This window comes from Lepus europaeus, chromosome 10 (genome assembly GCF_033115175.1).
Source record: "Lepus europaeus isolate LE1 chromosome 10, mLepTim1.pri, whole genome shotgun sequence".
NCBI classification, from domain to species: domain Eukaryota; kingdom Metazoa; phylum Chordata; class Mammalia; order Lagomorpha; family Leporidae; genus Lepus; species Lepus europaeus.
The window spans coordinates 99,899,236-100,029,389 of NC_084836.1; the positions used below are offsets into that span (position 1 = coordinate 99,899,236).

General features: G+C 50.5%; 4 protein-coding genes across 11 annotated transcripts; 2 read left to right on the plus strand and 2 right to left on the minus strand.

The window, feature by feature from the left end:
• The first annotated feature begins 5,390 nt into the window (after window positions 1-5,390).
• On the plus strand, window positions 5,391-62,578 carry TPX2 (TPX2 microtubule nucleation factor). Of its 3 annotated transcripts, XM_062203998.1 has the most exons (18): window positions 5,423-5,497; window positions 7,895-7,951; window positions 18,366-18,536; window positions 19,962-20,084; window positions 25,334-25,460; window positions 27,445-27,573; window positions 29,076-29,201; window positions 31,575-31,696; window positions 32,706-32,857; window positions 34,636-34,807; window positions 37,573-37,714; window positions 38,689-38,905; window positions 47,853-47,948; window positions 48,959-49,135; window positions 49,524-49,670; window positions 52,650-52,761; window positions 54,537-54,724; window positions 57,886-62,554. In XM_062203998.1, exons 3-18 carry the CDS (start codon window positions 18,431-18,433, stop codon window positions 57,994-57,996), a joined length of 2,247 nt encoding a protein of 748 aa, XP_062059982.1. In that variant the 5' UTR covers window positions 5,423-5,497; window positions 7,895-7,951; window positions 18,366-18,430; the 3' UTR covers window positions 57,997-62,554. The 3 variants fall into 3 exon arrangements, with proteins under 3 accessions (XP_062059981.1, XP_062059983.1, XP_062059982.1); XM_062203997.1 differs by lacking the exon at window positions 7,895-7,951 and having other exon boundaries at window positions 5,391-5,497; window positions 57,886-62,578; XM_062203999.1 differs by lacking the exon at window positions 7,895-7,951 and having other exon boundaries at window positions 5,391-5,497; window positions 54,558-54,724; window positions 57,886-62,555.
• A 3,394-nt stretch (window positions 62,579-65,972) lies between these two features.
• Window positions 65,973-89,535, plus strand: MYLK2 (myosin light chain kinase 2). Of its 3 annotated transcripts, none has more exons than XM_062204001.1 (14): window positions 65,973-67,497; window positions 67,606-67,783; window positions 74,881-74,979; window positions 75,479-75,929; window positions 76,747-77,051; window positions 78,413-78,518; window positions 79,113-79,206; window positions 82,094-82,203; window positions 82,283-82,424; window positions 86,991-87,061; window positions 87,185-87,313; window positions 87,753-87,905; window positions 88,037-88,169; window positions 89,439-89,535. In XM_062204001.1, the coding sequence occupies exons 3-14, from the start codon at window positions 74,928-74,930 to the stop codon at window positions 89,517-89,519; spliced, it is 1,827 nt and encodes a 608-aa protein (XP_062059985.1). In that variant the 5' UTR covers window positions 65,973-67,497; window positions 67,606-67,783; window positions 74,881-74,927; the 3' UTR covers window positions 89,520-89,535. The 3 variants fall into 3 exon arrangements, with proteins under 3 accessions (XP_062059985.1, XP_062059986.1, XP_062059987.1); XM_062204002.1 differs by having other exon boundaries at window positions 67,606-67,697; XM_062204003.1 differs by lacking the exons at window positions 65,973-67,497; window positions 67,606-67,783 and adding an exon at window positions 71,990-72,037.
• An 8,745-nt stretch (window positions 89,536-98,280) lies between these two features.
• FOXS1 (forkhead box S1) lies at window positions 98,281-99,528 on the minus strand. Its single transcript, XM_062202326.1, has one exon. The coding sequence runs from the start codon at window positions 99,508-99,510 to the stop codon at window positions 98,518-98,520; it is 993 nt and encodes a 330-aa protein (XP_062058310.1). The 5' UTR covers window positions 99,511-99,528; the 3' UTR covers window positions 98,281-98,517.
• Window positions 99,529-113,370: 13,842 nt separating this feature from the next.
• DUSP15 (dual specificity phosphatase 15) lies at window positions 113,371-121,174 on the minus strand. Of its 4 annotated transcripts, none has more exons than XM_062202329.1 (7): window positions 121,163-121,174; window positions 120,321-120,354; window positions 118,682-118,764; window positions 116,710-116,759; window positions 115,749-115,823; window positions 114,496-114,667; window positions 113,371-113,649 (listed from the first exon to the last, which is right to left on the minus strand). In XM_062202329.1, the coding sequence occupies exons 1-7, from the start codon at window positions 121,172-121,174 to the stop codon at window positions 113,371-113,373; spliced, it is 705 nt and encodes a 234-aa protein (XP_062058313.1). The 4 variants fall into 4 exon arrangements, with proteins under 4 accessions (XP_062058313.1, XP_062058312.1, XP_062058314.1 ...); XM_062202328.1 differs by lacking the exon at window positions 121,163-121,174 and adding an exon at window positions 120,883-120,960; XM_062202330.1 differs by lacking the exons at window positions 115,749-115,823; window positions 121,163-121,174 and adding an exon at window positions 120,883-120,926 and having other exon boundaries at window positions 114,496-114,659.
• Window positions 121,175-130,154: the final 8,980 nt, after the last annotated feature.

A 130,154-nucleotide genomic window follows, 5' to 3' on the forward strand; every position in this document is an offset into this window, starting at 1 on the left:
AAGATGTCTCTCTCCCCACATCTGCCCCTCTCTCTGTAACTCCAACTTTCAATAAATAAATCTTCACAAAAAATAGGTACGGGGTGCGTGTGTTTAGCCTAGCGGTTAGACACTGACATCCCATATCAGAGTGCTTGGGCTCTATCCTAGCTCTGGTTCCTGACTCCAGCTTCCTGCTATGTGGATATTGGGAACCTTGGGGCAGACCCGGATTGGATTCCCAGCTCCTGGCCCCTCCCTAGCCCAGTCCTGGCTGTTACAGGCATTTGGGGAGTGAACCAGCTGGTAGAAGCTCTCTTATTCATGTCTCCATGCCTCTCAAATAAAAATTTAAAGATAAAAATTAGATATACAAGAACACTGCATATTAAAAAGATATAGAATGAAAACGTAAGTCTTCTTGCCTGCTCCCCAGTATCCAGTTGTCCTCACAGAGGTCATCACTCTTAACTCCCTCCCCATGTGGCCTTTCAAACGTGGCCAGTGTATTCAAAAGCATATCTATATCTATAGGTGCAAATGTTTACACTATGGGTGGCACGCTCTAATGCTTTTATTCAATGAGCTGTGCATTTTGAAGCTGCCTCCGTTTTTTAAATTAACACACAACTTGACAAGGATCTTCCATAGCTCAGCTCCCTGCCTCTATTTGTGATCCTCTAGCGAGTTTCTGATACTTTGCTGTTACACACAATGCTGTAACTTGTCCACGTAGTATTCTGTATTCATGGGAGTTTTTCTGTGAAGTAAAAACTCCTGGAAGTGAGATTCCTGGTAAAGGAGTTGAAGAATTTGTTTCCATTTGACTATTTTTTTTAAAGATTTATTTTATTTGAAAGAGTTACACAGAGAGAGGAGAGGCAGTGAAAGAGAGAGAGGTCTTCCATCCGCTGGTTCACTCCCCAGTTGGCCACAATGGCCAGAGCTGTGCTAATTAGGAGCCAGGAGCTTCTTCTGTGGCTCCCATGTGGGCGCAGGGGCCCAAGCAGTTGGGCCATCTTCTACTGCTTTCCCAGGCCATAGCAGAGAGCTGGATTGGAAGTGAGAGCAGCTGGGACTCGAACCGGCGCCCATATGGGTTGCCGGCACTGCAGGTGGTGGCTTTACTGCTATGCCACAGCGCAGGCCACCCTCTTTGACTTTGATGAATGCTAGCAAGGTGCTCCCCCCCACGCCGTGGTTCCGGACCATCTTCCCATCAGTTAAGTAGGAGAGTGCTGTTTCCTATGCGCTGTGTGAGCAAACATTTCGGTCCTGGCTAATCAGATGGTAAAAACCAAGTGGCACTTCTTTTTTTTTTTTTTTAATATTTATTTATTATTTATTTATTTAAAAGTCCAAGTTACAGAGAAGGAGAGGCAGAAGCAGAGAGAGAGAGAGAGAGAGAGAGAGGCTTTCCATCTGCTGGTTCACTCCCCACATGGCCACCATGGCCAGCGCTGGGCCAGGCCAAAGCCAGGAGCCAGCAGCTTATTCCAGGACTCTCATGTTGGTGCAGCAGCCCAAGAACTTGGGCCATCCTCTGCTGCTTTCCCAAGCCAATTATCAGGGAGCTGAATCAGAAGTGGAGCAGTTGGGACTCAAACCAGTGCCCATGTAGGCTGTCGGCACCTCAGGCAGTGGCTTTACCTGCTACACCACAGCGCCAGCCAGCTGGGCCACACCTGATTTACATGGGTGGTGTCACAATTATTGTAACACGGCAGTGCCATCAGGCAGTCTGATGGTGTCGGGGCAGTCCACAGAAGGCACATAGGCTTCCAGAGATCTGAGCTCCTGCCGCTGCGAAATACTTACTCGGTCTTCATCCCCACTTCCGGACACAACGCTTAAGATCCTGGCACTCTCCCAAGTGCTGTGTCTTTCTGTATTCTGATGAGTTGGCAGGTGGCCGGCAGCCCCTAAGGAGAGCTGGTCACTGGAAAGACCAACACATTGATAGAGGGTTGGGCCTTTCAGCCCTTCCCTAACCTCTGGTGTGGTGAGGGAGGCTGGCGATCACTCATGCTCTATAAGCCTCTATAAGAACCCCAAAGGAGGGCCGGCGCCGTGGCTCAACAGGCTAATCCTCCACCTTGTGGCGCCGGCACACCGGGTTCTAGTCCTGCTCGGGGAGCTGGATTCTGTCCCGGTTGCCCCTCTTCTCTTCCAGGCCAGCTCTCTGCTGTGGCCAGGAAGTGCAGAGGAGGATGGCCCAAGTGCTTGGGCCCTGCACCCCATGGGAGACCAGGATAGGCACCTGGCTCCTGTCATCGGATCTAAAGACTCCACAACTCTCCTTTTAAGGGCCGGTACGACAGAGCCCTGAGAATTCATCAGCCTCGAAACACGTGTTCAAGTCATCCACAAGCGCTCTGGACCCACTCCTTTGGGGGTTCTTTTTTCTTTATTTTTTCTTCCTTTGCCGTTGGTTCACCCTCCAATGGCCGCTGCAGCCAGCGCACCACGCTGATCCGATGACAGGAGCCAGGTGCCTATCCTGGTCTCCCACGGGGTACAGGGCCCAAGCACTTGGGCCATCCTCCTCTGCACTCCCTGGCCACAGCAGAGAGCTGGCCTGGAAGAGGGGCAGCCGGGACAGAATCCGGTGCCCCGACCGGGACTAGAACCCAGTGTGCCGGCACCGCAAGGCGGAGGATTAGCCTAGTGAGCCGCGGCGCTGGCTGAAAGTATTACTTTTAAAACTTTATTATTTAGAATGTCAGAGAAAGAGAGATCCCCCTTGTACTGGTTTCTCCGCAAGTATCTGCTACAGCCAGGGCTGGGCCAAGTCACCCACAGCATGGCAGGGACCCAATGACTTGAGCCATCACCAGGCCTCCCATCATGCGCAGTACAGGAAGCTGGACTCAGGTGCTGGAGTCAAGGAGCAAACCCAGGCACTCTGATATGGATGCAGGGGTCCTGACTGGTGTCTTAGCCACGGTACCAAATGCTGGCCCTAGAAAGCTTTACTTCGATATGAGAACTTCAAAAATATGTAGGCGTGGGTGTTTGCTTTGTGGTTAGGGTGCTAGTAAAGACGTCTGTTGTGTTCTACTCCAGACTGCCTGCGTTTGCTCCCCACCTCTGGCTCCTTCAACGTAGCGTAATGTTTCAGATTCATATATGTTGTAGCATGTATGGATATACCACATTTTATTTTATTTTTTTTTAGATTTATTTGAAAGGCAGAGTTAGAGAGAGGCAGAAATGATGTTTTATTTATCCATTTATCATTTGGTGCACATTTGGGTTGCTAAAGATTCATTTTGGGGCCATCACCCAAGGGCCTGGGTCCCTCCACTGCTGTGGGAGGCCCAGAAGAAGCTCCTGGCTCCTGGCTTTGGCCTGGCCCAGCCCCAACCATTGTGGCTATTTGGGGAGTGAACCAGTGGATGTAAGACCACTCTCTCTTCCTCTATCTCTATAACTCTGCCTTTCAAATAAATAAATTAAAAATAAATAATTGGCAGTTAAAAAACATTTTAATTGTGGAAAATTTCAAACACATGAAAAAGTACATTTATGTGTTTATGTATCATGAGCTCATCACTCAGTTTCAATACTTGTTAACTTGTGGCTAATCTCGTTTCATCTGAACTCCTGCCTGTTTCCTTCTGCTGCATACTCCCAATTATTAATTAATTAATTAGATTTAAAATGCAGAGAGAGAGAGAGAGGGAGTTTCCGTCTGCTGGTTCACTCTCTGAAATGCCCACAACAGCTAAGGGCTAAGCTAAGGGCTGAAGCCAGGAGCCTGGAACTCAGCCTGGATCTCCCATGTGAGTGGCAGGGACTCAATACGTGAGCCGTCATCTGCTGCCTCCCGGGGTGCACTTGGGGCTGGGAACCAGGCACTCAGGTGTGAGATGTGATCGCCCCAAGTGGCACCTTAACCTCCTGTGCCCCAACACCAGCCTCACTGTCAATGACTAGAGTCGTTTCATCCCTTCTATTTCCACACACAGCTTTAAAAAACAAGGACTTTTAAAAAACAAAACAAAATCCTAGTTATTTATTTTTTTTGAAGACACTAGGTCTTTTATCCTGTAGTTTTTGGGTAAATTTTATTGACCGCACTTCCGTGGTTTTAGAATTACTATAATGTATCAGTATGTATGAAATCTAGGGTGTGAATCCCCTCTAAATGTCTCAGAATCCCTAACAAAATGGAAAACAACTTAGACAACTTACATTTAACAACTTAATGGAGCAATGAACAGCTTGGCCAGCCTACGGAAGCAGAATTTTGGGCTATAAGTTAGGCAGCATTTATGGACTGAAGACGGGAGTGGGGTACAGGGAAGCTTAATGTATTACAGCTTGCAGTTCTTGATTGAAGCTCAGCTGCCGTAACTGAGACTCCGTTTGCGGGAAGAGCACCGTCTTTGTTTATCTACTAAACTAGGTTGCGGTCTTTATGTAAGGACCTAAGCCCTGAGGCATCCTAAAGTCAAATTTAGTTTAGCACCACCTATTATTTTTCAAAATTCAGATGACACCTCCTGTGTTTTTCCTCTTCCCTATGAATTTTAGCATCAACTTGGCAGCTTTCATGACAAAACTTATTGGGATTTTCATTGGCATTGCCTGGAACTTTTAATTTGGAGAATGCACATCTTTATATTGTATCTTCATCCGTTAACAAGGAATATAATCTCATTTAATTTTGTTATTCAACGAAGTTTTACTGCTTTTATTTTTCCCACTGAAGTCTTAGCCTTAAGTTTGGAAGCTTTGTAGTTTTGTTGCTATTATGAACGTATCTTGCTATTATTTTTTTAAAAATTTATTTCACAGGTAGAGTTACAGACAGTGAGAGAGAGACAGAGAGAAAGGTCTTCCGTCCGTTGGTTCACCCCCCAATGGCTGCCACAGCCGGCGCTGCGCCCATCCGAAGCCAGGAGCTTCCTCCTGGTCTCCCACCCGGGTGCAGGGCCCAAGGACTTGGCCACCTTCCACTGCACTCCCGGGCCACAGCAGAGAGCTGGACTGGAAGAGGAGCAACTGGGACTAGAACTGGCGCCCATATGGGATGCCGGCGCTGCAGGCGGAGGATTAACCAAGTCACTGCGCCGGCCCCAGATTAATTTTTAAAACTAGAGTTTCCTTCCCCTAAAGCTTTGGAGAGGTCCTCGAAGCGAGCTGTTCTGTCATCTAAGCGGAATCCCCACCTCTTCCGTCGGTACCACCTTCCCCAAACAGTCCGGAGCAGAGCATTCTGGGCTCTGTAGTACCGTCCTTTCAAGAGTTGTTCTGGAGGCGACAAAGGCGCACAAGACTACATTTCCCAGGAGACTTGTGGGCGGTTGGCTTTCTGTTCCGCCTACCAACTTCCGGCGTCGCTGCGCATTCTAAGGCCAATCGGGATGCTAGGATTGCCGGTCCCCGCGGCTCTGATTGGTGCATTCGACTAGGGTGCCCGGGTTCAAATTTTCAACGGTACGAGTCCCGCGGCGGGCTTGCGGGAGCTTGGTCGTCAGAGCTAAGGCGAGGAGAGACCGGGCGAGCTGAGGTGAGGTGAACCGTGGGAAGACAAAGGGGAGCAGCTGGGCGCGAGGCTCCATTCTTGATTTTGGAGCGGCTGGAGGTCGGCTCCCATCTCGTGGTGCGGTCCGTGCCTCTAGGCCTGGTCTCTGGGGCCGTTGCGGTGCCGAGGGCCGCCCAGGCCCGGCGGGGTGGGGGCGGGGGCTTTGGGACACCGTTTTCTTCGAGACAAGATTTTTCCACGGTCTGTCCGGGAAATAGGGGGAATAAAGAGTTGCGGGAGGCTATCGGCCAATAATAGCGGCAACTAGAATTAGTGCCGTGCTCTGCGTACGCTTTCCAATTTGATTTTCGCCCGAGCCAACGAAGTAGATGCTGTTTACAAAGGAGGGAAGCGAGGCCCAGAATATAAATAAATTTCTAGAGATGAGTGTGGTATTTGATGGAGGAAAGCAGATGGGGCCCCAGCTACGTTTCAAAACTGTTGTGTAAGGTAAATTAAATAGTGAAAGAACATAATTGAGGGAGAGTTTACTTCCTGTTGGCGGTGTCTTCTAGTTTGGGTTTAACATGAATTCCATTAGGTATATTTGTCCAATCCTTCCCCTTTTTATCAAATCCCTTAATACCCTTTCTGATTTCCTGTCTTAGGACGTTAATAGGTTGGAGGGGGAAGGAAAGCTATGAACGGGCTTATAGTATTGTAGGATTGGTTTACGCCCTATTTTCTTTTTCTCACAGTTGAATAATATTTCAATAACAAGGACTTCCCCAAATCATTCCTGCTTAGAAAAGTATTTTTGACTTGCTGATTTTGCTTTAAATTAATTGTTGTGCTTTCTGGTTCAGCTTTACCTTGTCCTGAAATCCTGCGTCGTTCCTTTGAGTTTCTTTGCTCATCAGATGCCGTCAAAAACAGGACTGTTGGCTGCTGTAGTAAAGATATTCTTGTATTGTGAACTGGGTGTATTAAGCTACCTGTCAAGCCACCCCCAGATCATACTTGAATACCCTTGTTAAGGTAGCCAGTTAGTTGACCTCTGAGGGTCTACTGTGTGATAGAATCTGTGGGTATACAGATATGTGAAGGGCTTTCTGGTATGTTTGGGAACAAAAAGATGGATTCAAATTGATAAGTATCAATCAAAACAAATCAAGGCAAAATTTGAGTGCTTTTTCAGGGCAGTTCAGAGGTGATGGAGATCAGTGAGGCTTAAAACAGGCAGAGGTTGCTTTGTGTGGAGCAAGTGGAATGCACACTGGTTCTTGAAAAGCAGAGTTTGTTAGAGACTAGAACAGTCACGGTGCACAGGAATCACTAAATATCTGTTGGATAGGCAGGATAGCACTATCTAAACTGACTACAAAATTGTGGGTATGGAAAGCTGGATCGGATTGAACTAGTTTGGTGAATTTTTTTAAGCTCTTGAGATTATTTAAATAAAATAGGGTTATTTTGGCCAGACTTATGCTGAAATCTATATTCCACCATTGACAAAGTTAATTATTCCACAGTAGGGATTAAGTTTGTCCAGGAGAAGGGATTATGTGGGAAAGTTCTCAATTTCTTGTTTAAATACTAGGGAAGGTTGTTCAGAATCCTATATCCTCTCTATATTTTTTCCTTTGGTCTTTCCTGGATCTCTTACTTGATTTTCTTTATGAATTGCTGGGGAAGAAAGCAGGAGGGATTTAAATGCTCTTTGACCAACTTAATTTTCTTTGCCATGGATAAGCTTAGGAAGCAGGAATTAACTACTGAGAGATTGAACAACAAAATGGTTCTGTGAATACAAGTGTATTTGAAACACAAACCTAGAGATCAGCAGCCCAAGATACTTTATGAGAAAAGGATAGACAAATGCAGTGGGATTCTTTCTTTCTTTCTCTGCCTAAGGAAACTTGCTAAAAGGGAAAGACATTAAAGATAATGAGAAAAGTATAAAATTAAAAGTAGGAGATTACTTTGGAAATTTGAGGGAAATGCTATTTATGCTTTTTTTCTTAAAGTAAAAGAGGGTAGTACAACTTCGTTCATATTGTTTGTGAGCCTGCTATCTGTCTTGATGCTTGAATAGAAGTATACACTACCACCCCTTGGTGTCAGTAGTCCTAAATTGCAGGCTTTGGAAAGTGGGGGTAATGTCAGATACCAGAAAATAGTAAATGGACACTAAACAGCTTCAGAGTAGCTTTACACAGGTGCAGCAGCAGTCTGTTAAGAAGTTCGGCACGCTGGGAGATTTGTGCTGCTAGTTCTCAGAAACATCTTTTGGTTTTTCGCAGGTTAGTTAGCCTTGGTCTTTATGGTCCCTTCCTATTCTTTGTTAATCCTTTTCATTATGGAGAATCCAAATCTGTTTCATTGTCTCTCTGCTGCTTCTACTTCTTGATAAGAAATATCTGTTTGATTTCATGATTTTAGAAAAGAGGTGAAAGATTATATTGCAACGTGAGTCAAGTCTGACAATTTAAGTCACAGGTAAGCTGTGTCAACACCTGAGTAATATAAAAAATGAATAGGGGGACATTAATGTATCAACTTTATAAGTGTTTAGATAACTTTAATGTATCTTTATGAAGTAGCACAAACTTTAGGAAGAAATTTACTGAATACAGAAAGCACCCTTTTAGATATTTTGATAAATTTCTTTACAGTTTTTATATGTCTATTTTTTTTTTTTTGACAGGCAGAGTGGACAGTGAGAGAGAGAGACAGAGAGAAAGGTCTTCCTTTGCCGTTGGTTCACCCTCCAGTGGCTGCCGCTGCCAGCGCGCTGCGGCCGGTGCACCACACTGATCCGAAGCTAGGAGCCAGGTGCTTCTCCTGGTCTCCCATGGGGTGCAGGGCCCAAGCACCTGGGCCATCCTCCACTACACTCCCGGGCCACAGCAGAGAGCTGGCCTGGAAGAGGGGCAACCGGGACAGAATCCGGCACCCTGACCATGACTAGAACCCGGTGTGCCGGTGCCAAAGGTGGAGGATTAGCCTAGTGAGCTGCGGCGCCGGCCTATATTTTGTTTTTTAAAAAAATATATTTATGGAGGGTGGATCCCCGGCCCCTGAAAGCCCCTGGGCCTGGGAGCACAGACCTCTCCCAATCCCCCTACCCAAGGATGACATTAAAAGGAGCCCACATTAAGATGGGAAAAAAGTCATACACTGAAAATCTGTTACCTTTTTTTATTTAATAAGGTTAATGTTTTTCCATATCATGAAATTTTTCTACAATGTAACTTTAATGGCCATATGGTATTCCATATGATTCTGCCATTGTATTTTACCCAGTGAAATCACTGGTCTCATAAAAAAATGCATATTTTTAAGACTTTTGATACATAATATCAAATTGCCTCATGGGAAGATTATGCTGGTTTACACACCCACTAAATAGTATGTATTCACATAGGCAAAAAAATACATTTTTTTTTTAAAGATTGACTTATTTATTTGAAAGGCAGAGAGAGAGAGAGAGAGAGAAATATCTCCCATCTGCTGGTTCACTCCCCAAATGCCCTCAGTGGCCGCAGCTTGGTTCCAGTCCAAAGCCAGGAGCCAGGAGCCTCTGGGTCTGCTACGTGGGTACAGGGGTCCAAGCACTTGGTCCATCTTCTGCCTCTTTCCCAGGCCATAGAGAGCTGGATGGGAAGTGGAGCAGCCAGGTCTTGAACTGGTGCCCATATGGGATGCCTACACTGCTTTCAGAGGCTTAACCTTCTATGTCACAGTGTTCTTATTCATATGGTACAAAAATCAAAATAATTGTAGTTAAAATATTTTCCTCTAACCTTGTCACTGTCTGCCTCACTTCCCACTACCACTTTTATTAGATTTTTGGGTTTCTGTTTGTGTATATTTCCGAAAGCAGATACCTTTTATTTATTTATTTTGTGTGGTTTATTTATTTATTTATTTATTGGAAAGGCAGAGTCACAGAGAGGCAGAGGCAGAGAGAGGTCTTCCATCACTAGTTCACTAATCAAATGACTGCAGCAGCCGAGCTGGGCCAATTCGAAGCCAGGAGCCAGGTGCTTCTTCCTGATCTCACACACTGGTGCGGGGGCCCAAGGACTTGGGCTATCCTGCTTTCCCAGGCCATAGCAGAGAGCTGAATCAAAAGTAGAGCTGCCGGAACTTGAACCCGCCGCCAGCACTGCAGGCAGCAGCTTTTCCTACTATGCCACAGTGCTGGCCCTGGCAGATACCTTAAAGTATACCAGTCTCTACAAAATGAAGTGATTGTCACTTAACTAGGATTGTAACCTCCTATAGCCCTGCCATCTACCCTTACAAACTCTAGGCTTTTTCTTATTGGAGTATCAGACACTTCAGGGTACTAAAACATTTAGTTTTTTGGTATTCTATGGAGATCTGTGTCATAATTGACCTGGAGATAATTAAACAGCATTCATTGATTTCTGTTCACATTCTGTTAATTGTTTAGGAGTGGGTTATGGTTTGTTGATTTCTATGGATAACTTAATATGGAGCTGAGTTTGTATCCTTTAAAAAGAGCAATGTGAAACTGTTTTTGAGAGAAATGATGGAAAAATATATTTGCTTGAGGGTTCTGCATAGTGATGAATTAGAACCAGTGTTCATGTGTTCTGTGTTGACTTCTGAATGTTTGGACAGTTGAGGGATTGTCATTGTATTTTAAATTGACCCAATTTTGGAAGCTTCACAGATCTGTTTCTGTAAACAGATCTGATTTCACGTAGAAGTTAGCAGACATAAATGTGGAAACGCAAAGTCCATTAAACTTCCTTCAGACTTAGTTTGTGACTTTGATTAACAGTTAAAATTGCACACTGGATTATGTTGCCATTTACTGCCTCCTGCTAATCCCTTATGTACAAGAAAAAAAATGTAGGTGTTTTCTCCATGGGTAAGATGAAAATAACTCAACTCTATGTTACTTGTGGTAATGTAACAGGATCTGTTCTCCCTTCTGAAAGTAGGAGAGGATGTCCCTGGGGAAATGGCATCGCCTGGGATGGGATCATCATAACTAACCATACTTCTAATGAAGTCTTGACTTATTCTGTGTGTTCCATTGCCAATTGTTTAGCTCATGATTCTCTATCTAGTAGGAATAGACGAGGCTCATCTCATAACCTGGGTAATGAGGTGCTTGAGAACATCTTATCACACCAAAGTCTTTGTTTTGCTAAGAGCTGTGGGTCCAGTATTTCAGTCCTGCTTAGAATGCACCCTCTGCAGCAATCTCCTACCCCCTCTGAATATGCACCTTGTGATTTATAGAGCTTGTCAATGCTAGTTATTTTTGGTTTGAAAGTGAAGGGAGACATAAGGCAATGGGAGGTTAATTTCAGATGAATGTGGAAATAGGTTGCATTGCTGCTTCTGCAATCTTCCTCATGTGTTTTTCCCCATTTATTCTCCCTTTTCATTTATTTATTCCCTCATAAAGTCCCCAACCTTCATTTTTAGCCTGTAGAACTCTGCAGGCCTATCTCATCCTTTAGATATCACGTCCATCAGTAAGACTGAGCCTTCTTCACCATACTCTCCTCTGTGTTTGCAGAGTGTCCTCTGTTTATGCCCTGTTGTAGCAAGAATCACCCTGATTCTTAGTTGTATTCCCCATTCAGCTGTAAATTACCTTAAGGAAAGGGGGAGGAAAAAAAATCTGTATCTCTTCGGTGTTTGCTTTTTGGAAACAAAATGGGCTGTATGTTTTGATGAATGGCTTTTAAAAGGAATGGCTTAAAAAGAATCTTACTGGTTCCTGGCATATGGGATGGGTCTTCTCCTTGGGGCTGTTGTAGGATTGTTAGTCATTAATACCTATTTTTCCATTCAGCATGTTTTTAATTTTTCCAGAAGTCTGAGCTGTGGCAGATTCAGATAATTTTGAAAGGAGAAGCTGATTCTCTGCTTGGCAGCTTGGTTTGTTTGAGGGAATGTGGTTGACGCATGTGCTTTTTTTTTTTTTTCCTCAGTGAGACCTGTTGACAGAAATTCAATCTTGATTAAGGGGTACAGGAAGGCATCCAGTTCCCACTATGCCTGGGGTGCTCTGATTTGAAAGTTGCCTTTGGCTTTGGACTGTTTCATTTCCCAGGAAGCCCTGTGGACTTTAATTTTTGATTTTTACACCCTAATATTTATTTTTTGTGGGAGAGGCAGTGTGAGGAAACTGGCTTGATCTAGTAGTTCTTCTGTATGTTCTGCTCTCAGCCTTCATTGAAGAGAGACTTCTCAAAGGATAGTATTTGTTTACCTATTTCCTTTTTTCAGGAAGCGAGAGAGTTGGCCATATTAGACCAAAAAATCTCAAAAGAAGCTTCTTTTTTTAATTAAAGGTTATATTAGCTTATTTGAAAGTAAGAGTAAAAGAGAGATGGAGAGACGGATCTTCCATCTGCAGGTTCATTCCCTGCAGTTGCCCGGTTTGGTCCAGACTGAAGCCAGGAGCCTGGAACTCTATCTGGGTCTTTCACATGTGCACCAAGGACCCTAGCAACTGGGCCATCATCTGCTGCTTTCCCATGAGCCTTAGCAGGAAGCTGGATCAGAAGTGGAGCAGCTGGGACTTTAACTGACACTCTGGGATACCAGCATTGCAAGTGGTGGCTTAACCTGCTGTGCCACAGTATCAGTCCCTCTCAAGAGAAGCTTTTTTAAAAAGGGATCATGTTTGAAAAAATATTTTGGTTCTATATAAAGATTAGGTGTACTTTGATTTTCATATCTTGTGTTTTATCCCCCACCGGTCCTAAACCTCAGCACATGATGATTGAAAACCCCGTTCATAATCTTTTGCTCTAGAATATCCACTGAGAAGTCCTCACTGGCCTCTAACATATAGAGCAAGCAATTTACATGCAAAAGTACACTCTCAGAAAAAATAATTAAGGGAATAATGTTTTACTTTATGGTAGGATTCAACCCAGGGTTTTCCTAATATAAATAAGACTTGTAATTTTCCTCAATTTTTTTTATGAGCAACTTCTTGTGGATGCTTAATTTTTGTGCAGAGCAGAAAGTATTTGCATTTGTCTATCAGGCTATTGTCATTTGATTATCTCTTCTTTTTGAAGGAATTTATAGGAAAATCCTATACAGAGACCCCAGGTTTTAGACTCTTACAGACTTGGTTTTTAAATTTTTGTTTATTTATTTTTTAAAGATTTCTTTATTTGAAAGCAGCACAGAGAGGGAGAGACAAAGAGAGATCCTCCATCTGCTAGTTCATTCCCCAGATGGCTGCAGTGGACAGGCCTGGGCCAAATTGAAGCAAGGAGCCAAGAACTTCTTCCAGGTCTCCTGCACGAGCAGCAGTGGGAATAGCTGCTTTCTCTGGCTGTTAGTAGGGAGCTGGATCAAAAGTGGAGCAGCTGGGACTCAAACTGGCACCTGTATGGGATGCTGACATCACAGGCAGTGGCTTTACCCGCTACACCACACACTGGCCCCTGTAAGATAAATTTCTACATTTGATATTATCGGTCAAAAAGAAAAGTGTAAATTGACCTCCAAAGAGGCTGGCAGTGTAGCTTCATAATCAGAAAAAAGAAGATAGGGTATGAGGAGTTGTTGAATTTGAACACTTTCCAGGTGGTTTTCAGCAGCATGCTTTGATGGAATTAGGGGTTTCAGGAGGCTAAGTGGCCTTGCTGCATGTTACATTCCTGCCTGTTCCCTCCCCCAGCTTTAGTTGTCTTCATTACATCCTTGCCTGGGAAGTATTCCCAGTGACCTGGGTTAGGCATTAAGATCATGGGGATCCAGGAGTTTCCCATGTCTTCCAGCATGCTTGCTCACAAGAACAGGAAAACTTGAGCAAGGGGATTTTTTTTAAACCACTGTCAGTCACTGAGAAATCTTTCATTAAGGGTCTTTAGAATAGAAATGTGGTCAAAGAGTAGAAAGGTATCAGAAGTCAAATGGCAGCGATTATACCTCATGGTAGTATGTTTCACAACACTTGAAATGCCTTTTCATTTGTTTATGGGAGGTAAGTAGGCAGAGATGTCATATACATGTAGTAAATGTCAGAGGACTAGAATTCTGGACTTCTTTGTTTCACAAAGTGATAAAGTTTATTTGAAAGGTAAGGAAGCAAGCACACACACATGGGCATGGAGTATGCCAGAGAGAGGGAGGGTGGGAGAAGGGAAATAGAGGGGGACCCCTCAGAACCTTCTCTTGTTCTTGTCTCTGATGGAAGAACGATTTCTGGATTTCTATGTTTGGTTGTTTGTGATGTAACAGAAAATGTGACAGATGACATATAAAAGTATTTTTCTTATTTCTTTCATTTTTTAAAAAGATTTTTTGATTTTTTGAAAGGCAGAGAAAGAGACTGAAATCTTCCATCCCTTGGCCCACTCCCCAAATGGCTGCAACAGCCAGAGCTGGGCCAATCTGAAGCCAGGAGTTTCCTCCAGGTCCCTAAAGCGAGTGTAGGGGCCCAAGTACTTTGTTCATCCTCCACTGCTTTCCCAGGTGCACCACCTGGGATCTGTACCGGTGTATAAATGGGATGCTGGCCCCTCAGGTGTTGGCTTTACTTGTTATGCCACAGTGCCAGTCCCCCCCCCCCCTTTTTTTTTTTAACATTCTTTATTTTATTTGAAAGGTAGAGTTACAGAGAGTGTAGAGACAGAGATCTTCCTTCTGCTGGTTCACTCCTTAAATGGTCACAATGACCAGGGCTAGGCCAAGCTGAAACCAGGAGCCAGGAGCTTCATCTGGGTTTCTCACGTGTGAAGGGGGCCCAAGCACCTGGGATGCTATCCACACTTCTCTAAGGCTCATTAGCAGGGAGCTGGATTGCAAGTGGAGCGTCTGGGACTCAAACCAGTGCCCATATGGGATGCCAGTGCCACAGGCAGTGGCCCCAAATATATTTATTACATAAGAGGGCTAGAGATATGTGGTTGCTACAGTTGCTCATCAGTGATCCAGTAGCTTAGTGATGGGGCTGGTGCTGTGACGTAGCTGATAAACCTGCCGCCTACAGTGCATTCATCCCATATGGGCATTGGTTCAAGTCCTTGCTACTCCACTTACAATCCAGCTTTGTGCTAATGTGCCTGGGAAAGTAGTGGAAGATGGCCCAACTCCTTGGGTCCCTGCACCCAAGTGAGAGACCCAGAAGAAGCTCTGGGCTCCTGTCTTCGGATCAGCCCAGCTCCAGCCATTGCGGAGTAAATTACTCCAGCCATTTGGGGAGTAAACCAGTGGGTGGAGGATAACTCTCTGTCTTTTGCTACTCTAACTCTGCCTCTCAAATAAATAAATAAAAACTTTTTAAAAAATAGTGGTATCAAGACCTATGTTTCTTTAGACAGTCCACACATGTACACAAGATGGCTACTATAGTTCTAGCTGTTATCTGTCTTCAAAGAGAATGAAAGAAAAAGCAGGAACAAGAGCTGTGGCTGTTCAGGAAAGTAAAACTTTTCATATGAATCCCTTAGCAGATTGTACTCAGTTCTCATGGGTAGAACAGTTGAATGGCTACTCCAAGATTGGAAGGTAGTTATCAAGGAGATGACTTCCTTTTTAGTGTACTTACTATTATTTTGATGATGTTCAATGAAAAATATTTAATCATACTTCATCAATGTTAATCTCTAATTCTCTTTATACTTATGGTTCATACTATATAATTTAAATGTTGTATATTATTGTCTGTTATTTATAGAGTATGATTTGACCTTGGCTCCTGTGTAGATTTTGTGTTTTTTTTGTTGTTGTTGTTGTTTTATTTTATTTATTTATTTGAAAGTCAGAGAGAGAGAAATGTCTTCCATTTGCTGGTTCACTATCCAGCTGGCTGCAGTGGCCGGAACTGCGCCTATCTGAAGCCAGGAGCTTCTTTGGGGTCTCCCATGCGGATGCAGGGGCCCAAGGACTTGGACCATCTTCTACTGCCTTCCCAAGCCTTAGCAGAGAGCTGGATCAGAAGTGGAGCAGCCAGGTCTCGAACTGGCACCCACAGGGGATGCTGGCACAGCAAGTGGGAGCTTTACCTGCTACACCACAGCACCCCCCCCCCCCTTTAATTTTATTTATAGATTTTTTTTTTTTCTGTGTTAGATTTTTAAGTTCTTTTGTGTTTAGAACTTGGTCTAGTTTTTGTGAGAGGATACGGTCTTTGAATTTTGGTAAGAAGGGAACTGGATATCATCAAGCCCACATCTTGTGACTCCTAGCAAATCCTCGATGTAAGAGAAACATGATGAATAATGAAAGAAATGAGGGATACTGAAAAATTTAGGATGGAAATAATACAGAACATTAGGGCAAAAGACTAAAGAGAATGGATCTATTTGGAAATAAATACAGTTCTATTTCCTATGCAGATAGAGACTTAACTACATTAACATGCTTCTCTTATTCACAAGGACAGAGAGCAGAAGGATATAGAAAATAACATTGTACTAAAGTCAGGAGTCTCAGTTCTGCATCTAGCTGTTCTTACATAACTGTGATATTGGGTAGGTCATTTAATCTCTCTGATCTTCAGCTTCTTTTTCTAGAATGGAGATATTAATTGCTGCTATACAGGATTGTGTGAGCATTGAAATAGTACATTCTTAGTACTTCAAGACAGCTGGCATATAATGAGCACCTCTAGTAGTTATTTCTTACCATTATTGCTAGTATTATTATTGTGTGATTGTGGAGCATTCCTTTTTGCTTTAATTAATCTTTACATATAAACTGCAAAAGCTAGCTGTTAACCTATTTTTTTTTTTTAAGATTATTTATTTCAAAGTCAAGAGTTATAGAGAGAGGTCTTCCTTTTGCTGGTTCACTCCTCAAGTGGCTGCAACAGCCACAGCGGAGCCAGGATGAAGCCAGGTGCTTCCTCTGGATCTCTCATGTGGGTGGCAAGAACCCAAGTATTGGGTCATCTGCTGCTGCTTTTCTCAGGCCATTAGCAGGGAGTCGGATTGTAAGTGGAGCAGCTGGGACACGAATTGGTGACTAAATGGGATGCTGACATCACAGGTGGCAGCTTTCCCTGCTATGCCACAATGCCAACTCCATACATATGCTTTTGAAGAGTATTTTAGCAATATGTAACAACCTGCCTTTGACCCAGCAACTCTACTTCTTAGGATTTTTTTTTTTAAAGATTATTTATTTATTTGAAAGTCAGAATTAGAAAGAGGCAGAGGCAGAGAGAGAGAGAGGAAGAGTGAGAGAGAGATCTTCCATCTGCTGGTTCACTGCCCAAATGGCTGCAACGGCCAGAGCTGCACTGATCCAAAGCCAAGAGCTTCTTCCAGGTCTTTCATGCAGGTGCAGGGGCCCAAGGACTTGGACCATCTTCTGCTTTCCCAGGCCATAGCAGAGAGCTGGATCAGAAGTGGAGCAGCCGGGACTCAAACTGGTGCCCATATGGCATTTTGGCACTGCAGGAGGTGGCTTTACCTGCTACGACACAGTATTGGCCCCAGGATTTTTCTTAAAGGAAGAATTCTAGGTGTATAAACATTTAGCTATGAGGATGCTCCTTTGGAAGTATCTTTAAAGTGAAAATATTTTAAAAAGCTAAAAATAGAGGATAAATATGGTGCAGCCATTGATGATGTGTCCGTATTTACTGAGTTGGAGAAATGTTCACAAAATGCAGAGAGTGAAATGTCAATGACCCACTTAAAAGTAGTTTTTGAGGGAGAAGGAGTCTGGAATACTGTGGCATTATAGTTTTTTTTTTTAAATAGATGTTTTTAGTTATCTGTTCTTTATAAGTATGCATTTTTATAATAAAATGAGCGCATAAAGATACTAAATTAATAAATGTTTATGCAAGTGATTTCTGGTTTGTACTTCCCTTCTAAGACAGAATACTTTTACGTGCATGTTGTTCCCTAGATAAAGTCAGATGGCTCATTAGGTTTCATAGGTGATTATTTGCCAATGAGCATGGCCTTTTGGTTATTTTTCATACTACTTCTAGCTGTTTTGTTAAATAGAGAGAGCTGGAGTGGGTGCTCATTTTTAAACTTACAGATTCCACAGGATGCATTGTAAAACTTTTTTTTATTAGTAGGGGTAGGTCTATCTTTGACTTGTTCCTTTTGTTATGTATGTTGTGCCTTTTATGTGTATTGCAAAATCATTTTCTTGATGTCCACAAAGAGTAATTTTTTTAAAAAGTTTATTTTATTTATTTGAAAGGCAGAATTACAGAGAGAGAGGTCTTCCATTCGCTGGTTCATTCCCCAAATGACCGCAAGAGCTGGAGCTGGGTCTATTTGAAGCCACGAGTCAGGAACTTCATCCAGGTCTCCCACATGGGTGCAGGGGCCCAAGCACTTGGACCATCTTCCACTGCTTTCCCAGACTCATTAGCAGGGAGCTGACCAGAAGTGGAACAGGCGAGACTCCACTCAGCACCCATATGGGATGCTACAGACAGCGGCCTAATCCACTATGCCACAGTGCCAGCCCTAAAAAAATAATTTTTGAAAATATTTCTAAGGAAACAAACCTGTACTTGACAAAATTGTATCTAGCTCTTGCTATGCAACATCTAGTTGGAAGAATGAGGTGAACAAGTGAGTAAACTGAGTAAAGCCTGTTCTTCAGGAATTTGCATGGTTAATTAATATAAAGTGGGTGGTAAGTGTTATAGCAGAGATATAAACAAAGCACTGTGGCATTGGAGAGGCTATTACATAAGGAGACAGAAATTGCCTCTTTCCAGTTCCAAATGTATTTACTTCAAGAAATGTCTTCAAGTTACTCCCCCACTCCCCCAAAAAACTTTTAGATTGATGTGCCAAAGTAAAATATATTGTCGATTCTCAAAATTGAAAATGTTATAGTAAAACCAAAGTAATTGTTAGGGAATCAGTACCTTAATTAATGTTCAACCAAATTTCTGAACCATTTCTTTGCACAGAAGGTAACCTATTGGGAAAAGTGATACAAATACTGGGAAAAATCTGCTGGTCTACACTAAGGAAAATGTCACAAGTTCAAAGTTCTTATACCTTTGATGCCCCCACGGACTTCATCAATTTTACATCTTTAAATGATGAAGAAGATGGCGAAAATGTAGATTTGTGGTTTGGTAAGTGTCAACTTTCTGTGGCCATTTTCAGGGTTAGTGGCTTACTTTGTGCTGAGGATCTTTCAAATATAGAAGCAATTGCAAGAAAATAGCTAAAATCAAAACTCCCTTCTGCACTAAGACATGTTGTCTTCCATGCTATCCTAGAAATACAGTTGGCCCTTGAACAACACTAATTTTTGCAGATTCACTTACTATGCAAACTTGGCTTTTTTTTTTTTTTTTTGAGATTTGTGACACTTTGGAAAAATTCCCAGACAAAACATGTAGCCTTGAAATATCAAAAGAATTAAGAAAAAGATAAGTCATGATTGCATAAATAATAGCTTATATTATCATTTCCCTGAGAAAATGTGTGGACTATCTGAGGATTTCTTTTTCTAAGTTTTTCTTTTTTTTAAAGATTTTTTTATTTATTTGTTTGAGGCAGAATTATAGACAGAGGGGGAGAGACACAGAGAGATCTTCAGTCCACTGGTTCACTCCCCAAATGGTCGCAACAGCCGGAGCTGGGGTGATCTGAAGCTAAGAGCCAGGAGCTTCTTCTGGGTGTCCCATGTGGGTGCAGGGCCCTAAACACTAAGGCCATCTTCTAGTACTTTTCCAGGCTGTTAGCAGAGAGCTGGATCAGAAGAGGAGCAGCCAGGCACAAATTGCTGCCCTTAGGGGATGCTGGTGCTGTAGGTGGAGGCTTAACCTTCTATGCCACAGTGCCAGCCCCATTCAAGTTTTCCTTACATCAACAACAAAGGTATAAGCATAACAATACTATAAAATATAGTTTAAATGAAAAAAGTGAATCCCACAGCCTTAGTTCTAATATTTACTTCCCAGTTTTCTTCCAGATAATCACATCTTTTTATACAGTTGCAGTCAGAGAATACATACAGAGAGTAGCTATTGCTAGGATTTGCTGCATTCCTGAAGCTGTCAGTAGAACAAACTCTTCACTGTTTTGCACTGATTAGTTCCTTGGGAGAACCTAGCTCTGCTCTAGCCTTACACATCCCACATTCCCTTCTTATCTCCCTAGTTGAGGAAGTCTAGAAGACTAGAAGATGTCCTTTGTGAGCCCTACAGATTCTCGTGGCATAGTTTTCTGTAAGAGGAACATGATGTATTTTAGTGATAGATAAAGCCAGTTTATGCTTGTATGGCCCTGTGTATCAAGCCAAGATAAGGAGATATTCACAGTGCAAAGTCTGCACTTTGCTTTTTCTATAATGCATTGTTTAATGTTGCCAGTTTTTTAGTGATAGTTTTAAAGTCTATCTGTGACTTGCACTTGTTTCCTTTTGTTTGCTCGAACTTTGCTTGGGTTGGAAGTATATCAGTAGGGGGCTTTAGTCCCCATTTTAAGTATGTGGCACTGATTATTGCTTTCTTACTGATTTTTCGGATGATGATGATCTTACCTTTTCACAGAGGAGAAGGCCAATTTGGAGAATAAATTTCCTGGGAAGAATGGGACAGGAGAGCTTTTGCATGGCAAAACTACTCTGAGGAAAGCTAATCTTCAGCAAGCTGGTGTCACACCTCTGAGACCAGGTAAAAAGACTGTTTTAGAAAAAAAAGTTCCTTGGCAGAAAGAAGAGACAGTACAATAGAAACCTGAGGGGGGAGATTATCTGAATGCTTTTTATTAATGATTAAATTGACTAATTAATTTTCTCATGGGAAAAAATGTGCTGTGCTTTTTTGAAAATCTTTTGTAACTTAAGGTAATATGTAATTTTATTGCCAGACACATAACTGTTTGTCTTCTTATAATAAGATTTTTTTTAAAAAAAGATTTGTTTATTTATTTGAAAGGCAGAGTTACAGAGAGGCAGAGGCACAGAGAAAGAGAGATAGAGAGGTCTTCCATCACTGGTTCACTCCCCAGATGGCCGCAATGGCCAGAACTGCACCGATCTGAAGCCAGGAGCCAGGAGCTTCTTCTGGGTCTCCCACATGGGGCAAGGACCCAAGGACTTGGGCCATCTTTTACTGCTTTCTGAGGCCATAGTAGAGAGCTGGATTGGAAGTGGAGCAGCCAAGACTCAAACTGGCGACCAAATTGGATGCTGGCTGTACAGGTGGCAGCTCTACCACAGTGCCAGCCCCCTTATAATAAGATTTAATGTAAGCTATCCTGTGTCTGACTGGGAAACAAAACAACAGGAGAACCATTGTACAAGAATTTTTACAAGAAATTTTAAAAGATGATTGACATTTAAACTAGCAGTTACTTAATATGCAGAATATTGTCTTACTTGATGAGAACATGAGGAGCATTCTGTAAGAGGTCATAAATTCCTCTTGAAAATGATTACTTTAGGGCCGGCGCCGTGGCTTAACAGGCTAATCCTCTGCCTTGCGGCGCCGGCACACCGAGTTCTAGTCCTGGTTGGGGCGCCGGATTCTATCCCGGTTGCCCCTCTTCCAAGCCAGCTCTCTGCTGTGGCCCGGGAGTGCAGTGGAGGATGGCCCAAGTGCTTGGGCCCTGCACCCATGGGAGACCAGGAGAAGCACCTGGCTCCTGCCTTCAGATCAGCGCGATGCGCCAGCCGCAGCGGCCATTGGAGGGTGAACCAACGGCAAAAGGAAGACCTTTCTCTCTGTCTCTCTCTCTCACTATCCACTCTGCCTGTCAAAAAAAAAAAAAAAAAAAGAAAAAAAGAAAGAAAATGATTACTTTAAAACAGCTCTACATATATCTCAGCATGTATTCACCTACTGAAAATGTAAAATTTCAATATTTTTTGTTAGCTGAGCAGCCATTACCATGATCATTATACAATATTTGAAAATTGTTCTGTGTGTAAATTTGAAATCATTCTCAGTCACACCATTAAAAACTCTCCAGTTAAAGAGTTAACTAGGCCGGCGCCGTGGCTCAACAGGCTAATCCTCCGCCTTGTGGCGCCGGCACACCGGGTTCTAGTCCTGGTCGGGGCGCTGGATTCTGTCCCGGTTGCTCCTCTTCCAGGCTAGCTCTCTGCTGTGGCCCGGGAGTGCAGAGGAGGATGGCCCAAGTGCTTGGTTCCTGCCATCGGCTCAGTGTGGTGCGGCGGCCATTGGAGGGTGAACCAACGGCAAAGGAAGACCTTTCTCTCTGTCTCTCTCTCACTGTCCACTCTGCCTGTTAAAAAAAAAAAAAAGTTAACTAGAGGCCAGTGCTGTGGCGCAATGGGCTTACCCTTCGCCTGCAGTGTGGCATCCCATATGAACGTCTGTTTGAGTCCCGGCTATTCACTCCAATCCAGTTCTCTGCTGTGGCCTGGGAAAGCAGTAGAGGATGGCCCAAGTGCTTGGGCCCCTGCACCCAAGTGGGAGACCCGGAAGAAAATCCTGGCTACTAGCTTCAGATTGACTCCTAGCTTCAGATTTGCTCAGCTCTGGCAGTTGTGGCCATTTGGGGAGTGAACGGTAGATGGACGACTTCTCTCTCTCTGCCTCTGCCTCTCTGTACCTCTCTCTTTCAAACAAATAAAGCTTTATGGGGAAAAAAAAAGTTAACTAGAGGGGCTATATCGGAGAAATAGCTGTATTTTCAGTGAACTCGTTGATTAGTATACAGAGTTTGAGCTGCTGCGCTGATTTTGAAATGATTCATGGTTATAGGAAATAAATACCGAATTTGGGGTCTGGATAAGCACCTTGAACTTTGGTGAATTTCTCCTTCTTATAGAGAGAATAGAACTGTTTGGCACGTTTCATCTGAAACATGGTCTTCAAAAAGTTCATGGAGGAGTCATAGTTGTGATGCAGTGGGTTACGCCAGCTCTTGTGATCCCGTATGAGTTCAAGTTTGAGTCCCACCTGTTCCACTTATGATCCAGTTCCCTATTAGTGTGTCAGGGAAAGCATTGGAAGATGGCTCAAGTGCTTGGGTCCCCTGCTACCCATGTGGGAGACCCCGATGGATTTCCTGGCTTTGGCATGGCCCAGTCCTGGCCATTGCACCATTGGGAGTGAACCAGGGGATGAAAGATTTTAATCTTTCTTTGTCTCTCTCACTTACTCTCTCTGTAACTGCTTTTCCATTAAAATAAACAATTTTTTTTAAGTTCATGGAAAATGTGTATTATGTACTCTCTAACTCTGCCTGCCTTCCAATAAATAAATACATCTTTAAAAAAGGAATGAATAAAGTTATGTCACACTAACCAATCTGGCATTGAATATTTACATAGTCATGATAATGTGAATACTGCTAATATAACATCCACAGTGCATGGATTTCAAAATTTTGCTCCAAAATAAACTTACCTCTTAACTCCACTTTTCATGACCTTTTTGAAATATCTTTGTGCTTTGAACACCATGGGTCTTAGGGCTGTATCTTCAGTGGAATTTCATTTATTTATTAAGGTGACAGATTTTCTGTTGCTGTGATCTTTCTGCTTTTCTTAAATTGAGAGGGAATGCACTTTGAGTGAAGACTGTTTTGTATCCAGTGAGTCACACCGTCACATACAACAGTAAGTCCCTAAGTAAGAGGCCTCTGTTGGATCTACCCTGTGGTAAAGACCATGTACCCTACTTAAATGTGTGACCCTTAACCCTCTCAGAGTCTTTGTATTCATTTTTTCTTTTTAGATGGTCCCAGGAATTACTCTTGAAACTGATCTTTTTTTAAAATTCCATGAACTTTTTTTTTTTTTAAAGATTTATTTCTTTGAAAGGCAGAGTTACAGAGAGGCAGAGAGAGAGAGAGAGAGAGAGAGAGAGAGAGGTCTTCCATCCACTGGTTCACTCCCCAGATGGCCTTAATGGCTGGAGGTACGACGTTCCGAACACAGGAGACAGGAGCTTCTTCCTGGTCTCCCACACTGGTGCAGGGGCCCAAGAACTTGTGCCATCTTCTGCTGCTTTCCCAGGCCATAGCAGAGAGCTGGATCAGAAGTAGAGCAGCTGGGACTCGAACTGGCACCCATATGGGATGCCGGCACTGCAGGCAGTGGCTTTATTTGCTATGCCACAGCGCCAGCCCGTGTATTCATTCTTGTTATACATTCTCATTCCTTTGGTAATGTTCTTCCCTCTGCCTAGGATACTTTTTTTTTTTTTAATATATTTTTAAAATTTATTTGAAGGGCAGAATTAGAGAAAGAGAGACAGAGAGAGATGTCTTCCATCTGCTGGTTCACTCCCCAGATGGCTGTGATGACTGGGGCTGGGCCAGTCAAAGTCAGGAGCCAGGAGTTTCTTCTTGTTCTTCCACATGGGCCCAAGCCGTTGAGCCATCTTCCACTGCATTCCCAGGAGCTTTAGTAGGGAGCTGCATTGGAAGTGGAGCAGCTGAGACTTGAACCAGCACCCATATGGTATGCCTGCGCTGCAGGCTGGGGCTTTAACCTGCTGTGCACAGTAGGTTAAGATGCCTCTTACAAAGCCAGTATCTCATATCACAGTGCCAATTTGCTTCCCGGCTACTCTACTTTAATGTGCCTGGGAAGGCACTATCTATAAGGTTACGTCTATAATGCTTGATAATTATATTAGCAATATTCATATTATCATGATTATGTAAATAATCAATGCCAGATCAGTTAGTGTGACACAACTTCATTCATTCCTTTTTTTTTTTTTTTTTTTTAAAGATTTATTTATTTGAAAGGCAGGCAGAGTTAGAGAGGCAGAGAGAGAGAGAGGGAGATAGAGAGAGAGGTCTTCCATCTGTTGGTTCACTCTCCAAACGGATGTAATAGTCAGGGCTGGGCCAAGCCAAAACCAGGAGCTTCTTCTGAGTTTCTCCCATGGGTGCAGGGGCCCAAGCACTTGGGCCATCTACTGCTGCTTTCCCAAGTGCATTAGCAGGGAGCTGTAGCAGGAGTGGAGCAGCCAGGACTCTAACTGGTACCCATATGGAATGCCAGCACTGCAGGCGGTGGCTTTACCTGCTATGCCACAGCGCCAATCTCATCATTCCTTCTTGGTTCTTCTTGACTCTTCAGTTCCATTGCTATGACCTCTGGGTCACAGAGGATGATTCTGATATCAAGATCATGTGCATTTTCTTTTCTTTAAACTTTATCAATTGCTTAACTTTTTGCTACACTGTAGTTAGTTTCATTTTAGAAAGTGATTTTTGGAAGTTAAAGCTGCTTTTTTGGGAGGGCACTTCTTTTTTTGTTAATATCTTTGTTCCCTTATTCTGAATCTTCTTTCTTCATATACTACTTCATTTTGCAGGGACACATATTCAAAGAACATCCTCAGATTAGTTGTAGGGAGGAAAACTTTGAATTCTCATATTTGTAAAAGTCGTTCCACTTTCATATATAGTTGAAAGGTTGAGTTAATATAGAATTGTAGATTGAACGTTACTTAACTACGTTGTTCTTTTCTCTTCTATCCTGTATTACTAATGAGAAATTCAGTGCTTTTTATTTTTACCTGGGTGATTTCTATGTAAGCTTTCAGAATTTTATCTTTGTTAATGTTCTGAAATGTTAAGAGGTTATGTTTGGAGTACTTTTTTCTGAGGTAGTGCCTTAGGCTTGCAAATGGGCAGGGCCCTGGATACTTCATTTCTGTTTCAACCAAAGTAACTTTTTATTAAATTGACACGTAATAGTTATATGTAATATTTTTGGGTTACAGTGTTATAATTCAATATATGTGTATTATGTATGAGAAAGTTGCTTTTATAAACTAGCCTTCTGCATAAGATTTCACTGGAACTAATGTTTCATTGCTTAGGAGGTGTGTGTGTGTATAATTTTCTGATCTATAATTCTATATTAAATTATGTATCTCCAGCTCATTCCTTGGACTTTCAGCGCTAACTAGTTTTTGATCTCCCACAGTTGATAACACTTATTACAAAGAGGCAGAAAAAGAAAATATTGTGGAACAATCTTTGCCTTCAAATGCTTATTCTTCCCTGGAAGTGGAGGGAGTAATATTGAAAAATACTCCAGCTCAACCTCAAAGGTAAGACTGTCTGGGACTCAAAAGTTGTGACTATCACAAAAATGTAAAAAAAATAATAATAATAATGGCAGAGTACCTACTGTGTGTGTGTTAGACTCTATTTTGTCTTATTTAATCCTTATAACATTTATTAGTTATAGATAATATGCTAATTTGTAGATGAGGACTCAGAAATACTAAGTTGCTTGTCCAAGGCTGAGAGAGAGCTCCCATCTACTGGCTTACTCCCCAAATGCCTGCAATGGCCAGGATGAGGCAGGACTGAACCAGGAGCTAGGAACTCAATCTAGGTCTCCTACATGGGTGGCAGGGGCCAAATTTCCTGAGCTATCACTGCTACCTCCCAGGGTGCCCATTAACTGGAAACTAGAATTGGGAATGGAGATGGACTCAAATCTGAAGCACTCTGGTATGTAATATGGGCATTTCAACTTGCATATTAACTGCTAAGCTAGATGCCCACTCCACCTAGAAAAGGAGAAGGTAATTGTCAGCAAGTTGTTGTTGTTGTTTTCTAAATCATTTCAAACTATTCAATGGCACATAAGAAATTATTTTAATTTTATGATAACTTTTTTTAAAAAAAAACTTCTCTATTTATATGAAAGGCAGAGAGATAGACAAACAGACAATGGGAGGTCATCCAGCTATTACTAATTCCCAAATGCCTATTTTTTTTTTGACAGGCAGAGTGGACAGTGAGAGAGAGAGACAGATGTTTTTGTTTTTTATTCAACTTTATTGGGGTCTATTTATTAACCCTGGTTTACTAATTCATTTTTTAAAGATTTGCTTATTTATTTGAAAGGCAGATTTATAGACAGGAAGAGGGAGAGACAGGTCTTCTATCCACTAGTTATTTTCCCAAATGGCCATAACAGCCAGGGTTGGGACAGGTTGAAGCCAGGAGCTTGGAACTCATCTGGGTCTCCCATATGAGTGGCAGGGGCTCAAGTCCTGGACCACCCTCTGCTGCTTTCCCAGGCACAAGAGCAGGGAGCTGGATCAGAATTGGAGCAACCTGGACTCAACCAGCATCCATATGGGATGCTGGCATCACAGGTGGTGGCTTTGCCCATTACACCACAGCACTGGCCCGAACCAAAATCAAATTTTATTTGTTGAATTTTTTTTAAGATTTTTTTTTTAAAGATTTATTTATTTATTTGAAATGTAAGGTTAAAGAGAGGTAGAGGCAGAGAGAGAGGGAGAAACAGAGAGAGGTCTTCCATCTGCTGGTTCACTCCCCAAAAAGGCTACATGGCCAGGGCTGTACCAGTCCAAAGCCAGGAGCTTCTTCCAGGTCTCCCATGCTGGTGTAGGGGCCCAAGGACTTGGGCCGTCATCCAATGCTTTCCCATGCCATAGCAGAGAGCTGGATTGGAAGTAGAGCAGCTGGAACTCGAACCAGCATCCATATGAGATGCCAGCACTGCAGGTGGCAGCTTTACCTGCTATGCCACAGCACTGGCCCCAAGATTTATTTATTTATTTATTTGAAAGGCAGAGTTACAGAGAGGCAGAGGCAGAGAGAAAGAGACAGAGAGAAGTCTTCTATCTGCTGGTTCACAACCCAAATGGCTGCAATGGCTGGAGCTGGGCTGATCCACAGCCAGGAGCCAGGAACTTCTTCTAATTCTCCCACACAGGTACAGGGGCCCAAGGACTTGGGCCATCTTCTACTGCTTTTCCAGGCCATATCAGAGAGCTGGATTGGAAGTGAGGTAGCTGGGACTCAACCGGTGCCCATATGGGATGCTGGCATTACAGGTGGAGGCTTTATTTACCTGCTACACTACAGTGCTGGCCCTTATGTGTTGAATTGCAAAATCTATGGACAAGAAAGATTAAATTCTTAAGAGTGGAAATACTAATACTAAACTTATTATAGCTCATTGTAGTTTGACATACTTGTATGTTTCTAAGGAAAATCTGTAGTACACACACTCATTTTTGATTAATTTTGTCAATTCCTTCACCATAGAAGATCTGTTAGACTCTCTGCTCAGAAGGATTTGGAACAGAAAGAAAAATGCCATGTAAAAATGAAAGCTAAGAGATGTGCCACTCCTGGAATCATTAGTGACATTCCACCTTCCAAAAAAATGAAAGTGTAAGTAATTATGCTTCTTATTGCAAGGATAGACATATTGTACCTTGTATACCTGTAAAATAAGTTTCTTTCCTGAATTTGAATTTTAAAGTGAATAGAGTAAAATCACAACTGGGAACATATTTAATCCCTTTGATGCACTTGGAGCTTGGGAAACTTCTAAAGCCATGACCATGGTTAGGTGAATGGCTACTTGTCTACTTGGAGAGTGCTCAAATTGTAGTTGTCACAGGTTAATAAAAAGCTGAGTACTTGGTACTTGTTCTTACCAGTTACAAATGTATTTTGCTGCAAGTTAATAGTCTAATCTCAGTGGTTTAATGAGTAGTAATTTATTTTCACAGAAGTATAAAAGTACAATCTGCTGACTGGTTCAGTGAGCAGTGTTAGGGCTAACATCTGTGATTCTTAGCTTTTTCCTTTTCCTTGTTGCCTCATTGTCACAAGATCGCTGTTATATTTCTATTTTTTAAATATTTATTTATTTGAAAGGAAGTATGACAGGGAGAGACAGAAAAATCTTAAATCTACTGATTCACTCCCCAAATGGCTGCAACAAGCAGACAGATCTGAGTCGGGTCAAAGCCAGGAGCCTAGAACTCTGTCCTGGCCAAACACTTGGTCCATCATCGGTTGCCTTCCCAGGCACATTAGAGTAGCCAGGAAGCAAACTGGCACTGTAGTATGGGATACTGGCATTGTAAGAGGTATCTTAACCCACTGTGCCACAATGCCACTATATTTCATAGGCATATCATTTCAAGGAGAGTAGGGCAAAGGAAGTAGGCAGTACCAATATAGCAGGAAAGTGAAATCTTTCTCAGAACCGTTTATTTCTTTTTTCAAAGATACATTTATTGGAGAGGCAGTTACTGACAGAGAGAGGGAGAGACCGAGAGAAAGGTCTTCCACCTGCTTGTTCACTCCCCAAATGGGTGCAACGGCTAGAGATGGACCTATCTAAAGCCAGAAGAAGCCAGGAACTTCTTCCAGGTCTCCCATACCTGTATTGGTGCCCATATGGGATGCTAGTGCCACAGGTGGAGGCTTAGCCCACTATACCATAGCACCAACCCCATCTGTTTCAGTTATTTCTCAGTTCCCTAGACTGTCATTTGGATCCCCTGGTTGTAACAGAGGCTGTCAAATCAAGTATAATCCTTACTTGTAACTTGGTGCATTGCTGCTTCCTCCTCAAAATTTGGGGTTCTATTAGTAAGAAAGGCAAGTAGCTGTCTGCTATTTGATCATTTGATGATGAGCAAGTGAAATTCCTCTTTACCACTGGAAAATTCTTAACTTCCACTGGCTTTCTCAAAGTTTACTCATTGGAACCATTGGTATGTATGATCTAATGATACTATTGGAATAATCTTGTAGCTGAAGCATATTTGTTATCCTAAAGAATGATAAAATTTCATCCACACATAGTAGATTTAGGGAGGTGAGTGATATATGATATACTTAACAAGTTATGCATGTTTTGTCCTCTTCCATTCCAGTTCTAATAATAAGAAGAAATCAGAGGAAGAAGGCAGTGCTCGTAAAGACATTTCTGACAAGAATGAATCTTCTCCAGAAAAAGCTAAAGGTAGCAGACACACTGTAGCTTGTATACCACCTGTAAGGTAAGTTTCTTCTTTTCACTTCAGAGTGAATAGGGTAAAATTACAAATGGGAACATAGGCAATCTGGTACACTTGGAGCTTGGGAAACTATTAAGGCTGTGATATCCTGAGATGAATTTTTCTGTTCTTGGATGGTGTTCAACTGTTAAACAATGAGGAACGCATACTATTAAAGCAAATTAAAAAGCAAGAATAAAGAGAAAAGTTGGTAAAGGTTCTTAGTACCTAAATTGAATAGATCTTTTTTTTTTCCAAGTTCCCTTCTAGTCTTTACCTAAGTAAACATACTTAGAAGTATTTTCAGTCAAATAACTTTAACATCCTTTTTTATTCATTTGCCTGGAGACCATTTCATTTTTTTCCCTTGTGCTGCTACAAAGTCATCTGATTTATCATCAAATTATATTTAACCAGGGCCAGCGCCGTGGCTTAACAGGCTAATCCTCCACCTTGCAGCTCCGGCACACCGGGTTCTAGTCCCGGTTGGGGCACCGGATTCTATCCCGGTTGCCCCTTTTCCAGGCCAGCTCTCTGCTATGGCCTGGGAAGGCAGTGGAGGATGGCCCAAGTGCTTGGGCCCTGCACCCGCATGGGAGACCAGGAGAAGCACCTGGCTCCTGCCTTCGGATCAGCATGGTGCGCCGGCCACAGCGGCCATTGGAGGGTGAACCAACGGCAAAAAGGAAGACCTTTCTCTCTGTCTCTCTCTCTCACTATCCACTCTGCCTGTCAAAAAAAAAAAAAAAAAAAGAGTGGCTACTGACACTACAGGTGAGAAAAAAAAAAAGAGTGGCTACTGTGTATATATTGAAGTTTACTGTGTGTCAAGCACTCTAGGAACATCTGATTTAACAGATACAAATATTCTATGAGCATGAGTATTTACATTCCTTAATTTTTAGTGGAGAAAACAGGCTCACAGATTTAAATAGTTTTCTCAAGATTATATAGACAGAAAATGAATTGACATTGGGATCTGAAGCTTATTTGGCTTTACTTTTAAGTCTATATACTCTACTACACTCATTTTATGTATTTTAACCCATTGCTATATTTGCAAATATTTTTCCTATTCTAGTTTTTTTTGTTGTTGTTGTTAAGGATTTATTTATTTATTTGTAATGGAGAGTTACAGAGAGAGTGAGAGAGAGAGAGAGATGTTCAGCTGCTGATTCACTACCCAAATTGCTGCAACAGCCAGGAACGCCATAGGCCAAACCCAGGAGTCTCCAAACCCAGGGACTCTATTCAGGTCTCCAATGTGGGTGCAGAGGCCCAAATACTTGCTGTTTTTCCCAGGCTCACTAGCAGGAAGCTAGATGGAAGTGGAACAGCTGGCATTGGAACTGGCACCCATATGGAATGTTGGTGTTATAGATGGTGGTTTAATCTGCTGTGCCACAAGGCTTGCCCCTCTACTAGTCTTTTAATTTTAGTTTTTCTTGCAACATAAATACTCATCATATTGTCAGATTTATGGATTTTCTGTAATATCTTCTCTACTTTGTTTCAGCTATTTTTTCTGAAAATTTTCAATCATTTGATTTATTTTTCACAGCATTATCTAATAAGTATCTGTTCATTAGATAATAATTTTTGATTTCGATTATTTTATCAGGCTTAAAATATAGTTTTTTGGGGGCCGGATAGTGGGTAAAGCTGCTGCTTGCAGTGCGGGCATCCCATATGGGAGCTGGTTCAAGTCTTGGCTGCTCCACTTTCCATCCAGCTTTCTGCTATGGCCTGGGAAAGCCGATGGCTCAAGTCCTTGAGCCCCTGTACCCGTGTGGGAGACTCAGAAGCAGCTCCTGGCTCCTGGCTTCGGATCGGTGCAGCTCTGGCCATTGTGGCCATCTGGGGAGTGAACCAGCACATGGAAGAACTCTCTCTGTCTCTCTGCCTCTCCTTCTCTCTGTGTAACTCTGACTTTCAAATAAATTAAATAAATCTTTAAAAAAATAAATAAATAAAAATATAGGTTTTGTTTTAAAGATTTATTTTATTTATTTGAAAGAGTTACAGAGAGAGGTAGAGACAGACAGTGAGGTCTTCCATCTACTGGTTCATACCCCAAATGGCCACAATGGCTGGAGTTGAGCCTATCCGAAATTGGAGCCAGATGCCTCCTCCAGGTCTCCTACATGAGTGTAAGTACCCAAGGACCTAGGCTTTCTCAGGTGCACTGGTGGGGAGCTGGATTGGAAGTAGAGCAGCTGGGTCTCAAGCAGCACCCATTTGGGATGCTGGTGCTGCAGGCCAAGGCTTTAAACCCGTCTCACCATAGTGCTGGCCCCAAAACATGGTTTCTATATTTGCTCTTAGATTCTATTGAATCGTTGAGCCTCTCTTATGTCTTACTGATTTAACTTTCAGACAGAAGGTTTTGAAAAGTACTGAGGAACAAGAGTTGGAGAAGAGAATGAAAATGCAACAGGAAGTGGTGGAGATGCGGAAAAAGAATGAAGAATTCAAGAAGCTTGCCCTTGCAGGAGCAGGTTAGCTTGATTCTGGTAGATGCTAATTTGTGAAGAATGCTGCTAGGGATCTTGATAGGTTTGTTTTTTTTTTTTCCTGAGGTCTCAGCCAAAAAGGCTGATAAGTCTCAGCATAAAAAACGTGTTTATTTAGAAAGCTGGATGTGGGTTCCATTTATATCACAATGGTGTTTCTGTAGAACATTTTATGTACATTAGCCTCCCTTAGATCCTGCCATTCCTCCTTTGAAATAGAAAAAGAAGAAACTAGGATTGAGACAGATGGTAATTGAGCAGGCTGTTTTTGTTTTTTTGTTTTTTTTTTTTTCTTTTAATCCCTTTCATTTTAATCTAAAGGCAAAGGAATGGAAAACTGAGTAAGATCCAGTTGCAGCTATGGAGGAAAAGATGACTGAAGGAGCTGCTGGTTGGGGAAAGTCATAGTTCTGCTTTGCTGTGCCATTGCGTTTTTATTGTTGGGGTTAAAGCTATTAAGTTTTGCTTACTGTGTTGAAAAAGCACTCTCAAAATGGCTACAATGGCTAGGGCTGGGCCAGCTGAAACCAGGAGCCTGAAACTCCATCTAGGTCTCCCATGTGGGTGCCATCTTCTGTTGCTTTCCCAGGAGCATTAAAAGGGAGGTGGATCAGGAGCAGAGCAACTGGGACTTGAACTGGAGCTTGTGTGCAGAACGCTGGTTTTGTAGGCAGTGGCTTAACCCAGTGCACCACAAGGATTCTTATTCTCTATAAAGAATTCTGTTCTCTACATGTAGTAGTGTCCATGAGGACTGTTTCTGCTTTTGGGTGACATGTAGACGGTGAACAGATCCATAGTAATAGAAATACCAAAAGGTCTGGTTTAAAAAAGCACTTACTGATGTTTCCTATTCCTTTTAAGTTTTAATTATTTTTAACAGAGTCAATATGGTTTGCAGATAAAATTCTAAAAACATAGTGACGTTTTATTCCTCCCTCCCCCAATCTTTTATGATTTTAACGTTATCTGTTTTACTGTGTTCCTCACTCAGGGCAACCTGTGAAAAAATCAGTGAGCCAGGTAACCAAATCAGTTGACTTCCACTTTCGCACAGATGAGCGAATCAAACAACACCCAAAGAACCAGGAGGAATATAAGGAAGTGAACTTTACATCTGAACTGCGAAAGCATCCTCCATCTCCAGTGAGTTGATGGACTAAATGAATATCCCTGTTACTAATTCAGTTAGGATTTCAGATGTAACATTTGTGGTTCCTATTTATAATAGTATAATCAAGACAGACATGTTTTGAATTAGATAATCTAAATTCTCATTTGCCCCTGTTATCTTTGTGATCTTGAATAAATCACTACCTTTCCAGGAACCAGCGTACCAAATTGTTGTGAAAACTTGATTGAGAATGTAGGTAAAATAGCATTGTGAATGGGAAATTATAATTTTGGCATTTATACTGTTAGAAAATTCCTTTTTTTTTTTTTTTTTTTTAAGATTTATTTATTTATTTGAAAGAGTTACAGAGAGCAGAGAGAGAGAGAGAGAGAGAGAGGTCTTCCATCCGCTGGTTCACTCCCCAGTTGGCCGCAATGGCCGGAGCTACACCGATCCAAAGGCAGGAGCCAGGAGCTTCTCCTGGGTCTCCCACACGGGTGCAGGGGCCCAAGGACTTGGGCCATCTTCTATTGCTTGCCCAGGCCACAGCATAGAGCTGGATGGGAAATGGGGCAGCCGGGTCTCGAACTGGCACCCATATGGGATGCCAGTGCTTCAGGCCAGTGCGTTAACTGCTGCGCCATAGTGCCGGCCCCAGAAATTTCAGATTTCAACAAGAGACCCATTCTCTTGAATAACCATGTTGATGGGAAAGTGAGCATCCACAGACCTTATCTTGTAATGGAAGCCCAGTGTAACCCCCTTAATCATATTCTGTACATGACTGCAGGTGGTGCGAACAGTTGCCAGCTCCTTTCAGTTTCCCCACCATTTGTCAACTGAAGCCTCTTTGTCTTTCTAAGGAGGCTGATGTGTTCTACACTGATGTGACTGAAGTCCTTTCACAGGGTTTCTCTGGGCCCCTTCACAATAACTGTGCGCCCCTTTGATGTTGACATTTTCTGGAATGTCAACAGTCTGATTGCTGAGAATGGTCTTCATTCTCGCAGTAGATGCAGCAAAGAGAACCCGTATTATTTTTTTAAAAGATTTATTTACTTATTTGAAAGGCAGAGTTAAAGGCAGGGGCAGAAAGAGGTCTTCCATCTGCTGGTTTATTCCCCAACTGGCCTCAAGGGCTAGAGCTGGGCCAGTCCGAAGCCTGGAACTTCTTCCCGGTCTGCCACGCTGATGCAGGGCCCCTGGGACTTGGACCATCTTCTACTGCTTTCTCAGGCCATAGCAGAGAGCTGAGTCAAAAGTGGTGCAGCTGGGACTTGAACCAGCACCCTTATGGGATGCTGGCACTGCAGGCAGTGACTTTACCTGCAATGCCACAGTGCTGGCCCCCATTGTCATATTTTGAAGTCAATACTTTGCAGACTTAAACTCTAAGGTTGTGCTGCATGTTTTGAAATAAATGTTTTTAAAGAGATTTGCTTCTATTCCGAGACCAGCTTCATCAAAATTAATGATGCATGCAGTAAACTTTTTCATCAGTTTGAGGAGGTGAATGGAGATTCTGATTCAGGCAGACCTAGAAGCCTGATCAGGTTTTGTTTGTGGATGAGCTTAGGGATGGGATGCCTTTGTAGCTTTTTGTGTGAATTCTAAGCTTGCTTGCTTTTGATAGCTTTAAAATATTGACTTGCTTGAGAAAAATCATCTGTGTACTGTTTATTGCAGAATAATAGTTGAGTGCTAGAACTCCCCCCCTTTATTTTGAAGATAGAAATAATGCTGATTATAATTCTTAGCCAATAACTGACAAACTTTGGAATGTAATTTTGGCTAACTTTTCTCCTTTCAGGCTCGAGTGACTAGGGGCTGTACCATTATTAAGCCTTTCAACCTGTCCCAAGGGAAGAAAAGAACATTTGATGAAGCAGCTTCTACATATGTGCCTCTTGCACAGCAGGTGGAAGCCTTCCATAAACGAACCCCTAACAGATACCATTTGAGGAGCAAGAAAGAGGATATTAGTAAGTTTCCTATCAATATTATACCTAGCAGGTGCATACCCTAGAGTTCTTAGCAGAGGCAGGGTGAAAGGAGGATGAAAGAGTGAGAGGAATGGCTGTAACTACTGATGGGTATGTAGATTTGGTGGTGAGCTGATGAGGGGATCTATAAAAGAGAGGGAAAGGAAGTCTGAAGAACATAGGTGGTGTAAAATAGTTGTTGAGAGTATAGGGCTGGTATTCTGGATAAAAGCAGAATCTAATTCTTTTGCCTATACATTTTTTATACTCTTGCAAGGCATTTTTTTTCTTTTGTTAAAAGATTTATTTTCTTAAAAGAGTTACAGAGAGGCAGAGGGAGAGAGAGAGAGAGAAGTCTTTTCATCCACTGGTTCACTCCCCAAATGGCTAACAACAGCCAGGGATGGGCTAATCTGAAGCCAGGAGCCTGGAGCTTCTTCAGGTCTCCCACCTAGGTGCAGAAACCTAAGGACTTGTACCATCTCTGCTGCTTTCCCAGGCCATAGCAGAGAGCTGGATCAGAAGCAGTGCAGCCAGGACTCAAACCCAGCACCCATTTGGGATGCTGGCACTGCAGGCAGTGGCTTTACCCACTATGCCACAGTGCCAGACCCGCAAGGCATTTTTTAAACACTGTATTAGGTAGTCAGACTAGTTCCTGTAAGTGTAGCATTCATTTCTCTCTCTTTTTTTTTTTTTTTTAAGTTAGATTTATTTATTTATTTGAAAGATAGAGTTACAGAGAGGGAGAGATAGAGCTTCCATCTTCTGGTTCATTCATCAAATGGCCAGTGCAGAGCCAGGCTGGAGCCAGGAGCCAGTAGCTTCACCTGAGTCTCTCACATGGGTGCAGGGGCCCAAGCACTTAGCTTATTTTCCGCTGCTTTCTCAGGCTTCTGGTAGGGAGCTGAATCAGAAGTAGAGCAAGCCGGCACTGGCGCCTTATGGGATGTCGGTCCTGCAGGCAGTGTCTACCCACTACGACACATTGCGGGCCCCAGCATTTCTTAATGTTACTACTACGATCCAGTGGCCAAAATGAAGATTTTATATTATGAAAAAGATGATGTGCCTTTTTTTTTACCCTAATGGATATTTAAATATTAAAATTAGTTTTCAAATTATATATGGGGCTGGTGCTGTGGCACAGTGTGGGTTGAAGCCCTGGCCTGAAGTGCCAGCATTCATATAGGCACTGGTTCTAGTCCTGGCTGCTCCTCTTCCAGTCCAGCTCTCTGCTATGGCCTGGGATAGCAGTAGAAGATGGCCCAAGTCCTTGGGCCCCTGAACCCATGTGGGAGACCCGGAAGAAGCTCCTGGCTCCTGGCTTCAGGTTGGCACAGCTCTGGCCATGGCAGCCATCTGAGGAGTGAACCAGCAGATGGAGGACCTCTCTCTCTGTCTTTACCTCTCTCTGTAACTTTTTTTTAAAAAGATTTATTTATTTTTATTTGAAAGTCAGAGTTACACATAAAGAGAGAGGTCTTCAATTTGTTGGTTTACTCCCCAATTGGCCACAAAGGTTGGAGCTGTGCTGATCCGAAGCCAGGAGCCAGGAGCTTCCTCTGGGTCTCCCACGAGGGTGTAGGGGCCCAAAGAATTGGGCCATCTTATACTGCTTTTCCATGCCATAGCAGAGATCTGGATGGGAAGTGGAGCAGCCGGGTCTCGAAACGGTGGCCATATGGGATGCCGGCACTTCAGGCCAGGGCCTTAAACCACTGCACCACAGCGCTGGCCCCCATGTAACTCTATCTTTCAAATAAAATAAATCTTAAAAAACAAAACAAAACAAATTATATATGTCTCTTAGTGTGATATCCCTGCTTTTAGAATCCCAGTTCCATTGAAGCATGACTTACTTTTAAATAGATTTGATTCTGATTTTCTGTTATAAGATATAAATTGGAGGCTTCATTCAATCTTATTTTGAAAATTGATAAAATTATCCCTCCAGAAAAATTCATGATTTTTTTTAAAGATTTTTTTTTTTTTTTTTAATTTGAAACACAAAGTTACAGAAAAAGACACAGAGGGAGAAAGGTCTTCTATCCACTAGTTTACTTCCCAAATGGCTGCAATGGCCGGAGCTGAGCTAATCTGAAGCCAGGAGCCAGGAGCTTCTTCCAGGTCTCCCACGTGGGTGTAGGGGCCCAAGCACTTGGGCCATTCTCTACTGCTTTCCCAGACACATTAGTAGGAAGCTGGATCAGAAGCTGAGCAGCTGGAACTCAAACCAGCAGCCATATGGGATGCTGGCATTGCAGGTCAGGGATTTAACCCACTGTGCCACAGCACTGGCCCCAATTCCTGATTTCTATAAGAGGTAGTGATGGTCTCAATATTGATACTTTTCCCATTTGACTTCCTATGAAATGATGCTGCTTTGTTACAGATTGAGAGTTATTACTGTGTCTTTAGAAAAGCCCTAGATTTAAAGCTGAATAAACAACAATTTTACTTGTCAATAACAAAATAGTTGCATTGTCAATAGAAAGTACAGACCTGTTCAGTGATGAGGAACCCATCAGACATGACTGGACTCTAAATTCAGGAGATGACAATAGAATATACCCAAAAGCTACCTGGGTCATACTCTTCAATAGCAATAGGAAATGGACTGAACTTTGGTGAGTAAGCTCAGTGTGTAGGGCCAGCTATGTTGTGGTTAGTTCATCCATCTCTGGGCTACCTCTTTCAGGCAGCACTTAGAGGTTAAGTAGATCTTGAGGATATAGATAAATGTCTGTGATCTTGGTTTACAGACCTGTTACCCTCTAAATCTTCTGTGACCAAGCTATCCAGAGACCCACAGACTCCTGTACTACAAACCAAACATCGAGCAAGGCCTGTGACTTACAAAAGTGCAGCAGACCAGGAGGCTGAGGAGCTCGAGAAACTACAACAGTAAGTCCATTGGTCGTGCCTGAAAGAGAGCTCCCAGAGTTTGGCTACTTTCTTTTCAGTTTTAAAGGGACAGCAACTGCTATCCTTTCTTTCCTCCTTTTTTTTTTTTTTTTTCCCCTAATATTTATTCACTCATTTATTTATTTTGAAATTCAGAGTAACAGAGAGGGAGAAATACATGGAGAGCATGATCTTCCATCCTCTGGTTCACTACCCAGATAGCTGCAACAGCTAGTGCCAGGCCAGGCTGAAGCCAGGGGCCAGGAGCTTCTTCCAGGTTTTTCACATGGGTGTCGGGCCCAGATACTTGGGCCATCATTTGCTGCTTTTCCAGGCCATTCGCAGGGAGCTGGATTTGAAGTGGAATAGCTGAGACACTAACTGGCCTCCATATAGGATGCTGGTGACACACACAGTGGCTTTACCCACTGTGTCACAACACTGGCCCCTTTCTTAGAAAATTTATGGCATTTGAGTTGTAGGCTCTGCAGGTTTGTGCCCCTGTCTCTGTAATTAAAGAACTGGAAGTGCCTTATGTCCTTTATAAACTAAAAAAAATAATGCAGAGATTGGAATGGGAGAATTTAACAATTCCAGTTAAGGAATGTCTTCTGAGGTTAGTTTAGATAGGTCTTTATGCCTACATAAGGGATTGTTAGAGCTATCATCAGTGGAGGAAACTTTAACTTAATGTGGTTAGCATGAGAGTTCATCTCTTACCCTTCCATTCTCTTTTGTGTTGCTTTTGAGGACTTCATCTGTGAAAAAAAGCTCTAAGTTTTAGAGTGAGGGGTACATTAGGACTGATTTATTCTTTGCTCTAGAGGTAAAGATAATGGCTGTGGAGAAAGTTGAAATTTATCTTTGTATATGGATAGTCTTATTTTTTTGTGTTTGGCCTTTTTGCTGTTTGTGTAATTTTTTATATTATTTAAAAGGTTTTTTATGGCTGTCATTTAACTCCCACCTTACAGGTACAAATTCAAAGCTCGGGAACTTGATCCCAGAATTCTTGAAGGTGGCCCCATCTTGCCCAAGAAACCACCTGTGAAACCATCCACTCAGCCTATTGGCTTTGATTTGGAAATTGAGAGAAGAATCCAGGAGCGAGAATCAAGGAAGAAATTAGAGGATGAACACTTTGAATTTCATTCCAGACCTTGCCCAACTAAGATATTGGAAGATGTTGTGGTAAGAATAGTTAAGGCTTTGGGGGCTAGCAAAAGTGTCTTGTTAGTGACCAAATAGCAACCTTTTTGTAAATGTTTTGAGTGGATACTCTGAATAGAGCATCACATTATGAACTATATGTAGGTATAAAGAGATATAACAGAAGTGGATTTTGGTCTGAGGCAACATGAAGTATAATAAGGGCAACAGCATATGTATAAATAATATAAAATGGACAGAAGTACTATAGAAATTCAGAGGAGAAGGAGAATTACATTTTCCAGATAGGAGGCTTAGGAAGTGCTTTGTGGAGGATACATCATTTGTCTTAATCCTTAAATGTTGTATAGTAGTAGTTGTCGTCATTGTGTCATTGTAACTGATACTTGTACTGTATATACCAGGCACTACTCTGTGTCCTGTTCATGTGCAGTTGTACCTGTGTATCTGTGGGGGATTTGTTCCAGAACCACTATGGATATCAAACTCAAGTCTCTTATGAAATGCTATAATAGTTGCATATAAACTATACATATCTTCCTTAATACTTTTAATCATCCCTAGATTATTTGTAATATCTTGTACAGTGAAATTCTATGTAAATAGTTGTGTTGTATAACAAGTATTCCCTTGTTTAGGGAGTAGTGACAAGAAAAAAGTCTGCGTGTTCAGTACAGAAGAGTTTTTCCCCCACAAATATTTTCCATGTGTGGTTGGTTGAATTCACTGTTACAAAATCCATGGATACAAGGGGCCAACTGTGATAACTTTTTTTTTTTTTTAAAGATTTATTCACTTATTTGAAAGGCAGAGTTACACAGAGAGAGAAGGAGAAGCAGAAAGAAAGGGAGAGTGATCTTCCATCTGTAGGTTCACTCCCCAGTAGGTCACAATGGCTGGAGCTGGGTTGATCTGAAGCCAGGAGCTTCTTCCTGGTCTCCCACATGGCTGCAGGGGCCCAAGTCCTTGGGCCATCTTCTACTGCTTTCCTAGGCCATAGCAGAGAGCTGAATCGGAAGTAGGGCAGCCAGGTCTTAAACCAGCGCCCATAAGGGATGCCGGCACTGCAGGTGGCAGCTTTACCCGCTTCACCACAACACCGACCCCTGTGATAACTATTAACTCATTACTTTTGACAACAACCTCTTTTAAGTGGGTTACTTTAGTTATCCTCATTTCAGATGAGGCACAGACAAGTTACATAGCTTTCCTAGGACACTCAGCTAGTTTATGGTGGAGCTAGAATAGAGTCTGTGATCCTGGGACTCATTTATGTACCTTTCCAGTACATGATAGAGTTTGGATATGCAGAAATGCAAATGAAATGAACTTGCAAAGCATTTCATTCAGTGGAAGTAACATTAATGTGAAAAGAAGACTGAAGGTAGCAAATGCAGAGCACATATTAGGAACTTTGAGTGAAGAAAAGTTTTTAAAGAGCATTTGGAAACTAGAGAAATAGATTCAGTTTGGTAGACTCACAACCACAGTTTTTCTGCAATCAGAGAGAAAAATGCCATAGTCAAAGAATAAGAATAAGTGATAGTAGACAGGGTTGTGGCATAGTGTGTTAAAATTAATTTTAGGGGAGGGTATTGTGTGCATTTGGGGAGTGAACCGGCTGATCCGAGATCTGTCTGTCTCTCTGCCTTTTGAATAAAGTGAGAATAAGTAAAAATGCTTAAAAAATGTGAAACAATCAAAAAAGGAGTTCTTCTACCATTAACCTAGATATAAGTCAATCCAAATTGGCAGGGAAGGGAGGACGTTCCCCCTTCTGCACAGAACTATGTCTAAAAAACTATCTTCAAAATTATGCAGGTGCTTAACTCTGTCACTTATTGTTATTTTTAGAAGGTTTATTTATTTGGAAAGGCAGAGTTATATAGACAGAAAGATCTTCCATCTGCTGTTTTACTCTCCAAATGGCCGCAGTGCCATGGCTGGGCCAGGCTGAAGCCAGGAGGCACATGCTTCATCCTGGTTTCCCACCTGGGTGGCAGGGGCCAAGCACATGGGCCATTTTCTACTGCTTTCCCAGGCACATTAGCAGGAGGTTGGATCAGAAGTGGAGCAGCCTGGACATGGACCAGCACCCATGTGGGGTGCCAGTATTGCAAATGGTGGCTTAACCCACTGTGCCACATGCTGGTCCTGTGGTTTTGCTTCTGATTCAGCTTCTTGCTAATGTATAATCTAGAAGGAACAGTGATGACTTAAGTACTTGAGTCCCTGCCACCCACTGGAAGACCCAGATTGAGTTTTTTTCCTGGCTTTTACCTGGAGTCTGGCTGTTAAAGGCATTCGGGGAATAAACCAGTGCAAGGAAGATAAGTTTGTCTCTCAAAATTGAAAAAAAAATTCTTTAAAAAAAAGTTGGTGTCAGGAGAAAATAGATCTTTTTAACTTCTAGTCTTGGACTCTTAACAGCAGAACTGAAGAGCTTGCCTCCCAGAGCCTGGTACAACACGTCTATCTGCCACTGTTGTTTCCCCAACTGTGTTGCCTAGTGCTGAAGCTTCATTTCCATGTGTCTTGATGGTGCATCTTGTGTTCTCCTGCTTGTGGTTGATAGGTGGCAATGAAACAACAGGGTTGACGAGAGATGGGCTTGGGCAGCAGTGGGCCATGAGGCAGATATAAAAAAGGTCTCGTGGGGCAGAGGTGGAGTGATGAAAGCCTTGAGCGTGAGGGTGTGAAATGTGAACTTGTTGCCGACATCTAATGGGGAGCTGGGGCACCAAGGAGGTAGATGTAGTGAGGCCAGTGAGTAATTTTAGCTTAGATATTTTAGGGATGACTTGGGGGAGACCAGCAGGCTTTTTTTTTTTTTTTTTTTTTTTTTTTTTTTGCATACTCCCTGAGATAAATTGCTTCACTGTAATGTCCTGTGAAGCCTTGGAGCCTAGTCCAGAGCACTTAGGGACATATGCTGCTTTAGAGAAGCACTCCCCCAACATCCCTACTCCCTTTTCTGGATGCTTTTTCTAAATGCTTCATCTGTCCACCTACATCGCACATTTCCAGCCACATATCACCTCTCCAGAGATACTTTCCCCACACTTGCTGCGGAGGAAGCTGCCTCCAGCAGCCGTTAGCTCCACATTCTGCTGGATTTCTTCAGGGCAATTGTGAAAATTCGGAAACATTTGTTATTTTGTCATTGTCTCTCCCACCAAAATATGAGCTCTCTGTGAGCAGGAACCTCCTATATTTTTGTAGCTCACTCTGCTTGTATTCCCAGCCCTTAGCATGGTGACTGTAACACAGGCATACTGAGACTGGATAACTGAGTGATTGATGGTATAGGCTGGAAAGTACCAGCTTATATTTCTAGCCTGTGTTAGACACTGGAAATTCAGAAATGGAATAAGATATGACCCTTGTCCTTTAGCCTTTCCCAGTCTGGAAGAGTGTATCAGTGTATCAACATATTTTCACTCTGGGTTTTTTTGTTAGGTGTTGTGGTAAAGGCACAGAGATACAAATAGCAATATCCCAGTCCTCAGGGAGCTTATAATTTATTTTTTAGTTTTACTTTTCTTCAGTTTTTATTTATTTGAAAGGTGGAGTGTTAGAGAAAGAATGAAAGAGGGAGGGATTTTTCCATCTGCTGGTTCACTTCCCAAATCCACAACAGTTGGGAATGAGCCAAACCCGAAGCTAGAAACCAGGAACTCCATATGGGTCATCCATGTTGGTGGCAGGGACCCAAGTGCTGGCCCAACATCTACTGCCCTCAGGGTGAGCATCCACAGGAAACTGGATCTGAAGCAGAGGAGCTGGTAGTCCAGCCAGCCATTCTGTTAAGGGATGTGGGCATTCCAAGCACTTAACCTGCTGTGCCATATTGCCCACTCTGTGGCAGGTTACAGATAACAAAAGTACTTTTTAAAACTTAAAATAACAAAATAAGAGGCCATTTCTGGTTTTGGAAACTTAATTTCTTTATTTTTTTAAAAATTTATTTGACAGATAGAGTTATAGACAGTGAGAGAGAGAGAGAGAGAGACAGAGAGAGAGGTCTTCCTTCCGTTGGTTCACCCCCCAAATGGCCGCTATGGCCGGCGCTGGGCCTATCCGGAGCCAGGAGCCAGGAGCCTACTCTGGGTCTCCCATGCAGGTGCAGGGCCCAAGCACCTGAGCCATCCTCCACTGCCCTCCCGGGCCACAGCAGAGAGCTGGACTGGAAGAGGAGCAACCGGGACTAGAACCCAGCGCCCATATGGGATGATAGCACTGCAGGTGGAGGATTAACCAAGTGAGCCACGGCGCCGGCCCCTTTTATTTTGTTTCAAGCTGAGCCCCTAGTTGGCCCTCATTGTGGTGAAGATGGAGTATAGGTCATTAGTTGCGACAAAGATGATTTTCATAAATCATCTTTTCTTCTCCCTCAACTAATTATGAGGATTGACCTCATTAATAAATATTTTCATCATGGCTTACTTACAGATTTCCACTGTTCACAATGCACATTTTTTTGCAGAGTATATGTAGAGAAAGGGGGAAAATAGGAAAAGAGGGATTATTTTAGAACCAACTAAATCTTCAGATATGTACTTCAGTTAGTTTATGAAAAACCTCCGAGGCCTAGAAGGCTATCTGATAAGCCCAATGATACAGAGCTGGCTAGAACAGGTCCTTGATTCCTTGCTTACTGTTCTTGCTACTTCCACACTCAAGAAGTGGTGCATTTATCCTGTCTATCCTGTCTATTTGTACAGGATATTTGTGGGACAACAAATTTTTATTTTTTCCATGGTATGTATCATTTGGAAACCCATTTTTTTTTTGTTTTAATTAATTAATTTATTTTGAAAGCAGTGATACAAAGAGAGAGAAGTAGAGAGAGATCTTCCATCTGCTGTTATTCCTCAAATGGCCACAATGGCTGGGGCTGGGCCAGGCCGAAGCCTGGAGACAGGAGCGTCTTCTAGGTCTCCTGTGTAGGTGGCCGAGGCCCAAGGACTTGGGCCACCTTCAACTGCTTTCCCCCGCGCATTAGCCTGGAGCTGGATTAGAAGTGGAGCAGCTGGAACTCAAACCTATATGGGATGTGGGCGCTGCAGGTGGAGGTTTAACCTTTATGCCACAGCGCCAGCCCTGGAAACCCATTTCTCAGACTAGTCACTCTGATTATAAAGTCAACTATATTGGATTTCACTGTGCTAGTGATTATTCCCTTCACAGTGGTCACCTTTTTAATGATTGTGATATTATACAAAGCATTTTGGAAAAACCACTTGTTATGAATCCTGACTCAGTCTTTTGGATCCCTTTAACATTAGTGGACAATCTTCATATTTTAAAAATTTGCTTTTATGTGCTGGTGCTGTGGCATAGTAGGTAAGGCTGCTGCCTGCAGTGTGGGCATCCCATGTGGGCGCCGCTTTGAGTCCCGGCTGCTCCACTTCCAGTCCAGCTCTCTGCTGTGGCCTGGGAAAGCAGTGGAGGATGGCCCAAGTCCTTGGGCTCCTGCACCTGCATGGGAGACCCAGAAGAAGCTACTGGCTCCGGCTTCGGATCAGCACAACTCTGGCCATTGTGGCCAGTTGGGGAGTGAGCTAGCAGATGGAAGACTTCTCTCTCTTCTTCTTCTTCTTCTTCTTTGAGGTTGTTTTTGTTTGTTTGTTTGTTTTGACAGGCAGAGTTAGACAGACAGAAAGGTCTTCCTTTTTCCATTGGTTCACCCCCTAAGTGGCTATTGCAGCTGGTGTGCTGCGCCGATCTGAAGCCAGGAGCCAGGTGCTTCCTCCTGGTCTCCCATGCGAGTACAGGGCCCAAGGACCTGGGCCATCCTCTACTGCACTCCCAGGCCACAGCAGAGAGCTGGCCTGGAAGAGGAGCAACTGAGACAGAATCCGGCACCCCAACCGGGACTAGAACCCGGAGTGCCGGTACCGCAGGTGAAGGATTAGCCTAGTGAGCCGTGGTGCCGGCCCTTCTTCTTCTTTGAAGATTTATTTTATTTATTTGAAAGAGTTTCAGAGAGAGGTCTTCCATCTGCTGGTTCATTCCCCAGATGGCCTCAACTGCGCCACAGCACCGGCCCCTCTCTGCTTCTGCCTCTCTTTCTCTCTCTGTGTAACTCCGAGTTTCAAATAAATAAATCTTTAAAAAAATTTTCTTTTAGAAGTTAGTAAAAAATTATTTGGAATTAAAACTTTTTGCCGTTGGTTCACCCTCCAATGGCCGCTGCGGCCAGCGCATCTCGCTGATCCGATGGCAGGAGCCAGGTGCTTCTCCTGGTCTCCCATGCGGGTGCAGGGCCCAAGCACTTGGGCCATCCTCCACTGCCTTCCTGGGCCATAGCAGAGAGCTGGCCTGGAAGAGGGGCAACCGGGATAGAATCCGGCGCCCCAACTGGGTGGGACTAGAACCCGGTGTGCCAGCGCCACAAGGTGGAGGATTAGCCTGTTAAGCCACGGCTCCAGCCATTTTTTTTTTTTTTTTAAAAGGATTTATTTATTTATTTGAAAGGCAGAGTTACAGAGAGGCAGGTCTTCCATATGCTGATTTACTCCCCACATGGCTGCAATGGCTGGAAATTCAGCCACACAGAAGCTAGGAGCTTCTTCTGGGTCTCCCATGCAGGTGCAAGGACCCAGGTACTTGAGTGATCTTTCTCTGCTTTCCCTGGGAGCATTAGCTAGGAACTGGATCAGAAATTCAGAAATGGAATAACTGGGGGGGCGGGGGGGATGGGGCTAGCCTCGTGGCACACTAAGTTAATCCTCCACCTGTGGTGCCAGCATCCCATATGGGTGCCGGTTTTAGTCCCGGTTGCTCCTCTTCCAGTCCCGCTCTCTGCTGTGGCCTGGGATAGCAGTGGAGGATGGCCCAAGTGCTTGGGGCCCTGCACCCACATGGTAGACCCGGAGGAGGCTCCTGGCTCCTGGCTTTGGATCGGTGCAGTTCCGGCCATTGGGCCATCGGTGCATTGTAGCCATTTGGGGAGTGCATTAACAGAAGGAAGACCTATCTCTCTGTCTCTCTCTAACTCTACTTGTTACTGTCTAACTCTATCTGTCAAATAAATAAAAATCTTTTTAAAAAAAAGAAAAGAAAAAGAAGTGGAACAACCGGTATTTGAACTGGTGCTCACTTGGAATGCCAGCACTACGGGTGGAGGCTTTATCCAATATGCAACAGCGCCAGCGCTCTGGAATTAAAACTTCTGAGTGGTCCAAGATAACAAGGGTGGAAAGTTTTGTTAAAGATTGAATAACACCTTGCATGGTCCAAAAAGTGGCTTTGAAAGCCATTCCAAGAAAGACATTCCAGACATGGTTTGAGCAGTTGCAGCATTGTTGGGATTAAGAAGATGTCTCTCAAGACATAAATATAAATTTTGTTAGTCAAGTGTGCATTCATTCTTAATGCGTTCATTCAACATTTACTGCATGCCTTATACTACGCAAGGTCTATGTTAAGTGCTAGGGATTGAAGTACTCATAGACTAATAGAGGTAAACATCTAAATAAAATAAGTATAGTGAAGTTTTACATGTATAGTCAGCTCTCCATATCTTTAGATTCTGCATCTATGGATTCAACCAACTATGAGGTATATTAAAAATATTTGAAAAAATTTTGTCTTTATTGTAAAAAATATAGATTTTTCTTGTCTTTATTCCCTAAACAAAACAGTAAAACCACTAGTTATATAGCATTTGCTTCATATTAATATAAATAACCTAGAAATGATTTAAAGTATATGGGAAGGTATGCATCAGTTAATCATTTTATTTGGGGCCGGCACCATGGCTCACTTGGTTAATCCTCCACCTGCGGTGCCGGCATCCCATATGGGTGCTGGTTCTAGTCCCAGTTGCTCTTCCAGTCCAGCTCTCTGCTGTGGCCTGGGAGGGCAGTGGAGGATGGTCCAGGTGCTTGGGCCCCTGCACCCTCATGGGGAGACCAGGAAGAAGCACCTGGCTCCTGGCTTCAGATCAGTGCAGCACTGGCCATAGTGGCCATTTAGGGGGATGAACCAACGGAAGGAAGACCTATCTCTCTCTCTCTCTCTCTCACTGTCTATAACTCTACCTGTCAAATTAAAAATGTTTATTACCTTAAAACAAAACTAAATGTAGCTGTGGCTTAGTGGGTAAAGCCACTGCTTGCAGTGCTGGCAACCCATATGGTCATCGTTTCTAGTCCTGGCTGCTCCACATCTGATCCAGCTCTCTGCTGTGGCCTGGAAAAACAGTAGAAAATGGCACAAGTCCTTGGGCCTCTGCCCCTCCATGGGAAACCTGGAAGAAGTTCCTAGTTCTTGGCTTCGAATTGGCCCAGCTCCAGCTGTTGTGGCCATTTGGGTAGTGAACCAGCAAATGGAAGACTTTTCTTTCTCTCTCTCAGCCTCTCTGTAACTCTGCCTTTTTTCTTTGAAAAAAGATTTATAAATAAGTAAATCTGTAAGAAATATTAATTATTTATTTGAAAGAGTTACAGAGGAGACATCTTCCATCTGCTGGTTCAGTCTCCAAATTGCTGCAGTGGCCAAGCTGGGCCAGCTGAAGCCAGGAGCCAGTTGCTTCATCTGGGTCTCCCATGTGGGTGCAGGGGCCTTGAGCCATCTTGTGCATTAGCAGGGAGCTGGATCAGAGTAAAGCAGTCAGGACTCAAACTTGGCACCCTTGTGGGATGCGAGTGTCTCAGGCAGCAGCTTAATCTGCTGTGTCAGCACCAGCCCACATTTGTTTGCTTTCTGTTGTAGGCGTTTTTCCTAACTACTAAAAAGATTTTTGGTGAATTATATTTTAACTGATTTTGCACTATCTATACCTTAGTTATTTGCTGCATGCAGGATTTGTTTTGTCCTAGTCAGGAAACAACATACTATGGTGTAGCTTCTTTCTGATTCCTGATACATGAACTTCTCTTTAAGGAAAGGGATTTAATATTTCACACAACCTAGTAGATGTTGTTCTAGGATGTCTAATTGAGTTGCTTCCTCCTTCTAGGGTGTTCCTGAAAAGAAGGTACTTCCAATCACTGTCCCCAGGTCTCCAGCCTTCGCACTTAAAAACAGAATCCGAATGCCTACTAAAGAAGATGAGGTGATTTCCTGGGAGTTGGGGTTTCTTTTTGCTTCTGCATAGTCCGTCTAAACCTTACTATTTCTTAAACTGAATCGTGTGCAGAGGCAACCACTCCTATTTGTAGTTTGCAAAGCAGTTGGTAAGGTTATGACTCTTCTGGCTAAAGACAGTTACTAAAGACAGTAACTGGGTACAATTTGTGGAATCGGAAGTTAAACATTGGAGGTTTGTCTATGTCTGCAGCATTGAAAATCAGCCTATCTTTGTAACATGGATCAAAAGTTTCCAAATCCTGTACTTTATTTTGCTGTATTTTGTTGTTATTGTCACTATTTGAAAAAGATTTTAAAAATTCATGCTATTATTATTAACAGTTACATTTGTTTTTTCCAAACTCCATTAACTGAAGGAGGTTACTGCGTGTGATGGTTCGTAGGATTGCAGTACATAAATTGTCGTTGATCAGGCTAGTTTCTTGTTACATCCCCCATTTTATCTATAAATATCCGGAGTTAGGGTAATTTTATAGCAGATCTCAAGCATAAGCTTTTTTATAGGTTTCTTTGAAACTAAAATACACAGTAATCTTATGTTACCAGCTTCAACCCAAATAACTGTCTTAGTCCTATTCTGGGGTTGGCAATCATTAGCCCCTAGTCACATGTTTCAGCAGAGTCTGAGACTGGGTCAAAGAAGAGGATGGAGTCCATGCTTGGTCAGTATCTTTGTTCTGATCTTCATTCTATCCGTGCTGTTGGATCTCCTTTAGTTCTTAAAACATTCCAGTGAAAAGCTTTGGATCTTTTAAGTCACTATGTTAGTCCTTTACCAAATGCTTTCACATTACTCTTACCCTGTGAGATAGTGGGTCACTTAGCTATTATCTCTCTTTGATAGAAGAAGCTAAGACACCTAAGAGATTGAATGACTTGCCTTAATTAATGACTTACACAATGTCTCCTGACTCCATATTATGAAGAGGTGGGATAGAGTGAGGAGTTTTGTTTCTAAAATGTGCTGTTTCTCAGGAAGAAGATGAACCAGTGTTGATAAAAGCTCAGCCTGTGCCACATTATGGAGTGCCTTTTAAGCCCCAAATCCCAGAGGCAAGAACTGTGGAAGTATGCCCTTTCTCCTTCGACTCTCGGGACAAAGAACGTCAGTTACAGAAGGAGAAGAAAATAAAAGAGCTGCAGAAAGGAGAAGTAGGTGTTTTCATTTCTGCAAGCAGCAGCATGTTCTTGGGTCCTTCAGAGACAACCTTTTGTGTAGCACTTCTAACATAAAATCCCTGTCTGCCTTTGATTCCTCAAAGAACTCCATGAAATATAGATAGGGCAAGTAATTTAAGTCATCCTTCCGGCACAGATAGGTTAAGTGACTTAGCCAAATCACCCTGCCAGTTATTGACAATATTGGAAGGAAAACTAGGTTTCCTTTTGAGCCTGTTACTCTTTTCTGCTATACCATGCCCATGCTGCTTTGAAAACTGGCTGTCCCTATTTTTCAGTTTCCTCCAAACATTCTGGAGCAGGTGTTGATTTCAGGCTAGTGAGTTCTTTGTTTTAAATTTCATGTTTTCTTTCCCATTAGGTGCCCAAGTTCAAGGCACTTCCCTTACCTCATTTTGACACCATTAACCTACCAGAAAAGAAGGTAAAGAATGTGACGCAGATTGAGCCTTTCTGTCTGGAGACTGACAGAAGAGGTGCTCTGAAGGCACAGACTTGGAAGCATCAGGTGGGCATGAGAGAGAAGCTGTTAGTTGCTTGGTTGGTTAGATGAGCAGACCCTGAAATCATCTTGGGTGATACACTTGGTTATTCCTGAGGCTCTCCCTCTAAATCAGAGATCAGCACATTAGGTAGTAAATATTTTAGTCTTAGTTTACATATGGTCTCTGTCACATATGGGATGGGTGTGTGTGTGTGTGTGTTTACCCTTGGAAAATGTAAAAAGCTTTTTTAGCTCAAGGACTATACAGAAGCAGGTTGAAAACTGAATCTTGCCTACAAGTTGAAGTTTGGTGACCCCTACTTTTTTTTTTTTTTGGACAGGCAGAGTGGACAGTGAGAGAGAGAGACAGAGAGAAAGGTCTTTCTTTACTGTTGGCTCACCCTGTAGTGGCCGCTGCGGCCAGCGCACTGTGGCCGATGCACCGCGCTGATCCGAAGCCAGGAGCCAGATGCTTCTCCTGGTCTCCCATGCGGGTGCAGGGCCCAAGGATTTGGGCCATCCTCCACTGCACTCCCGGGCCACAGCAGAGAGCTGGACTGGAAGAGGGGCAACCGGGACAGAATCCGGTGCCACAGGTGGAGGATTAGCCTATTGGGCCATGGCGCTGGCCAACCCCTACTCTTAAGTGATCACTTAGGGAAAAGTGACAACCAACAGGCTTTGAATCAAGAATCTTTTGAAGACCTCATCTGTTCTATTAAACTCATTCATTAAGTGTTTTCCTCTTTCTGGTGTTTTGGTAACAATATGGAAGAATAGATATTCTTAATATGGTATATTGTTGGGCCAGCGCCATGGCTCACTTGGTTAATCCTCCACCTGCAGTGCCGGCATCCCATATGGGCGCCAGGTTCTAGTGCCGGTTGCTCCTCTTCCAGTCCAGCTCTCTACTGTGGCCCGGGAAAGCAGTGGAGGATGGCCCAAGTCCCTAGGCACCTGCACCCGCATGGGAGACCAGGAAGAAGCACCTGGCTCCTGGCTTCAGATTTGCGTAGCTCTGGCCATAGTGGCCATTTGGGTGTGAACCAACAGAAGGAAGACCTTTCTCTCTGTCTCTCTGTCTCTCTCTCTCTGTCAAATAAAAAAAAAAAAAGTTAAAAAAAATATGGCATATTGTTTTTTCTGCATGGTGTGTACTATACTTCTGTATAGCAAGTATATTGTGAGTTATAGATAACAGGTGATTAGAAACAACTAATTGCTTATTGGCTGATTTAATAGAATCTAATTCTACCCAGTTAGAAGATTTTCCTCTGAATCCTTAATTTATCAGTATTTTAATGTCATTACCTCTCCAGGGTTGTGTCCAAAAGTAGTTCTGATCTAATCCTTGTTTGTGGAGATTGCCACTCTTGAAGCCCAAAACATGCTATTGCTTCCATTATTCAATACAGGTCTTGTATTGGCATTGTTCTTTAGGAAACCTGAGGACAGTTAGGGAAGTAATAGTGAAGTCATAATGTTCTCAGGAACATCTATGTGGGAAAGTTTTGTAGTACAAAAACCCTATCTCTTTAAGATCTTTTTTAGGTACATGCAAAGGTAGAATAAATAGTATAATGAACTTCCATGAATCTGTCACCTTGTTATATAATAATAAAAACATGAAAACTTATTTCATGTATACTTCTGTGTACTTATCTATGGATTCATGTACTTACACAAGATTATTTTGAAATCTAGATAGCATCTCTTTATCCACTTCTGTATGTATGCTTAAAATATAAGTACTTTTAAAAATAAGTGCAATAATATCAGAATGATTAACAATAATTCCATTATGGTGACAAGTAGCCAACATTAAACTATGCCCAAATTTCTCATAAATTTTTTTATAACAGTTTAATTGTTCAAATCAAGATCCAAATAAGGTCCATTTGTGGACTCATCTCTTTGTATTTTGTCTTTTGAAATAAATTGGGTTGATTGTCATGTAGATTCCCACAATCTGGTTTATGCATATTGTATTTCCTTCGTGTTTGACACATTCCTCCAAGCTTGATTAGATTCTAGTGGTGGGGTAGTTGGAAAGAGACTACTTCATGGGTGATATTGTGTGGTTCCTAATGATTCACATTTAGAGGCATATGATTTTATTTTTACTATAATAAGAGAAGCATTGAAAGCATCTTAAAGAGGGGTGACATTTTGCATAGCATTTGGTTTAGCAGTTAAGATTCCACTTAGGTTGTCTGCATCCCTTATTATAGTGCTTGGGTTCCAGTCCTGGCTCCACTTACACTTCCAGCTCCCTGCTGGTGCACATCCCGAGAGGCAGCAGTACTTGGGTCCCTGGTATCCAAATAGGAGACCTCGATTGAGTTCCTCCCTGATTTTGACCTGGCCCAGCCCTGTTGTTTCAGGTATTTGGGGAGTGAAATAACAGATGGAAGATCTGTCTGCCTTTCTGTCTTTGCCTCTCAAATAAGTAAACAATAAACTTAAAGATTTATTTATTTATTTATTTGAAAGAGTTACAGAGAGAGAAGGAGAGACAGAGAGATTTTTCATCCATTGATTTACTTCCCAAATGGCCTCAACGGCCGGGCCTGGGCCAGGCTGAAGCCACGAGCTGGGTCATGTGGGTCTCCCATGTGACTGTGGGGCCCAAGTACTTGGGGCCATATTCTGTTGTTTTCCCAGGCACATTAGCAGGGAGCTGGATAGGAAGTCAAGTAGCCAGAACACAGACCAGCACCCATATGGGATGCTGGCATCTTAAGCAGTGGCTTAACTTGCTATGCCAAAATGCCAGTCCTGTAAAAAAAAATAAATTAAAAAAAATCTTAAAGGTACTAGTTCTCAGTGAGTTCAATTATTATCAGACTGATTTATTCATTATGCAGTTTGTACATGGGAACTTAACTAATATCTACTGATTTTATTGCTGAAGCAGTTCGAGATTATTAGAACTTAAATTATTAAGGTGGTAGTCCTGGAAAGTTGTATAGTTGCTTATCTGACAGATTTTCTTTCCCATAGTTGGAGGAAGAACTGAAACAACAGAAGGAAGCAGCTTGCTTCAAGGCTCGTCCAAACACTGTCATCTCACAGGAGCCCTTTGTTCCCAAGAAAGAGAAAAAATCAGTTGCTGGTAGTACTACATGTGCTCTTGGGGGTTTGGGGCAGAGTTGTCAACTTCCTAGGGGGTGGATACTGGGATTCCAATTGTGTGAGTACAATACTTTGGCAACCTGAAGCATTTGACTTTAGAGGATGGTAACTTTTCTTCCTCTGTACCCTTTGTTGAACACAGCAGCTTTGTTGAGTTGTACTGTGTATTGGAGCCAGATTAACGTAACAGAGGCATTAGCAGAAGCAGGTGGTATTTTATCAACAGTAATAGGCTTTCCCACCCATAGACTAGCAAATATATGAGAGAAGATGACCCAGGTGTCTTTCTGGAGTTTATCTGGAAGCAAGCCTTAGATACAAAACATTTGGTTCCTTAAGCACTGCACAGTGTGTTAGAAAATTGAGATTGCTTTGCATCTTCTACATCTGTCTCAAAATCACCATGTAGTTTTGAGCAAGCTACTTCACTTCTATAGATCTTGATTTTCTCTCAGTTACACTAGATGGTTTCCAGAGGCCCTTCCAACTCCAAAATTCTAAGATTTGTCTAAGATTTAATCTTTCTTCCAGTGATTAGCCTTTCTTATTTTTTTTTAAAAAGACATAATCACTTACTATTTCCCTAATAATAAGCTCTGAACAAAATGGAGACAATGACAACACATTTAAACTTCCTGTCAAAAATTAATCTGTTATAAATTTCCAATGGTTCAACTTATTAAAATGCAAAATATAAAGAAAACAGGAAATACAAATATTCACATTTTTGCCATATAATGCAATCTCTTTTAAAAAAATTTGCAGCATATGTATAATTCTGATGGTGATTCAAATAAACACAAATCACTACTTTTTCCTAACCTCCCTACTATTACTATCTGAATCTGGGGATTGCAGTATTAGAGAATTATGCAAAATTAGAAACAAATTCACTGCTCATACATAATTTTTATTATTTTAATGTAGCAAAGTGTAAATTTTTCAATTCATATAAACTAATTATTGCCATCTGTAGATAAATAAAACAATTTTGGAGGCAGGTATTTAGCCAAGTAATTAGGATTCTTTTTTTTTTTTTTTTTTTTTTTTTTTTGACAGGCAGAGTGGACAGTGAGAGAGACAGAGAGAAAGGTCTTCCTTTTTGCTGTTGGTTCACCCTCCAATGGGCCGCTGTGGCCGGCGCATCTCGCTGATCCGAAGGCAGGAGCCAGGTGCTTCTCCTGGTCTCCCATGCGGGTGCAGGGTCCAAGGACTTGGGCCATCCTCCACTGCCTTCCCGGGCCATAGCAGAGAGCTAGCCTGGAAGAGGGGCAATCAGGATAGAATCCGGTGCCCCAACCGGGACTAGAACCCGGTGTGCCGGTGCCGCAAGGCGGAGGATTAGCCTGGTAAGCTATGGCACCGGCCAGGCCCCTATAAAAATTTTAACAAATGCAGATTTGATAACACTTTTATAATAAAACCTAACTAACATGATAATAAAACTATATGTGTTTATTTGTATAGATAATATCTGTTTAGGGAAGAAGGTGTCATGATGAAAATAATTTGGAAAATATTCACCAATGCACATTATGTGCAAAACCTTCTATATAAAACTTAACTATTTTTAGTGAAATAATCATAGCCCATCCAAATACTGTTTTTGAATGATAAATACGTTCAAAAATACATTCTAACAGGTAGAACTCAGTTTTTCTGTTGCCAGGCATATCTGTTCCATTTGCTCAATCCAGGGGGAACTAGGTTTATGCAGTAATTGTGCACCAATATTGTTTCTGTTTCTGTACTCAGAGGGCCTTTCTGGTTCTCTAGTTCAGGAACCTTTTCAGCTGGCCACTGAGAAGAGAGCCAAGGAGCGGCAAGAGCTGGAGAAGAGAATGGCTGAAGTGGAAGCCCAGAAAGTCCAGCAGTTGGAGGAGGCCAGGCAACAGGAAGAAGAGCAGAAGAAGGAAGAACTAGCTAGGCTCCGGAAAGAACTGGTAACTGGCAGCATGAGTACTAACTAACCCAGGGTGCCTCTGTTTTATTTGCATCTGACCTTGTTCCAGGCAGGATCTAAGGTGGCCCACAAACCTACACCTAAAACAAGTGAAAGGGACATCACATAAACTGAGGGTGCTGATGAAGTTTAGACAAGAACGAGGTTAGGGGTGTGTATGTATATACATTGTGATCCAACTATGAACTGTAATTTTGGCCCTTTTTAGTAATTAACCTGCCACTTCCGAAACTTACAATGTTTATAAGATGTAAAGCCAGTAGTTCAAAAAAATATATTTGTCCTTGGGGCCAGCGCTGTGGTGTAGCTGTAGTGCTGGCATCCATTATGGGCACCAGTTCATGTCCCCGCTGCTCCTCCTCTGATCCAGCTCTCTGCTATGGCCTGGGAAAGCAGTCCTTGGGCCCCTGCACCCACATGGGAGACCAGGAAGAAGTTCCTGAATCCTGGCTTTGGATCAGCCCAGCTCTGGCCACTGCAGCCATTTGGGGAGTCAACCAGCGGATAGAAGACCTCTCTCTCTGCCCCTGCCTCTCTATAACTCTGCCTTTCAAGTAAATAAATAAAATTTCAAATATGTATGTATGTATGTTTGGGGCTAGCACTGTGGCTCAGTGGGTTAAAGCCCTGGCCTGAGGCACCGGCATCCCATATGGGAGACCCAGTTCTAGTCCCAGCTGCTCCTCTTCCAGTCCAGCTCTCTGCTATGGCCTGGGAAAGCAGTGGAGGATGGCCCAAGTCCTTGGGCCCCTGCACCCACGTGGGACGCCCAAAGGAAGCTCCAGCCATTGATGCCATCTGGGGAGTGAACCAGCGGATGGAAGACCTCTCAGACTCTACCTCTCTGTAACTCTGTCTTTCAAGTAAATAAATAAATCTTTAAAATAGGTATATATGTACATATATATATGTATATATATATATATATGTATGTGTTTTTGATAATGAGTTTAGACAGACTTTCTTCCAATGGTCATTTTTTTAAAAGATATTATTTGAGAGGTAGAGTTACAGAGAGAGAGAGAAGGAAAGACAGAGAGTAAGGTCTTCCATTCACTGGTTTACTTCCCTGATGACTGCAGTGGCTGGAGCCGAGCCAATTCAAAGCCAGGAGATTCTTCCAAGTCTCCCACGTAGGTGCAGGGGCCCAAGAACTTGGGCCGTCTTCTGATGCCTTCCTAAGCCATAGCAGAGAGCTGGATCGGAAGAGAAGCAGCTGGGACATGAAGTGGTGCCCATAAGGGATGCCAGCACTGCAGGCAGAGGCTTAACCCACTATACCACAGCGTTGTTCTCCACCAATGGTCATTTTTACATTAGGATATCATGTCTTGTAACCATGCACAGTGATACATTTCCTATGATTCTTTCTGTTTGTTTGCTTTACTTATTTATTCATTATTTCTTTTGGGCTTAAGCGCCAATGTGCTTTACAATTAGGCAAGAAAACAGAGAAGAACATGGGAATTATAGCATTAAATACAGAAACACATAAGTTGTTGAGATTTTTGTCTAAACAGTGGGCTTGCAACTGAAACCTCTTTTGGCACAGGTGACTCAGCCTACTGGAAGGCTCTAAGGACAACTTATTCAAGAGGCTAGCCTCTTTGCAAAAGCCAAACTACCAGGATAGGCCCATTGAAACATTCTATAACACAATTCATTAAATGCAGTGTCTGTTCTAATCTGGCTCGATTCAGGGTTGATTATTAGAGTACCCAAAAGGATGGATGGTACTAAGCCTTCTCCACCAAACTTCTTGCTGGTTCTTGTTGTTTTGTTTTTTTTAAGTTCATGCTGTTGGTGAATAATAATAGTCAAGTTTTTTGTTGTTGTTTTGTTAAAGATTGATTTATTTATTTAAAAGTCAGAGTTACACAGAGAGAGAAGGAGAGGCCTAGAGAGAGAGAAATCTTCCATTCGCTGGTTCACTCCCCAAATGGCTGCAATGAGTGGAGTTGGGCCGATCTAAAGCCAGGAGCCAAGAACTTCTTCCGGGTCTCCCACATGGATGCAGGGGCCCAGGAACTTGGGCCATCTTCTGCTGCTTTCCCGGGCCATAGCAGAGAGCTGAATCTGAAGTGGAGCAGCCAGGACTCGAACTGGCGCCCATATGGGATGCCAGCACTGCAGGTGGCAGCTTTATCTGTTACGCCACAGCACTGACCCCAGTAGTCAAGTTTAAGATTGTACTGTAACAAATTCTTAACTTGTAAAATTCTGCTACAATCGAGTAGAGCCCCTTTATACTCTTTGACACCAGAGATTTTTTTTTTTTTTTTTTTGGACAGGCAGAGTGGACAGAGAGAGAGAGAGAAAGATCTTCCTTTTGCCGTTGGTTCACCCTCCAATGGCCGCCGTGGCCGGCGTGCTGCATCCGGCGCACCACGCTGATCCAAAGGCAGGAGCCAAGTGCTTATCCTGGTCTCCCATGCGGGTGCAGGGCCCAAGGACTTGGGCCATCCTCCACTGCACTCCCGGGCCACAGCAGAGAGCTGGACTGGAAGAGGGGGCAACCGGGATAGAATCCGGCACCCCAACCGGGACTAGAACCCGGTGTGCCAGCGCCACAGGTGGAGGATTAGCCTATTGAGCCGCGGCGCCAGCCCAGAGATGGTTTTTTTTGTTTTGTTTTTAAGATTTATTTATTTGAAAGGCAGAGTAATAGAGGGAAAGATAGATCTTCCATCCTCTGGTCCACTTCCCACATGGCTGCAATGGCTAGGCTGGTCCAGGCAGAAGACAGGAGCCAGGAGCTTATTCCAGATATCCCATGTGGTTGTAGAGTCCCAAGGACTTGGGCAGTCTTCTGCTGCTTTCCCAGGCACATTATCAGGGAGCTGGATTGGAAGTGGAGCAGCCAAGACTTAAACCAGTGGCTTAACCCATGTTGCCACAACACCTTCAGTGAAAGCTGAGGAACCTAGCAAAACCCTGAATAAACAGAAACTTACTTGGGCTCCAAAACCCTGTGTACTTTTCCATTATACTGTGTTGTCTTACCCACTCCCCCTTTCTTTAAGTTAGTGACTGGGATCTGTAAGTCTATGCAGCCATTTTCTCAGAAAGAAATAAAAGCAACTATAAGCATTGTTTGCTAATATTCTATTCCGTGGTAACTTTATTTTCCTTACTCTGCAGGTACACAAAGCAAATCCAATACGCAAGTATCAGGGTGTGGAAGTAAAGTCAAGTGACCAGCCTCTGACTGTGCCTGTATCTCCCAAGTTCTCCACTCGATTCCACTGCTAAACTCAGCTGTGACCTGCAGATACTGCCTGGCAGCTGGAGCTGCTTTTAACGTCAAACCAGGAGCCTTCTTCCTGTCGCTGGGAGTGGAGAGAACAGATTTCTCCAGTCTTTTCAGCTACTCGTGTCAGACAGAATGTACTTGACAACTATGGGCTCAAGTTTTGTTGAGAGTTGTTTTCTTTTTGAGGCTTATAATGAGACTCAATTCATATATGCCTTGATTAGACTCCATGTAGTTATTTGTTTTATATCATCAGTTGACCTTTAATATGTGTCTTAACTCTGACTAGAATTTCAAGTCTCTGTGATAGCACAGTGCAGTCTTTATTCCCATTACCCCCTCTGCCTTTCTTATATATATATTATTATTATTATTTTTAAATCAGAAAATAAAGATAGTTAAATCCTGAGATAGGGTTTAAGTCCTGGTTTCAATGAGGAGCAATTGCTATTTCAGATTCTTTCCTCTTCTCTGCACAAATGAGTTTGTAGTTAAGAAGCCCTATGCTATAAGGGTGAAAACCTCATTAACTGCATCACTGAGGAAGAAGATGGCGTGAACTCCTGGGAACCTCACAGCAACCATTTGGCAAGCTTTGGGCAGAGCTGGTTTTAAGGCATCTTCTTCCCTTGTCAGTGCTGAGAATTAACAGAGAACAGTGCAGAGTGTATTTTAAAACCTGGCATGTAATAAATACTTTTCGTCTTCTCTCTCATTTTGTTATTTGATGCTTTTCAAATCTGTCAAGCCTCTTTGGAGGACATGTCTCACTGGAGAAATGGGTAGTTTGAGAGGTGAGTCCAGAATCTTTTTTTGTTTTTTAAGATGTATTTATTTGAAAGGCAGAGTGACAGAGAGAGGAAGAGACAGATCTCCCATCCACTGATTCACTTCCCAAATGGCCACAATGGCCAGAGCTGGGCCAGGCTAAAACCGCAAGCCAGGAGCTTCTTCCAGGTCTCCTATGTGGGTGCAGGGGCCCAAGCACTTGGGCCATCGTCTGCTATTTTCCCTAGTGCATTAGCAGAGAGCTGGATGAAAAGTGGAGTAGTCCTGACTCAAAGTGGCACCAGCATGGGATGCCAGCCCTGCAGGCCATAGCATAACTCGCTGTACCACAATGCCAGCCACTCCAGAAACTTGAAAGCACAGGCTCAGTCCTTTAAAAAAAAAGTTGTATTTTTTTTTTCCTATATTAGAATATTCTTCCATATTTTGTTAACTCCCTCCCAGTAACTACCCAGTGTTCTGTTACACCTTTGTATAGACTGTTTCTTCCCAAAATGACCTTTATCTCATCTGGTAAATTCTTCCCTGTAAGACTCAGCTCAAGTAAAATCTCTTAGAAATTGTTCCTTAAACATCTGACCTCCTCAGGTAAGGACGGTGACTTCCTTCTTTGTGCTTCCCAGGTGTTTCTTGTGCCTATCCCTTGTAGAGCAGTTTCAGCATATCTGAGTTACTTGTACTTTTTATAAACTAATAGAGATGCAGATATTTAATTTGCTTAAAGATAAGAATTATCATAGTCATCTCTCTGTTTCTTGTGGATAGCACAATATTGGGTTAGGTTCATATTAAATGATATATTTTCTTTTAGACTTTATTGTTTTTGAATATCTGTTCTTACCTGTGATTTACACCTGTGTCGGGGGCTAACAAAGCATCCATATGAAGCCCAGGCTAGTCAAAGGTACTGTATGACATCAAGCCTATTTTAAATTCATTTTTTATGCATCCAGTGAGCGTTTATAGATCTCCTATTACGTAGAAGCCATTGTAGATGGAGCAGTAGGTGACAGAGTAAGATACTGTGTCTCACGGTACAATTTGCAGACCCCTGGGCCTCTTAATGGCCCACAACTGATGTAAAGTACAGTTCCTGTGTTCATTTCCTAAATGCCTGTGGTATATAGTTTCCTAACTTTTTAGTTCATTTAACAGGTTCTTATTTGGAGCTATGTCTTGGCACTGTTCTATCCCTGACAATACAGCAATGAGAAATAAAGGAAGATTTGCCTTCATCGAGCTTAGGTTTTAGTAGGGGAGATACACAATAAGCAAATAACTATTGTGTCAGGTGGGAAATGTTGCTCCAACTGCCAAGCAGTGAATAGAATAGGGTGGGGAAGAGCAGCTTGCACATTTTAATTGGGAAGGTGAAAAAACTCTCTTGTCCCAGTGAAAGCTAATAGTGGCATGGGGTAGGGGGGTGGCAGTGGGGTGATGAGAGGCAGTTGGATTCTGAATGACTTTTATGGGGTAACTGGCAAGATTTGCTAATGGATTGAATGTGGGTAGAGAGTGAAAGAAAGTGGAATTCTAGAGGTTGCCAAGGTATCAGCCCTCTCTATCCCTTATATTATGGACATCCTATTCAATCCTGGTTCTTATTTTTCTTGTGGATTCTCAGATCAATGCATTGTTTTTTCCCCTGTTTATCTCTACACCACAACACCAGGCTCTTGGTCATGGTTTTCTATTGCTAATATTCTGATGCTAATTAATATACTTGAAATAGTATTCACTTTTTTTTAAAGGATTTATTTATTTGAAAGGCAGAGTTATGCAGAGTGAGAGAGAGAGAGAGAGTCGTCTTCCATCCACTGGTTCACCTTCCAAATGGCCGCAACACTGGAGCTGGCCAATCTGAAGCCAGGATCCAGAAGCCCCTTCCGGATCTCACACATGGGTGCAGGGGCCCAAGGACTTGGGCCATCTTCCACTGCCTTCTCAGGCCACAGCAGAGACCTGGATGGGAAGTGGCAAAGCTGGTGGATGCTGGCACTGCAGGCTGTGGATTTACCCACTACACCACAGCACTGACCTCACTACTGTTCACTTTTGCATCAATTGTTTTATACTTGCATAATTTTTGGATGCTATTTTCTCCCTTTTTGGTTTTCTTTAGAGTTTTGTTTCTAAATTAAAGTGATAGATAGACTGCAGTTGATCATTGTAACACAAGATGGGATGTGAGGGGCCAGCACTGTGGCATAATGAGCAAAGCCACCCGAGTCTGCAGTGCCAGGATCCCATATGGGCACCAGTTCCCATCCCAGCTGCTCCTCTTCTAATCTAGCTCTCTTCTATGGTTTGGGAAAGCAGTAGAAGATGGCCCAATTTCTTGGACCCTGGCACCCGCATGGGAGATCAGAAAGAAGCTCCTGGCTCTGGATCTGGCCAGTTGCAGCCATTTGGGGAGTGAACCAGCAGATATGAGACCTCTCTCTGTGTCTCTCCCTCTCTCTCTCTGTAACTCTGGCTCTCAAATAATAATAAATTTTTTATTTTTTTTTATTTTTATTTTTTTTAAATAGCTGAGATGTGATTCAGTAATGTGAGATACAGTGCTTTGGGAGTTTAGGGATTCTTGCTGGCAATGAGGTTTCATGCAGTTTAAAGCCTTGGTTTTTTTTTAAAGTAAAATTTGCAAAAGAAGCATTGCCTTTTAGAAACAATACAACTCTGGGGCTGGGACTGTTGTGTTGTGGGTTAAGTTGCTGTCTGTAGCGCTGGCATCCAATATAGGCACAGTTTGAGTCCCGGCTCCTCCACTTCTGATCCAGCTCTCTTCTAAGGCACCTGGGAAAGAGCGGAAGATGGCCCAAGTGCCTGGGTCCCTGCACCCACATGGGAGACCTGATGAAGCTCCTGGCTCCTGGGCTCTTAGGTAGGGCCCATCCTTAGCTGTTGCAGCCATTTGGAGAGAACCAGCAGATGGAAGATCCTCCCTCCCTCTCTCCCTTTCTCTGTGTAGCTCTGCCTTTCAAATAAATATTTTAAAAAGTAAAAATAGGTGCCGTGGCTCACTTGGCTTATCCTCCGCCTGTGGCACTGGCACCCCAAGTTCTAGTCCAGGATTGGGGCACTGGATTCTTTCCCAGTTGCTCCTCTTCCAGTCCAGTTCTCTGCTGTGGCCCGGGAAGGCAGTGGAGGATGGCCCAAGTGCTTGGGCCCTGCACCTGCATGGGAAACCAGGAGGAAGCACCTGGCTCCTGGCTTCGGATTGGTGCAGCGCATTGGCCATAGCAGCCATTTGGGGAGTGAACCAACAGAAGGAAGACCTTTTTCTCTGTCTCTCACTAACTCTGCCTGTCAAAAAAAAAAAAAGTAAAAACTATAAAACAAAAAATTAAAATCTCTTTCCTATATTCCTATTCCCCAGAAGTAACTTGTTCACTAGTGTGTTCTTCGAGAATGTTTGTTATGTGCCCATGTATTTACAAAGCATTTCAACCTTTTTTTAGATAGTGAAATTGTGGTATTCTGTACTTTTTATGAACTTTGTTCTTTAGTTATGCATTCACTGAAAGACATTAAAGGCAAAAATTGTTTTCTTCTAACTGTGTAGTTCCTCTCCCTGGAGATAGTGCTCTCAGTATCTTGTGTTCCTTTGCACAGATGATTTCTGTATCTTGTTCACCACTTGTTTTTTATACAAATAGCATTACACTGTATTCCCTGTACCTTACTTTTTTCAGTGTGTTATGTATTTGATGTGATTCAGGTGCTACCTTGGGCATATCTGGGTTTCTTTGGCTGAAATATTTGGTGATACGGAGGCAGACCTCTGCATGATGTCCTGGGCTAGTGAGCTGAGGTCCCAAGGACTTGAAGGTAGGCCAGCAGCATTAGGCCTTTAGCCCCTCCTGGCTTATTAGTTGAGCCTTGGGGACTTATGGGCTTGAGCATCTGGTTGAACCTGTGTATCCCAGTAGATAAATCTTGACAATGATTCCTTTTCATTTCCCTTGGAAAAGGCTGTCTCACTGAATCATGTCTGCTTTGGAAGTTCATTGCTGAGAGTAGCAGTTAAAAAAGCTGTTAGACACGTGGCTGGGCTCCTATTTCTGCACAGACAGGCTGAGTTACAGCTTGGTGGTGTGGATCCAGGTAGGAATTGGTCAACATTCTGAATCCTGAGCTGCCATCAGCCTTGCAGCCTGCTGGGATGCTCATTTTAGACAACATATAAAGTTTCCTGGATATGGGACAACCTCAGGCCTATGGAAAGAGCAGGAAGGTTAAAGTGTGTGGTACTTTGAGCAGTGACGAAGGCGTAACCAGGGAGCTGACATGTTTGCTTCAATGCCAAGAATTCCAGGACAATTTGTTATCCAGCTAAAGCCAGTGTAGTTGCTACAAAAAAGAATCTTGGGAACAAAAACATAACTTTTTTCCTCAATTCTTTTGCCTTCTTGCACATACCCGGTTTATTTTCTAACTCTATAGTAAAGGTTGCTGATGCTGGAAATGTTTGAGTTTTGCTATTCTCTTCTTGTAAGAGAATATTTGCTATTCTCTTTCTTGTAAGAGAATGAGAGGCTGGGCTCAGGCCAAACCATGGCTCTTATGTGCTAAAGGTATCATCTTCCTAAAAGAGCTTCACAAGTGCTGAGGTTTCACTCAGAGAGACCGTAGTTGGAAGCTTTAAGGAAATACAGATTGAGTATTCATCTGAAATGCTTGGGACAAAAAGAGATTTTGGATTTTGGGATATTTGCATGTTTGGGAAAGGGATACAAGTCTAAATGTGAAATTCATTTGCTTCAAATCATTTTACACGCTTAACATATATTTTTAAAGTTTTTTGTTTGACACAGTTTCATGGTATGGAGTTTTCTTATGGTGTCATGTTGGTACTTAGAAATTTCTGAGTTTGGAGTATTTTGCATTTTGGGTATTTAGATCAGGCATGTTCAACCTGTGCTGGATTTATCAGGAAAGAATGGATATCACCACACTAAGCTTCCCCTTCTCTTATCAATTGCCCTTCTCTATTTTAAAAAAAACAGAAGCACAGTTTTATCAGGCATAGGGGAGGACTGCAGAGCCCTCTGGGTGGTTAGTGGACTAGTTTCTCAGAACATTACTGTCGTGTGGGTGCTGAGAATTGTGGCCAAATGCTCTTGCCCAGCTTGTTTTGGCACGGACGGTATTCTTTTAGGAGCAAGGGTGGGAAAAGGAGCCTTCAGTGGGTCATGATAGGACTCAGTAGTTCTGACTTGTACTGTGACAGGCAGTTTGGGGCTGCATTGTTCAGTTTGCTTGGTGGTCTGGAGAGGTGAAAGGTCTCCGTCCTGCACTGACACACCCTGCTGTGGCCATGCACACGTGTAGAGTCACACGGAGGATCTGTTTTTTCTTTTTTGAAACTTGTATTTTTTTATACCTTGTAAGGCATTTCTGTGTATATGTTTTTTGTACTCTGCTTTTTTTCCCTTCTTTTTGTAAGATTTATTTGAAAGGCAGAGCTACAGAGAGAGAAAGGGAGAGGGGGAAGCAGAGAGAATTTTCCATCGGCTGGTTCACTCCCCAAATGACTGTAACAGCTAAGGCTGGGCCCGACCAAAGCCAGGAGCCAAGAGCTTCATCCGGGCCTCCCATGTGGGTGCAGGGGCCCAAGGACTTGAGCTATCTTCCACTGCTTTTCCCAGGTGCATTAGCAGGGGGCTGGATCAGAAGTGGAGCAACCAGGACTCAACTGGTGTCCATGTACTCTGCTTTTTTAACTTAGTATAGTAGTAATACATATTTTTGCTGTATTACTACATACTTTTAAAATACAATTTTTAACGGTAGTTTACTATTCCATTGTTGGGTTTTTATTTTTTAGATTTATTTTAGGCCAGTGTCGCGGCTCAATAGGCTAATCCTCCACCTGCGCCGCCGGCACACCGGGTTCTAGTCCTGGTCGGGGCGCTGGATTCTGTCCCGGTTGCCCCTCTTCCAATCCAGCTCTCTGCTGTGGCCCGGGAGTGCAGTGGAGGATGGCCCAAGTGCTTGGGCCCTGCACCTGCATGGGAGACCAGGAGAGGCTCCCGGCTCCTGGCTTCGGATCACCGCGGTGCACTGGCCACAGTGCACCGGCCGCAGCGGCCATTGGAGGGTGAACCAACGGTAAAGGAAGATATTTCTCTCTCTCTCTCTCTCTCACCACTCTGCCTGTCAAAATAAATAAATAAATAAAAAAGATTTATTTTATTTTACTTGAAAGGCAGAGTTACAGAGAGAGGTAGAGAGATCTTCCATCTGGCGGATCACTCCCCAAATGCTCGCAATGGCCAAGGCTGGGCCAGGATGAAGCCAGGAGCCAGGAGCTTCATCCAGTTCTCCCACATAAGTATAGAAGTGCAAAGGCCCAAGCACTTGGACCATCTTCCACTGCTTTCCTAGGTCATTATCAGGGAGCTGGATCAGAAGTAGAGCTGCCTGGACTCCAACCAGTGCCCATATGGGATGCAGGCATTACAGGCAGCAGCTTAACCCATTAATGCCACACCGCCTGTCTCCTCCATTGTTTTATGTTTGCTTCTCCTCAGTGCTTATTTTGCAAAGAATTTTTGTCGTAGGACAGAATTGTGCGTATTTGCTTCCCTTAATGTGTCCTGTCTGAATCTAAATTTTAAATGACTGTTTTTTAACCACATATCAGTTGATCTTTGAAATTAAAATATAAGCTCAAAAGTAAATACAATCCCCAAAGCACAATGACATTACATTGACAAATGGAAAGCTCTTTTTGGCTGGTATAATGTAAATATTACAGGCTCTGCCTCTGCAAAAGTTATTTGGCATTTAGCAAAGCTTTTCTAATGAATCTACACAAGAATTTGTTGTCTCTAAGCCTTCAGATCGGATTTGAAAGAAGACTATCTTGCTTAATTCCAGTTGAGGCTGTGATGTGTTTTGGGCAAAATGGAGTTGGGATTGTAATATGGCTTCTGTCATTGACATGCTGAGTGACTTTTAATAAGGTACCTTTCTAGACCTGAATTTCCACATCTCTCAAATAAAACTGAGTCAGAATGATGAGTGAGGCTCCTTCAATTTAAACATTTTCAAAATTTTTCAGGCAATTTGTTTAAGCTATAATAACCCTACTTTCATATTTATATTTTTTCTATGCCAACCACTCAGTCACTACAAGAAGGTACCTCTTGCCAGCAAGCTTTCCTGTCCTTGGATTTCCCTGTGGACTTTAATGAAAAATATGTTGGAGACCAGTATGCTTTCTTGTTGAGGACTTTCCAAATGTTCTGGAAGCAGAGATCCAGCCCAGATCACTCCAGGGGACTAATCCCTGAATAATGTTGTCCTCTGACATGCACACATATTTTCTGATGGTTCTCTTGACCTTGGAACTGGCTGATGACCGTTTGTTTTACAGACTATAACAAAGAAGTATCCCCCCCCCCCCTGCTCCCATATCTGACCAAAATGTGATTTCTTTTCCTGGAAGTGGTCTTTCTGTTGGTAGAGACAGTTCAAGGACATCGCAGTAAAGCTGGTTCCTTGCCTTATTCCTTTTCTGTCTCTCCACTGCTAGTAGGTTTTTAGTATTTATGGTCAAGGAGACCTGGATATTGTTTTTGTATAATTGGTGCAGGGCTCAGGAGGAACAACAAATTATTTAATTGGGTAAACCATAGATCAGGAATCGGGGAGCTGCTGGTAGCTTTGTGAACTTGAGTGTGTCATTTGAATTCTCTGGACCTTGTTCTTCTTTTTCCTCTTGTTCAGTAGAGAATTTACCTAGCTTTAAAGAGATACAGAGGCACTGTGGACAGCACTGGTGACTGCTGGTCACCCCTGTTGGCTGGTGTGACTCAGGGTGACCATGCTTCGATATTGTCAGTGGGTATGTGTCACCAGAGGTTGCCAGAAGCCCCTGTTTTTCACCCACAACTAACAACGTGGCAGAAGTTCAGCAGATGCTAGGTAACAGGCAGCTGAAAGGAACAAGGAGGTTTCTCTGCATAGGAAGGGAGGCTCATGGGAGTTTGTGCAAGTAAGAGAGGTGAGGGATGGATTTCAGTTGAGCTTGTAAAAGTCTCATTCCCACTATCTAGAGGTTGATGTCTACCTTGTAGGTGCACTGAGATTTGGGTGACCTTTTTTGGGCTTTCCTTACTATGTACACATTAGCCTTTTTTTTTCTCTTTTTGTGGTAGTTTGTGCTGCAGCAATCTAATGCAAGAAACAAACAGCAGAGCAAGAAGTCAGCTAGGAGCTGGGAGGGGCTGTCAGCATTTCCCTCCTTCGCTCCTGACTTAACTATGCATCTCTTCTCTTCAGAACTTCAGCTGACTGTTGATTGAATCGGAGTGTTTCTGCTTTCCTCACACATGCCAGAACATTGCTGTTGGCTACCACCTAGAGACCTCGTGACCAAGAGTAGGAACTCAAAGGTGGACATCTTGGGCCAGGACTTTCCTGTAGGAGCGCTGGTCCTCCTGGTGTGGTCTGCACATCAGCAGCGACACCTGGAACTTAAAATGCATCCTCTTCGCCCCCACTGCAGTTCTGCTGAGTCAGACACTGGTGGTGTAGGGCCTACAGAGACGACAACACGTGCCCGAAGGCGAGGAGCACTGTGCCAGAGAGGAGCCTCCAAGTCCCAATAGTGGTCTCCCTGTCCGGGTCCTGGTGGCCGGCGAGCCAGCTGCTCTCTCCTGTGCCATCAGCTCCCACACCTACCAGGAATCCACCTGAGGGTGAGAACACGTTCCGTACCTCCATGACTCTCTGGGAAGTCGCCTTGTAGAGTCTGTTTGTGTTAGGACAGCTGCTGAGTTTATTGAGCAGGTATTTTATCTCCTCAGCCAAGACTCCATTCGCAGAGTGAAGATGGAGAGAAGAAGCTTTTTCCGTGTGTCCTTCCAACAAGTCAGATGACAGATGAGGAGAGACTGAGGTTCGGAGTTGAAGTGAACTTACCCAAAGTCACACTACTAACATGTGCCAGGATCAGAATTTAGACCCAAGTCTGTCTGCCCCCAGGTACCTTTTCTACCACACCAGTTTGTAACCGTTGAGCAGAGCCTGCTCCAGGGGAGGGGCATTCTCAGGAGCTCCATTCTCGGCCTCTCGGCCTCTCGGTTGTGAGCTGGAGCACTCGCTGAGTGCGTGATCTTGTTGAGGGAACCACCAGCTAAGCTTCCTGGAGGCTGAGAGGCAGACGCACTGTCCTCACTTTAACTGCAGTCAGCACAGCAGACTGGGTTGGATTCTTAGGTTCCTGCTGGGGATGTGGGAACTGCCAGTCAATTAAGCCACAGCCTCAGCAGGTGGTCAAGGTGCTTTGCCCGGGCCCACTCCTCACCCTTTACTTGAATGCCCCTCTATCCCAGACAGGGCCCTCAGAGTTTGCCACGTACCTCCTGGTTCTTAGGGTAATCCAGTAATAGCAAATGGACCTGGGGTTCTATAAATAGCATCATGGCAGACCGGGAAGCTGTTCTGTGCAACAGCACAGGACACATTCCGCACTTGAGCTATTTCCTGGGATCGTGTGATGGGAGTGACTTCTAGTGCAGATAAACTCAAATTACTCCTAACTCCTGGGTCTCTGCCCTGCACTCAATCTTGCTTCTATTCTTTGATGTGTCTGTGTGTCTTCTACCCCTGCTACTTCTGCTTTCATGCAGTGGTGCTCCCAAGTCTGCTCCTGGGACATTTCCTGTTCTTGGAACAGCTGCACCAGCCTGGGGTACCCTCTTGCTACTTGATCCTATAGAGAGGTATCCAGTGACTGTGGGCAATTTTCAGATGACCTTGTTCCTCTGACGTCATTAGGTTGCTATTTTTGGCTTTGCTGTTTATGCTGCAGACATTGGGCTGGGATCTGGGAGGAGGAGGAGGAGGGAAGGAGGGGCTGGTCTTGGTTCCCATTATTTTATGGCCTGCTTAAAGCAGGAGCATTTTTTTTTTAAGTTTTATTTATTTATTTATTTATTTGAAAGGCAGAGTTAGAGAGATATTCCATCTGCTGATTCACTCCCCAAATGGTGCAATGACTGAGGTTGGGCCAGGCCAAAGTTAGGAAATTCTTCCGAGTCTCCCACATGGGTGCAGGGGCCCAAGCACTTGAGCCATCTACCGCTGCTTTCCTGGGCTGTTAGCAGGGACTCGAACTGGTAACCATATGGGATGCCAGTGCTGCAGGCAGGGGCTAAAACCCGCTGAGCCACAGCACCAACCCCAGAGTTGTTTTTTTTTTTTTTTTTTTTTTTTTTTTTTTTTTTTTTTTTTTTTTAAGATGTATTTATTCGAAAATCAAGAGTTACAATTGGCCACAATGGCTGGAGCTACACCAATCTGAAGCCAGGAGCCAGGAGCCAGGAGCTTCTTCTGGGTCTCCCACGTGGGTGCAGGGGCCTAAGGACTTGGGCCATCTTCTGCTTTCCCAGACCATAGTAGAGAGCTGGATCAGAAGTGGAGCAGCTGGGTCTCAAACCAGTGCCCACATGGGATGCCGGCACTTCAGGCCAGGGCATTAACCCGCTGCACCACAGTGCTGGCCCCAGAGTGTTTATTCTTAAATATTATAGAGCACATAGTGAATTCTGAGCCTTGGGGAAACCAAGTTTATAACATTGTTTAATTATTTTTCATTCACTCATAAATTTAATTTTTGTAGATATTATTTTGGAATGGTATAGTAATTAAGCATGAGGGCTCTGGACCCAAAAAATTAACCCTCCATTTACTGCTCTGAAACCTTGGATGAGGTGGTCCTCTGTGGCTTGGTTTCCTCTTAGGAATGAGAGTGATTGTGATACTTTCTTCATAAGGGTGCAGTGAAGATGACAGGAGTTAATACCTGTGCTTGGCACATGGTGCACGCACAGTAAATGTTACCAGCTAATAATGCTGAACCACAGTAACACTGCTTCCTGTAATAGCTACCTGAGAAAGTTGAATGTGCCACAGTCCCTGTCTATTCTGAGCTGGTATCCGGAATCCCAGAGTCTGAGATGTGGGGATGGTAGGCACAGTCAACATAAGCCAGAAGGAACATCTGTGTGCACAGCTTTGTCCCTACATGTGGGTGGCATTCCAGGAAAACTAGATGAAGTTCCTGTCCTGGGAAAGCCTCAGACAGTGACTTTCAACCCTGACCGCATCTTAGAATCTTCTAGGAAGATTTAAAAAATAGCAGTATTCTGGGCCTCATCTTCCTATGTTCTGATTTAATTGGGCTGAGCTCAGCTTCAGGGGCTATACAGGCTCTCCAGGTATTTCCAGTGTGCATCCAGATTGAGAAGTGTGTCTCCAGTCCATAGGGATATGTGTCTTTGAAGCTCTCTACCATCTTGCAAAAGGGTGACTCTTAGTAAGAGTGCCTTAAAGCTGGTCCTTTTTCAAGGCTTGAGATGTTTTCCAGTTAGCTGGACCCACTGACCAGGCAGTTCTTGAACTTGGGCATGCATGAATCACCTGAAATGCTGGTCATAAAGAGATTCCTCTGGCCTCGTTCCAAAGAGGCTTCATTCCAGTCCCTCTGGGGGCTCAGGCACTGAGAAGTCATCCCTGATGCACAGTCCCCAAGTCTGCTCGTGAAGTCCCTCACTGGTTCCTGTCTCGTCACCTCACCATTTTCTGTCTTGAATGTGTGCACATTGCTAAATGGTTTGAATTATCAGTCTGACGGTTATAAATGGTCATTCAAAAAAGGAAAATCCAGACAGTAAGAGTCATCTTCGTTGTGTCACCTGTCAATATGCCCATTTGCAACCTTCCAAGTAACAAAAAGGATCCTACCCTAGGGATTTTCTAAAATAATTTTTATACCAAAAAATGCAATACGTAGAGATGCTATAGCTTTCCCCAGCTTCATCTCTGTGACTCCAAAGTAACCAGTTTGGTCTTTGTCACAAAGTAGAGCACATAGTAACTAATCTTAGCAATAATATTACAATTCTGGGATGGAACAGTGTATCAGCTGGCCTTCCAGAGAAATCTCTGTTCAATTTGCTCCTCAGAATACCCACAGATCTCTGCTTATCAGCCTTGGTGGGAAGGGCTCTTCCAGAGACCTACCAGGCTCTGCCAAGGCCCGGGGTCCAGGGTGCAGGGTGGGAGAGGGCAAGAGAAAGCAACTGGCTGGTGACAGCCCGAGTGCTCCTCCCACCAGAGGAAATTTGTGAGGGGAGTTGGCTACTCTCTTTGGAGTCGGAAAGGTTGCTCAACTCCTTGGATTTTCCATCACAGAGCAGGGAAAGGGTCAGGCAGGGAAAGTCTCCTCTCAGCAGGTCCTTTTAAAGCCTCTTGGCTCGACTGGTTTCCTCTCTGGAGCCAGGGAAGCAGGGCTCGGGTGGCGTTAACCCCTCCACTCCCAACAGATGGATGAGCCTCGGAGCTCACGCTCTTGGAAGGCAGAGCCTCCCAGGGCATGGGGCCTAAGGAGCCGTGAACTCTGGCTGGAGAAACCTTCTCTCTGGCCTTGTTAAATCCAACAGACATAATTGCATCCTGCTGACCTTAATTCCACTGGCAAGTTTAATTGGCCTTGGCACTGCCCCACTGCCCGCCCTGCACCCTGGAGAGGCTGTCTGCACAGCTGGTGCAGGCGGGAAAGCCCCTGCTCAAGGGTGGGCAGGGGCTCTGGCAGCCCCTAGCTGGGTGGAGGAGGTTTCCCTGTGCCTCCAGGAGAGCCCGGAGAAGCAGCTTGGGAACTCCCAGGGAGCAGCTGCCTGCAGCGGGCAATCCCAGGGCTCCGGAACCAGGCCAGCCTCCTATCCCGGCATAAGGCACAATGGGGACACTGGCAGGAACAACTGAACCCTCTACCTACTATGTCCACAGCATTAGACTCCCCCCGACCACCACTGCAGGTATCATGCCCGGCGCTCTACACACGTGTGCTGGCGACCCTGGGAAGGAGGCAATGGGCAGAGTGGTTATGAGGTGAGCCTTGGGTTAGTTAAATGGTTCCAGTGCCAACTCTGACGTTGCCTATAACTCAGTCTTCCTGTCACATCTATGAAATGGGGATGGACTAGCTGACATTTTCAGAGCACTTAGTCTGCACCCACACATTGTCCTAAATACTTCATGTTCCTCCCAGTGTGAGGCAGGTGCCTGTCTTACAGATGAAGAAACAGCTGAAAACCTCTGCCCGTTCTCACAGTTGGTGCCCGCGAGCTTCCCTGGTGGAGCCCTAACCCTTACAGAGCAGGGCTGTTGGAGGGACTGTGATGGACACTCAGCAAGTTGCCCACCCCAGGCCTGTTTTCGTAGGAATACAATTAAGTAAGTTGTTGGGAATCAGTAACAACAGTAGCACCACACAAACGCCTCTTAGTTGTCCTGGCCTGGAGTTTGGTCTCTTTCAGAGGTGGCTCTGGATTGGAATTGGGTGGTCTGAAGCTGCTCACCATCTGTGTGACTTCGGGGATAAGACCCCCTCTGTGAGCATCAGCTCCCACATCTGCACAGGGGTCTAACACTTGGCCCCTGGAGTGCCATGTGGGGATCCAGGGAGCTGAACGAATCAAGCCCTTAGCCTGGCCAGGCCTGGCCCTTAGTGGGCACTCACTCAGTAAGTGATTGGTATTGATTAGCACAGTGAGACAAAGGGGATGCAAGGACCACTGTGGGGAAGTAATCCCACAAACCCACGACAGAGCTTTGCCGGTCTATGCTGGGCTCACACGAGCATTGGACAGCTCCGCCCCTGGGGGGCTCCCAGACAGTGGGATCAGCCTGGGACTCAGCCTGGGGGAGGAGGCAGGGTCCAACAGTTGAAACTAAACTAAACATCCTGTGGGGACAAACGAACAGTGCACTAGGAGACCCTAACAATACGTGTGGGTGGGCAACATTTCGACCTTTAGAACACTACAGGATCCACAAGGAGTACCCAGCAGAGAAGGGGAGGGGCACAGGCTGGGGAGTTTTAGGAAAAGCGGAGACTTTAGGCTTTGAGGATGGAAGCTCCTGCTCAATTCCTTTCTTGTTGAGTGGAAAATAGGATGACTGCTCATTGTAGAGCTGCTACCAAGATGATGCCTAAAGACAAGGTAGATAATTTGCAAAACTCAGGGAGAAGCTTCTTAACATTTGCACCCATAAAGTCCTTTGTTTCAGGAGGAAGTGTATGAAGACAAAGACCCATCTCCTTAAAAACCCCTGGCCTCAACCAGACTGCGCGCTCAGCCCTCTGCCTCTCTGCTGAGTCGCCCACCTGGCCTGGTCAGGTGTAATCTCTACTCAACCATGTAACCTCACTCCTTGCCTCCCCCCCCCCCCCCAGTCTCTCAGGCTCTGTCTGGAGAGGTGCCCATCCGCCTTACGGAGGTCCCTTCCCTAATAAACCTTGCTGTTTTACCTCCCGCTAAAAAAAAAAAAAAAAGACAAAGTAGATAAAGCCAGTAGGCACCTGGGAGTGGAGCTCCCTTCCCTTAGGAGAACCTGGGTTCAGGTTGCGCTTTATCTCCTTATAAGCCATATGGCTTTGAGTGAATTCCTTAACCTCTCTGTGCCTCGGTTTCCCCATCTTGGATACCTACATCACTGGTAGGATTTTTACCTGAGTGATTCTACATAAGAGCACGTAGGACACGCTCTGGCACATGGTGAGGGCTATATAGGCAGTAGTTAACTATTTTTGCTTCCTGGAAGAGGCTGTCACCTGGAGAAATGAAGGAGAGGAGGGCCAGGCCCAGAGAAGAGGGTCCCACCGTGCACAGAGACTCAAGGCTGGGGAAGGGGCTCCAGCCCTGGTTTTGCCAGCTTGTGCCAGGAACCCTTGACATTTGTTCATTTAAGAAAAGCACATTCATTTTTAATAGCAATCCATTCATATAGCTCATGGCTCAAACGCAGAAATAAAAGCACACAAATGGTGCCTCCCTCAGCTGCTCCCCGCTTTTCTGCTTATCCTGTCAAGCATCATATAAGATGCCCTCCTTGTGCACAAATGAGAGCACGCCCTGCCTGCTAGTCTGCACACCTCTTCTGCCCCTGGAGGTCACTTCACACCCGCTCACTCACTCATCCCCCTCCTTTCTCTCATCTACTGTGGGTTGCTGGGCTCATTGATAGCTGCAGGAGCTGAGGTGTGGGGCGGAGTGCAGCGATGGCTGGTTTGCAGGCAGGACCTGAACCCAGACGCGCAGTCTCCACAACTCCAGGCTCTCCAGGGCCTCCTCAAAGAAAGGCCCTGGGCCAGGGAAGGCCCTTTGGAACACAGCTCTCAGGTCCCACCTTGGCCTGAAACCCTGCCCTCACCCCCCACTGCCCACCCCCCACCCCCGGCTGTGTGCCCCGCCAGTGCTGCATGGCCACCAGGTGGGCTCAGAGTGGGGCCGCAGAGCACTGACATCTCCCCCTGGCCCCTCGGAAAACCTCCCCAGAAGCACAAGAGAAAGATTTTTTCAACGGAAAAAGCTTTCAGGCCCATGGACATGTTGAACAGGTGCTCCTGAGACAATTTCTTACCCAAAGATGATCCAAGGAGATCCGGATGCCAGGGGCACAGAGCTGGGCCCTGGGGTTGGGGTGATAAGCCCTAGGCCTGCGCAGCTCTGGGGAGCCCCGGGAGATGTGGCATGCAGATAGGCAGAGCCAGGGCCCAGCCTGGGCACGGTCTTGCCCTTTGGCCCTGACTGAGAGCCCCTCTTCTTCCAGGGCACCCCTCTGATCCTGTCCAAGTCGGGAACACTGGGCAAGGCCTAGGGGAAGGGCTGCTCCTCCGGGGCCCCTTGTGCCCCCTCCCTTTCTCTTCTTGCTTGTTCCAACACTGTTCTCCCCCTGGTCAGGCCGTGGGAAGAATGCCGTGTCCTCTGAATAGGGGCCAAGAGTGACAGGTGGTGGCAGCCCGAACTGCATGGCCCCTGGTGTAAGAGATCCTCTCCTCCGTCCCCGCCTCCACTACCCATGCCCCTGCCTCCGCCTCTGCCCACCCGGCCCAATCCCTTACAACCGCCCCAGGACCGCTCCTGAGCAGCCGCTGCACGACAGGCGGCCACCAGGTTGCCCCTTTCTGCTCCAGGTGCCTCTCTCTCAGTCAGGTAGCCTTGGCCTCTTCTCTTACTACAGCCAGACAACAGGAGCATTCGACAGCCTGACACACCTCACTCTGCTTTCTGCAGCTAGAAAGACTTGAGTTAGACAAGCAGAAGCACACGCCTCCTGCCTCATGGCGACAGAAAACGGAGCAGTCGAGCTGGGAATCCAGAGCCTGTCAACAGGTGCCAGGCTGGGACAGGAAACAGAGGGAGGAGTTTGGGAAGGGGCATTTGAATCCAGGGTTGGGCAGGTTCCTTGGTGGGAGTGCTGGGCTGCAAGTTCTTGTGCATGGCATATGGGAAGCCCAGAAACCAGAAAGATCTCTGGGTGGAGCTGGACTGGGCCTGGGGTCTGTGTGCAGTCTTCCCTGGGGACATGGGGAAGGTGTGAAGCCTTCCTGGACAGCCGGTGGGGATGCACCTGAACACTCCCGGCAAGGCGTGGTGGGGTCTGGGGGATCCAAGCCCGCCGAGAGGGCCAGAAGCTGCCCACAGAGGCTGCCAAGGTCCTAGGAGCCCGTCTCTAGGGACCACCAAGTGGCCCTTGAGGCGCAGTGTGCTAAGCATTTGCAAGTTGTTGCCTGGGTGGGGACCCAGGTGCAGAGCTGACCCCTGCCCTGCCTGGCTGGGGAGCAAGGGCTGGGAGGCTGGCGTCCTGAGGGGCGTCTCACTCCCTTTGCAGATGAGGCACCTGAAGGGGCTGCAGGCGAAGAGTCCTCGGCTGTGGAGAAAGACCCTGCTCCCCCAGACCCAGAGAAGGGTCCTGGCCCCTCAGACACAAAGGAAGATCCTGATCCATCCACGCCGAAGAAAGACGCCAACACCCCTGCTCCAGAGGAAGGGGATGTTGCCCCAGCCCAACCCTCAGCCGGCGGCAGCCAGGGTCCTGCGGGAGAGGGCAGCCAGGGTGAGGCACCTGCGGAGGGCAGTGCCGGGCAGCCAGCGGCCCTGCCCCAGCAGACTGCGACGGCCGAGGCCAGCGAGAAGAAGCCAGAGGCCGAGAAAGGCCCCTCGGGCCACGAGGACCCAGGAGAGCCCAAGGTGGGCAAGAAGGTAGCAGAGGGCCAAGCCGCCACCAGGAGAGGCTCACCCGCGTTTCTACACAGCCCCAGCTGCCCCGCCATCATCACAAGGTGAATGCCCCCTGCCTGGGAGCGGGGAGGGGGTCCCCCGGCTCTGTCCCTGGGGCCCTGCTTAGTTCCCCTGTTATGGGCATCGCTGTCGTCACATTCAGTGCCGGGGAGGGTGGTTCTGACGTTTTTTGGTCAGAACGCCTTTGTCCTGGGTGTTGGCTGGGCCACCTGCCGGAACCAGAACTTCACAATGGTTCACCAAGGCCTGGCAGGTCAGACAGGAGAGGTCTTCAAAGACCCCTATGCTGACTCCTCCTCTGCAGGCAGTGGGGGCCCAGAGGTTCCTCTTTGCCCGTGGACTTGGGGCTAGCCAAGGGTAGGGCTGATCTGTCAGGAAGAAAGGGTAAGCCTTCTTCTTAATGTAATTATTGGCACAATAGGAAAAGGTGACTGGTGACTAGCCAGGTGGATAATTGCTGGCACGTTCATAATCTCAGTACAGCACGGGTGTCAGGATGCAATCAGCTATACTTCCTGCTTGCACTGATCTGCTGTAAGTGACAACAGTGATGCTTACTTTATCAGGTTGATAATTGCGTAGTATCAGTTTCATTGCCACTGACTTTCTGAATTAAGAGTGCCTGACTTCTTATTTGTCTCCACATGCTGGTTACCCATCTGAACCACCCTCTTCGCAGCTACTGGTGATCTCTACGAGTATTAACAGTCGGCTGGGAACGGTGTTGACCTTCCTTGATTCTATGCAAAGCGAACTTGGATGCATCTCCCCAGCCTCTGGGGCCAGGTCTGCATCAGCTCCAGATGGCAGGCAGGGCCGCGGGGCTGGGGTCTTCACTTCTGTGTTCTCGCCTTCCAGCACCGAGAAGCTGCCGGCCCAGAAGCCCCTCAGCGAGGCATCAGAGCTCATCTTTGAAGGGGTGCCCGCAACCCCCGGCCCCACCGACCCCGGACCAGCCAAGGCAGAAGGAGGGGTGGACTTGCTGGCAGAGAGCCAGAAGGAAGCAGGAGAGAAAGCCCCAGGCCAGGCTGACCAGGCTAAGGTGCAAGGGGACACCTCAAGGGGGATCGAGTTCCAGGCTGTTCCCTCAGAGAGACCAAGCTCGGAGGTGGGGCAGGCCCTCTGTCTCCCAGCCAGAGAGGAGGACTGCTTCCAGATTTTAGGTAGGCCAAGGAAGCTGGGGGCTGGGACAGCCCTGGGGCACGTGGAGGGGAGGGGAGGGGAGGGGTCCACCCTTGAGTCTGGCTGTTCGGAGTGCTGAGCGGCCCTGAGCTGGGCCTCCCTGAGCTGACAATTCCAGGAGTATTTCCTTTGATATATGGGAAAGAGGAAGTACAGCACCCAGAAGTGTGCACTTGAGCCTGTTGGGGCTGCCTGACTCCAGTGATCACTTTAGATTTTCTTTTGCTTTGGCTAACATGGGACCAAAAAAACCCCAAACTCAGGGAAGTTATTGGAGCAGCACAGACTCCCACCTGGGTGGTGGAATCTGGGATCGACTGCTGCGAGGGCTCACATGTCAGACTTTGGGGGGATAGGGGTTGTGGTGGTTCTGGGAGCCACAGAAGGTTCATGTGTGGGGGCAGTGACCAAGGAGGCTGGGAGGACCATGGAGTGGGCTTGGCTGGCGATTAGACGAGGGGCTGGAATTCTAGCTGGCAGCAAGGGCACTGGGCGCGGGGAGTTTGGGGCTCACGGCAAGGTGCCAGCAGCGGTGAGATGGGGTCAGGAGAGCCCAGAGTGTCCTGACTCCTCCCCTCCCACCCCTCAGGCTGAGGTGCTCTGGGAGCCCAGCCAGCCGGCCTGGTGAGCGGCACAGTGCCACCCAGACAGGGTGGGAGGACCTGGCGGCTGGGCGGCAGCCAGTAGCCTTGCCTCCTCTCCGCGGCAGCGCCCCGCCCCATCCCGCCCCACCCAGAAATCACATCCTCGGGGTGACGGGACCTGAACCATCTCCAAAGGCTGTCTGATTTATCACCAGCGCGGCTTCCCTGCTATTTTTAAAGATTCCATTCCCGATGACTCAGCCTGGGGGCCTTCAAGGCCCGCTGTTCCCCATGCTTACCTCTAGGTGGCAGCCCCTCCTCACCAAATGTCTCCGTTCCTGGGCCGGGGTCGTGAGCCCCAAGTGCCTGCCACCTACTGGTGGTGATTTAGAGGGGGTGGTGGGTGGGTTCAACAACCCAGTCACCATTCAAACACAGAAACCCTACTATCGCGATCCACTTCGTAGCTGCTGTGTTTATTTTTAATGGAGTCCTCACACCTTATAATGTAGGAGAGTCCCAGAAGTCCAGTCAGTCCCCGTAATTCTACCAGAAGCTAGGGACTCCTGATGGAGGCAGAGGCCTCCCAAGGCCACATTGTGTGTTGGTGGCTGTCGGAAGCTAGCCCTCCTCTGCTGGAATCACTTGGTGGACTGAACTTTCCCGGAGGGGACCCAGGCCAGGCAGGAGGGGCGGTGCCCAGATGAATCCTCAGCAGCCCTTGACATTGACGTGACGGCTCTGCTCTGCCTCCTCAGATGATTGCCCGCCACCCCCAGCCCCGTTTCCCCACCGCATCGTGGAGCTGAGGACAGGAAACGTCAGCAGTGAATTCAGCATGAACTCCAAGGAGGCGCTGGGCGGGTGAGAGCTGGGAGCCCGCGCCAGCACCCACAGGCAGGACAGCGCCTAGCCCCCGAGGCCTCACCCTGGCTACACGCAAGGGCCAGACACTGCCCACTTGGACAGGGCCCACGGGCATGTTTGCTCCCGTGTGGTCACACACACTACATGCAGCTCTCACGTGCTGATATGTACTCAGTGTCACTGTCACACGGACACACCATGGGTCAGTCAGTGTTTCCGGTTGGAAATGCCCAGTATTCGCCTGTCTCCATTCCAGACACCACTCTGACCTCCTTGGGGGAAGGTGCCTGCCCCCAGGACCCAGGGAGGGCTCCTGTATGGCCTAAGCCTTTCAGGGTCACATCCGGGGACTGTCCTCCTGAGGAGCCTGTGTACACGGTTTGCAAGCTCCAAGGAGCCTGCCTTCAGCATTGTCCTGGCAGCCCACTCCCAGCTTCAGGAGAGAGTCAGGGTGGGCTGGCATGTGCACTTCATCTCCCAGAGCAGGAGCCAGAGGCACCAGGGGCCCTGGGGCCAAGATGGGGAGGGCCAGGACCCTGCGGACCCTGTGCCCTTCGGAGGCCTCTTGCTCCCAGCCTCTTCTCTCTCCAGGGGCAAGTTTGGAGCAGTCTGCACCTGCACAGAGAAAGCCACGGGCCTCAAGCTGGCAGCCAAGGTCATCAAGAAACAGACCCCCAAAGACAAGGTAGTGGAGGGAGGGGTGGCTTTGTAGGGGGGCAAAGGACTCTTGGGAGCAGGCCCCTCTCACCTCCCTGCACCTGTACTGCTGAGCCTGGGGCCTGGAGGGGAAGCCTTGTTGCACTGCAGATGCTATGCAGACAGAGGACAGACAGCCAGTCCTGCTGCAGGGGCCTGATGCTCCTACCCACAAACCAAACAGCTCAGTCAGTGAGCTGGTCTGGGGACTTGCGCTTCTAGGCAAGGGGTCTTCAGTTCCACGGACAGCAATGAGAGTGGGCTGTGGGCCAGGCCCTGTGTTGGGCACTGGGGTCCCAAAGTGAAGTGAATATGGTTCCCACCCTCAGGAGCTGACGCCAAAGTAAAGCAGCCTGGTGGGGAGCTTTGTCTCCAGCGCCAGCCTGGGCCAGGTTGAGAGGAGACCATGAGCAGACTTGGAGGAGTGAATGCCCGCGTGCAGGGGGAGGCTCACAGCGCGCGGCGTCTGCTCTGTGAGCAGGTGACGGCACTCTGTAGCCTAGAGCACCCAGGGCCGCAGCTCAGGAAAGGGGGGGCAGGGAGGCAGCCTGGACCAGCTGTCTCCCGAGTGAGGGCTTCGAAGGATGAGGCGACGTCTCAGGGGAGAGGGCAGAGTTCCAGGCAGCAGGAACACTGGGAGGAAAGGCCTGAGGGCCAGAAATAGCATGGGAAGCCGAGCGGGGAGGTAGATTCTGGGCACCCTGGGCAGAGGTGATAGGTATGCAAAGGCCCGGAGCCCAGCGGGAGCTGGAGAAGCCCCTCGAGGGAGCTGTAGCCCTGAATCCCGCACGGAGCTCCAAGCACAGGTGGAAGGACTCACTTCCCTGTGTCATCATGTCCTCTCTCTCTGCCACCTGCCAGGGCCTGCATCCCATCTGACCGCTGTATCACAGGGTTCGCTTCAATACCAAACGTACTCAGTGCTCACCTAGTGGCTAGCTATTGAGGACTTTTTCTGTGCGACTCACTGTGCCTCGTGCTAGGGCAATGTCAGTGAACCCAGAGAGTTTCTGCTCCGAGGCGGACGTGTGGCCTAGCGGTTAAGACACCCATCGGGGTGCCCCACCTCCTGCATCGGAGGGCCTGGGTTTGGGCTCCGACTCTGCCCCCGATTCAGCTTTCACGAATGCAGACCCTGGGAGGCAGCAGGTGAGGGCTCAAGTGGTTGGGTTCCTGCCACCTGTGTAGGAGACCTGGATGGAGTTCCCGGCTCCTGGCTTCAGCTCCGGCCCTGGGACCTGAACCAGCGAGTGGGAGACTCTCTCTCTCTCTCTCTCTCTCTCAAATGAATGAATGAAGAGTGAAGTCCCTGCCCTGATGGAGCTGAGGGACTTCTATCTTTTAAAGAAAACAACACACGTGCAGTCAGGCAGGGAGAAGTGCTAGGAGGCACTGAAGCTGAGGTTTGATGGGCCATGCTGGGTGGGTTGCTGGGCCCTGAAGGGAGGGCTGGAGTAAAGGGAGAAGAGGAGTAATTGGGGTTGCCGTGAGGTGCGTGGGGTTTGACAACAGGTTCTGGGTGGGAAAGACACCTAAAGGGATAGCATTGGCCGATTTCCATGGTGTAAATATCTCTACCATGGCTGATCCAGCCCACCAAGGCGACAAGTGGCTTGCATACTTTCTGAAAGTGACAAATACTAGTGGCTTAGACTAGGAAGGCAGTGGTGGAGGAGGTGAGAAATTACTGGATTTGTGGCCTAATTTATTTTATTTTATTTTTTTAATTAATTAATTAATTAATTTATTTATTTATTTTAAGACAGGCAGAGTGGACAGTGAGAGAGAGAGAGAGAGAGAAAGGTCTTCCTTTTTGCCGTTGGTTCACCCTCCAATGGCCGCCGTGGCCGGCGCGCTGCGGCCAGCACACCGCGCTGATCCGATGGCAGGAGCCAGGTGCTTCTCCTGGTCTCCCACGGGGTGCAGGGCCCAAGGACTTGGGCCATCCTCCTCTGCACTCCCTGGCCACAGCAGAGAGCTGGCCTGGAAGAGGGGCAACCGGGACAGGATCGGTGCCCCGACCGGGACTAGAACCCAGTGTGCCGGCGCCGCAAGGCGGAGGATTAGCCTGTTGAGCCACGGCGCCGGCCCAGTTTATTTTATTTTTTTAAAGCATTATTTTATTCATTTGAAAGAGTTACAGAGAGAGGTAGAGCCCGAGAGAGAAAGAGGTCTTCCATTCTGCTGGTTCACTCGCCAAATGACTGCAATGGCCAGAACTGGGCCATCAGCTACTGCTGTCCCAGGCCATAGCAGAGAGCTGGATCAGAAGAAGAGCATTCGGGATTCAAACTGGCGCCCATGTGGGATGCCGGCGCTGCAGGCTGGGGCTTTAACCCGCTGCGCCACTGCGCCAGCCCCTACAATCTAGTATGTCGAGGACTTACTAATGGATTAGGTGTGGGACCTGCGGAAGTGAGAGGAAGCGAGGAATCAAGATAGCTCCTAACTTTTTGTCCTGGTGTCCCTCTGTTGAGGGGCCGGCTAAGGGGAGCTCCTGTGGGGAGGGGCGGGGGCGGGGCTTGAATTCTGATGTGATAGATTTGAGATGCCCATTAGACACCCACAGGAATGGCAAACAGGGAGCTATGCACTGGAATGAACGCCATTTGGAAGAAGTGGGGCCTGACGGGATAGAGCCTAGAGAGGCGAGGGATGAAGGGAGGAATGAGTCCTCGGGCACGCCGCTGTTAGGGAGAGGAGGAGGAGGGAGGCTGGCACAGCAACGGTGTCCCTGCAGGAGCGACACAGGTTGACAGGCTGGGCAGAGAAGGGAGGCAAGGAACCCAGCCTGGAGGAGGCCCACAGGGTGGTGAGAGGGTGGAGGCGGGGAGTGAGGGCGCCTGGGTGGTGCCCTTGACGTTCCTGGCCCCCAGGAGATGGTGATGCTCGAGATCGAGGTCATGAACCAGCTGAACCACCGCAACCTGATCCAGCTGTACGCGGCCATCGAGACGCCGCACGACATCGTGCTGTTCATGGAGTAGTGAGTGCGGCCGCGGGGTGGGCGCGGGGCAGCTGCCGGCGGGCGCCGGGCAAGCCTGGACAGGGCTCTGTGCACACAGCATCGAGGGTGGCGAGCTCTTCGAGAGGATCGTGGACGAGGACTACCAGCTGACCGAGGTGGACACCATGGTGTTCGTCAGGCAGATCTGCGACGGGATCCTCTTCATGCACAAGATGCGGGTGCTGCACCTGGACCTCAAGGTACGCGGGCCGCGGGCGAGCCCCTGGGACCCGCCACCTTCCATCCGAGGGTTCAACGGGTGTATGGAGTGATAGAAGAGGGGAGAGAGACGAACACAGGGGCCCAGCTTTTTTTTTTTTTTTTTTTTTGACATGGATAGTGAGAGAGAGAGACAGAGAGAAAGGTCTTCCTTTTTGCCATTGGTTCACCCTCCAATGGCTGCTGCGGCTGGCACATCATGCTGATCCGAAGCCAGGAGCCAGGTGCTTCTCCTGGTCTCCCATGCGGGTGTAGGGCCCAAGGACCTGGGCCATCCTCCACTGCCTTCCCGGGCCATAGCAGAGAGGTGGCCTGGAAGAGGGGCAACCGGGATAGAATCCGGTGCCCCAACCGGGACCAGAACCCGGTGTGCCGGCGCCGCAAGGCGGAGGATTAGCCTGTTGAGCCACGGCGCCAGCCAGGGGCCCAGCTTTTACAAAGCACTGGTCTAGCGCTGGGGGTTTGTGGGAAGAGCCTGTGGCAGCCCCGTGAGCCGCAAGCTCTGTGTCTCACACATGTGCAGCTCGGAAGTGTCGGAAAAGCAAACGTTCAACACAGGCAGTGTTGGCCTGTGACAGGTGCCACAGATGCTTGTGTTCACTTATTCAAAATCAACTAACATTTGTTGAGGGCCTCCTTTATGCCGGGCAGTGTTCTAGGAGGTGGAGATCCAAGGGCGAGCAAAATCGATACTCATTGCTGCCCTGGTGGTGCTGGCACAAAGGCGTGGCATTAGTACAGCGATGCACACACGGGAGGCACTGCAGAAGCGAGCCTGCTCAGCCCCGTGCACACAGTAGGACGGGCGCAGAAGCCAGACTTTCTGTCTCGCACCTCCGCTCCCCCACTGCTAGCGGCTGCCTGGAGTGGAGTGATGTCTGCCTGGGGTGTGGAGTAGGCGAGGAAGGCACAAGTGCCAGGTGGTCGCCGTCCTGAGGGAGGGCTGGGGGATGAGGTGGACTCTCAGTGCCGTTAGCAAGTAGTGAGTCATTGGCTTGATGAGCACGTGCCAGGTTCCTGCCGCTGGCAGGCCCTGGGCTAGGCATAGAGTTTTATCACGAGGACTACGAAATGGGGGAAACAGGTAATCAGAAAATGACGGCCAGCCGGCACCGTGGCTTAACAGGCTAATCCTCCGCCTTGCGGCGCCGGCACACCGGGTTCTAGTCCCAGTTGGGGCGCCGGATTCTGTCCCGGTTGCCCCTCTTCCAGGCCAGCTCTCTGCTATGACCCGGGAAGGCAGTGGAGGATGGCCCAAGTGCTTGGGCCCTGCACCCGCATGGGAGACCAGGAGAAGCACCTGGCTCCTGGCTTCGGATCAGCGCGATGAGCCGGCCGCAGCGGCCATTGGAGGGTGAACCAACGGCAAAGGAAGACCTTTCTCTCTGTCTCTCTCTCTCACTATCCACTCTGCCTGTCAAAAAAAAAAAAAAAAAAAAAAAAAAAAAAAAAAAAAAAAGAAGTGTTAGGAAAAAGCATGGGAGTGTAACGGAGAAACACACAAGGTGATCTTGGAGAAGGAGATGAGGGCCAGGGCTCCCAGAGGTGGCCCGACACGGGCCAGGGAGATGCTGCCGTCTCTGCCACCTGCCCTGCTCGGGGTGGGGGCTGTCAGCACCCCCACTGCCACACAAGGCCCCGGGGGCAGCGGGGAATGTAGGAGGTTGTAGTTCTAAGCTGGGCAAGAGGTGATGGGGGGCCTGGACAGGAGTGGCGGTAAGGACAGCCCTAGGAAGCGAATTGCGTGGGGGTGGGTAGTTATAGCGGAGAGACCTGTAACCGTAAACCTGCAGGAGCGATTCCCAGGGGATGGCTGAGTGCCTGGGCAGGTGGTGGCCGCTCCGCGGAGCTGGAGGCATCTGCTGCCTGCTCGGTGACCTCGGACGCCTGCCTTTCCCCAGGGAAGCCGGTTTCTTCAGCGGCAGAATGGTCCTCAGTTAAAATGCCTCGCCCCGCGAGGGAACACGATTGGCAGCCTCTGTGTCCCAGGGTGTTTCAGGATAGCAATGAGCTTTTCATCAAGAAAATGCTTGTCGGTCAAGTAGGTTGGGCGACCCTCAGCTCCCAGGCAGGCCTGTTCCTGGGGGGGCACAGCTACGGGGCTGCTGAGGCCCCCTGGGAGCGCAGAGACTCCCCACGAGGCTGAGTCAGCCGCGTTTCCCCCAGCACAGGGGCCCTGGCGCCTTTCTTTTCTGCTCCTGTTTTGGTAGGATACAGGCTGAGCTGGGAAAGACACCATGTCCCGCCCCGAGGGAACGGACCGCTTCTCGAGGGGCTCTCAGGGGCCAGGGCCGTAGTGCAGCCAGGGTAGCCAGCGCTGTGACACCGTGATCCCAGATCGGAGCCCCAGCTGCCCTGCCTCATCCAGCCCCTCGCTGATACCCCTGGGAAGGCAGTGAAGGATGGCGTGGGCCCTGCACCCGGGTTGGGGACCAGGATGGAGTTCCTGGCTCCTGGCTTTGGCCTGGCCTAGATGTGGCTGCTGTGGCCGTTCGGAGTAAACCAGCGAGTAGATCTCTCTCTCTCTCTCTCTCTCTCTCTCTCTCTCTCTCTCTCTTCCTCCCCACCCCAGCCCTGTTGTTCTGCTTTTCGAATAGATAGATAATTTTTTTTTTATGTTTTTTTAAAAAGGGCTTTCTCATGCTCACCAGAGCCCCGACAACCAAAGGCAATGTGTTGAGTGGCCAGGTCAGGGGTGGCGGACAGCAGGGGGAGCTGGAGAGCTCCTGTCTGTCCCGGGCATCACAGGCAATCCGCACCCAGCTGCATGGCCCGTGCGCCCTGGGATTCTGGCTTTTTGGAAGGTGCTCGTTTTTGTATGAAATCTCCTGCCTCGGAGCCGTCGTGAGCTTTAAGACGTCCCTACTGAACCACGAAAGCTCAGCTTAGGCCCATGTTCTGTGTGCTGGGGAGGACAGCAGAGCTGCAGCGGGGCCGGCGGGGGGGGGGGGGGGGGGGGAGGACCCGCCCCGCTGTAACTTGCATTTTCTGTGCCTGGGGCATAGGTTTCCTCTGAGCCTGGGCCAAGTGCCTCCCGGGTGCTTTTGTTAGACACGGTGGTTGGGAGTAGATGCTCCTTGCCCTGGAAGGAATGGCCAGCAGCATCGTGTCCACCCCAGTGCTTACCCATGGGGTACACAGTGGGTCCCTGTTGGCTGGCAGCAGCAGGGGGACATCCAGAGGCCAGTGCTGAAGCTCCAGTCTTGAGTTCAAATGCTGGCTGTGTCATTTGCTCACCGAGTGCCGAGTGACTGTGGCCAAGTCCCTTCTGTGTAGAACCTCAGTCTTCTCAATTGTTTTTTTTTTTTTTTTTTTTTTTTTGACAGGCAGAGTGGACAGTGAGAGAGAGAGACAGAGAGAAAGGTCTTCCTTTTTGCCATTGGTTCACCCTCCAATGGCCGCCGCGGTTGGCACGCTGCGGCCGGCGCACCGTGCTGATCCGATAGCAGGAGCCAGGTGCTTCTCCTGGTCTCCCATGGGGTGCAGGGCCCAAGCACTTGGACCATCCTCCACTGCACTCCCTGGCCACAGCAGAGAGCTGGCCTGGAAGAGGGGCAACCGGAACAGAATCGGTGCCCCAGCCGGGACTAGAACCCGGTGTGCCGGCGCCGCAAGGCGGAGGATTAGCCTAGTGAGGCACGGCGCCGGCCAAGTCTTCTCAATTGTAAAATGGGGATGGGTGTAATGGGTGTAACTGTCTCTCAAAGTAACTGTTTTCTTTTAAAGATTTATTTATTTATTTGGAAGTCAGAGTTACACACACACACACACACACACAGATGTTCCATCTGCTGGCTCACTCCCCCAAATGGCTGCAAATGCCAGAGTTGGGCCAATCTGAAACCAGGAGCTTCTACCAGGTCCCCCATGTGAGTGCAGGGGCCCAAGGACTTGGGCCATCTTCCACTGCTTTCCCAGGCCACAGCAGAGTGCTGGATTGGAAGTGGAGCAGCCAGGACTCGAACCTGCGCCCATATGAGATACAGCGCTGCAGGCAGAGGCTTTACCCACTACGCCATCATGCCGGCCCCTCAATGTAACAGTTTTGACTCAGGGTAACAATCCATGAGGATTGATGAGTTCTCAGGCAGAAAGCCAGCGACACAGGGCCGGGGACTGTCAGCTTCTTGTTGCCATCGCTAGGTGGGGAGACAGGAGGAGCGCGTCTGAGAGCACCCAGCGCCTCGGGAGCCCCTGTTCCCCACGGCAGGCCTCTGGGGACCTGCTGCCTCCGGGGCTCCACGGCTCTGGGGGTGGCCTGTGCTGGCCTCCCAGCCCAGTCCCAGCCTCCAAATTGCTAGAACGGTGGTGTTCTCACAGCCTTTAACGGCGGGAAGCCCCCTGAGCCCACCTACAGGTCTTGGGCTTTCGGGCCAAGGCTTCAGCACCCTTATCCAAGCCTGCGGCAGGAAGTCCCGGCGGGTCTCTGACAGCTGCCCCCTTGCCAGCCCGGGCTGCCCCTCGGAGAGCCTGTGACGGGTGCATCTGGTGGCAGAGGGCACATGAGCTGGGTCAGAGGCCAACCCAGGCCACACCTCTCTCCGCAGCCAGAGAACATCCTGTGCGTCAACACCACGGGCCATTTGGTGAAGATCATTGACTTTGGCTTGGCACGGAGGTACCACCGGGGTGGGAGGGAGAGGGCAGGGCAGCCCTGCGGTCGGCGGGAGCAGGGGTGGGGGAAAAGGGTGCTTGGGAACTGGCCGGGAGCTGTGCTCTGAGCCCTTGGTCTCACCCCCAGGTATAACCCCAACGAGAAGCTCAAGGTGAATTTTGGGACCCCAGAGTTCCTGTCACCTGAGGTGGTGAATTACGACCAAATCTCCGATAAGACAGACATGTGGAGTTTGGGGGTCATCACCTACATGCTGTGAGCCCCAAAGGGGGGGTCTCTGCAGGGGTGGGGTGGGAGTGTGTGAGGGGGTAGTCAAGGCCAAGACTGGCCTTTGGGTTCTGGTGTAGTGCGGGAGGTTGGGAATACTAGGGTGAACCAGGAAAGGGGAACTTTGTACCCATTACATAGATGGAAAAACCAAGGCCCCTAGAGGCAGAGCATCCCAGCTCAGGGCTCTGGACAACACATTTTGGACAACCCAGGGAGGGGGCAGAGGGGCAGTACACATTCTTTTGTGCACTCATCATTCCTCATCCTCACTGTAACCCAGGGAAGCTGGGATGATCATACCCATTTTACAGATGAGAAGAGTGAGGCTCAGAGAGGGGAACTGACTTGCCCAAAGTCACTCAGCCAGACTCAGACCTCCTAGGAGGTGACTCACACCCCGCCCCTTGCCATTCCCTCCCCGCAGGCTGAGCGGCCTCTCCCCTTTCCTGGGAGATGATGACACCGAGACCCTAAACAACGTGCTGTCCGGCAACTGGTACTTCGACGAGGAGACCTTCGAGGCTGTATCGGACGAGGCCAAAGACTTCGTCTCCAACCTCATCGTCAAGGAGCAGGGGTGAGGCTCGGCCTGGGCCGTGACCCTGCGTGCGCTCCCAGGGTGGAAACCGGGCCAGGAGCCCGCAGGGCTGTGGTGCCTCCCAGCGCATTGCCCTCTCTTACCACCCCCGCCCCCGTCCCCTCCCACAGGGCCCGGATGAACGCTGCCCAGTGCCTCGCCCACCCCTGGCTCAACAACCTGGCGGAGAAAGCCAAGCGCTGTAACCGACGTCTCAAATCCCAGATCTTGCTTAAGAAATACCTCATGAAGAGGCGCTGGAAGGTACCGCGGGGCCGGGGCGGGAGGAGTCCTGGCACAGCCCCCAGCCCCTCAGCCCTGCTGCCCGGGGCTGGCCCTGTCTGGAAAACAGGGCTGAGTTTTCTCTGTGTCCTGGGCTGGCTCGTGCCCTGGAGCGCAGACCTCCGCCCACCCCTCCCCTCCGCTCCCCCTGGGTGGGGGGCGTCCGTGTGGGGCTGGGTCTCAGGGCAGCGTTTCTGACCCACCACACCACAGGCTTCCTTCCTTCCCTTTCCACATGTCTGCCGCGCAGCTACTGCATCTGGGCAATGAGGGTGGTGCCCTGGCGCACAGAGGCTCTTGGTCTCTGTGCACTCGTCTGGGAGGGAGCTGGAGAGTTATTAGAAGGGTTCGGCAAGGGGTTCCCCTGCCCCCCAAATACAGGGGTGAGGAGTGCCAGGGCAGAGGTTGCACTTATGCTTTTTTTTAAAAGATTGATTTATGTGAAAAACAAAGTGGCAGAGAGAAGGGGGAGGAGAGAGAGAGAGAGAGAGAGAGAGAGAGAGAGATCCTCCATCCACTGGTTCACCCCCAAGATGGCTGCAACAGCCAGGTCTGGGCTGGGCTGAAGCCAGAAGCCAGAAACTCCATCCAGTCTCCCACTTGGGTGACAGGGGCTCAAGGACTTCTGCCACCCCCTGCTGCCTTCCCAGGTGCATTAGCAGTGAGCTGGATCAGCAAACAGAGGTCAGACTTGAGCCAGTGCTCTGATATGGGATGCTGGCATTTCAAGTGGTGGTTTAACCCAGTGCACCACAATGCCAGCCCTATGGTTGCACTTTTAAAACAGGGGTTTAGGGAGACCTAAGAGGGAGCATGTGAACAAATACCCAAAGGAGGTGAGGGGTGAGCAATGCCAGTACTGAGGGAAGTGTTCCAGGCAGAGGGGGTGGCCAGTGCAAAGGTCCTGAGACAGAAACACTGTTGGTGATTTTGAGGAACAGGTAGGAGGCCAGTATGGCTGGAGTGGGCTGGGCAAGAAAGCAGGAATGAGGTCAGAGAGGAAGGAGGGGACCGGATGTGGAGGCCATGGAGGGACTTGTTCCCCGTGGTGAGGAGCGCTAGGGAAACCGGTTGGAGTGGTTGAGCAGAGAGCCGTGGCGTGTTCAGATCTGGCTGGCACCATGATGCATGTCGTGGCGCCTCCCGCAGCTGGTTGGGGCCCCACACCCTCTCTGGCCTCTGACCTCAGACACCCCCAGCTTCTCCCCTGCCCCGGGGTTGACTAGGATTCCCTTGCCCCTCGCCCTCCAGAAAAACTTCATTGCCGTCAGCGCCGCCAACCGCTTCAAGAAGATCAGCAGCTCCGGGGCACTGATGGCTCTAGGGGTGTGAGCCCCGAGCAGCGGAGGCCTGGACGCAGCCGCTCCTTGCCGGGGCTGAGGCCACACAGCCCGGAAAGCCAGAGAAGGCGGGCCAGAGCCCCTGGGCGGGCTGGCAGCACAAGGCTGCGCCAGGCTGGGAGGCTCGGGGCTCCCCATGCCCCCATGCAGTGAGCGCTTCCCCGACGTGAGCCGCCCCCTCGGAGTGTGGCCTGGATGCAGCCTGCTAACGCCTCCCCAGACAGAGCTTTGGCCCACCAGCCACACCCCCGGCTCCACGGCCGACCCGCCGCTCCCCTTCCCTTCCCTTCCCTTCCCGACTGCTCTGGGGGCCCCTGCTTTGCCCCTCCTGGGGCATCCGCAGCCTGGGCTTGCTCCTGGCGGTGCTGGGCTGGGCTGGCCGGAGGTCCCAGCATGTGTGGCTTCTGCGGGTGTGAACGGGAGGCTCCTGGCGGCCCATTCCTAGGGCCCAGCTGCCAGGGGAGACAGAGCAGGCTTTGTGAAAGACCTCCGCGCCCTGCCGCCTCCTCTCCCAACAGATAAGACCCAGTACGCACCATCTGGCCCCCACCCGCCCTCCGTGCGACCACCAACACACAGGAACTCCGCACCAGAGGGAGGGCGCCCAGCTTGGGCCTGGCCAAGGGGGAGGGGAGGATCCTGGGGGACACCGGAGACCACCTCTGAGCTTGCCTGAGCGCCAAGGCGGGCCTGGCCCAACGCAGTCACTCTGGGCCTGTCCCAGGGGTCAACCATGGCCTCCAGTGATGGGGTCAGCAGGCCCAGGAGGAGCGGGAAGGCCATCGGGCAGCCCCCGCCCTGCTCTCAGCTTGTGCCTTGTAAATAAATGTACAGGTTGGATGTGGCCTGCTTGCCCCTGTGTGAGGTCACAGCCCGCCTGCGTCAGTGAGCACCTGCTCACTGCGTGCCTCAGTGTCCTCACACATCTGCAGGGGATCACAGAGCGCTGGGCGCCCCAGGCAGGCTGAGCACAGGTGGGCGTGAGCGCAGGTGGGCTGAGCACAGGTGGTCTTCGCTTACAACCCACAGCCAGGTGGTGCAGTTGAGACTATGGAGGGGGAAAGGAAACAGAGATAGGGAGGTAAGGGGAGGACCCGCGTCGGTGTATGGGTGATGCTTTCCTGGGTCAAAAGCAAGCCCTCTGCCGGCGCCAGTGTCCTCGTGCTCACCTGGCAGGTGCAGACAGTGAGGACCAGAGAGGGGAAGGAACTTGAATGGGAGTCCACAAGCCAGGGGCCGAGGCAGGCTCTGCCGGTGAGCTCGCGCTGGTCTCGCCACAAGGAGGTAGGAGTCAAAGCAGGGCTGGCCAGAGGGGCAGGCCTGGGATGCCTCTGCTGCCCTGCCATGATGGGGGCCTCCCAGGAGGCCTCGGGGGAGGGGCTGCTGGGCACTGGGCTGCGCTGGGGCTCTGTCTGCTAGAGGGGACAGCCCAGAGGGCAAGAGTGTCTGCCTGATCGGGTGCAGCCTTTCCAGCTGTGGGGACAAGTGAGTCAGGAGAGGGACTGGGGACACAGAGGGCCCAGCAGTGAGCACGCGGCGAGCTCTTCATCCCCTCGGCTGCTCTTGGCGACCTGCCCGGGAAAATGCTGCCCATCTCACGGAGGGGAAGGCGAGCCTCGGGGAGCTCCATCCACTTGCTCAGGGTCACACAGCTCTTCAGTGGTTGAGCCAGGTGTCTGGGCTCTGAGCCCCCTGCTCTTGACCACGGCACTAGCTGCCTCCTGAGCCACCTTGGATTTGTCCGTGGTGTTCACTTCGTCCCTGTCTGCCTCCATGAACGTAAGCCTGAAGCTTGAGGCCAGGGTCCCCACCCCCTCCCCTGCCCTGATCAGCAGGTGCCACAGGAGGAGGGGCCCGAGTCTGACCCTTATAGTCGAGGGCCCGGGGAGCCTGGCTTGGGCTTTGGGTGGGAGGTGAGCTTATGGGCAGGGCCCCCAGGGCCACAGCTCCTCGCCTCCTGGCCCGCCACCTGCCAGCTGGGCCAGGCCTGTGGTTTCCTCTGAGTGGTTTCCTCAGCCTCGCTGGCCTCCACCCAGGCTGAGCCTGGGCCACACAGCATGATGATGAGGGATGAGTCACCGCTGAAGGCGGAGGGCAGACAGTGAAGTCCGGCCAGAGCGGAGGGCCGGGGCCTGGATTTGGCTGGGGAAACTGAGGCCGAAACCAGGCAGACCCCTCATCAGAGACCCCAGCAGCTGGGACCAGACCCCGAGTCCCACCGAGAGTCTCCATTTCAGCCTCCGTAACATGAAAATGACTGCCTCAGCTCTCCTCTCCTCCGTTAGCCCCGGGGCTGGTGTGAGTCCAGCTTGGAGGTGTGCGTTCCCCATGGTCCACAGAAAACAGGTTCAGAGAGGGAAAGTGACTTGCCCAAGGCTACACAGCCAATTCACATGTCTTAGGTGAGAAACCCACTCAGAACCACGGGCCAGGGCTCACTGCTGCTCCAGATGCCCCCCGTGCCCCCCCTCCCCCCCCCGGAGCGCCTCTTAGAAAGCTCTTTCTGATTCCTCAGACATCTTTGGGCCGCTTCTGGTCCCTGGAGGCAGGGAAGGCGTAGCCTTGACATCGCAGATGAGGGACCGCAGTTCGGAAGGACTCGCTTCCTCCTGAGGGCCAGAGCCCACTCAGGGCCAAGCCAGTGCTGCGGCGCTGGTGTTGCGCTGGGGTGGCTCCCCCGCAGGCCGGGGCCCCCGCCCTCTTGCCCTCAGTGGACCTCCCATGCCTGGAAGCCACAGGGAGTCGCCCCGCTGGAGGGAGGGAGCCCATAGCTGGTTTGGGACGGCCACACTAGCACTAGGACTGAGCGAGGGGCCGGGCCAAGGCTCTGGGCTTGGGGTCCTGCGGTTCCCAGGGTGCTGGCTGGGAACTTCCCTGCCTCTTGCATGCTTTGCCCTGCCCACCACAGTAGCAGGGTCACGGGCTTCCCCTGCTCAGAGTGCCCCACGGCGCCCATGCCCCGATCGTCCCCTGCAAAGTGACCCGGGGTCACCAGCTTCCCCTGCTCGGGGTCCTGGACCCCTTCTGTGGGCTAAGCAGGGTTAACCCCCTCGATGGGACTGCTCCTCCCTGTTGGTCCCAGCTCACAGAGATTTTCTCCAAACCATTTCCTGCCTCTGGGCCTCAGCCAGGCCCACAGTGACCACCCCCATGGGTCTGGAAGCCACCGAGGCCACATCTGGTTTGGATTACACCAGAGCTGGTGACGCTGCCTTTTCCTGTCTGGGTCCAGTGGCCTCGAATTCCACCGGCCACCTTGGACCCAACAGCACAGTGGTGGGAAAAGATTTAGCCAGTGACAGGACTGTTGTAAGGGTGTGAGGCAGCCAGTGCTTTCCCTGGGGGCTGGGAGTGGGGGGGCCATCAGAGGGGCTCCTACCCTGCAGCTGCCCTCCCACTTCCCTCCCTCGTCCCTTCTTCCCCTCTGGTGAGTGCCATTCATTGAGCACTAGGCACGCTATCAGGTGACACCCGTGTATTAGCTCATTCCACCCCCCTCCCCGCCATGAGTGGGTATTTCTGTTATCTGCATTTCACAGAAAGGGAAACGGAGGCACGGGCTGTGTGTGGACAAGTCCGCAGGCTCCAGCAGGGCGGCAGGCAGGCAGTCTGGCTTGGCACGCGTCCAGTCACCTCATGGCGTTTGTCAGGTCCTGCTCTGCGCCTGGGGCCGAGTGAGAACCTAAAGACAAATCAGCCGTGGTCCCGGGGTCCCTGTGGTGGAGGCGTTGCCAGCCTCTGGGGACCAGGGACGGGCGTGGGGATGAGAGGGAAGCCGGGAGGAGACTCAACCGTGGAGACAGGAGGGAGATGGCAGGCCTGTTCTCTTCCCCCTAGTGGGGCTGACACCCAGCTGAGCACAGAGGAGGAGCAAGGCTTTCCCACTTAGGAAGAGCAGACAAAGAGGAGGGTGCCCGGGGGCAGAGGGGACAGAGGGCAGTGCCTGCCCACAGACCTGCAGCAGAGCAGCCCAGGAGGGGTTTTGCCCATGACGCGGGGGCTGGCGGAGTCGGGGCAACTGGGAGCTGAGGGAGCGTTCTGAGCGAAGGGCGATGGCCAGATCCACGCTTTGTTAGGATCCCAGCAGCCAGCGAGGTCTGGGGATGGGAGAGAGAGACTGGCAGCTGGGCCACGGCGGCCGGGGAGGCCGAGAGAACCGTGGGGATGGGCCCGGGAAGCTTGGATCCGCATCCCCAGGAGGACGGGCTGGTGATGGGGATGTTGGGTACCAGGTCAGGGAGAACAGAGTTCAAATCCGCTTCTTTGTCCTCTCTGAGCCTCCGTTGTGTCTGTAAAATCTGGCAAGGACAGGGTCTGCTTCCCAGAGGCTCCGCACAGCTCCGCGAGGGGCACAGGCTGCTCTGGAGCCTCCACTCTGTCCCAGACGCTGTTCCAGGGGCCGGGGACCAGCAGGGAGTCGACCAGAACCCTGGCCTCCTGGGACTTCATTCTAGAGGGGAAACAGACATGGCAGCGCTGTCAGGGCTTGAGCACGTGTTGCCTGGGAGGACGTGGAGGACGTCGTACTCAGGGGCCTTGAGCAGAGACAGAAGGCGGTGAGGCAGGGACCCCTGTGGCTATCAGCGGAGGGCTGCTCCGTGCAGACCGGAGAGTGAGGAGATGAAGACACAGCGTCCGCACCGGACCCACCAGGGCTGGGCTCTCGCTCTGATGAGGCAGGGAGGGGCTCTTTGGGACTGAATCCGTGTGAACAGGTGACTGCAGCTGCCACTCAGCAAACCTTTGTGGAGGGCCCAGTGTGTGTGAGCCAGCCCCCCTCCCAACACCCCTTAAGCTCACGTGCTAAGGCAAGAGACACAGCAACAGGTGCATACCACACGTGTGCGTCATTCCACGTGGCCGTGGATCAGATTGGGGTAGGCAGCTCCTCAGAGGGGGTGATTTGACTTGGTCTCTGGATGTCAAGGGGCCAGCCAATGGGGAGAGGGCGTTCCAGGCTGAATCAACCGTGAGTACCAAGGCCTAGAGATGGAAAAGGGACCCGGGGCGAGTCGGTTGTCTTGGGGGAGCAGCAGCTCCAGCCTCTCTCGTTTGAACCCACGTGAGATCAGGGCCCCTCAGGCCTGGCCCCCAGGGCTGTGGTCGGCAGGAGGCAGGAGGCAGGCCTGGCCTTCCTGGCCGGGATGGGGCCTCTGGCCTGTTTGTAGCCATGGAACCGTCTTCCTCTGCCCCACCAGCTCTCTCCCTGGGTCACCAAAGTTACCGGCAAGGCAGGATGGGGGATTAGGCAGCTCTGACCCTGCTGGGCTGTGGGCTGAGGGTGTGAGGCCTCCAGTGGGGCTGCTACACTCTAGTTTCACTCTGGTGTGTGGGACACCAGAATTGGGGGGAATCATTCGGCTCATTTTACAGATTCAGAAACCAAGACTCAGAGACGTGAACCTGATTGCTTAAGGTCACACAGCAAGGCAAGGAGATGCCAGAACCTGAGGCCACTGTCCTTCTCCCCTGCACGCTGCCTCTCCCCCCACCGTGATTAGCCACTCCTCTGGGGACACAAGTCAGATTCAGGGGGACATGCCTGGGACCCAAACCCCTACTGGTTTTTTTGAAAGATTTATTTATTTTACTTGGAAGAGTTACGGAGAGGCAGAGGGAGAGAGAGAGAGAGAGAGAGAGGTCTTCCATCCGATGGGTTCACTCCCCAAATGGCCACATGGCTGGAGCTGTGCCAATCCAAAGCCAGGAGCCAGGAGCTTCTTAATGGTCTTCCACGCGGGTACAGGGGCCAAGGACTTGGGCCATCTTCCACTGCCTTCCTAGGTCACAGCAGAGAGCTGAATTGGAAGAGAAGCAGGTGGGATGTGAACTGGTGCCCATATGGGATGCTGGCATTGCAGGCAGTGGCTTTACCCGCTGCACCTCAGCACCAGCCCCTAGTGTCCACATTTTAGAGGTGAGGGAAACAGAGAAGGAAGGCAGCTTGTCTAAGGTCACACAGCTAGGAAGTGGCCGAGCTGGGATGTGGACCCAGGTGGTCAGCCTCCACCGGAGGCACCTCCTGCCTCTGACGGGCAGGCCAGTGCGTGTGGCGGGAGTCTGTGGGGGAAGGGCTGTTTCAGCTGAGGCCCGGTCTCCTGGGTCCCCACACTCCCAGCAGGCGGACGTGCCAGGCTGGGGGCAGGAGCCTCTCGCTCTGGGCGGAGGAATGCCATAAGGCAGGGAAGGAAGCAGTGGGCGGGAGAGAGGCCAGGAGATAAGACGAGGGTGGAGGGCCCTCAAGGAGAGCCCGGCCTGGGTGGGGGTGGCTCCTGGTGGCCCGGAGGCGCCCTCTGCCCTGGGAGAGAAGAGACCCCGCAGGGCGGCCAGCCTCAGGTGGGACAGGGCCCTTTCCTGCAAGCTCGGGGTGTCAAGCCCTTGGCGTGGGGGAGGGGCTCAGCAGAAGAGCAGGAGACGCCCTTCTAGCCCTGACGTCCCAAGAATCTGGGCTGGTGGTGTCAGAAGGCCGGAATATTCTGAAATGCCACTGGGATGTTTCCTGGCCTAATCTGCAAGGTGACTCAGTATCCCTTTTGTTCCAACCTGCTGAGAGGAGGAGCAGGCACTGGGACCCCTCCTGGAGACAGATAAGCCTCCTAAGGGTCAGATGCGAACGCCCTGTGCCCTGGGAGCCACCCGCCAAGGGCCAGAGGGCGTTCTATGGATCGGAGAGCCCAGCTCTGCCCCTGCCATGCTGTGTGGCCTTGGGCATGCCACTTGCCTTCTCTGGCCTCAATCCCTGCATCTGTGCCAAGACTCCGTCTCTGGGTGCACGCACGCAGATCAGGCACTCTGGAGCTCTGCAGAGCCAGGCCCAGGTGGGGGTGGGCAAGCGGGAGCCCAGAGGTGTCTGTGGGCCATGGAAGGAATGTGAGGGCAAGAGGCCCAGTGGGTGGGGGCCCTGGGCCGGGCAGCGAGCAGAGGGCAACATGATGTCATAGTGTCTAGGTCTGCTGGGATGGGGCCTCCTCCAGGCCGTCCCCCAAGTCAGCCTCCCCATCCCCCACCCGCTGGGCAAAGGGAGGAAAAGCGAGGCCCGGAGAGGTGGGCACTGGTCCAGCATCAGGCAGCGAGGCCAAGGCCGGCGCTGAGCCCAGGGTTCTGCCTGGGGACTGGGGCCCAGGGGGCTCCCACTCAGAGCTGAGCCTGTGCAGCTGGGGCAGTTGACCCTTCCACATGTTCCCCCAGGGCCACCCCAGCTCAGCGACTGCACCTCCTGGGGGCTGCCAGGGCCTGGGCTCCCCCAACCCCCAGCGTGGCCTCCTGTCCTCTTTCCCGCTCAGGGAGGACACAGGCTGGGAAGGCACAGGGTCACCGGGGCTCCTCAGGAATGTGCAGCCGGGAAGGAGGCCTGGCTGTGCTGAGAAGGAGCCCCCCGACGTCCCCGCATCACTCACACGCACACCCCGAGAGGGCCAGCTGTGCTACGAACCCACACGAGAGCCTCCATCCTCCTCTCCCACAAGGGGCCTTTCTCCCATCCCCTGTGACCCCTGGGCCTGCCTGAGGCAGGACAGACCCTCACTCCCTCCCCCACTGGGTGACAGGCTCTGGGGGCAGCAGTTAGGGCGGGGAGGGGCCCCACAGCTGGCCGGGCACTTTCCCAGCCCCTTCCGGCCCCAGCAGGCCCCCACCCCGGCTCTGGAGTCTGTGGGAACCAGACAGTTCGGGCTGTCCAGCCGGGCTCACTTCCTCCCAGGCCCCAGGGGACTTGCCGAGGGAGGAGGAGGCCACAGAAGCTGAAGTCACTGTGGCCGCCTGCCCAAGGGAGGGCCTCTGGAGGGGCCCGGGCTGCTTGCCTATGATGGGGTCCTCAGCCTCCAGGCCGTCACTCCACATCAAAGACCACAGTGGGGGTGCCCCAGCACCCATCATTCAGATGGGAACACTGAGGCTCTGGGGAGGAAAATGTTGGCCACTTCTCCTTCATGGGGGCTGTGGGGACAGTGCGGTTTCGGATTCTGACCCTCAGATGGGGGCTGCGGATACCCCCATTTCTCCTTCCACCCAATGGGTACTAGAGGAAGTAAAAAGTCAGGGCTCAGTCACTACAGATCTGCACTCAGGACAGCCGAGGTCCTTGTCCCTGCTCAGGGAGAAAAGCTTTCTCAGGGTCCCTGGGAGACCAGAGAGGTGCCCGTCGGTGTGGGGAACGCACAGAAGGTGACAGGCCCTGGGCTCCCTGCCTGTGCACAGAGGCTGCCTTTCCAGCCCGGCCTTCCAGGAACTCGGCCCTCCCCCACCCCCCCGCCTGGGGGTGGTCACCACCAGCCCTGCGTCCTCCCTCCCTCACACTGCAGGCCACAGCTCCCCTCTGCCACTCACTTGCCGTCCGGGGCTGGAGCCGGCACAGCCCCCGCCCCTCTGAGCCTGTTTCCACCACTGTACCATGCCAGTGGGCAGGGGGACAGTAGAAATGACAGTCGGTCACAGTGCCTGTGACTGCTCAGACTGGGGACTGCCAAGTCACAGGGCCCGGGGTTCTGGAATCAGCCCCACAGGCCAGCCCTGCCGCACCCCTGCCCGGCGTCTTCCTTGGTGGCATGGCTCCCCTCCCTGCCCCCATGCCCTGCTCTCTTCCTCAGCCCCTTTGGGAAACTCCCTAAGAAAGTCCCCAGCAGGGGGACAGCCTCCCGGGAGACATTCCCAGCCGGGGTCCACTCCCTTCCCCCCCACCGCAGCCACCCCACGCTGACTGGGCGGCCCGGCTGCAGCCCCCCGACACCCAGCGAGCTGACCCTCAGCATCACATGGCTTTATTGCCCCAACAGCCACAGATCACACCCAAGGGGCCCTTCCCCTCACCCCCAGTTTGTCCAGAGGCCCCAGGGCCTGGCTGAGTGTTCACAGTCTCCAATCCGGGATTCCTGGCCTGGCGTCCTTGGCCCGCCGCGGCTGGCTCCTTGAGAACATGGATCCTGCAGCCAGGCTGGGCCTGGAGGCTGCAGCTGCCAGGGGCCCCGCTGGGCCCGCCTGAGGCAGGGCTGCCTTCACTCGAAGAAGAACATTCCTGGTGTCCGGTAGAGGCAGGGGGTGAGCCCCAGCGGGCAGCCAGAGCCTCCCTGGCCAGGGAAGCCCCCTGCCACCCAGGGGTCCTTGGGGTCAGCCGGCAGGGGCAGCGGGGCCCGGAGTGAGGCTGGGGGCGTGGGTGGTGCAGGGGAGGGGGCTGCAGATGCCAGCAGGTGCTCGAGGCCCGGGTCGGCGCCCATGCAGAAATTCAGCGCCTGCAGCCGGCACTGGTAGCTGCTGCCGATGCCCGCCTCGGAAGGCAAGACAGGTGCAGGGGCCTTGCTGAAGCCCTCCGCCTCCGAGAACCCGGCAGGGAAGCCAAACGCGGGGCACGGAGACGGCGACGGGGCCGCGGGGAGCTCCCCTGGGCCTGCAGGCTTGGGTGCGGACATCTCCTTGGGCTCCGTGTGCAGTCGGGGCCTGGCATCAGCGGTTGCCAGGCTCACGCTGGCTGGCAAGGCTCCCACGAGGCCCCCGAAGCCCAGGCCCTTGGGGTCTGGCAGCTCTGGCGGAAATGGGCATTGCCTGTCGGTCCCGGGGGTTGGGACCCCTGGGTCCTGGCTGGTGGCTCTGAGGGGTCCGCGGCGTGCCTTGGCAGGGCCCTTGGTGCCCTCGGCCGCTGGCCGCCGGGTGAAGCGGCGGCGGCGGCGTAGGAAGCTGCCGTGCTCGAACATGTCGTGGCAGTCAGGGTCGAGCGTCCAGTAGCTGCCCTTGCCCGGCTTGCGGTCGTCGCGCGGCACCTTGACGAAGCACTCGTTGAGCGACAGGTTGTGGCGGATGCTGTTCTGCCAGCCGGGCCGGTTGTGGCGGTAGAAGGCGAAGCGGCCCATGATGTAGCGGTAGATGCCGCTGAGGGTGGCTCGCTGGCCTGGTGAGCTCTGGATGGCCATGGCGATCAGGGCTATGTAGCTGTAGGGAGGCTTGGTGGGCTCGGCCGAGGGGGTTGAGGGCCCCGGGGGAGGCTGCTGCTGCATGCTGGCCGGGACCACAGGGGCCAGGCACGGCGTCCAGGGCTGGCGTCCGGCTCGGCCTGGCCAGGCTGGTTAAAAGCCTCACTGGCCCAGCCTCCCGGCCTGGAAAGGCAAAAAGGGGTGGACCCGCCGGGCTGCCCTCCCCTCCTCCCCCGCCCCCTCCTCCCTCAAGGCCCAAGAGGGGGGTGGGCAGGCGAGGCCGGCACTGGGGAGCCGTGAGCAGCTGCCAGAGGTGAGGAGGTGGGAGGGAGGGGTCTGAGACCCTCAGCCCACATGGGTGGCGGTGGCTGGGGAGGGACAGGATGTGAGACTGAGTGAGACAGGGTCAAAAAAAGAGAGGCAGAGAGAGAGAGAGAGAGGAGATGCCGACATGACAGGAGAGAAAAAGGCAAAGACAGAAAGAAAAAAAATGAGATGGACAGATAGAGACACAGAGGCAGAGAGAGGCACACTGCCTGACCCCCCCCCCCCCCGCCCCCGACAAGGACTATCCAGAGAATTTTAGAATTCCTGAGACAGAGAAATGAAGAGAGCCACAGAGAAAGGAGATGCAGAGAGACAGATCCAGGCCCGACGGGGTGGGGACACAGAGAGAGAGATGCTGATGAGAGAGGCGGGAGGGAGGCGCAAGCCGCAGAGTCCCCAGAGAGTGGTGGACGGCCCAGGCCCCCAGGTCGCCCTCAGTCCTGCTCTGCCTCTCCTCCCTCCAGGCCTGCGGTCTGTTTTCTCTCCCTGCAGTGCACAGCCCTTGGGCCACACTATTCCCTGTCCTGGCCTTGGGGAATGTGTTGGAGGGGTGCCTAGCCTGCCGAGGAGAGCGGGTGAAACCCCAGTTCTGCCAGGCCCCTGGCGCCCTCTAGTGACTGGCGCGGGGAGGGCTGCTAACGGGGCAGAGACCCTCTCCTAAGAGGCACTTGAAGAGCCTGCAGGGGCCTCAGTTTTTCTATCTCTGCAATGGAGTTCTTCAGTTGTCCAGGCCATGGTGAGAAGGCAACAGGCTCCCTTACACAGCAGCCAGCACTGGAGGGGATAGGGGTTTGAATATAGCTGTGGGTTGTCACTCACCTGAGGCCATAGCCCGGGGCCAGGGTTCAGGCCTTCCGACAGTAGGGGCAGCATGCTCCCTGCTCTCCCACCTCCATGTCCGTGGTCACCTGCTCCAAAGCAGGCCAGTTCGCTCCGCCCCCTGCATTGACTCCACAGACCAACCCTGCTCTGGGGCTCCCCTGTAGCTTCTTTTCAATGGATAAAGAATCTGAGGCTCAGAAAAGTAACCCATCTGAGGTCACACGGCAGGTGAGTGACACAGCTGGGACTTGAACTGGGGATTCTGCAACTCCTTAATGGCATCCCTTCTGTGAGGGCAAGGGGTGGCTGGCACTCACTGGACTCACCGGGAAACACGCTGTGAACCCCAGCGTCCAGCGCTGGAAACCGTGACGCAGCGGGCGTCCAGTGAACGCGAATGGCTGACACAACTGCAGACAGAGTTCTGTCCTTCAACCAATCACCCAGCTTCTCCCCAGCAAAGTGCTTTCTTAATGACAGGTAAGACGATGTTTATAAAGATTTGCAGAGAGGTTATTTATAGATAAACTCATTATAGATTTATTACTTATAGAATCATTATATAATTAATATATAATTGACTCATATATATAATTATACTATAAACAATGCATTATAATTTATAATTACTTACAATATATTATGTTTTATATACATTACAAATATATAGTATGCATATATTTACATATAGTATACATTACATTTAATATAAACATACCATATAGTCCTATATAATATAAATATGTAATATATGAATATAATAGTATACATTATATTACAAATTGTATTATTATAATTAGCATATTATTAATGTTTATATTTATTTTATCTATATAGTTATTATAAATTATTTATTTTCAGATAAATATATATAATTTATATAGGTAGATAGGTTACACTGGATTTGATGTTGGCCTCTGTACAATGATTCCTACAAAAAGGTCAGAAATCCGAAGTGGAAAAGCTCTGACCCGCGGTGGAGCGCAGTTTCTCTACTGGCCGGCAGGGGGCGGTGTAGGTGCCCGCTCCTGCTTACCGCGGGATCCCTGCGGCTCACAGCCGGGCGGCGGGGGCTGCGCTCCCACCGTGGCCCCTGCGCTGGAGCCGGCCTGGGCTCTAACAAAGACAGCGCCGTTGCTGGCTCCCTGGCCAGCGTCCTGTGCCCGGGGTTCAGGCCGAGTTCTCTGTTTAAGGGTCTGCTAACGCGGAGCCTGTCTGCGGCCTGGGGATTTTGTCACCGACGGGCCGCGCTGTGAACCCTGTGGATCCAGTCCTGGGATCCAGCCCAGCTTAGGCAATGCCCTGACGAACTCCGCGGCTGGTTGAGGCCGGCAGGAAGTGAGGCGCCGGTGGCACGCTGGGCCTGAGCGAGAGCCCGAGTCTTGTTTCCCACTTGCCGCGCGTCTGCGGCCTCACGGGCAGCTCCGTCCCCGCGCCCACCCGGGAGGCCGAGGGCCACCGACGACTTCCGCTGGCCTCCTCCCCCGGCGACCCTAGCCACCAGTCCTGGGAGCCCCGAGCCCCGGGCGCAGGTGGGAGAGGCTGCAGCGGCCGGGGCACCGCTGACAGCCGCGCCGGGAGGTGGGGTGCTGGGTGGGCAGTCCCAGCCTTAGCCACGGCCCGTTGTCCAGGCAGGCCCGCAGAAACCAAAGGTTGCCCAGGGGCGGCGCCCGGGGCCGCGGAGCGAGGACGGGGGCGTGGCTCCGGGCTTGGGCGGAGGGCTGCGCTTAGCGGGCCGCCGTCTGGCCTCGGGCTCTGGGTGGCCATCCTGCAGGTGGGCTCGCAGTTCTGCGGGCAGTGACGCGTGCGGGCTGGGTCAATGACCCGGCACCCCCACACACCCGGAGCCCGGCCGGTGCTCACGCCCCTTCCTGCGCCAGGCCCACTTCCCTGTCTCCGTGTCTGGCCGGTGTCCCACGTCTGTGCTCATCGTTCCGAGCGCATGTCCCCTATGCCCACTCCCATTGCCTCGTGCTGATCTCGTGCCCAGCGCCCTGCAGGGCGCCCCTGCGCCCACACGGGTACCCAGGTCCCAGGCTTCTGCCCCGCCTTCCTGTGCCCACCCCGCCTGCCGACCTCCGGAGCTGTGCCCGACCTCTCGGGGCCCACATTCTTTCCCACTCCCCGTGCTTCCGGGCCATGTCCTTTGTTTCGATGCCCACCCCATACCCAGCACCCTGCGCCCGCGGCGCCCGCCACCGCGCTGCCCCGCCCTCACCGCTGGGGCAACAGCTTGGGCGGAGCAGTTGGCGGGCCACACGCGCGCTCCAGCTCATTGCGCTGCGCTCCGTGCAGGGCGAGCAGGCCGCGCCAGTACACGCAGCCCTGGCACAGACGCGTGGCGAACGGACCCTCGGGCGCCACCCAGGGCAGCACCCCGCGCTCCAGGTGCGGCCACAGGTGCCGCGGCAGGTGCGCACGGAACAGCGGCTGCCAAAGCGGACCTGCGCAGTGCGTGGTGGGGCCCCAGCGGGCTCAGAAGGCAGCCAGCCGTCTGCGGGGCGAGGAAGGAGGGCGGCCACCTTGGCGAGGTTTCCCTTCCTCACCCCCTCCACCACGGGTCAGGCGACCCACAGGTCCTCCTCGCCCTCCCCATCAGTGATGCCAGTGACTCTCGTGGCAATAGTAGCAGTAGTAGCAACAGCAGCAGCACTAAATAACAGCTTCCAACGTAAACCACCCGTGGTCCAGCGCGTAACCACAGCAGCCTCCCCGGCCTGGAGAGCACAAACAAGGATGCCTCCCGCACACGAAGCCCTCTGCCAAGGTTAGCTGTTAAGGGGTTGTTCCAGGGCGTCTGCACGTGGATGGGAGACGGAGGCCGGCTGCCCCACTCCGAGCCCTCCCCAGTTCGGCCACCGTCAGAGGGGAGGGTGGGCCTTTAGATGCCTCACCAGGGTCGCCACAGGGGTGTCTGGTGGCCCATGCCTGGTACCCCGGGAAGTAGGGGAGCGGTTAGGGCCCCTCCCCCGGCCCCTCTCCAGGAGAATGGGGAGGAGACAGGTGGGTGGGGGCCATCCTTGCTGGGTCAGCCAGGGGGTCTGGCAGGAGGGGCCCTGCGGGGCCAGCCTGAGGGGCTGCTGCTTGTTGTCACTCTCTGTGAGCACTGGGACAGAGGACCGTGATGGTGCAAGAGGAGAGACCTGGGGGCCACAGGAGTTCCCAGACTGTCCCCGCCTGCCCGCCCTGCCTCGCCCAGGGCAGGGAGGGGTCTGGGTGCACTGAAGCGCAGCTGGGGAAGTTTCAGGTATGGACACTGTCCCCAGTGGGGAGGGAAAGAAATTGGGGGGCAGTGTTGGAGGTGGTGGGTCGCTGTGCTGGGAAGCACAGTGCAGGGTGAATGTGGAGGAGGAGCTGGTGATGATGGAGATGGGGACAAAGCCCTGGGAGGGGCCCCAGGGACAGTGGGAGGGACCAGAACTGATGGCCGGGTCCACAGACTGAGTGCAAACCTCATATGACGGGAGAGGTGGGGGGAGGCAGAGCCTTTGGGGTAAGGGAAGCAGTGCCTGCCGGAGCCAAGGGTGAGCAAGGGGCGGGGGCACAGTGACGGACCCATGGGCCACAGGGGGAGGCTGAGTGTGATGAGGTGATATGCACAGCGGGGGAGGTGGGGGGGGAGCAGAGTTGGGGGGGAGAAGGAGCTGGTGGGGGCGGGGTCAGTGGTGGAGGGGTAGGGCCAGGGAGTGGCTTGCCTGGGAGGCGACAGCTGGCAAGGCTCAGGACTGGAAGGACACCCCGACCTGGTCCGTCCTGCAGGTGGGCTCAGTCACGTCCCCGGGGCTGCAGGCTGGTTCAGGGAAGTGCCTTTCGTGTCAGGAGCAGCACAGCCCCTGGGGACCGCATGGAGCGAGACAGCCTCCTGTCCCTGGGCCCTAAGAGGAACCCCCTCAACTAACGTGACCCCCAGTAGGAGCGCCCCAGCTCCCTGCCTGACCTCAGGAAAGGCCACGGGTCAGTGGGCCTTAGCTTCCTGCTTTACAAATGGCCTGTGGATTTAAGCTCAATGAGTCCACCATTTCCTGTTGTAGATAGACAAAGTGAGGTCCTTACTGGCCAGAGAGTTGCCCTCAGCTACTGCCTGCAGGGCGGGATGGGACCTGGGCCACGGGCAGCGTCACACACAATGTGGGAGGCCTTGTGGGGGCGGAGATGCCCAGCTGGCCACACTCGGGCGCCTCCGGAAGTCGGCACTCTGGAGAGCACCGCGGAGCCAAGTCTGCCTGGTGAAGGGTGCTGGTCAGGGCCCTCCAGGTGCTTGCCCTGGTACACGGCCCAGGCCTGCACCCAACAGGGGAGCTGGGGAGGGGGCTGGTGCCGTGCAGGGGGACGATGGACTGCCTGTCTCCCACCACTCTTTCTCTCCATCTCCCCTCCCTCCCTCCCTGCTTTCCTCCCATCCATCCGTCTCATAGTCTTCTGTCTCCTTCTATATTCTACGCCTTAGCTAACACTGAGGATTGAATGAGGAATAAGACAGATATGGTTCCTGCTCTAATGGGAAAAGCCAGCTGCAATCAGCTAATCAGAAACACTTTCCAAGTGATGGACTGTGATAAGTAAAAGAGAAAATAAATGAGGTGATGGGATAGACAGTGATGGCCTGTGCAATGAAACCCCCACCCCGTTGCCACAGACAACGTGGACTCCTGATCATTTAAGGAACCACAAGTAAGAGGCAGAACTAAGATTCGTGAGAATAATGTAGAAGAAATCTAAGGGACAGAGAAACTTTAGACAAAACTTGGATGGCAGGAACCAGAAAGTGAAAGAATTGCAATGTCTGCGATCAGGATCTAGAACGCGGAAAGAACTGCAAATGGACAAGAGGCGGGGAGCTTCCCCTAAGGAAAGTTCTCACCAAAAGACAGGAATCGGGGTTTGTGGGAGAGGAAACCAGAATTCCACGAGCATGTGAGGAGGTGCTCAAACCCCTCAGTGTCCAAGAAATGCAAATAGAAACGTGAGAGGTGCCAGCAGGGGTCAGTAGGCACTGCTGGGGCTGTGTGTGGCATGGGCACCGCCCCTGGGGATTAACCTGGCACGCTGGGTTAAATTAAGACCAAACCCTGTGAGCAGATGCCCCCGTGCAAAGGAAGGCTCAGGGGCTCATAAAGGGGCCTGCTCAAGGAGTCCCAGAGTGGGGCTGGAAGTTGGAAGCAAACTTATGTCCGTCCTGGGAAGGTAGCTCTGTGTGTGTGTGTGTGTGATGGGTGCCCACCATGCAGTCTATTGGCATCTAGAAGCCTCCAGAAGCAACAGATTAGATCTGCAGAGAACAAGAACAGATCCTCGGAGCACCGTCATGACTAAAAGAAAAGTGAGTCTGCAGAATGAGGTCCGTCCTCACACGAGGTGATGTGCATGAGGTAAGAGTACACGCACAGCCACATACATGCAGCCCAGAGGCATTCGCTGAGCACGCTAGGATGGCTTTCTGGGCAGAGGGACTAGAGCAATAAATGAAAAAGCGAGGGGCTGCTTTGGAGCGGGTGGTAAGCAAAGGTCTGTTGGAGGAGGTGGCGCTGGGCTGAAGCCTGGAGAAAAACGAAGACTGCAGCCTGATGAAGAGCGGGGTGGGGAGGGTATTCCAGGTTAAAGGAAGAGCACGTGCCAAGGGCCTGAGGTGGGAAGGAGATGGAGCAATTCAAGAAGGCGGGTGTAGGGAGGCCATTAGGAGATGTATTGCTACGGGGCCACGGGGGATTTACCTGCCCACTCAGTCCTGCCCTCAGTCTCCAGGTCTAGTGGGACACAGGGACACCGAAAGAGAAAGCCAGAGTTGGTGTTAAGTGCTGGGGCGAGCCCTTCTGAGGTTGGATTTCGCTGTCTGTGAGCACCATCTACAGGTATCTGTAATACGTAACCTCCCGTAAGGTTGGCTGCAGTATGCGAAGTGGTTGGCATGGTCGCTGGCATACGGTCAGTCCCTATTTATTGCAGCACTGTATTGAGGATACTGTAGCTCAAGGAAGCACGGGCAAGGGCAGAGGGTACCAACAGTGACAAGAGAGACCTTTGTCTTCTGCACTGCTGAGTTCCCAAGCAGCTAGAGAGGTGCCTTGTAGCCTGGGCGGGTTGGGGGGGGGGGGTGCTCAGTCAATGTTGACTGAGCTTAGCCAAGAAGGGAGAGGAGGAGCCTGTGGCTTTCCTGGTAGGAGCAGAAGCCCAGCCTTGGAGGACACAAGGTGCATTGGGGTAGGGCTAGGGGGCCGGCGAACAGCCTGGTTGCCAGGGACTGGGTATGTGAGGCTGAGGGCGTGTGTGTGTGTCAGTTCTCATTACCCACAGTGGCTGCACCCCATCAAGTCTCCACAAAGGTGGAGCTGGTGAATACGGAGCCACAGCGCCCAGGAGCAAGGCTCGGCTGAGGGCTTGCAAGCTCAGTTTCTGGTAGGGAAACAGTCCCACCGTCTTTAGCTGATCAGTACAGAACCCTGCGTCGCATCGTGTTTCTGGTCCAGGGCGCTACTTATGTAATGTGTCCACATGATTCATTAACAGTGAACGCCTGGCCAACCTCGCTGTTGACCTATGCCTAACTTCCCTAACGTGGATTTTCTCGGTAAGGCACATCACAGCCTTCCTGGGAGTCATTTTGAATAGAAAAGTCACCAACAAGCAGAAGAAAACTAGTGAAAATGTGACACTTATTGGACTACAAAGGGGACACTTGTTTGCGGAATGAGGGCAGAAAATGAAGGCAGAGGGTTGCCTTGATTGACCTCACTCTGAATGTTCCCAGTGGTGAAGGCGTCCCATAGAGTGTAGTGCGCATTTATGAATGGGTGCAGCAATGGCTCAGGGACTGAGCTGGGGGTTACAACTAATGTTAGCAAGCAGCAGAATTTGAGAATGTAGAAGCCACGAGTAATGGGGCTCAGCTGCATGTGGGGGAAGAGACAGGCTGAAGACGGAGCAGGAGTGTCCCCAAGGCCACGCTTTATCCCATGTTAAGGGCCCCAGGAATCAGGTGTGTGTGCCAATGGTGGATCCCGGGTGGGTCGGAGCGGCCCCCAGAACTTCCTTCCTCTGAATGACAGCCTACAGCTGCTAAGGGACTGGCCACGTAGCCACCCATTCAACACATATTGAGCACCTACTGTTGCCAGGTCCTGTGCTTGGTGTCACCACCCTCCAGCAGCTCACATCTGCAGGAGACAGACTTGAACCCAGCACTGAAAATGTAGAGAGAAAGTTGTTCCAGTGGGGGAAGCAGGAGTCAGGGATGGCTTGGGAGAAGCACCGAGTTGGAGCTTAATAAATGCTTTCGACCAATGAATGTGTGACAGACGGCTCTCTCCGGGAGATGACACCACTGAGGATGAGGGGGTCGGCAAGGTGAGGCGCTGAGAAGGTGCTGCAGGCAGAGTGCCAAGGTCTCATGGTGGGAGACGTGACGCAGTTAGAGCCCGAAAGGGCCATAGTCGGGAGAAGCAGTGAGGCCAGGGAGGGGCCGAGCAGGCTGGGCCATGAGGCCAGAGTGAGGAGGCGGGGCATCATCATAAGGCCATGGGGAGCCCTGGAAGACTTCTTGGTTGAGGGGGTCAATACTGTTTGCATTTAGAAAGATCTCTCTGGAGCACCCAGGGGAGAGCTGAGGACACAGGGGGCAGGGAGCCGGGGAGGCCACTAGGGCTGTCCAGGTTCGAGCAGATGAGCTGAAGGGCGCTCTGTAGGAAGAGCTCCCTCCCAGGCACTGATGACAGGCAGACAGAGGGGAGTGGCCAGGGTGCAGGCACTGGAGGAGGGGGCAGAAGTGAGTGCAGTGTGCTGAACCCGAGAGGCAGGGGCCCATCTGGGAGACAGCACGCATTAGACCAGCAGGTGTGGGGCTCAGAGGGGCGGCCCTGCAGGGGGAGAGCGGGACTTGCTGGGGGGGGGTGTCCAGGACAGAGGAGGGGGAGGGAGACCAAGAAGCAGACCCTGGAGGTAGGAGGGCGGTGGGGCTGGGAGGCAGAGATTCTGGGCACCAGGTGAGAGTGGTGCCAGGAGGAGCGAGGGCCCTGCAGGTGCAGATCCCCCAGGAGACAAGGGACATGACGACAGTGATGCATCCTAGAGACAGGAGCAGGAGGGACAGAGCCAGACGGGCTGGGTGGAGGGGGTTAGTGATGGGTGCTCTGAGAGCAGAGGGCAGACCAGAGCAGGAGGAACCGGAGGCCACGTTGGTGTTTGGGCTGGTGGCGCTGGCCTGATGTGCAGTTGGCTGCTTCCTGCTTAGGGAATGGATTCCAAAGCTCACGGAGGGGTGCAGTGTGGGGAAAGTCAACAGTGGCCTGGGAGGGGTGCTCAGGTGGCAGAGTCCCTGAGAAAGGCTGGTGCTGTGAGCTCGGCCGGTTACCGGGTGGCCCAGGCTTGGGCTGCGGCAGTGAGAGGCAGGGGGAGTTCCTATGGAGGTGTCTCGTTTTTCTGTGCTGTTGGTGGGGGGCTTGTGTTGGTGGTGGTTGCCGCAGCGGTTTGGCTTTAAGAGGGTGTCTGAGCGTCTCCCTGCAAGGAGAGCGCTACTTACAGCCATGGAGCCTAGGTGCTGAGGCCAAGTGTTCCCAAAGCTCACCTGTGGCCAGGTGTCCCAGTCTCCGGTCCCCGTGCCCTGAAGACTGCTACATCCTGCTGCGCCCGGTTGCTCTGCTGGGCTGTGTGCTTCCGGGGCATGCAGAAGAGAGTCTTCCATAGTGTTTGCTCTCCATGGAGGCCAGGGGACCTCCGATTCCCACTGTGGGTCGCCTGCCGTCGGGGCCCTTCCATCTCTCCCTGGGCTGGGGGCTGCCGGCCATCGGGGCCACACTGTGTGTGGCAGCTGGGCCCGGGGCCACCTGGATGTGGTGCGGAGGCGACAGAAGTGAAAGAAGTCTGGGTGGGCAGGCTGCACTTTCCGCTCTGACCCGTCTCCAGGGAGGCCCATCCCTTTCACCGCGCCCAGTAGCATTCTGGCCCAGGGAGCACTGGTCCTTGCCTAGGGAGTGGCCAGAAGCTGTGGCTGGCCTCCAGAGCCCATGGGGTGGATGGCGCCCGGAGCTGCACGTTGTTCTGCCCCTGTCCGCTCTGCCCAGCCACCTGGAGCCTCACCAGTCTCGGCAGGACCTGTCAGAGCTGGAGGGCAGTGGCCTGGTTCGAGCGCACACTCGCGAGCTCCATCCCAGGCCTGCAGAATCAGACTGGGCAGAGAGCCCAGGAACACGCAGTTTTACAAGTTCCTCGTGGGCTCTGATGCAGGCGGTCCGTGGGCCGCACCTAACTTTCTCAAGCTTTGGGAGTCCCGACACACGGACTGCTCATCACTGACCTGGGCCGGGCTAAACCTGTTCCTGTAGAGTCTCAGCTGGTTCTCACAACAGCAGCTGAGCTGGGTATAACCGTCTATTTTATTGCTAGGAAGACCGAGTGGTGGGCACTTGGCCTAGCAGTTAAGACACCAGCTGAGCCACTGGCATCCCCTATCAGAGTACCTGGGTTCAAGTCCTACCTTGACTCCTGACTCCGGAAGCAGTGGTGATGGCCTAAGTGGTTGCTCCCTGCCACACTCACGTTAGATCTAAATTGAGTTCCTGGCTCCCTGCTTTGGCCCGGCCCAGTCATGGCCGTTGCAGGCATCTGGAGAGTGAACCAGAGGATGGGAGTGTTCTATTTGTCTCTCTCTTTTTCAAAGAAATAAATTTTAAAAATTTTTCAAAAAGAAGACTGGGACACCAAGATGCTAAATCCATATAGGAGGATACAGATCTTGGGGGTGGGCCAGGATGCAGGCCTGTGGCGCTGCCCCCAGAGCAGTGCCCCACGCTGCCTGCTTGGCAGCTACACCTGGGGTCTGTGGGTTCCTGGTGGGGCCGGGGTCACTCTGACATATATAAAGTTTTCATCTGCATGTGTTTTTCAGGGGCTTCTCTCTCATTAAATGGCCAAAGGAGATCTGTGACATGTCAGAGGTTGAGCGGCTCAGCCCCTTCTACCCTTTTCTGTACACACACAGAAACAGATCCTCCGAGACAGTGGGCATGGGCCTGCATGGCCACACGTCACCGACCAGAGGCTGGGAGCAGTGCCCCTCACGTGGGCCCGTGGATTTGGGAGAGATTTCTCTGTGCTCCTCCCCTCTCCCCATATTCCAGCCATCACTGGGTTCGGATACTTTTTTTTTTAAATTAAGATTTCTTTGAGAGGCAGAGTTACAGTGGGAAGGAGAGACGGGGGGTGGGGGAGGGGAAATCTTCTATCCGCTGGTTCACTCCCCAAATGGGTTTACACCCCAGCCCTGGCACTTGCTACCTGGTGCCCTCGGGCACCCATCTGTTAAATAACAACAACTACTTCATCAGGTGGCTTGAGAATTAACTGAGACCCAGGTAAAGCCTTTAGCACCGTGCCTGGAGCAGGTGCTCAACAAAGAGTGAGGGCTGGCATGTGGGTGCAGTGGGTCAGGCCACCGGTTAGCACCCAGCATCCTGTACTGCAGTACCTGTTTGAGTCCTGGCTGCTCCACCCTCCATCCAGCTCCCTCCTAATGCACCTGGGAAGGCAGTGGATGATGGCCCAGATATACGGGACCCTACCACCCACGTGGGAGACCCGGATGGAGTTCCTGGCTTCAGCCCTGGCTGTTGTGGCCATTTGGGGGAGCAAACCAGTGGATGGGAGACCTGTGTTGCTGTTTCAGGTAAATAAATCTAAAAATGAGCACGACACTGTGGCTGTTGGGTCTGAATGTGGTGAGGTAATGCTGGAGGGGGTGCGGAGCCATCCTGCAGGATGGGAAACGTCAAGCCCAGGGGCTTTGTTCTGACCCATTTGGAGGGACTCCACAAGGTTCACGGAAAATGGAATTAAAAGATGGTGCACATTTCCTGGGAACGTTTTGCAGCCCTGATAGCTGACGGGGGCCCTGGAGGTTTTTACACTTCAGAGATAGACAGTGTCTAAGGCTGGAAACTGGGGTGCCGCTGACCAGGCAGCAGAACTGCCTCGCTCGTCCCCGGCATCCTAGCCAGGGCCTCCTCACTCACGGCTCTCTGCCTGCGATGCCGCTCCCAAGACGTCAAGCTGGCCGGCTCCCTCACCACCGGACCTACCCTTTCATTCCTCTGGTCCGCTCCCCACCAGAATGTCAGCCACCTGAGGGCAGAGGCTTCGCCTGACGCTGCGTGCCGGCACACGACAGCTACGCGTGGACAGTGTCCTGTGGACGAGTCTGCGGCTGGCACAGCAGATGAAAACTACGTTGTGCATTTCCCCCAGCCCAGTGCTGGGGCCTCTGCCGCCCTACAGTGCTTGGTGCCTGTCAGCTGGTTCAGATCCCTCTCATGTCAGGTTAATTTCAGGTTAAGACAAAGCAGCTCTAGCGCCCTCGGGTTGTCTCTGGGGCCAGTGCTGCTTTATTGGATTCCCCTGGCCTTCAAACTCCGGTTCGCAGGGAGGGGCATTGTTGTGGTGCAGGGGGCTGAGCCACTGATGGCCACGCTGGCATCCGCGTGAGAGTGCTGATCCCAGTGCCGGCTTCTCCCTTCCATCAGCCCAGTACCTGGGCCCCTGCCGCCCACGTGGAAGATCTGAGAGCTCAGGATGGAGTTCCAGCCTGCCGACTTCAGCCTGGCCCAGCCCAAGCCAGTGCAGCCACCTGGGGCGTGAACCCGAGGATGGAAGCGCTGTGTCTCTTCCCCTCTGTCACTCTGCTTTCAAATAAGTAAATCTTTAAAAATAACAACCACCTCAGCCAGTGCCGTGGCTCAATAGGCTAATCCTCCGCCTGCGGCGCCGGGACCCTGGGTTCTAGTCCCGGTCGGGGTGCTGGAATCTGTCCCAGTTGCCCCTCTTCCAGGCCAGCTCTCTGCTGTGGCCAGGGAGTGCAGTGGAGGATGGCCCAAGTGCTTGGGCCCTGCACCCACATGGGAAACCAGGAGGAAGCACCTGGCTCCTGGCTTCGAATCGGTGCAGTGCGCCAGCCATTGGAGGGTGAACCAACAGCAAAAGGAAGACCTTTCTCTCTGTCTCTCTCACTGTCCACTCTGCCTGTCCAAAAAATAAAAAAAAAAAAAAATAATAATAACAACCTCTAGTTGGGAAGGGCCGTTCCCACCACAGGGGTAGATTCGCCAAAACCAGAGCAGCTGCTTCCTAAGCTCCACCGCGGGACGCAGGCTTCACCTGCAGCCGGCCCTGCCCCAGCTGTGTGCTCGTGGGCGAGCGGCCTGGCCTCTCTGCACCCCAGGGTCCTCCCTGAGATTCCCTATGGCAGGGTGGGGCAGGCACCGCCTTACCTTACTAGCTGGTGTTGGTGAACAGGTGGGAGTTGGGGAGACCCGCCTCCGGGAGTGACAGGGAGGGCGGGCCATGGAGAGGGGCGTGTGGTCCCAGGCTTCAGCTGGGCAGGTTGCCGTGGGCGCGGGATGCCGGTCCCTCGGGCAGGCAAACTCTCCCAGCCTCGTCCCTGCAGGCCCCTGGCCTTCGCTGAAGTGACAGGAAGGCACTCGGACAGGCAGCTTCTGTGTATCTTTAATATCCTCCAGGCTCGCCCACCCCCTACCCGCACCCCACTCCCCTCCCACTCCCGCCGCCTTTGCGAGTGGAGGCCCGGAGCCCTCCCCCAGCCCAAGGACTAAGGCACCAGGTGGCTGCAGCAGGCCGGCCCGGACACACGCACAGGTGGAGACGCACACGCCGCCGACGCGGACACGCGCGGGGGCGGGGATCAGGCCGCGCGGGCTCCCGCAGCCTCGGGGCTCGTCCTGGCCGTGGGCGGCCCAGGCAGCCCCGCGAAGGGGACCGGTCGGGAGGAGAGGGAGCCGCGGCGGGGCGGGATCCTCACTTGCCGCCCTTGCGGGCCAGACACCGCGGGAGGCAAGAGAAAGTCTGCTTGACGCGCGCCAGCAGCGGCAGCGGCAGCGGCCGGTGGGCTTCCCGGGGCGAGCGCGGCACCAGGCGCTGCAGGGTTCCCTCGGAGGCCGCCGCGTGCGGCGCGGCGGAGGCGGCCGAGGTCGCGGAGCCCTGGCGGCAGCGCCTGCACAGCGGCAGCAGCGCGCGCACCTCCTCCTCGTCGCGGAACGGGCTCTCGCCGAAGCGCTCCTCCAGCTGCCGGCGGAGCTGGGGTGGGCGCGCGGGAGGGGCGGGGTCAGCGCTCGGCCCCACCCCCTCCCGCGTTAACACGCCCGCCCGGAGCCCCCCTCCCGAGTTAACACGCCCGCCCGGAGCCCCTCTCCCGGTCGGTGGGCGCCTCCGCGCTCTCGGAACCGGCTTGCCCTCGGTGCTCCATCTTCCGGACCTGCACGGTGTGGTCCACGCGGGCCCCTCCCCTGTCCCCGCGCATTCACTTTCCGAGGGCTCCGGGGCTGCACCCACGCACGGCTTCTTCCCCGCCCAGCCATTTCCGAGCGCAGCCCTGCGCCTACGCGCCCCGGCAGGGGAGCAGCGGCCACCTGCTGAGCCTGCCTGGATCCACCGCTCTCCCGGGCTCTGGCGCGCGCTCTCCTCTCTCTCCGCACTCCCGCAGCCCTTTAGCCTTTGTTCCCGGGGAGGCCTGAGGCTCTGACATTTCCATGTACCATCTGCCCAGGAGGTGTCACCCCAGGGCCTCTCCAAAGACCCAGCGCAGGAGGGGGCATGGACGGGTCTCCCCGCAGGGGTCAGACATCCGAAAGCCAGGCTCCCCGCGGGTAGAGCAGGCAGTGGGCAGTGTGGGGAGCCCCGGTCCAGGGAAGGGCCCACTGCCTGGTCTAAACTTAGAGCTTCACATTCCAAATTAAAAACGGAAAAGCACTCGGCTGTTAAACTACACCCGGGAGCTCAAGGGTCCTAATTTGGAGACCCCAGAAAAACCGAAGCACAGGCTGGATTCTTTCCAGGCAGTGCTGGTGAGGTCCGAGGGGGAGGAGGAGGAGGAAGGGTCTCCCACCCCGCGCCCCCTCCCACACACCCCGCCCCAGGACCTACCTTCCGGGAACTCCCCCAGCCAAACTCTTCAAGCTGCTGCCTAAAGCCTGGGTTGGGGTTGGCGATGGGCCTGGTGGCCTTGATGGCTTCCAGCACTTCTCGCCAGCCCAGCCCCGTCACAGTCATCACATATGCGGTCACAATGGTGGTGCTGCGAGAGATACCTGCAAAACTGGGGTCCCCAACGACCCCCCAGGCTTCAGGGAGGGTCCACTCCCTTCCACAGTCCCAGGCATGTACCCCACTTCAGCACCTCCCACCCCCACCCTACTCCCAGCAGCAAAGAACCTGCCAGGACCTGCCTGTCTGCCCACCGCCAGACTCTTTTTTGCTCATGCTGTTCCCTCTGTCTGGAGTATCCCCTGCCACTCTACACCAAAGGCTTGGAAACATCGCTCATTCTTCCACAAACACCTCCTGATCATCTGTTCTGTTCCAGGCACTGGGCTTCAGTGGGGGAGTAAAACAGGCAGAGTGTCCCGGAGTTGACAGCATGGGGGGAGGAACAGACATGAACCAGAGAGGCCGTTTCCAGAAGTGACAACGGCTTTGAAGCTGGGAGGGCCAGGAAGTCTGTGTGGAGAGAGGTCTTAATCTGGTGGGGGGAGGGAGAGGGGACACTGGGGGGAAGTGACATCAAGCTGAGTCAAGAATGTTCGGGGTAGTGTGCAGCTGCAGTGGGGGAAGGAGAGAGACAGGTGGGAGGCAAGGCTTTGCTTTGAAAGAGAGAGAGAGAGAGCGAGCTTCCATCTGCTGGCTCACTCCCCAGAAGGGCTGGGCCACGCCAAAGGTAGGAGCTTCATGGGGTCTCCCACCTGGGTGGCAGGGCCCCAAGTGCTTGGGAGCCGGTCTCCCAGTGGGAGCTGTGGCAGCCAGGCTGGGCTGGGCCGGGCAGAGCCCCGGTGTTCGGTGAGGATGACCTCAGCTGTGCCGGTGGCACCCCAACACAGAGATCCGTCTCCCAGCCTGGGTTCCCACTGCCCTGCACCCTTGCCTCAAAGGCCTGACCTCCACTGTGCCTCGCGACAGCGCTCAGCTCGGCATCGCTCCCCCACTTCACAGATGAGTGAACTGAGTCTCGGGGGGCCTCAGCTAGGGGGCTAGGAGGGCCACACGGCTGCTTTGAGCCTCTGCTTGTCCCCTCCCAGATGAATGGTGGGCTGCTGGCTCGGCAAGATCACTTCCAGGGTCCCACCATCCCCACGGGACGAAGGGGTGCTCAGGGCGGGACAGCCACTGCCCTCTTAACTCACCAGTGCACAAGGCAGTTCCCCCCGTTGAGGCGGCAACAGTGGATAAAGTTGATACATTCTTTGAAGTGCTTTTTGCTAGAGAAGAAAGGGACAGGGTAGGGAGCACTGAGGGCCATGTCTCCGAGGAGTTGTCCCCTCCCCACTCGAGGGATAGCAAGGGACAGAGAGCCCGGGGTCCTCAGGCCCACCGGCATGAGGGGGTCTCACACAGTTCATGTAAAATCCACATTATCTTTCAACTTTCCATGACTTTGTGAAGTCCCCAGTGGGAGATGGAGGGCATGTGGGTGACATTGGCGGTGTTTCGGGAGGTGAGAGAGGCAGGTGTATCTCGCTAGTGGGTCCTGTGGATCCCGTTTTCATGCTGGGTTATTGTGGCTTTCAAGGAAATGGGAGGGAGGAGGGAGACACAGGGGTCCCACTCCTCTGGGGTCTGCAGTCAGAACTTGTGACAAACCAGTGATGGCCAGCAGCGGGCTGAGGGCGATTCCCCAGGGGCGGGGGTTCTGTCTGGGTCCATCCCATGCTGGCAGGCACTGATGCTAACAACACAGAGATCCTGCATGTGGAGCCCCCGTTGTCACACACCAGGTCCTGTCCTACAGCTCAACCTTGCAGCGTCTGATCTCAGCCTCCTTGAGTCTCATCATACCTTGTTTTACAGATGAGGCTCAGAGAGGGGAAGAGATTTGCCCAAGGTCACACAGTAAGAAAATGGCAAAGCCTGGCAGGATCCCAGCTGTCTCAAGTCCGAGGTCAGGGACAGGTGGAGCAGGTGCATCTGATCCCACGAGATAGGGCACCTTCTCCCTCTCAAAGCTGAGGAGCCTGAGGCTTGGGGAGATTTTCTTGGCCAGGGGTGACTATGTCTGGGTGATCCCCGGTGACAACTCCTCCCTTCCCCTCAACACAGGAGGCAGCTGTCACCTGTCCATCTGCTGGCCCATCCAGGGGAACTTACATGGGTACCTCAGGGGTGTCAGCCACTGGGATGCGAAGGTAGGTGATATCCTGCAAGGACAAAGCATGTCAGGCTTCTGCCTGGCCCCGCCTCCCCGCCCCCCCCCCCCCGCCTCCCCACCCTGAGCTCCCCAGTCCCGTACACCCCAGCCCTGTTTCTGCCCTGTTCCTGCCTGTTTGGGCCACTGTTGCCCCCTCTGACTTTGTGACCCCAGAACCTTCTGAGCAGATGGTGAACTAAACCCATAAAGGACTTAGATATGAGGACTTCATTTAAAAAAGCCCCACAGAGCCTTTGTCTTGGGCTGGGAAGGGCCTTGCTGAAGTGACTCCCTCCCAAGCGGAGATATGAAAATGACGGGAAAGATAAAGCAGATACGATTGTCTCTAGGAGAAACAAAAGTTAGGAAAACAAGTTTGAAATTCGTGAATTCTGGTTACAAATCTGTGCTAATTATTAGAATAACCAAGGAACAAAGTGTCAGTAATTTTCCCAACAAACTTGCTATGTTACCCTTTGCTTGAGGCTTAACCTTCGTACAGTGTCTGAAGATTAGTTCTGCCCAGCTTCTGGGACCTCATTGCTTTTCTCAAGGTCCTCCCGTGCCGCTTTGACATTCAAGTGGCTCTTTTCAGGTGCCTGGTGTGTCGCTGGCCACTGGCTGAGGGACCACAGGCCAGAGCCACAGTTGACCGTGGCTTTGTGTGAAATTCCAGGCCTTCTCAGAACTCAAATTCCCCCAAGGTCATGAAATCCTGTATCTTTTGCAAGGTTTGCAGTTTCACTTTGCAACACGTTTGGCCTTGGGTTGGCACAGGATTGTCAACCCCGACTGATGGGGGCAGGGAGAGGTGCTGGTGAGCAGAGGGCAGGGCTGTGGGAGCCAGGGCCTCGGTAGCAGCGGCTGCTCCATGCCACCCGGCCTTGACCACCTTCCCACACGTGCTGTTGGGAATGTGTCCTCCGAGAACTCCAAACCCAGACTCGGCTGGCCCGGACTTGTGTTCTTGGAAGGGCACTGAAGATCACAGACAATTGCGGGTTGCCCTTGGGGACCATCAGATTGGCCTCAGGGGAAAGCTGAGGCCGAGAGAGGAGGTGGCCATGCCCAAGGCCACTCAGCAGTCTGAGGCAGAACCTGGTCTCCGCCTGAGGGCTCGAGGCTATCCCCACCACAGTTCTCCTTCAGCAGATGGACGGACAGACGGATGGACGGGCTGCGTTTATGGAGTGGGACGGTTACTACTTTGTTGTCATTTCACTGTCGTTTGTTGTGTATCTATTATGCAGCTCTCAGCAACTCGGGGAAGTGGGTATTATAAAACTCCCATTGTACAGATCCCCCAACTGAGGTTCAAGGAGATGAAGCCCTGCACCCAAGGTCACAGGGAGAATAAATGGTGAAGACGCGCATCCGGCCTCCTGACTACCAGGTGTAGTCTGGACTTCCTGCCTGGACCCCAACACCCCCACCTGCCTTTTCCAAGACTCGATAAACTCCAGCATCAACCCCCGCAGTGAGGCCCAGGCTGAACTGTGTGAATATCTTCACCACCCCAAGCCGCTTTGCATCCTCACAGCAGCCTCTGGGCTCAAAGGCCCAGAGATGAGAAGTCACAGACCAAGGTTGCACGTAGGACACAGAACCCAGAATCATCCATCTGGGATCATCCATCCACGTGGGCAACGGGAAGCCTATATGGTGGCCTTTGAACAGTCCGGTGCGAGCCCTCTGTGTTCAAATCCCAGCTCCTCAGCTTCTCAGTGGTGTAACCGTAGTGTGTTCATTTACCTCCCTGGGCCTCAGTGGCCAGCTGGGGATGGCAGTGTCAAACAGTCCCGTGGTCAGGACCACAGACATGAGCACGGGTCAGAAGGTGGCACAGGCCCTAGCACATCGCCCGCTCGGGAGGGGAGAGCTTGCAGCCCACCCTGCCCACTTGGGCACAGCCCTGGGAGGCATAGGGAGTACCTGCAGCAGAGGCTGGGGTGACTCGTGTATAGAGATGATATGTGTGATCTTATTCCGGCCCAGCTGATCCGGGTCTTTGGCATCTGAAAGAAACAGGGGGGGAGGGCTTGAGCAGGCTGGCAGGTGTGACTTATTTGTCCCTGATGTGCAGGGGGAGCTGGCTGCCTGGCTCTCCGTCCCACATCTCCCAGTCCACCTTGGCCCACCCCTACCACTGCCTGCTCCAGGAGCCACAGGTGCCCCACGCCCCTAGGCATCTGTCTTGCTTCTGGGGCACCCACAGCTAAGAGCCCAGCAGCCTCAGGTCTTGCTTAGGAGCCCCAGCACATCCTTGGACCTAGCAATTCTCCTTCGAGGAAAAGTGGTTGCTCACTCGGAGAGCGGCGTGTGGAGTCTGTTCTCTGCAGATGCGCTTGTTCCAGAAATAGGGAATGAGCGAGAACGGCCTCCTGTCTGGCAGAAAAGGGCTGGAGAGGTCACAGTGGGTCTGCATTTCAGCCGCCCACCAGAAGGTCTGTGAACTCGCGGCCAAGGATGGCCACTCAGCTTCCAGAACGGTATACAGAAGAGGTTTTACACACGATAAATGCATTGACAGAGCTCCACGGTAATTATTGCCAGGTATGTCCCACAGTGCTCTCCGCAGTCACCCCAGGGGCTGCAGGACACAGTCGCTGACACACGCCCCCTCTCCTGTGTCCTCCTCCTCCTTCAGCACCCTCGGTGCGTCCCAGCTGCAGCGGGGCGGGGGGCAGCCTCATGGCTTTCCTGGGGCTACACTGGAAAAACAGACCGGGTCTTGCTTTGCCAGGTACAGAAATCAATGGGGCCTGAGGCAGGAAGGGATGAGGGGCGAGCCTCTCCCTGTCTAAAGCTGACTCCACAGAGGTGACTCCCCTGCTTGGCGCTCCCAAGCTCCGAATCAGCCTGGCTCTCACACATTGTCTACTCCGTGGCCACAGGTCTGTGCCCAGGCTGCCTGCCCCCATCCCTGACCAGCTGAGAGCCCTTGAGGGCAGGGAGGGGGTGGAGGTCCCCCAGCTGAAGGCTGTGGAAGGGGAGGAGGTGGAGGGTGTACGCTTGGCACCAGGTTCTGCAGCCGCTTGTCTCGGGGGCTGTGGCAGGTGGGGGCAGCGGCACTCAGGACCCTGTCCTGGGCCTCGGAGGACAAGGCTGTGGGGTTGGAGTGCTCAGCTTCCCAGCCAGAAGTGACACCCCAAAGATACCCCGTCTAGAACCTGCAGGTGGAAGAGACTGGTAGGTCTTGTGTGCAAGGAGGAGGCAGAGGCTCCGAGCAGGTGCACGTTTGCCCAGGTCCAAAGCTCGGCTCCTGAGCCCTTTGTGCTGCCCCTCTGACCTCATGGTGGGACATCTGGGGAAGGTTGAAGGGGGTGGGGGTGGGGGGTGTCAGCACCAGGCCCCTGACCCTCCCTTCCTGCGCCTCATACTTGGGGTTGACCCCAGCTGCCCCTGCAGCCCCCGGTACTCCATGAGCCCTTCCACCCTCCCAGCCTGGCGTGGGGCCCCGGCCCCAGCCCCATTCCTGAGTGTGTCTAAGGTGCGTGGGCCAGGCCTGAATGGTGGCCACAGGCCTGGGCAGGCAGAGTGCCATGGCCTTGGCAGAGTGGGCAGTGCTCACCGATGAAGTTTCCGAGGTAGAGTCCAGGAAGTACCTGCAGGAAGGACAGGCAGGGGTCAGTGGCTGGGGCTGCACTCCCACTCCCACTCCCTGGCGGCCTGTGGGTCCTAAGAAAGGCCCTCAAGGCTCTCCCCTCCCTCCATCCCTCTCTCTGTGAGAGGAGCTGGGGAGGCTGGAAGAGGGGCAGGTTGAGGACAGGACGGACCTCGGGAGGGGAGGGAGGAGGAGACAGGAGTGGGGTGCAGAGAGGTGAGCTTGGGGGATTCTGCCTGCAGGAGGCGAGAGGGCACACGGCGGTGGGGTGGGGGTGGGGGAGGGTCCTTCAGGGCAGGGTGGGGCAGGGTGGGCAAACAGTGCTGGTCAGGGCCCTGGGGGAGCCGGAGACAAGGCAGAGGTGGGTCGGAGAGTGGCAGACACAGCAGGGGACAGTCACAGACACACACAGGCAGAGAGGCGGGCAGCTCAGAGGTACCCACAGCGGGTCTCCCAAGCCACACAGCTCTAGTGGGACCCAGGGCTCAGAGGCAGGCACCGACCCAGCCCGGGGCCCCGCCACCCCTACCTTGGTCATGCCATTTCCCATGGTCCCGGGCCCGGGGGGCCGGGCGCACCCCCAGCTCGCAGCCCGGAAAGCGCTCGAGTCACAGCTGCCCTGATGGCCCAGGCCCGGCGCCTGGAGCCTAGCGGGGAACAGGGGGCCCCGCGTCTGCGGCCCTGCCCAGCCCTGTCCAGCCGCCGCCGCTGCCGCCGCCGCCACCGCCCGCCGACCCCCGGCCCGGGAGGGAAGTGAAGGTGGAGCCGCCGCCGCCGCTGCCGCCACCGCCGCCGCAGGCTCCTCCTACCCCCTCGGTCATGTGGGGGCCCCCCCCCGTGGGTCGTGTCGGGGGGCCGGACAAAGCCCCAGTGTGCCGAGCCCACGGGCCCGCGGGACAACGGCAGCTTGTTGGGTCCGCGAGGGGCGCCACCTCCGGAGAGGGGGCGGGGACAACGCCCCCACCCTGGCCGTGTCAGGCGCGGGCGGCTAGGGGATGCCGCGAAGAGCCCCCCTAGCCGGCCCGAGACGCCCTCCCCTCCCGGTTCCGGCCCTGCCTGGACCTTCCTGCCGCCAGGGGCTGAACACCAGCGTCCGTGCCCTTGGATTTCTAGAGAAACGTGATGGGGCCGGGCCCTGGCTGAGGGCTCTCTGCTCTTCAGACTCTGTTGGTGAGGAGGAAAGTGGGTAATTCCTTTCCCTCCCACGCTGCCATGCTCAGCTCTTCGTCATCCCCGCTGCCACCCTCCTACTCACGGGTCACCCTCTTCACCCCCACTCACCCAGACGCCTTCCCGTCCACCCATCCCTCCAGCCAGCCATCACCCCATCCATCATCAGCCCCCATCCATCCATCACCCCCATCCACCCGTCCATCGACCCACCCATCAACCTTTCCTTCCTTACCTTGCGTTGTATTGCCTTTCCTTCCTCTGTCCCCCCTCCCCCCTCCATCCCCTCCTTCCTTCCTTCCATTATGGCCTCTATAAGGATGGTGCCATCTTAGAGTTAGGGCCTAGAAATCAGAGGCGAATGTGGGAGCAGTAGGTGTGGAGGGCTCCAGGCCCCTGGGTCCCTTAGAGTAAAGCAGATCACAGTAAGGTGTGGTTAGAGTCAAGCGTTCCGCAGGTGAGTTTGGAGGCCCTGTTCACCTCTCACCCGCTGGGTGACCCTGGGCGCGGTTCCTTGGGGCCCTCACTAACCTAATCCGTGTGTCTCCGGATGTTGAAGGGAGCACTTCCTGGCTACAGCACCAAAGCATGCAAAATAGTTTCTGAGCTATAAGGTATCATTTATAGGAATGTTAATGTATTGAGACCAGGCTCTTAGGGGAGTGAAGCAGAAGTGGGGGAACCAGCTTTCCTCCCGCGACCATGCCCCCAGCCCTCCATCTCCGGTAGCAGGTGTCTGGGGCGGGAGACATCAGGACCTGGACAGAGCTGGTGCTCTATGTCTGACATGTGGTGATGGAGAAAGCGGAGACTATTTGCATGCTCCCTGCTCCCTCAAGTTCACAGCCTGCGTGGGGCTGCCCCTCTCAACTCCGGGCCAGGATTCTCAGAAAAAAACAGATGGGTCAGTGACTACTGAGTGAGCACACCCTGGTGGGGACGGGTAAGGTGGAGATGGTTCCTGCCTTCACTCACCTGCTCTCCAGACCAGCCCTGCCCACCAGACACAGCATGCTGGCCACCTGTGTGAGTCCGCATTTCCTGGTAGCCATTTCAAAAGCAGAAATGAATTCATTGTTAGCATTTTTGTTTCACGGAATGTGTCTAAAATATCATTTCATTGTGTAGTCAATATTTTACAGTTGCTAATAAGATTTTAGAAACTGTGTGACGTCTTCAAAGTCTGGTGTGTGTTGAAACAGAGCACATGTCAGTCCAGACAAGCCACATTTCAAATGCCTGATAGGCATATGGAGCTGCTAGCTGTACGTTGGGCATCTCAGGTCGAGAGGGGGAGAGCCAGCAAGATGTGTGAAGGGACAGCGTTTGCAGATGGTCCTCGCTTTCCGTGCAGGAAACAAGTGTGGGAGGGGGCAGAGAGAACCTTTCTGAATGGCTGCCATCTGAGCTGAGAACTGACCGTAGAAGGACCTAACTATTTGAAGAACGGAGGAAGCTTTTTCCAGTGGCAGGAACAGCGTGAGCAAAGGCCCTGTGGTGGGGAAAGCTTGGCCTATGTGAACAGCCACCCAGACTGGCGTGGAGGGAGCCTAGGGCAGGTGAGAAGAAAGAGGGCTTAAGAGAACAGTGGGGACCAAGCATGTAGGACCACGCATGGCCAGGATCGGGGTTCAAGCTTTTCTTCTTCTCCACGTGAGAGAAAGCCACAGGACAATTTAAGCCAGGAGGCCACATCATTTGGTTTGCATTTTACTCTCGCCTTTGGGAAGTCGGGGAGAGGCTGCTGCAGCAGCCCCGGTGGAGGGGCCGGCGCCCTGGGACGGAGCGGGACCCGAGAAGCTGGACAGAGGGGGTAGACCCAGCGTTTGGGAGTGTCCGGGCAGTGCAGCTGAGAGGACAGGCAGGCACACTGAATATGGGGGAGGAAGGAATTCTAGGTTGACTCCCATGTTCCCTGCCTTGAAAATGTGGAAATGAAAGCAGGGTGTTTAGCTAGGGGTGGGAACTCGCAGCAAGGATGTACAGATGGCCCCACCTGTAGATGGTGTAGAGCGAGGCTGGGAGGGGCAGGTGTCTGTGCAGCAGCTGCGACACCACTTGGACGACTGCATCCCATTTCAGAGTGCCTGGGGTCAGGGCCATCAAGCAGCAAGTGATGGCGCAAGTAGTTGGGTCCCTGCCACCCACAGGTGAGGCCTGGATTGAGTGCCAGACTTCTAGCTTTGGCCTGGCCCAGTTTGGCTATTGTGGGCATTTGAGGAATAAACCAGTGTATGGGAAATCTCTGTCTCCATCTTTCTGCCTTTCAAACAAATAAACTAAATTAAAAAAAAGAGAAAGAAATGGCTGAAGCCTTAGCAGCTCTGGGACCCTGGGCAGGGTGAGCGGCTGTCACCGGGCCTGTTGCTTCACCTGCCACGGTGCCACTGTATGGTAGCTGCCCTTTGCACCCCCACTTGGTCAGTAGGAGGGAAACCAAACCACACGTATGAGAGCAGTGTGTCAGGTCAAAGCCCTGGGAACAGACCTGCAGTTACTGGACTGATGACTTGAGTGTCTCTGTGCCATTCAGCCCTTGCGAGTGCTGGTTGGTGCACAGCCTAGTGTGTCTTCAGTGAATCACGGAGGGGCTGTTTCACAAAACCATTCCCAGGAAGATGCAGAGGCCAGGTCTCGCCCTGGCATCCCCTTGCTGAAAACCCTTCAGTGGTTCAAGGCCGAGTCATGCTTCCTCCTGAGATGTCCAGGTCCTAATTCCCGTAATCTCGGAATGTGGTAGGCCACGCTGGAAGCAGGGATGAAGCTTGCAGATGCCACTGAAGCTGGTGATGGGCTGACCCGGAGAAGGGAGATGATCCCGGATTATTCGGGTGGGCCCATGGAAGCAGGATCCCTACAGGCGACAGCGGAGTCCAGAGGGTGGGGATCAGAGGGATGGGATGACAGAGCAGAGCTCTGCCCACTGCTTATTGTCAGTGACACCCACTTCAGACTTCTGCTCTCGAGAGCAGAACTCTGGCATCCTGAGCTCCAGTTCAAGTCCCAGCCGCTCTGCTTCCAATTCAGCTCCTTGCTAATGGTCCTAGGAAGGCAGCAAATGATGGCGCAAGTATTTGGGCCCCTGCTACCCACATGGGATACCTGGGTGGAGTTCTAGGCTCCTGGCTTTGGCAGAATGACAGAGAGAGAGGGAGGGGGAGAGATGGAGAGAGGGAGAGATGGAGAGAGGGAGAGAGGGAGAGGAGGAGAGGGGGAGAGAGGGAGAGAGAGAGAGAGAGAGAGAGGTCTTTCATCTCATCTATTACTCTCCAAATGCCTGCAAGGTCTCATGCTGAGCCAGGCTGAAGCCAGGACCCTGGAACTCCATCGGGGTCTCCCACATGGGTGATAGGGGCCCAAGTCCATGTGCCATCTTCCACTGCTTTCCCAGGTGCATTAGCAGGGGGCTGGAAAGGAAGTGGAGCAGTGAGGACTCTGATATGGGATTCTGGAGTCACAAGTGATGGTTTATCCTGGCCCCTAGGTTGTTTCTTGTATTTTCTGCTGTTCTAAACAACATTGCAAAGAACGTCCTTATGGGAGTAGGGCTGGTGGTGGAATCGCTGGCTTGGAGGATGTGTAATTTTCAACTTCAGGAGGTATTGCCAAATTGCCTTCTTTTTTTATTATTATTTATTTATTTATTTTTGACAGGCAGAGTGGACAGTGAGAGAGAGAGACAGAGAGGAAGGTGTTCCTTTTTCCGTTGGTTCACCCCTCAATGGCCACTGTAGCTGGTGTGCTGCGGCCAGCGCACCGCGCTGATCTGAAGCCAGGAGCCAGGAGCCAGGTGCTTCTCCTGGTCTCCCATGCGGGTGCAGGGCCCAAGGACTTGGGCCATCCTCCACACTGCACTCCTGGGCCAGAGCAGAGAGCTGTACAGGAAGAGGAGTGACCGGGACAGAATCCGGCGCCCCGACTGGGACTAGAACCCGGTGTGCCGGCACCACAGGAGGAGGATTAGCTTATTGAGCCGCGGGCGCCAGGCGCCAAATTGGCGTCTAAGCGAATGTGGCAGCAGCAAATGAGGGGGCCTGTCTCCCCACGCCCCCACGGACTCAGCGACTCACAGAAACACATGTGGTTTTCTTTCTGTATTGCTGATATATTGCAAACCATTTCTTAAACATGTCTAATTTACCTCTCTCAATTGGCTTGCTGACCTTGACTTTCTTCTGCCAAGAAAATCCCTGTGAATTTCCTTTGTCCATTTGCTTTTCCTTTTTCAGGGGTTGAGGGAGGGTGTCATTTTCTCCGTGGTTTGTGACAGCTCCTCCAGCACCAGTCCTTTTCATGCAACAGATGGACGGCCCCTCCCCCCACCCGACCCCATCTGTAGCCTGTCTTTTAGTCAAAGTTACTATGTCTTTTGTTACATGGTGAGGTAGTTACAGATCTATTGTTTCCTTTTGTATAGAAGATTTATCCGAAAGGCAGAGGTACAGAAAGGACAGGAGAGTGGGGATGATCCTGTCTGCTGGTTCATTTCCCAAAGGGCTGCAATGGTTGGGGCTAGGCTAGGAGGAAGCCAGGAGCTCTATCGTGGTCTCCCACAGGTGTAGCAGGGGGTCCAAGTTCTTGGGCCACCCTCTGCTTCCTTCCCAGGTGCATTAGTGGGGAGCTGGATCAGAAGTGGGGCAACCAGGATCCAGAGTGGCACTCTGATACGGGATGCTGTTGTCCAGGCAGCAGTTTCATTCCCTGTGCCACAACTCTGGTCCCCAGTTTTTTCCTTTATGAATAAGGATTTATTATTGCTTATTTAAGAAATTCCTTTCTTACCCTGAGATCACAAAAATCGACATAGATGTGTCTAAAATATTTGTCATATTTATTTTTTAATCCGTTTGCATTAGGCTTCTGGTTTTCAGCTTCAAGGAAGCATCAAGTTCACACACACACACACACACACACGTCCATTTCTAGGATCCCCGTTACTTTCCAGTGATTAAGCTAGGACCTGATAGGCTGACAGGGGTCTCCCTGCCCCGCACACGCACACACTTTGTTCCTGCTTTGACAGCAGCTCTGCTGTGGTTCAGCAGAGTTGGACCCCCAACCCTGGCAGGTTGATACTGAGGAGGGTGGAGGCCCAGCCCACTTAATGGTGATTGGCAGTTCTGGGTCACTGGGCGGGGGTGCTGCTGGACGTTCCTTCTCAGAGACGCTGGGTTCTCTAAGCTGAGTTGGCGCTTTATCTGTTTCCTGGCTCGGCGTGTGATCCGCCCTCTGCATTCTGCCACCCACCACCCTCAGTAGATTCCAGAAGAATGGGGCTGACCAGTCTGAGACTTGGAGCTTCTAAAGTGATCCTTGTTCCTCCATAAGCCGCCTTTCTCAGGTACTTTAGGTAAAGTAATAAAAAGCTAATGAACACACAACGCCTCAAAAAACCCTGATTGGATTTGGAAACATGCATTTCTGATATTGAGTGTTTCACCCAGGAGCATGGTATTATCTTCCATTTAGTCAGGCCTTATTTGAGAGACAGAGTTAGAGAGAGAGAGAGAGACAGAGAGAGAGAGAGAGAGAGAGGTCTTCTATCCACTGGTTCACTCCCCAAATGCTCACAACAGCTGGAGCTGAGCTGATCCCCAGCCAGGAGCTAGGAGTGTCCTCCAGGTCTCCCACATGGGTGCAGGGACCCAAGGACCTGGCCATCTTCTATTTCCTTCCTAAGCCATAAGCAGGGAGCTGGATTGGAAGTGAAACAGCCAGGACTCGAACTGGTACCCAAATGGGATGCCAGCACCACAGGTAGAGGCTTAACCTTCTGTGCCACAGTGCCAGCCCCTCGATAATGCTTTATTTTTCTCTGTGAAAACTGTCAGAATAAAAATGAAGTCACCCATGTCAAAAAATATATATACATATATATAAAGCCAGGAGATTATGAAGAAAGGGTGTTTAGGCGTAACTGCCTGTTAGTAACTATCACAAAAGACTCTACCAGAACTGCATTGCACAGAGGCCACCGCACCCAGGACATCTGCCAGCAAGTGTCGTTCACTCTTGGGCTAATGACTCCCTGGGTACTAATCACTACGACCAGAGGTAATTGTTTTAAAATGGCTGCTGCACCCCTCCTCTTCGGGCCTTTCAGATCTTCCCCTGGGGAAGATCTGGCTACGTTGCTTCTTGGGATGCCCACATCCCTGGAGGCATGCCTGGTTCGAGTCCCGGCTCCTCTACTTCCCACCCAGCTTCCTGCTGGTGTTCAACTCAGGAGGCAGCAGGTGATGGCGCGCGGGCTTAGCACCCTGACACCCCTGTAGGGCTGGACTGAGCTCCTAGCTTTGGTCTGGTCCAGACCTGGCAGGTGCAGTCATTTGTGGAGTGGACTAGCACGTGAAAGATCTCTGTATGGCTCTTTCTCACTCTCAGATAAAATAAAAATGAATTGTTAACATTAAAAATTTAAAAAGTACTTTCCCTTGCTTCAGCCTCATTGAATATGCCTGTAGTTTACTTTTTTTTTTTGACAGGCAGAGTTAGATAGTGAGAGAGAAAGAGGCAGAGAGAAAGGTCTTCCTTCTGTTGGTTCACCCCCCCCCAAATGGCTGCCACGGCCGGCGTGCTGCGCCTATCTGAAGGCAGGAGCCAGGTGCTTCCTCCTGGTCTCCCATGCGGGTGCAGGGCCCAAGCACTTGGGCCATCCTCCACTGCACTCCCGGGCCACAGCAGAGAACGGAAGAGGAGCAACCAGGACAGAATCCGCACCCCAACTGAGACTAGAACCCGGGGTGCCGGCGCCACAGGCGGAGGATTAGCCTAGTGAGCTGTGACGCCAGCCTACTATTTTTCTAAGATTTATTTATTTATCTGGAAGTCAGAGTTATACAGAGAGAGGAGAGGCAGAGAGAGATGTCTTCCATCCAATGGTTCACTCCCCAATTGGTCACAATGGCTAGAGCTGCACCGATCTGAAGCCAGGAGCCAGGAGCTTCTTTTGGGTCTCCCACGTGGGTGCAGGGGCCCAAGGACTTGGGCCATCTTCTACTGCTTTCCCAGGACTAGCAGAGAGCTAGATCAGAAGTAGAGCAGCTGGGTCTCGAACCGGCACCCATATAGGATGCTGGCGCTTCAGGCCAGGGCGTTAACCCGCTGCACCACAGCGCTGGCATTGTCTATAGTTTACTATTGCATGCATATACCCATTTCAATGCTCTGGTATTCCAAATAAATATAATTTCTCTCTCTCTCTCTCTCTCTTTCTCTCTTTTCTCTCTCATTGCCTGTTTTGCTATTCAAGTTGATACTTCCATGAAACTTTCAACTCCACAAAGGCAAATGCTTTGTTGGTTTTGTTTATTTATTTGAAAGAAAGAGTTACAGAGAGGGGGGCAGGGGAGTGAGAGAGACAGAGCTCTTCCATCCACTGGTTCACTCCTCAAATGGCCACAATAGCCAGGAGCCAGGAACTCATGGGCGGCAGGGTTCAAGCATTTGGGCATCATCTTCTGCCTTCCCAGGCCATCAGCAGGGAGCTGGCAGGGAAGTAGGGGAAGCTGCACTCAAATGGCACTCCAGTAGGGAACACCGCTGTGGCTTAACCTGCTGTGCCACAATGCTGTCCCGTTCTCTTGGATATTTAAGTGAAAACAGTATTGGTGGACATCCATGCCAGACATGTGCAGACAGCAGCATCTTCCACTCCGCTACTGTGTGGGGCGAGAAGCAGGGCTCGGGCTCTGGCAGTTAAAGCACAGCTTGTGGACCCGAGCTCAGTCAGCTACAGGATTTCACCCAGGAGGCCTTGGAAACTGAAGCAGATAATACAATGAAGTGGATGTCTGTTGAGAATTCATTTGGCCAATAGTGGCAGTGTCTGTGACAGCTTTTAAAAAGCTGTCCTTTAAACATTATTTGACCAGGGGTGGGGGCGGGGAGAGCAAGTGCCTCCAGCTGCTGGTTCACTCCCTTAGCTCCTGCCGCATTTTAAAATCTGAGTGTCCAAACTGCCTACCAACTCTGCCTCATCCAATGTCCCACCAACGAATTCCATTTCTAGTTTAGTGGGTTGCAGTTTCCCTCCCTCCCTTCCTTTTTCTCTCCCTCTTTTCCTCTCTCCGGTTCTTCTCTTTCCTCCTCCTCCTCCCCCTTCCCCCCCCCCCGCCCCCCACTCTCTTTCTGCAAAAACCTTCAGGCTGAGATGTGGGCGGAGGGAGTGGGGAGAGCCAGCCGCAGGGGGAACTTCCGAGAGCAGCCGCGGTGTGCGGTGTGCGCGCGTGCGGGAGTGTGGGGTGGAAGCGAGGGTCCCGCTGGTAGCCGCACGGAGAGCAGACCCTTGGGGGAAGAGCAGGGCGCGCACGGCAATGAGGCTGGCCAGGTCCTCAGGCGCCAGACCAGTAAGGCCTTGCTGGTGCAGCTGGGGAACTGCGTGGCAGTCTTGACAGCGATGGGGGGCCTTGAGGGGCTGAACGCGGGGAGTGGGGGCGAGGCGGGCTCAGAGTTGTGCTCTGCGGAGCTGGATGTAGGGGAACCAAGTGGCTGGAGGCGGCGGGCTCTAGCGGACTGGTCCGGAGGCTGCCATGGGCGTGGGGCGAGTCGGGCATCAGGCGGGGCTTGAGAATTGCAAAGCTGCTTCGACAGGGGCCCGCGTCACCACGCGCCGGCTGACCAGGCGTCTAG

Excerpts from the sequence above, each read along its gene's own strand:
- TPX2 (XM_062203997.1), top strand. The coding sequence starts at position 18,431 with ATGTCACAAGTTCAAAGTTCTTATACCTTTGATGCCCCCACGGACTTC. Across the intron at positions 37,715-38,688 it reads GAGCTCGAGAAACTACAACA|GTACAAATTCAAAGCTCGGG; the intron begins GTAAGTCCATTG and ends CCCACCTTACAG. Across the intron at positions 49,136-49,523 it reads AAGAGCTGCAGAAAGGAGAA|GTGCCCAAGTTCAAGGCACT; the intron begins GTAGGTGTTTTC and ends CTTTCCCATTAG.
- DUSP15 (XM_062202328.1), bottom strand. The coding sequence starts at position 120,903 with ATGGGAAATGGCATGACCAAG. Across the intron at positions 116,760-118,681 it reads CACCCCAGCCTCTGCTGCAG|GATATCACCTACCTTCGCAT; the intron begins GTACTCCCTATG and ends TTGTCCTTGCAG. Across the intron at positions 113,650-114,495 it reads GCTGGGGGAGTTCCCGGAAG|CTCCGCCGGCAGCTGGAGGA; the intron begins GTAGGTCCTGGG and ends CGCCCACCCCAG.
- FOXS1 (XM_062202326.1), bottom strand. The coding sequence starts at position 99,510 with ATGCAGCAGCAGCCTCCCCCGGGGCCCTCAACCCCCTCGGCCGAGCCC.
- MYLK2 (XM_062204001.1), top strand. The coding sequence starts at position 74,928 with ATGGCGACAGAAAACGGAGCAGTCGAGCTGGGAATCCAGAGCCTGTCA. Across the intron at positions 74,980-75,478 it reads AATCCAGAGCCTGTCAACAG|ATGAGGCACCTGAAGGGGCT; the intron begins GTGCCAGGCTGG and ends CTCCCTTTGCAG. Across the intron at positions 75,930-76,746 it reads TGCCCCGCCATCATCACAAG|CACCGAGAAGCTGCCGGCCC; the intron begins GTGAATGCCCCC and ends CTCGCCTTCCAG.